Source organism: Sminthopsis crassicaudata, chromosome 1 (assembly GCF_048593235.1).
Source record: "Sminthopsis crassicaudata isolate SCR6 chromosome 1, ASM4859323v1, whole genome shotgun sequence".
NCBI lineage: Eukaryota > Metazoa > Chordata > Mammalia > Dasyuromorphia > Dasyuridae > Sminthopsis > Sminthopsis crassicaudata.
Genome location: NC_133617.1, coordinates 561872195 through 562016373, shown reverse-complemented (window position 1 = coordinate 562016373; position 144179 = coordinate 561872195). Strand labels below are relative to the sequence as shown.

At 34.6% G+C, this 144179-nt stretch overlaps 2 protein-coding genes across 7 annotated transcripts; one reads left to right on the top strand and one right to left on the bottom strand.

Annotated features, from left to right (window-relative positions):
* Positions 1 to 50453: 50453 nt before the first annotated feature.
* MBLAC2 (metallo-beta-lactamase domain containing 2) lies at positions 50454 to 65517 on the bottom strand. The gene is made up of 2 exons (XM_074282113.1): positions 64943 to 65517; positions 50454 to 53922 (listed from the first exon to the last, which is right to left on the bottom strand). Exons 1-2 carry the CDS (start codon positions 65394 to 65396, stop codon positions 53537 to 53539), a joined length of 840 nt encoding a protein of 279 aa, XP_074138214.1. The 5' UTR covers positions 65397 to 65517; the 3' UTR covers positions 50454 to 53536.
* On the top strand, positions 64752 to 142898 carry POLR3G (RNA polymerase III subunit G). Of its 6 annotated transcripts, XM_074282119.1 has the most exons (10): positions 66055 to 66219; positions 82279 to 82345; positions 83589 to 83681; positions 86241 to 86370; positions 88727 to 88856; positions 113547 to 113612; positions 116892 to 116942; positions 126742 to 126824; positions 131646 to 131795; positions 136067 to 142898. In XM_074282119.1, exons 4-10 carry the CDS (start codon positions 86254 to 86256, stop codon positions 136151 to 136153), a joined length of 684 nt encoding a protein of 227 aa, XP_074138220.1. In that variant the 5' UTR covers positions 66055 to 66219; positions 82279 to 82345; positions 83589 to 83681; positions 86241 to 86253; the 3' UTR covers positions 136154 to 142898. The 6 variants fall into 6 exon arrangements, with proteins under 6 accessions (XP_074138218.1, XP_074138216.1, XP_074138220.1 ...); XM_074282117.1 differs by lacking the exons at positions 66055 to 66219; positions 83589 to 83681 and adding an exon at positions 64752 to 64771; XM_074282115.1 differs by lacking the exons at positions 66055 to 66219; positions 83589 to 83681 and adding an exon at positions 65652 to 65855.
* The last annotated feature ends 1281 nt before the right edge of the window (positions 142899 to 144179 follow it).

Below are 144179 nucleotides of genomic sequence, written 5' to 3'. Positions count from 1 at the left end.
AAGCCTTTTTTTTTTTAAAACTCCTGTGATCTGGTGTTGACCACTGTATATCCAAAGAGATATATCTCTTTTCCCTTTTGCTTTTATATAGCATTCACTAATCCTTGTGTCATCTGTGATAATTTAGCAGAAGAAACTGGTTAATCTGAAAAAAGGGAGAATCATATATAACTCTTAGCCAGAGGCATTGCTAGAGAGGAAGGCAGGTTCATGATTTCTCTTCTAGTATCACAAACCTTTCCAGTTATTCTGTGATCTTATCCATTGGCCTGATATGGGACTGTAAAAAGACAGAGATTAGTTATCTTAATTGAATTTAAATCCCCTAAAGAGTGAAATTAGGGGGCAGCTAATTACTATAGTGAATATAGTACTTAGCTTGGAGTCAGGAATCCTTAATTCAATTCTTATTCTAGCTAGATGACCTGAACAAGTCCCTTAATATCTCAGATTTAACTATCTCATTTGTGAAATGATTGTATTAGACAATGTAGTCTATAAGGTTCAGCTCGAAATTTATTTCTATATTTCTATGATAAAATAATCCCTTCAAGATAAATGTGAGCCAGCCAGGAAGGTAGAGAGTTTTAGTGAGGTTCAGATCTATAGATCTTGAATCAAGAAAAATCATCTTTCAGAGGCCTTAACAAAGTATAAGGGAGATAACGTATGGAGATATGCACATGCATATATTACATGTGTATATATACATGTATGTGTTATGTATATTTACCTATATAAATATACAAAAATACACACATATATACATACGTTTATAAAGACATATACACATCTAGAGACTTCAGGGATGAAAGAAGTTTAGAGGTAGTGGAAAGACAAGTGGTTAGAGAGAGGGAATATCCTTTAAAATCTCAAGACTTAGTAGGAGTTTTACCATAAGCCTGAGAAACACTTATCTGTATTCTGGAGAAGGAATGAGATAAATGGGACTGGCTCATTAGGTATATAAAACATACTTATTCAGGTAATTCACAGAAGTCGGTTCTTCAGCTACTTAAGCACTATGGTGGACAGAAGTATAAAGGCAATCTTGTCTGGAGGCCTGGTTCTGAATTGGTTGAGACAAACACAGGGGGCAGCTACTAGACAGTGAGTTTCGTGTGCAAGGTGAGCAGCGTCTCCTAGAAACAAAGCAGAACTCTAAGAGTGCAAACTGAACAGAGGAGAACAAAGGGCAGTGATGCTAGGAGCTAAGTTATAAGAAGCAGAGCTACAGGGAATATTGAAACAGCTTTGAAACCACTGGCTTCTGGGAGCTAAAGAGAATCCCTGGAGACAAGAGAAGAAAGTAATGGAGAGAAGCAAATTGTGGTCTAATATCTTGCTGGAGCCCTACCTAGGGCAGTGTTATAAATCAAGGATATTATACAGAGCTGAGGGAAGGATGAATTTTTTCATGAAGGGAAGATTGTTGATGTTCTAAAATCAAGTTAAAATACAGCCTATATCCCTTAATTTATAACTGAAACTGTTATGTTTTAAGGCAGCTATATTTGAGGCAGCTAGGTAATAGAATAGATATAACACTAGATTGGATCGGGAAGACCTGAGTTCAAATCCACCCTCAGATTCTTAATAGCTATATCACTTAATCTCTGCAAACCTCAGTTTCCTCATCTATAAAATGAGAATAAAAAAAAATTGCACCGATTGCAAAGATTTGTTATAAGGATCAAATATGATAAAATTTGTAAAGTAGTTTTCAAACCATAAATTTTTATATAAATACTGGTTGTTCACATTATTTTTATGAACTTTGTGAGCCTATAGACTTAGGAAAACTATAGCTAATCACCGGGAGAAAGAAGTGCTGCCACAAAACATCATTCCCATTTTCCAAATGGATAGGAATAATGATCCAAAGAAGTGGATATCCCTAATGTAAATATAATCAGACCCTTCATGTGAGAAAGAATCTTTGAGATGGAGTTGTATGTAAATGTCTGATTTGAAAGTAATAATCACTAGAGAAAGATAAACTTTAGTTGTAATTTCTCTTATAGAATTGTGCCATATTAATGATCTTATTAATATTCAACATAATAGTCACTTGTGGCGACATACATTTATTTTAGTCATCACCCTCAAATTACTTCAAAACATTTTAATTTCATATGTTTCCACAATGTATTTATATTTATACAAAATGTGCTATCTATGTACTTACCACATTTTAGTTAGTATCTCTGATCTGCTTTTTGTCAGAATCCTATAAAGAGTCAGATAGAATGGCATGCAGGAATTAACCCTCAAACCAGTGCCCCAGCACATGGTAGTACTTAACATATGATCATTGATTAACTTAATTGGAAGTATCAGTATCTTGTATAGCTTAGTGTCTAAGTCCTCTCCCTTGATAATCTGCATTTCAAGCCTTGTTTTCTTTTGCTTTTTAAGTATGAGCCATGGTGCTTTTTTTTTTTTTTTTTTTTTTTTTAATCTTCCTGATTCTTCGTGGAACTGTTGTTTAATGAAAAGAGATGTACCTGAAATTACAAAGCCTCAGTTTACATTGAAGCTCTAACTCTCTATTTACTCATATATATAGCCACGGACAGAAAAATATTTCGTCTTTTCAGGCTTCAGTTTATTCATCTCTAAAAAGGAAAAGAATGCCTGATTTAGAGCATTGTTTGGGGAGTTTAGTTGGTTTGGGGGGTAAAGATACTGGAGTGGATTGCCATTTCCTTCTCTAGAGGAAGAAACTGAAGCAAACAGGGTTAAGTGACTCACTAGTAAGTGCCTAAGATTGGATTTGAACTCAGAAAGAAGTGTCTTTTTGACTCAGCACTTTATGCACTGTGCTACCTCCTCTCAAAATCAAAGGACCTTGATTCATTCATTATAATTTGTGTCACCCTTAGGCAAATTACTGAATCCCTCAATTTCCTCAATTGTAAAGTGAGGGGGCTGAACCAGACAATCCCAAAAGCCCATCCAGCTATACATCTATTATCGTATGATCCTAGTACTTGGACTACCTCCCTCAAATGGCTGTTGTAAGAAAAGAGCTTTGTAAGCCCCAAAGCTCTCTAGAAACATGAGCAGTCATTATTATTACCATCGTATGTTCCTGACCTTACCTTAGCAACCTGATTCAAGCCTCCTGTTTTACCAGCTGTGTTTCTGGTCTGCTGCCTCTGCTTCACCTCAGATATAGATAATCCTGAAGGCTCTTCTCTTAATCATCTGGTGTGAGCATCCTTGACCCTGGACTGCACCCAACTATGATTAACTCAGATCTTGGGGCTTAGCAAGAGGGGCCTGAGCTGCTGCTTCTGAAAGCCTACTTCAAAAGACATGCTGGGAATAAGAATCTCTGCAACATCTTCCTCAGTGAAGCCCAGGAGAAGTTATTTATTAAGCCTTTCTACTATCTCCTTTCTATTCCTGAACACAGTCTCTGCACCGTGATCATAGAGTGGCTCCCACTGATTCTTTATCTCCTGCCTTTCTTTCTTTAAAAGATTTAAAGAAACTCTTTGTGTTATTGCATTGGAACTTCTTATAAAGCTCTTTGCAGGGATCCAATGAGTGAACTGAGTATAGGATTGAAACTTTACACATAGCCAGCCTGAAAAGATATTAGAATGGAACACAGAGCAAATGTAACATTATTATTTTTTGTAGAAGTTTATAATGTGCTTGTGTATGTACAAATAAAATGGAAACTTTTTTATCATACTTATCTCTACTAAGTAAAACTCTCTTTGGTACACATTCACAATAAAGGCATTGGCTCCTCATAGTGAAAAAAAAAATCCCTAAAAAAGGCAGTGGGGTAAAAGCATATATTCTCTACAATCAGAAAATCTGATTCAAACTACCTGTTTCTGACTACCTGTGGCTTTATACACAGACCTCAATTTCAGCTTTTGTAAAGTGGCACATTCCAGTTCAAGAAATTTCAGCACAAGGGTGTAAAATATAAAGTACATCAAAGTAAAAGTAAAAAAACAAAACAAACAAAAAAAAAAAACCCCAAACATTATTTTGACCTAGATCTGGGACTGCAACTGCTATGCTTATTTCTTAGAAAAGTTGGATAACAGAGCAGATAGAGAGGGCTAGCCTCAAAGTCAGAAAGACCTTTACTCAAGAACTGCCTCTGATACCTACTGCAAGGTATGGTGACCTAGTCAAGTCATCCTAGATACTGACCTTTGAAAAAGAAAAAAGAAAATGTACTTCACTCCCTTCTTTAAGACACTGAAAACTATGACGATGGATCAATTCATGATAAAAAAAAAAAAAAGATTGCCAACTGGCATCATCTTCTGCAAGATATTTTTCTTGAGGAGATCAATGAAATGGGCCTACAACTTAAAAAGCTAGAAAAAAAAACAAATTAAAAACTCCTAGTCAAATACTAAACTTAAAATTCTAAAATTAAAAAGAGAAATTAATAATATTGAAAGTAAAAAACTATTGAATTAATAAATAAAACTAAGAGTTGGTTTTATGAAAAAGCCAATAAAATAGAAAAATTTTTGGTAAATATAATCAGAAAAAGGAAAGAGGAAAATCAAGTTGTTAGAATTAAAAATGAAAAGGGAGAACTTTCCACCAGTGAAGAGGAAATTAGAGCAATAATAAGGAGTTACTTTGCCCAACTTTATGCCAATAAATTTGATAACCTAAGTGAAATGGATGACTACCTTCAAAAATATAGGCTTCTCAGATTAACAGAGAAAGAAGTAAATTGCTTAAATAGTCCCATTTTAGAAAAAGAAATAGAACAAGAAAAGAATAGAACAATCAATTCCCTAAGAAAAAATCCCCAGGACCAGATGGAGTTACATGTGAATTCTACCAAACATTTAAAGAACAATTAATTCCAATGTTATATAAACTATTTGAAAAAATAGTGAATGAAGGACTCCTACTGAATAACTTTTATGACACAGACATGGTACTGATACCTAAACCAGGTAGGTTTAAAACAAAGAAAGAAAATTATAGACCAATCTCCCTAATGAATATTGATGCTAAAATCTTAAATAAAATATTAGCAAAAGACTACAGAAAATCATCCCCAGAATAATACACCATGATCAAGTAGGATTTATACCAGGAATGCAGGACTGGTTCAATATTAGGAAAACTATTAGCATAATTGACCATATCAATAACCAAATTAACAAAAACCATATCACCATCTCAATAGATGCAGAAAAAGTATTTGATAAAATCCAACATCCATTCCTACTAAAAATACTTGAGAGTATATGAATAAATGGACTTTTCCTTAAAATAATCAGTAGCATCTATTTAAAACCATCAGTAAGTATCATATGTAATGGGGATAAACTGGAACCATTTCCAGTAAGATCAGGAGTGAAACAAGGTTGCCCACTGTCACAATTACTATTCAATATTATATTAGAAATGCTAGCTTTGGCAATAAGAGTTGAGAAAGAGATTAAAGGAATTAGAGTAGGTAATGAGGAAACCAAATTATCACTCTTTGCAGATGATATGATGGTATATTTAGAGAACCCCAGAGATTCTACTAAAAAGCTATTAGAAATAATCCACAACTTTAGCAAAGTTGCAGGATACAAAATAAATCCATATAAGTCATCAGCATTCTTATATATCACTAAGAAAATCCAACAGTTAGAGTTACAAAAAGAAATTCCATTTAAAGTAACTACCAATAGTATAAAATATTTGGGAATCTATCTGCCAAGGAAAAGTCAGGAACTATATGAGCAAAACTACAAAACACTTTCCACACAAATAAAGTCAGATCTAACCAATTGGAAAAATATTAAGTGCTCTTGGAGAGAGCAAATATAATGTAGATGACAATACTACATAAACTAATCTATTTATTTAGTACTATATCAATCAGACTCCCAAAAAAGTATTTTAATGACCTAGAAAAAATAACAAAATTCATCTGGAAGAACAAAAGGTCAAGACTTTCAAGGGAACTAATGAAAAAAAAAATCAAATAAAGGTGGCCTAGCTGTACCAAATCTAAAATTATATAATAAAACAGCAGTTACCAAAACCATTTAGCATTGGTTAAGAAATAAACTAGTTGAGCAATGGAATAGGTTAGGTTAAAAAGACAAAATAGTCAATAACTTTAATAATCTAATGTTTGACAAAAACTACTGGGAAAATTGGAAATTAGTATGGCAGAAACTAGGCATTGACCTACCCTTAACACTATACACCGAGATAACATCAAAATGGGTTCATGATCTAGGCATAAAGAATGAGATTACAAATAAATTAGAAGAACATAGGACAGTTTACCTCTCAGACCTATGGAAGAGGAAGGAATTTGTGACCAAAGAAGAACTAGAGATTATTGATCACAAAATAGAAAATTTTGATTATATCAAATTGAAAAGCTTTTGTACAAACAAAACTAATACAGATAAGATTAGAAGGGAAGCAATAAACTGGGAAAACATTTTTACAGTCAAAGGTTCTGATAAAGGCCTCATTGCCAAAATATAGAGAGAATTGACTCTAATTTATAAGAAATCAAGCCATTCTCCATTTGATAAATGGTCAAAGGATATGAACAGACAATTTTCAGATGAAGAAATTGAAACTATTTCTAGTCATATGAAAAGATGCTTCAAGTCATTATTAATCAAAGAAATGCAAATTAAGACAACTCTGAGATACCACTACACACTTGTAAGATTTGCTAGGATGATAGGATGAATGTTGGAGAAGTAGGAAAACTTGACACTAAGGCATTGTTGGTGAAACTGTGAAGAGTGATTTGGAATTATGCTCAAAAAGCCATCAAACTGTACATACTCTTTGATCCAGCAGTGTTACTACTGGGCTTATATCCCAAAGAGACATTAAAGAAGGGAAAAGGACCTGTATGAACAAAAATGTTTGTGGCAGCCCTTTTTATAGTGGCCAGAAACTGGAAACTGAGTGGATGCCCATCAGTTGGAGAATGGCTGAATAAGTTGTGGTATATGAATGTTATGGAATATTATTGTTCTGTAAGAAAAGACCAGCAGCATGATTTCAGAAAGGCCTGGAGAGACTTACATGAACTGATGCTGAGTGAAATGAGCAGGACCAGGAAATCATTATATACTTCAACAACAATTCTATATGATGATCAGTTCTGATGGATGTGTCTCTCTTCAACAATTAGATGGACTAAATCAGTTCCATTTGTTCAATAATGAATAGAACCAGCTACACCCAGCCAAAGAACTCTGGGAAATGAGTGTGAACTATTACATAGCTTTCCCAATCCCTCTATTTTTGTCCGCCTGCATTTTTTATTTCCTTCGCAGGTTAATTGTACATTATTTCAAAGTTCGATTCTTCTTGTGCAGCAAAATAACTGTATGGATATGTATACATATATGTATTTAACATACACTTTAACATATTTAACATGTATTGGTCAACCTGCTATCTGGGGAAGGGAATGGGAGAAGAAGGGGAAAAACTGGAAAAAAAGGTTTTGCAATTGTCAATGCTGAAAAATTACCCATGCATATATCTTGTAAATAAAAAGTTATAATAATAAAACCAAAAAATGATGCTTTTCTTGACATGGGACCCACAAACAAAAATGTTTGTGGCAGTCGTTTTTGTAGTGGCAAGAAACTGTAAACTGGATGGAAGCCCATCAGTTGGAGAATGACTGAATAAGTTATGGTATATGGATGTTATAGAATATTATTGTTCTATAAGAAATGAACAGGAGGATGATTTCAAAGAGGTCTGGAAAAATGTATATGAACTGATGCTAAGTGAAATGAACAGAGCGAGGAGATGATTGTACACAGAAACAAGAAGATTATAAGATGATCAAATTCTGATGGACATGATTCTTTTCAACAATGAGGTGATTCAAACCAGTTCCAATGGTCTTGTGATGAAGAGAGCCATGTACACCCAGAGAGAGGACCATGGGAACTGAATGTGTATCAAAACATAGGATTTTCACTCTTTTTGTTGTTGTTTGCCTGCATTTTATTTTTTCTCATTTTTTTCTCTGTTTGATTTGATTTTTCTTGTGTAGCAATATAATTGTAAAAACATGTACTCATTTATTGGATTTAATATATATTTTTACCATGTTTAACTTATATTGCATTACTTGCCATCTAGGAGAGGGGATGGGGGAAAAGGGAGAAAACTGGAACACAAGCTTTAGTAAGGATTAATGTTGAAAAATTATCCATGCATATATTTTGAAGATAAAAAGCTTTAATTTAAAAAAAAGAAAAAAAATAAGATTCCTTTCCTGATCTCCTCCAATTTGTCCTCTTTCCAAACCCATCTTACTCCTTATATTTATTGTGTGTATACATATGTTTGTGTGTGCTTGTATACACACACATACATATAAACATATATATATATATATATATATATATAAAGTTATTTTTTATTTTATCATGCATATGTTTTCTTGGTCCCTTAACTAGGGGACTTTTTTATTATCAAGGAATATTGTATTCTACAGCCCAAATATTCTTTTTTAAAAAGCCCTGATTCATAAATAAGTACAAATAAATAAGTCCCTTTGTTATGACCTATATAAAACGTCTTTAAAATCTATTATTATTTGTCCTTCAATTTTGAATATAGTATTTGATTTAGGTTATTAGGATAGTTGACATTTTTTTTAGAGAAACTCCCTCTTTTATTAATTCAGTGATGAAGAGATAGTTGTTCATCCTGATTTACATCCTACTGAGAATATCAGAATGAAAAAAAATACCTAGAAAGATGATGGTAAAGTGAGAAAACTTAATTGGAAATAATAAATTATGAAGCATTTCTCTCTTTAAAAAAAAAAAAAGGGGGGGAACAAGATTTAAATTCAAGTTCAAAGAAACTTAAAAGGACTTTAGGGAGGAAAATAATTGTCGTTGACAATGAATGTACTCAATTAAACCACCAGATGGCACTGTTCTTGTTAACTGTTAATTAGCAAACGAAAATTTAAAAGGTGCTTTTTTGTTGAATTGACTGTAATCCATGACCACAGTTATGTCATTATTCCATGATTGAGAAATAAAAAGTCTAATAGATAATTGTTAAGGTTCCAATCTATGTAATATTTTATGGGGTAAGCAAATAAATATACTCTCAACAGCTAAAGAGACTTAGATTATACCAGTAATCATGAGCTGTTTTTTCTTTGTTTTCCACTAAAGGGTCTGGATACAATATAAGCAGAGAAGATAGACATATGTGAAGTAGAAACCAAGAAATTCTCCCTTCCCAGAAAATATCTTCTTCAAATCCATTATAGATAACTGAAATTTCACTATTAGAAATTTGAAAGGAAGCATGGTATAATGTACCAAAGTCAGAGGAAATGAGTTTGAATTCTGACATTGCTACCAACATACTTGTACAGATTTGGGCAAGTCATGATCTCTGTGATTGTAAAGTAAGGAGACTGGATTAGATAAAATTTAGAATGCCTTCTAACTCTCAAGCTATTATTTATTCCTTTGGATATCCTTGAAATTAAATTTCAAATATTTCTGGGAGGAGGGAAACCTTTGTTGTTCAGTTGTGTGAACATGATCCTTTCAGGTTTTATTAGCAAAGATATTAGATAAGTTTTCCATTTCCTTCTCCAAGTCATTTTACAGAAGAGGAAACTAAGGCAAAGAGGATTAAGTGACTTTTCCAAAATCACATAGCTAGTAAGACCTGGGATTAAATCTGAATATCTTCCTGACTTCAGGTCCAACATTCTGTGCACTATATGTTCCATGTAGCTGTTCCCTCTAAAACCTTAGGTTAAGAAACTGAGAAAATCCCTGAAGGAAAATGGGTCACTATATTGCTATCCAAATGACAGGTATCTAAACACGAGATTTAGAGTTGGATGGGGCCAATAGAAATTATTGGCTCTAATCCCTCAGTTTACAGACTAGGAAACTGAGGCTATGAAAAATTAAATAGCCAGCTGAAGGTCATATAGCTAGTAATGTCTAAAGCAAAATTTGAATTAAAGCCCTCCTTTCTCCAGGTCCCCTTTTTGTCTAATTCACTAAAAATTTCTGACTTCTATTTTGCTGAATTATTAGGAAGAATAAATGAATTGATGGATGTTAAATGTGAAGCCTTTAACTATTAGCAATTGTGTTATTATAGGGAAAGATAGTTAAAATTAACTCAGACAATTCTCAATAACTCTAAAGCACTTGCAAGGCTACAACTAGTCTAAGTCCCATAGGAAGTTGTCAGAAATCAGGCCAAAGTGTAGGTCAGGTAATCTATCCAATGCTAGGTCTAGCTAATAAAAGTAGAGAACTGGGAGGGGGGGTAGGGAAATGTGTCTTAAAGTCTTTAGAGACTATTTAGACATCCCAAGCAACTATGGAGAAAAGTCTAGTTAACTAAACTGGCACATTAATATCAATACTTGCTTCTTTTTCAAATTTCAAGGGAATTAATGAAAAAAATGCCAATGAAGATGGCTTAGCTGTACCAGATCTGAAACTATATAATAAAGCAACGATCATCAGAAACATTTGGTACTGGCTAAAAAATAGACTAGTTGATCAGTGGAATAGGCTAGGCTCACAGGACAAAATAGCCAATGATTATAACAATTTAATGTTTGACAAACCCAAAGACCTCAGCTTTTGGGATAAGAATTCACTGCTTGACAAAAACTGCTGAGAAAATTGGAAACTAGTATGGTAGAAACTAACACCATATACCAAGATAAGATCAAAATGGATTCATGATCTAGACATAAAGAGTGACATTATGAGCAAATTAGAAGAACACAGGATAGGTTACCTTTCAGATCTGTGGAGGTGGAAGGAATTTGTGACCAAAGAAGAACTAGAGGTTATTACTGATCACAAATTAGATGATTTTGATTATATTAAGTTAAAAAGGGTGTGTACACACAAAACAAATACAGAAAAGATTAGAAGAGAAGCAATAAACTGGGAAAACATTTTTACAGTTAAAGGTTCTGATAAAGGCCTTATTTCTAAAACATATAGAGAATTGACTCAAATTTATAAAAATTCAAGTCATTCTCCAATTGATAAATGGTCAAGGGACATGAACAGACAATTTTCAGATGGAAAAATTAAAACCATTTCTAATCATATGAAAAGGTGCTCCTAAATCACTATTGAACAGAGAAATGCAAATTAAGACAACTCTGAGATACTACTATAAAACTGTCAGATTGGCTAAGATGATAGGAAAATATAATGATGAATGTTGGAGGGAATATAGGAAAACTGGGACACTGATGCATTGTTGGTGGAATTGTGAACAGATCCAAACATTCTGGAGAGCAATTTGGAACTATGCTCAAAAAGTTATCAAACTGTGCATACCCTTTGATCCAGCAGTGTTTCTACTAGATCCCAAAAAAATCTTAAAAGAGGGAAAGGGACCTCCATGTGTAAATGTTTGTGGCAGCTCTTTTTATAGTGGCAAGAAACTGGAAACTGAGCAGATGCCCATCAATTGGAGAATGGCCAAATAAAATATGGTATATAAATGTTATAGAATATTATTTTCCTATAAGAAATGATCAGGAGGATGAATTCAAAGAGACTTGGAGAAACTTACATGAATTGATGCAAATTTTTCAAAAAAATTAAAAATTAATGAGTGTTTTTTGCTTTTATTAATCTCTTTGCTTTTCAGAATTTCTATTTTGGTGTTTAGTTGTTTTTTGTTTTTTGAATTTGTTTCTTTTTTGGTTTTTTGTTGTCCTTGTTACATGTCCACTTCATTTTCTAATTTTTTTTTTTGTTGACAAAAATATATAAAAATATATATTTTTAACTAAAAAGTATTTTGGCTGTATTCCAAAAGTTTAGATATGTCATTTTGGTGAGGGGAGCCCCAAAATTCTCTCTTTCTCTCTCTCTGATTTTGGGGGTGAGCCATGAGGTAAAGCACTTGAGAAGTTCCTCTCCTTGAACCCCACCTCTGCGAACAATGTACCCCAGGGAATCAAGATAAAGTGGTTTCATGCTTAGGTGGGACTAGTTGAGTACAGGACCACTTTTACTTAACTGGAGCTGGAGATTCCAACTCTATTGACTTGGAAATTAGTCCAAGGACACTCATTCAATTACAAGATTTTCTATTCTGATTCCAGCTGAAACTGCTCCCAGCCCTCATCAAGAGCTGTCCCCAGCTTCTAGACAATGTTTCAATTATTTAAAAAAAAAAAAAAAAAAAAAAAAAAAAAAAGGCAACTTGTGGCTCGCTCCTTGCAGAGGACCTGATATGCCTTGCCAAGGAACCTTTCTCTCCCTTTGGCATAAGCTGCAACCCTCCGCCTACTGAAATGATATTCTTTTTTCAGCATTACTCCCTCTTTATCTTTATCTATTTCTCTAACAAGACCTTATTCACTTTCTCTGCTAAGACAGGATTTTTCTGCTAAAAACTTTATATCCCTCTGTCAGGACCTTGCCACCAAGGAATTCAGTCTTTCTAGTAAAGGCTGACTTCCCAATGCCAATAATACACTTCTTTTTTGACAGTCTAGCTTTTTGGGTTCGTAAATTCCTTTCCTTCATAAAATTCTGCGCCAACCAAAGGTGTTTCCCCCAACTCCCCTGCCCTGCACCAAATCCTAGGGGAATCAAGGGGATTCTGAGCTGAACCTCATCATTTGGGGACACAACCCTGAACCTCTTAATTTAATTCCCTGACCTCCAGGAACCCTGAACCTCTTCAATTTTATTGTTATTTTCTTGGATGATTATCTACTATTTATATGATTTTTTCTTTAAACAATTCTTTAGCATGAAACCCTTATTCAAATGTGCTTTATTTATATTATATATCTATAATTATATTTATAATTTTTATTATAACATGGTCAATAGATGGTAAGTTTAAAATTGTGCTTTTCTACAGCTGTTTATGAGATTTTATGTCCTAACCCATGGACAATTCTTGTAAAGGTACCATGCACAGTTGAGAAAACAGCATATTTCTTATGAGTCTCATTCAAAAATTTCCAGTGACATATCTAATTTTTATAAAATTACATTCAAGATAGACACTTCTTATTGAGAATGTGATGATGAAGGTAATAAGCAAGAACTTAAGCAGAATTACAAGAAAAAGCCCATCTGAAGACAGAGGCAATAAGCAAGATTGCTCCTCCTGGGGACACTAGAACCAATAGACTCTTTTAGCAAATCAGGGTTTCCTGGGATGTTCAGTCCCGTGGTAGTCCAATTTAGACAGGGCTAAGACTCTCTCATTTCACAGATTAGAAAACTGAGGCCCAATGTTACACTGGTACTAAATGAAAGAGGAAGAACTTGAAGCTAGGTCCTCTGATTTCAAAGCCAGAACTCTGAAAATTCTTCATATTCTCTTCTTTTCTCTTGTCAAAATCCCTGATCCTATTTGTAGAAAGTTGGGGGGGGGGGGGAAAGCCAGTAAGAAGAGAAAGGAGATGTATGAGAAAGGGGAAAAAAAGATTGCTAGAATAATAAAGGTCCAGGATACACAGGAAGGCTGCATCCAGGTGGCACAGAACACCAAACCTAGAGTAAAGAAGACATCTTCCTGAGTTCAAATCCGGCCTCAGATTCTTACTGGCTGTGAGACCCTGAGCAACTTACTTACATGTTTGCCTCAGTTTCCTTATCCATAAGATGAACCGAAGAAGAACATAGACAAACCCATTCTAGGGTCTGTGCCAAAAAAACCCCAAATGGGGTCATGAAGTCAGACACAACTAAAAGATTACTAAACAGCAATAATTTTAAAAATTAGGAAAACAAAATTAAGGAGATGGGAAAAATACAATTAGCATTTACAAGAAATGGGAAGAAAATTGTTTCTTCTTTTTAACAAAACTTTATTTTATAATATTGTAGATGAAAATAATGAAGCAGCCATTCTCCTAAATTGTTTGATATTACTCATTAAAATCATCCTCAATTTAATCCAGAGCCATTAATGTTCATCAACCTTCCAAACATGCTCTTATTTCTGAATTTCCCTTCTAGTTTATAAACTCCTTAAGGGGAGGAATCATGTCTCTGTATTTTCCTAGCATAGTACATTGTTCAAAACAGGCATTTATACTTTTTTTGCCCTTCATTTTTGAAGAGGAACAATGACATCATTGAGTAATGTTATGGCTCTGCATGGATTAGATTTAAGTGAGGCAGAATTATACAAAGTTGTCAGCCTCACTCTCACTCTCTCTTTCAGATATTGATGTCTAGTGGCAAGATAACTGATGAAAAGCTGGGATACAGTGACTGTCCTTGGCAACTTCAGTATCTCATCAAACTCTAAGCTCTCCACAGCCTTCAGCTGTCTTCATGGCTGCTGGAACAAATTGTCCTCCTCTGCTTCTTCCACCAGGAGAAGTCGCAGACCTCACCGATGATAACTTGTCATTATCCCTTAGTCCTTAGTCCCTTGCAGGGACAGTTGACCAGGGTGGTGGCCATTGTGCATGCTACAGCTTCTTGGAATCACAAATGAAAGATGGGTAACAGGTGAAAACCAAAGCATCTAGTGTGAGTCCTTTCCAGGGTTGCTCATTCAAAGGTGAATGAGCAACCCTGGAAAGGAACTCACACTAGATGCTTGTCCTCCTTGAACAGGCATTCACCAATCCACCTTATTAAAGTTTGTTTTATTTATAAACAAATACAGTCATAATTAGTTTAACCTACTTTAGCTTCAATTCTACCTCACATCAAAGGCAGAACACTGACACCTTGTGGATTCTTTAGGCTGTCATCATTTAAGAACATTGAAGAAATCATGCATTTTCACAAAACAGCCATATGAGAGAGATTGCAAATTCAGTTGTTTGCTCATGTATTACTGGATATCTTTGTGTCCTAGATTTCTCAGTGACAGGTAATCAACATTTTATTGTACTCTAGTAATAGTTCATATTTTCATAAGAGCTTTTATGAAGGAAAAAAATTTATTCACCAATTACTGTATGTCAAGTTCTGTGCTGAGTTCTGGAAATACAAATAGGAAAGATGAGATAGCTCCTGCTCTCAAGGAGCACACAGTGTAATTGGAAATGAGAACACATATAAGGCAGATTAGCTGAAGGGCAGATGGTAATTTCTGAAAATCCAAAGGGTTCACTAGTGAGGTAGATGACAAGGTGCAAAGCATCAGCAGGTCAGGTAGAGTTGCTTGAAAGTCTGGGGGACATAACGGTTGAAATCTCAGTCTACTGAAGACTCAGAAGTCTCTAAGCTTTCCCATCTCCTTCTCTGTACACCCAACTCACAAAGTTAATGGCAGAGATGAAATCCAAACTAAAGTCTTCTGAATCTAAATGTAATATTCTTTCTACTATAATATTATAGAATCCTTATTAATCATCAAGACAAATCCTGGCTGAATTTTTTTATTGTGCAGTACATTTATTTGTCTCATATCAACAAAATAACCCCTCGTGGAGGCACTCTGCTTCCGAGAGGAGAGGAGATATACTGCGTTCTACAAGGAAAGTGGGAGAAGCTTCCTTTAAATGACCACATAGCCAAAAAAAAAAAAAAAAAAAAAAAAAAAAAAAAAAAAAAAAAAAAAGGTTGCATCTTTAAAACTGCCAGAATGGAGCAGTGTAACTCTCTTCCCTTTGCCCTATTCCTTGCTTCATCCAGAGGGAAAAGATCATACAAAGTTTATCCATGGGTGCCATGAACTGAACCAGAAATGAGGAAGTGACATACCTTCCCTACTCCTTTCCTTTTAAGTTCCTATAGCTTGGAGTGTTGCTGTTTCTGTTCTTTTTCATTTGTCCTACTCAGTGTCTAGGTGCAGGTAGTAACCCCTTTGGATGGAGGAATTCAAGCCATGGTGACCTTGGGAGCCAAGATTCCAGGTATGACAGACAGCCTAGCATGGAAGCCCTGAAAAGTCATGGTACCTGGGACTCAAGCCCAAGGGAGGTTTTGGATTTGAAACTGTGACTCCACCATATAGGAGCTAAGCTTCCCAGAGAATGGAGGGGAGTAGGGAAGATACAGTAAGAGACAGGAGAGGAGACAGGGGGAGTAGGGAGAGTCATTAAGCTTCCAGTGTATATAGGGAGTAAGTTTTGTTTGTGATTGAATCTTTTAAAGTAAATGTTATTTTATAAAAACAACTTTGTTAGTGACTAAATGTAACTGAGATGCAGGGAATACCTATAAATTTGGAGAAATACCATCAGAGATGACTGCATCCACTGGCAGAGCCTAGATACCCCAAAGATTCAAAAGGGTCTAAGAGATCATTAAGGGAAGTACATAATATACCTACCCTTCAAACAGTAGGGGACTCAGGTAGTCAGAGTTACACAAGCAATATGAGGAGCCCTGTTGTTCTTCTCACCTGGCTGCTGCAGATGGAGTGGCAAGCTCAGGGCTCAAAGGCTGTCTGAAAGGAAGGAACAAAAAAATAGCAGTTTATGGTCCCTGCAGTCCAGCCATTCCAGATGGGATGAAAATGCTTTCCATGTGAACACCTTTAAGATATATATACAGAGAGGCTTGGAGAGACATACATGAATTGATGCTGAGTGAAATGAGCAGAACCAGGAGATCATTATACACTTCAACAATACTACATGATGATCAATTCTGATGGATGTGGCTCTCCTCAACAATGAGAGGATCCAAATCAGTTCCAACTAATAAGTAATGAACAGAACCAGCTACACCCAGTGAAAGAACACTGGGAAATGAATATGGAACACAACATAACATTACTACTCTTTGTTATTGTTTTCTTGCATTTTTGTTTTTTCTTCTCAGGTTATTTTTACCTTCTTTTTAAATCCAATCTTTCCTGTGCAACAAGATAACTGTATAAATATGTATACATATATTGTATTTAACATATACTTTAACATATTTAACATGTATGGGACTACCTGCCATCTAGGAGAGGGAATGGAGGGAAGGAGGGGAAAAGTTGAAACAGAAATTTTTGCAAGGGTCAATGTTGAAAAATTACCCATGCATATGTTTTGTATATAAAAAAGCTGTAATAAAAAATAAAGAAGAATCAAAAGGGAAATCAAAAAGAAAAAAAAAAGATATATATTCCAAATATTCTGCTAATTGTATAGATGAATTTGCTATGGTTCAGAAAGTTTGTAAGACTTAATTGAGGGTCACCCAGAGGGGTGTGCTGGAACCATTATGAACATTTATAAATTCCAAAATAACTCAACACTACTAATGGTGCTTGATTCATTGCTTTGTTGATTGTCTATATTTAAGAAAGTAATGGAGAAAAGTTTGACCATGTAGATTAAACTTTAAAATTATGTCCCAGATGTATAGATATAGATGTTTGTGTGTGAGAATAAAAGTATAAAATATGTAGTTATAGATTTATAATCAGTTGTCCTCCCAGAGAGCTGGTTGTTAAACATTTCCCATCTCCTTCTTCTGTACCCCCAACTCACAAAGTTAATGGCAGAGATGAAATACAAACTAAAGTCTTCTGAATCTAAATGTAATGTTTTTTCTACTATAATATTATAGAACCTATATTTAATCAACAAGACAGATTCTGGCTTAACAGTGCAGTACATTTATTGGTCACATATCAACACCACAATCCCACACACAAAGTCATAAATTTAATAACAGCAAGAATCCTCTTCCCTCAACGTTTAAAAACAAAATCAGTGAGCTGAGGAACAGCTGACATACCCACAGAAGGCATAGCATTTTTAGAATGCCCTAATAGCCCTGTGCTCCAAGCAGGTTCTCATCTTTCCTTCCTAGAAGAATGCTTCCACTACATAAGGAAACTAAATATTCAGAAACACATGTCATTATGACTCAGAGATATATGCTCTTTTCAAAAGGAGACTCAAAAAGAGCAGCATAATGCGTTTCTCTTTTTTTTTTTCTAGTAACCTTTTAGTTGATAGAACTGATTTCTGAAACATACTTTTTAAAGTGTAATAAAAGTTTATCCTTGAGTAATCTGTTAAGGACTGATTAAGGAACATTTATAAGTTGATTACTCTCATAAAGTCTTTCAGAACTAATATGAGTTGCCAAGAAAACCCAAATGGGGTCACAAAAAGTAACCACAGCCTTGCTACTAAACAGAACATGCTCAGGAAAAATAAAAACAAACAAACAAACAAACAAACAAAAACTATTATGTGTATTAGTTCCATGTGTATGTAATAAATAGCTAGATCTCATCTAAGGATGTTTTAAATTGAACATTAGCTTATGAAGTTCCTGAGGGTAAATATGCCTGTGAAGCTGAGATGTAATTCTGTGGAAAAAAACAAGCAATAGTTATGGGATAGAAATGAGGCAAGTGGGGTAACCAAAGGGGCTGTTGGAGTTTCAAATTAACAGCTAGGAAAGCAAGATGGTTATGGGATGGAAAGATTCTTGATCTGTATCTACCCTACCATCCTATTCATGATGAACAAACTGGTAGAAATGGTCAAAGTCCTGTACATCGCAACCACTAAACAGGAATGTGAGCAGAAAAGCAATGCTATTGACAACTAACTCTGGCTCCTAAACTTACTTCCACTTCTTGAAATTCTTCAGACATTGACCAGGAGTTAAATATCATTTAGGAACTGTATTTTATTGTATGAATCCCTTTGCTCACTCACTGCAACAATAAGGGACGATAAAACAACTGAGCTATGGTTTTATTTAAATTCTTCTGTTTGGCATGAACCTAAATACTGGTTAGAAGTAGCATAGATCTGGGAGAAGCTGCTGATCTGCAGCCACACATAGCTATTCTATTTGGTGTAATATCCTTCTATATACTGATTCTACATAATAAGTATGCATTAAAGCATGATTTTTTGAAAAAATTTAATTTTGGCATTAAGAGCTGACTCCATCAAGCTCAAGGGCTTGGCAAAATTTTGTGGCCTTATGCAGTGTAGACATAGGCATGTAGATTAAGTACATTCTGAATTTAGAGGCAAAATGCAACAATGGGAAAAAAATTAATTTGAAACCAGATGATCTAGGGTTTAAATCTGTCACTGAAAAATTAATGGTTTTATGCTACAGACAAATCTTATTAACCTACCTAAATTTCAGTTTCCTCTGAAATAAAATGAATGAGTAAAAAACATTTATTAAATGTGTACTGTACTAAATAAGCTCTGGGAATACAATGAGACAATCCCTAATCTCAAAAGAATTTACTTTCTAATATGAGAAACAACATATTTAGAGGAATAGTATTCAGGGGAGTGAATATTGGTCTGGGAAGTCAAAAGATGGTGAATAGAAAAATGAGATAGTCCATCGACCTGCTCTTTCCAAAAACAATGTTAGTGTAGATGTTTATATTTCTTAGAGTAAGGTGTAGAAAGTGGGAGAGCTGGGAAAGGAAAAAGGAAAATTGACAGTGATAGGGCAGAAAATGGCCACTGTGAAAATATATATGGATGGACCCAAGGAGTTCAAAGGAGTAAAGATAGTTAATCCACTTAATAAGAGAAAAACATTTTGTATACCTTAAAGCAGGGCTTCTTAAATTTTTTCTACTTACAACTCCTTTTCGCCTAAGAAATTTTTACATGACTCAGTATATATTATGTACTCATTTAATGGCATAGTATAAAGCAATTAGGTATATAAATCAAACAAATAATAAATTATACTTTTGAAACCCTCACAATCAGTTACAATACCTTATATTGGGGTGTGAACCATAGTTTATGAAAGTGGGTCTTAAAATATCACTTAGTGCTCTTTTGGGATATATGGGGTATTCAGGGAGAACTCTGGTGCAAGAATCTGTCAAGATCTTTTCAGCATTGCTTATCCACCTTTAGTTTCTGCTTGTCACTCACTCCCATCAGAAGCTGTAGCATGTGCAGCAGCTGCATGCGATGAAAGTCATCTCAGCAGATGAGCTAAACAAGGTTGAGGTTGTTGGGGAGTTAGGGGAGTGTCTGCTCTAAGTACGTGAAGGCTTTCCCCAGCAGAATGGGTGGATGAGAACAATTTGTTCCAATGGCCCCTGGAGGTGGCTGAAGCAGGTGCTGTGGAGCACTTAGAGCTTGTTCATATTGAAGATACCAAGGGTATCCACTGTGTACTGGCCAAGAGCCATCCAGACTTTTTTTTCCCTTGCCACTGGACTGGAAGAAAAAGGCTGATAACTTTGTAAAATTCTGCCACACTTAAATCTAACCTACATGAGTCAAGAAAGCACCCGTCTTATTTTATTATTTTACTATGTTATAATTTTATTATTTTACCCACTTTGAAATCCTGTGGAGACAGGACAATGACAAATCAGTGGGTATGGATATAATGGAAGCTGTACAATCTTGTACATTGGATAGTCTTCTCACTGGACTAAAGTAACAGTGGTATTCAGTAATCTAGGTGTGTGAGCAGTCTCTCTCTCTCTCTCTCTCTCTCTCTCTCTCAAGAATTGAACTACTAACCTGTTTATATGAAGAAGGAGCTAGAAAAGTTATCCTAAAGATTATTTGTTTCAACCAACCCTAGCTTGTTTACAGCATCAGGTGGGAATCCTATCCTTTGCAGAGCAAAGGGATTCATACAATAAAATACAGTTCCTAAATGGTATTTAACTCTTGGTCAATGTCTGAAGAATTTCAAGAGGTGGAAATAAGTTTAGGTAAAGAAATATGAAAAAAAAATTTTGAATATGATTTAATACATGGAATATGAGCACACTTGTGGACCACATGAAATCCACTATACATGAAAGATAAATAGCCCTTGTGATGCAACTCAGCATCCAAATAGTAACCCTGAAAGAAAGCCTGAATGAAATAAGGCTGGCAAATGAATGCCAGCTTACCAAAGTCAGATACAGATTTTTCCAGTGGCCACTGTGATGGAGAGCACTATGAAGATGGCATAGGTTTTGAAATCAGATCTAATCTAGTTGGCAAGCTTGTATGTCTCCCAAAAGGAATGAAAGACAAGCTTATGACAATGCAGTTGCCACTTGCAGGAAAGTGCCAAATGACTACCATCAGTTCCCACCATGAAAAACCCTGATGATGTCAAAGAAAAATTTTATGAAGACCTGTTGAAAGAGGATAAATTTGTGATTCTGGGTGACTTTACACCCAGTTAAATAATAGTTTAAAAACACCCATCTGATCATCTGTAGGCAGTTAACAGTTTAAAAATACCCATCTGATAATCTATAGGCAGTTAACAGTTAAAAACACCCATCTAATAATCTGAAGGCACAAACTATCAGACATGGCAAAGAGTTGGTTCTTGGGAGGAATGAAGTCAGAACAGTAACAGTAAAAAAATATCACTCCTGAAAATTTGTTTGTTTCACTTTCTTCTCATCACCAACATTATCATTATCTTCCATTTACCTAACCACAAAAAAAAAAAAAAAAATGTTGTAGATGTACCCTCATAGGAAGCACTGACATTTAATAGACTATGTCACTATAAAGAAAAGAGACAGGGTATGAGAATGACAAGGCAATGTTAGGTAGCATGCTGGACTAATGGAATTCACATTCAACGAAAGTGGTAGCCCCAAGGTAATTCTGTGCATGAAGAATTTATTGCTGACCTGGAGAGAACACACAGTTAAAAAAAATAAACAAATAAATTAATTAATTAAATTAAATTAAATTTTAAAAAAACAAACCAAAAAACCTAGAGCTGAAAAGGAATGGGAATCTTTCAGAGATCTGATATACAGCACTTCATTTACTCATCTAGGCCAGAATATGTGCAAACATTAGGATTGGTGTGATGAAAATGATAGAAAAATTCAGAAGCTACTAAGCAAAAAAAAAAGACCTCCAGAGGATTTATCAACTTAACCATTTGTTCATTTCTAAGAAGGTAGCATTTAATACCATCAAAAGTAAAATGCAGGTGAAGTTTAGAGGGATGCAGGATTCTTGGCTCTATAGGAAGGCAGATGAGATTCAGTTTAACAGCAATAGCAATAATTCAAAACCCTTTTATAATGTCCTGAAGGGGTTTTATGAGTCAAAACCTCCGGTAGGGGCAACTAGATGGCACAGTAGTTAAAGCACCAGTCCTGACGTCAGGAGGATCTGAGTTAAAATCTGGCCTCAGACACTTAACACCTATTAGCTGTGTGACCCTCCTGCAAGTCACTTAACTCCAATTGCTTTGCAACTAAGCAAACAAAAAAAAACCCTAAAGACCTCTGCAATATGATGAGCAAGCTGATTTCAGAAAAGACTGGAAAGACTTACATGAACTGATGCTAAGTGAAGTGAGTAGAATGGAAAGAGCCATACAGTTCTCTCTCTCCAGAGAGAGAACTATAGAGACTGACTAAGGATCAAAGCATGGTATTTTTTGTTGCTGTTGTTTGTTTATTTGCTTTGATTTTTTTTTCTCGTGGTTTTTTTTTTCTTTTACCTTTTATCTGATTTTTCTTGCATAGTATGACAAATTTAGAAATATGTTTAGAAGAAATCCAAAAGTTTAATTTATATTGGATTTCTTGCTGAAGGATTAGGGAGGGAGGAGAAAAATTTGGAACACAAAGTTTTGTAAAGGTGAATGCTGAAAACCAACTTTATACGTATTTGGAAAAATAAAAAGCTATTAAGAAAGAGCTACACTGATCAGCAATATAGACCTAATCCTGGAGAGAGAGGCTGAAACTTCCCTAATATTCTCAACAAACTGTCATCAAATAATACTGAAGCCATAGGCCATTTACCCTATATTGATGTCAATCCCCCTCTAATGGAACTTTCAACTGAAGAAGCAGCACTGAATGCCATTATGATCCTCTTGTGTGGCAAAGTTCCTCATGCTGATTCCATCCAGCAAATACCTACAAGGCAGAGTCCACTGGTCATAAAATAGTTGACTAAAATCTTCTGGGTTATATGGCAAAAGGAGATTATCCCTCATGAGATCAAGGGCATCTCCATTATCCAGTTCTATAAAGGAAAATAGATTGTTCTGACAGTCATGAGGGAGAAGGGTAGGGTCCACTATTTTAATCATTATTGGCAAAATTCTTGCCAGATTTCTCCTTAATCAGCTGATCCTTCACCTTGAAGATAGTTATCTAGCTGAAAGTCAACGTGGCTTCAGAAAGAACCAAGGAATGGTTGACATAGTATTTGCTGCCCAACAACACAAGAGAAATGCCAGGGGCAAATCAAAGGTCTGTACGTATTTGTTGACCTAACCAAAGCTTTTGATACTGTTGGCCATGAGGACTTGTGGAAGATTAGGGCAAAATGTGATTGTCTGAAAAAGTTCACCAGTTTCATGATGATATGTTTACATGGATTCTGAAAAAAAGGTCAATGCTCTCACACTTTCTAGTCACCAGTGAATTGAGGCAGAGTTGTATCATTGTTCCCATGCTTTTTAGCATGATGTTTTATAAAATAACATTAAGGTCAGCTACTGAACTAATGGTAAATTATTTAACTTGAAAAGTTATAAGCCAGGACTAAAGTGGAGAGTGGGTTGGTACATGACTTTTTGTTCACAGATGATTATGCATGCAGTACTGCTTCAGAGGATGAAAAAAAAGTATGGATTAATTCTCTATCAATTATGCTAATTTGACCACAAGTTACACCAAGAAAAAGGTTCTCTACCAGCTAGCACCACACTATCAATACATGGAACCAACAGTTACAGCAAATGGAGAAATGTTGAATAGTGTGGATAAATTCACTTATATTGGAGTATATTTTCCAGAGATGTACATATAAATGATGAGATTAATTTTTACATTGCTCAGATTAGCTCAGCATTTGTAGAAGCTAATGTGGAAGAGAAGAGACGTTAGACTGACTGCCAAACTGAAGATTTACAGAGCCCTTATGCTGACCTCATTGTTGTATACTTATAAAACATAGACTGTCTACCAGTGCAATGCCAGAAAATTGAACCACTTCCATTTGAATTATCTTAAGAAGATTGTTAAGGTTACCTGGCAAGAAAGGTATTGAACAATTAAACTGAACAGTCAAACTCTCTTGCAGAACATGCTTTCAACGGGTTGAACAAATAGTCTGAAAGTCAAACATACATTTACTTAACAGGTTATTTTACAGAGAATACACACAAGACAAGACACATATAGAGGTCAGAAGAAGTGATTCAAAGACATATTGAAAGTTCCTCTGAAGAATTTCAGTACCAATAGTGAGACAGAAGAAGCTGACACTACACTGCCCAACATGACAAACTTGCCTTAGTGTTCTATGGGCAAAGCAGAAATGCAGTAGCTCAAAAGAAACTTGAGACATTTAGAGACATTTCCACTCCTAATGTTCATTTGGGTGGAGAAATGCAGCTAATTACCTCCTTCAATTAGCTCACTCTCTTTCCCTCCTGGGAATTTCCATAAACCTTAGAAAGAGATAAAGCAAACAAAGGACTTGAAATTTCCCACTGGAGCTCAATTTGCTGGACTGGGACTCCTAAAGCAGATAATCAGAGTCATGCATTATTAGTTCTTTCTTCTACATATAGTAAAATCTTTCTCACAATGCTAAGAGGAAAATTTCTTCTCCAAGGAGAGGCAGCAACTTCATTTTTCTAATTTCAACTGTGTTTGCTGAGATTTCTGTAATGATTGTTGTAGCAGAATTTCAAATGGTTCTGGTGAATACTGTTGTGAAGACTAAATTAAAACATACGTAAAGAAGTGAAACAGAATTCTAGAGTCAAAATAAGTCTTTCTGCAATGTGGAATATCATTTTCCCACAACTTGTGCTTGTCTCTTGAATGCAGAGGTTATTTCTTTAGTAGGAACTGGGTAGACTTTGAAGAGATCACAAAGGGTTGGACATAACTGAAGAACTGAACATCACTTTGCAAAATCCAATCAGCCTTGTTATTCACCCCTTATCAGTACTCTTTGCCCCTTTAATAGGAGGGTAGAATCACAAACTCTGCTATTTAAAAGAAGGAACAGGACAGATATCTCCTTAGACATCTCATTTCTGTCAAAATATTTTAGAAATACCATTTCCCAGAGTTAAGGCCTAGTGAGCAGATGTTCCTGAATTTGGCATAACAATCAATAATCCTTTGCACCCTAGAATGATCTCTCCAGCAAAGGATCACTAAGGAATTTAACTCTCCTCAGAGTGTCCACCCATGTTCACAATCCTGTTCCTTATCACTGCTAGGACTCTATTCCAAAACAGTGATAAAAGAAAATATGACTCTTCTTAAAAAAAAAAAAAAAAAAAAAAAGATACCGACTTTATTTGAAATGTGAAAAAAAAAAAAAAACAAGCAAAAGAGGACTCAGACTATTCAAATTCTTGGAAAATGACTGAATAAATTATGATATATTGATTTGGGGGGATTTATACTTCAGACTTTATTGATGTAGAAAACTGCTAAATAAAGAAAATCTATTCTGGAATTTATAGTTTTTGTTTTTACTGCTTGCTTGGATAAGTAGAATGTCTATTCTCTCCTTTATCTTTTTAATACTTTGAGGAAGAAAGAATAAGGAAGGAAGGAAGGAAGAAAGGAAGGAAGGAAGGAAGGAAGGAAGGAAGGAAGGAAGGAAAGAAGGAAAGAAGGTAGGAAGGAAGGAAAGAAGGTAGGAAGGAAGGAAAGAAGGTAGGAAGGAAGGAAGGTAGGAAGGAAGGAAGAAAGGAAAGAAGGAAGAAAGGAAGGAAGGAAGGAAGGAAGGAAAGAAGGAAGGTAGGAAGGAAGGAAAGAAGGAAAGAAGGTAGGAAGGAAGGAAAGAAGGTAGGAAGGAAGGAAAGAAGGTAGGAAGGAAGGAAGGTAGGAAGGAAGGAAGAAAGGAAGGTAGGAAGGTAGGAAGGAAGGAAAGAAGGAAAGAAGGAAGGAAGGAAGGAAGGTAGGAAGGAAGGAAGGAAGAAAGGAAGGTAGGAAGGAAGGAAAGAAGGAAGGAAGGAAGGAAGGAAGAAAGGAAGGAAGGAAGGAAGGAAGGAAGGAAGAAAGGAAGGAAGGAAGGAAGGAAGGAAGGAAGGAAGGAAGGAAGGAAGGAAGGAAGGAAGGAAGGAAGGAAGGAAGGAAGGAAGGAAGGAAGGAAGGAAGGAAGGAAGGAAGGAAGGAAGGAAGGAAGGAAGGAAGGAAGGAAGGAAGGAAGGAAGGAAGGAAGGAAAAAGCTTGCTTTGGAAACTGGCAAGGCAATTACACTAGGTCACCATATAGGAGAAGGTCAAAGAATTGTAGTTTTAGAGCTGAAAGGATTATAGAGTTCATAATCCAGGCTCATCATTTTTAGGAACTAAAGCATCAACTAAGGCATCAACAAGTTAAGTAATTTTCCCTGCATCTCACTGCTAATGTTTTTGAGGCATAATGTAAATAAATCTGGATCTTGCTAATCTTAAGTCTAGTAACATAAGGTACATTCACTATACCATTCTGTTCCTCAAGGTATTAGACATTGTGATCTGGAGAAAAGGGAATGAAATTCTTGTCAAAGATTGGACCAAGACCCGATTAGAAATCTGGGACAAAGTTACTAAATGAAGGAGACACTAGAAGCAGGAATGGGAAACTTGATGCTTATTGAAAACACTTAAGTATGCAGATAGCACCAAAAGGTAAGCTCTGAGGATCCTTATTACAAGTTTCATTCTCACAGACAGTTTGGGTTCCCAGAACTAGGATAATAATATCCATAATGTCCTTGAGAAGTTAGAGATAATTCTTTAATGTTATAAACTTCAGTGTATTTGTCTCCAATATCATCAGTTGAGAATCAGTTTAGTTAGTAAACATATGTAACTTTTGGAAAGGAATATTTACTAAGGAAGTAGGCTCAGAACAGTGGTACCAAACATCCTCCAAATATCTGGGATGTATTCACCCACAAACACATATATAAAGTCCTAGGGAAGATGGATTCAAACATAAGCTAAGGGGAGGGGGAAAAAAAGGAGAGAATGTCACATGATAGCTTTATTATGTATTTAAAAGAATAACAAGTTGCACATAACAGATTTGTAGTTTGATGTGGAATAATCTTTTTTTAAAAATTTAATTTAATGTGGAAATGCTCATTTATTTCATAAATTAAAAACAAAATAAAAAATTTAAAAATATTAAGATCACATGTAGCAAAAGAGTAATTTCTAGTTGTTAGAAGCCTTTTTTTTCCATTCATGGGTGCTCAAGAAGTCTCCTTTAAGAATGGTGAATTTGCTTCCATCTGTCCATGGCTTCCATTGTAGATACTGTTGCTAATTGATTCAGGAACAACTGGTGGATGCTGACAGAAATATGGGGAGGCCAAAATCTTCCAGATTCTTTGAAGTTTGCAGGGTCTTCTTCTGGTCAAGGGCAAGGGAGAAAGGACGCCTGACTAAAGCTGAATTTGATACTTTACATTCATGAGAACAAAGGAAGCTCATTCTCAGGAATTATGTTAGAATTTTGCACTCACTCTCATTTCTGGCATTCCATCTTTTCTCAATCCCTTTTATAGACCATGTTTCCTAAGCCCATCCAAACCTGATTCTTGTGCAAATATCATTTCTCTTAGAAAGCCTTTTAGCACTTTGTCTAAGGCTTATGAGTGATTGATTGAGATGGATTTTCACTTAGCTAAGGTATCAAGGTTAAAATGGAATGGGGTATTAGTTCTGATGTCACCATTCCACTTGCGTGAAAATGAAAAATCAGGCTGAACTTTGGAAGAGGTAATGAGGAAAAATCAGAAAAGTAAAATCAATACAGGAACAAAAATATCCCTTGAATACACATTCATCATAGACTCTAAAATAAATATCTTTTTAATGGAGTCCAGGAAGAGAGAAGCAGGCTGTACTTCTGTTCTTATAAAGCTCTTCATCTTCTTTTCTGTTTCTTAAATGGGCAAAGTTACCAGCTTTTGATCCATGAGAGCAACATGGTAAAAACAGAAAGTTTAATCTAAAGTTGTACTGCATGAATTGAAGTAAAGAGAGATTTGAAGATTATTTTTTGGTATTTATAACAGTCAAGACACAGTGAGAGCCTGAGGTGTGGTTCAAGCAAGAAAAAGATGAAGGAAGGAATAGATGTGACAGATAAAAAGAAGATTGAAGGGATTTAATGTCTGATTGGATGGGATAGGGTAGAAAAGAAGAATATATAAAAGAATATATAATATATATATTATAAGGAATATATAAAAGAAGCTATAAGAGTGGGTGAATTTGCTTTCCTGCCTATCTGGAGATAAGAAATGCCATAGGCCTCAATAGGGAAAGACAACTATAGTCAGGAGCCTATTCTCCCTACACAGGTTCTTTCTCTTTCTTTCTATATTAAAGTTGACTTAAAGCCACAAATACTGTAATTTTTTCTGTCTCTGTTCTCTTTTTAGGTGGAGGATTATTAGACATAGAACAGAATAGGCTGCAATCTTCAAAAAATTGAAAGAAAAAGCTACTAGGGCTCTGAGAGTTATACTCTAAGCCAGACTTTACAATCAACCAGGACAATCCTAAGTAGCTACTGCTGGAACCTAAACCAGCAATGGTTTGACCTTAAAACTGGACCAAAATCAGAAATGAACTTATGACACAAATGTTTTATAGAAACTGCTTTTAAGTTGAGTATACTGCCCTACAGGGACCAAGATGGTATAGGAGAAAATGTGTCTCAAGATTTTGGAGTGACCGAGTATATTGCTATTATATCTTCTCAGTAATTACCCCTTTACAAAAAAAAAAAAAAAAAAAAAAAAAAAAAAAAAAAAAAAAAGTTGTGGTGAATTTTCCCAAAGGGTATAGACAAAGAGTCTAGAATTCACCTTGTAGAATTTGGCAGAAAGACAGAGAAAGGAACCAATAAAGGGAACAGATAAGAGAAGTCTGAGAGATGGTGCAAAGTCTTGGAAGTTAAGGGGAAAAAAACTTTTTAAAAGAGAGATTGGTATCAAATGTCAAATATCAAATGATATTTTTTTAATTGACAACAGAGACCAGATTATTGGTTTTGTCAATGCTATCATGAATGATCCAAGAGGAGCATAGTTTGTTTTTCTGGGTTGTAACAGAAACTATGAAAAAAAATAAATCATGAGGGAAATGGGCAGAGGATACAGCTGCTGCAACAATGATCAATTCACTAAATTAAGCAAGACTGCAAGTCTCAGTTTCAGTAACTCCAAATGAAATAGTAGGGAGGCTAAAAACACATAGAGAGTAATTTGTCATCAAACAGAAGGTGAGAGATAAATGTCTGTCATCACACAATCCAAATTGGTGAGTCTAAATGAGATTCCAGTAAGCCCATAATTTTCAATACAGAACACTGGACCTATTAGTTTTAGAGAGGAAACAGAAGAGTTAAGAATGAATTCAATAATGTACAGTAATGGATAGGAATCCTAGGACTGAAAATACAAAATGAGATGTGCTCCCCTTGGATATTCATATTCTGGCTCTGTTCCTACAATCCATAAAAAATGATGTTGGCCATGAGAACCTACTTTCAGTCTAGAAAACCTGTTTATTGCAGTAGAAGATAGTCACAAGGATGTCAAGAAGCCTCAATTTAAGAAAAGATTGTATATAGGGAGAAAAATTATTTGGGAACTTCACAAGGAGGAGTAACATTGACTATCTTATCAAATTGCATTTACAGCAATCATTCTATATATCAATAATGATATATCTATAAGCTATACCTTGGTATAGAAATATATGTATAAATCTTTATGAAATCTCTATTATGAACGATTGACATTTTTAAAAGTACATAATAAATTCAGTATATTATCCTCAAAGCTGTCCACTTGTCTGTTTTCCTTCTTTTTTCTTTTGTGAATTTAAAAGAAAATTTTCAGGGACCTCTTCCATCTCCTCTTCCTTCTCTTCCTTTCTCTCCTCTCCTCTTTCTGATTCAGCAACTTCATTTCTAGTCCTTTCTGTTCCCTAAATAAAAAAGAAAACCACAATCTTAATAACAAAAAAGTTGCCAAACAAAATAAATTCACATCTTTATCATCCATGTACAAAAATGTATGATTAATAATATACCTTGAGCTCATTGCACTTCTGTTAGATCACAGATCTCATGGTTCTTCTGGAGTCTTGGTTAGTCACTACATTGATCAGAGATTTTAGTTGTTCACAAAGTTGTCTCCTTGCAATGATGTTGTTACTCTAGAAATTGTTTCACGGGTCCTATTTACATCACTCTACATTAGCTTCTAAGTATTCCCACGTTTATGATATTCTATTACATTCATATTTCAAAAATTTTCAGCAATTCCACAACTGATGAACATCTGCTTTGCTAGAGTTAATTTCTACCACAAAAAAGCTGCTGTATTTTTGCAAATATGTATTTTCTTTCTCTTTGTTTACTCTCTTGGGGTAGAGATATAATATTAGTAGTAGGTCATAGAATATGCATAGTTCAGTAGTTTGGGAGATATAGTTCTAAGTTACTTTCCATAATAACCAGACCAATCCACAAACTAACATCAATCAGTACATCTGTCTTTGTGCAGTTTCTTTAACAATTGTAATTTTATGGTTTTGTCATATTTATCAAGTGTGAGTTTAAACCTAGTTGCTTTAATGTATAATTCTTTAATCATGTATTCCTTGAAGTATTTTATATGTTTGTTGATTATTTTAATTTCTTCCTTCAAGAACTGCTTGTTCAAACTCTTTTTTTAAAAAATTATTGATTTTTTTATATTACAAACGTTTAGAGATAACTCATTCTGTGAAAGGTCACTTGTAACAAAGTAAAATAAATAATCAGAGGGAAGGGAGTCAGGAAGTGAGTGATAAGGCAAATAATGCAGAAAAATAAAGGACTAAAAGTACCAAACATTCCAGGAAGAAATTTCAATGACCTTGAACATTAATAGATAAGTAAACATGGGAATAGTAACAACTGATGGAAATATAATCTTCAAGTCTTGTAAGTAAGCAAGTTCTATGAATAAATACTGAAAAAAGAAGTAAAATGATCCAAGACTTGATGAGATAGAGTACCTTATGGGATTTGAGAACATAGAACTACAACATGCTGTTCCTGAGTAGCTTAAAGGAGAACTGCATCCTGCATAGCAAAAATAATAAGCAGAATTTTTTTTAAAAAAACACTTGAATTTTATCAAAGAAACAAAAGAGAGATCATAGTTTAGGGATAAAATATACAGGAGTGAAAAGCAATCTAAAAGAAGAGAAGCAAACAACATTAAAATTAATCAAAAATATGCTTAGGATGTAAGGAAAACATGGATCTCAAAAACAGGGTAGAAACAACCTATGGATCATAAATCATCCAAAAAATCATAACAGGATAAAAAAGTCTTAACATTATAGTGGAGGAAATAATAAACAAGAACTGTCAAGAAATTCTGAATATAGAAAATGAAATTCCAATTGAAAGAATTCACAGATTGCCTCCAAAAGAAAAAAACAAAACAAAACAAAAAAAAAAAACCCAACTGCAAACTGTGAGACACATAAGTGGTCAAATTTAACAATCCAATTAAAACCCAACAAGTTCTACAAATTATGAGAAGAAAGACCTTAAAATTTATTTTTCAGGTATAACCTTTTTCTCTTCTTCCTTCTCTTTTATATAAAGAAAAGGACATTCAAATGATACTGGACTACTTAACACCTATTAGAAAAGGAGAAATTTGTGATAATGTGTTCTGAGAGCATTGGATCTCAGGAGGAAGTCCAAGATGATCTATCTTGCAAATCTGAGCCTCATCCTGTAGGACAAAAGATGGATGTTCAATAATAAAAAATAATTTGAAACACTTTTAAGAAGAAAATCAGAAGTGAAGATATTTGCTTCCCATCCAAAATGCAAGAGTTGTGAATAACTGCAAACAACAATAATAACAAAGTGATAACCAAAAGATCAGCAAGAGATTTCTTTCTAAAAGTATATAAGTAGACAAGGTTAAATGCAGAAATATAATAGATGCAACAATGAAGAGGTGGGCAGGGAAGCATTGTGGACAGAACCTGGCAACATTTGACCTAGAGGTGAATGCTTCTTTAGTGGCAACATAGGAGAGTGCATGAAAGGAAAGTGGGGAAGCAGGAAGATAAGGTGCACTGGTGTCAAATCAAAGGCCAGCAATGCGGGGAAAGTAATCTGTAGTCTCAGAAAAAAGAAGAAGGCAACAGTGAGGTGAGTGATGAAGTAGGAGGAAAGATTGCAAAGAGGTCAAGGGAAGGGAGTAGGTAGGTTAGAAGGGGGGTAATGCTGCTGCTGAATGTTCCTAAGAGTGAATGGAAATAAAGACCTTTCACTGGATGAGACTTGGGGGATTTAGTGACTGAAAAGTATATTTGTCCTGGGAAGGGGGAGTTGGAACCCCTGGGTACAATTAGCACCTGGAGGAGTGGTAAAGGATGGACACAGAGAAGATATTTGCAAGAAAATGTAATGGGGGAAAGGCTAATGAGAAAGTATTCATCAGTAGGGGGGAAACAGGAAGGAATGACAGTGTCATCTCTGACATCTGTAATAATGTCATTTTTCTGAAAGCCAGGCAAAATAGAAAAGGGGAATCCATAGGATACGCCCTATAAGGCAGTGGCAGAAAGTACCTAGAAGAAAGAGTTTGACATTTTGAAGAATACAGGGAAAACAAAGAGACCAGACGATAATAATTCTTGTGAATTGGAGATTGAAAATATAAAGTAAACAAAAAGAGAAGATGGATAATGAAGATAGTGAGAGAAATCCTTTTTGGAAAAAGACAAAAAATGAAATTATAAAATTAATAAACACAGCTAGCTAAAAGGGAGGAAAGGAAGGGGGAATTTACTTCATTGAGAAGTAAAAGAGAGGGAAGAAACATTTGTTGTTTTTATTGTTCAGTCATTCAGTTGTGTCCCACTCTTTGTCACTCCATGGACCATAGCAAGCCAGATCCTTCTATCCTCCACTATCTCTTCAAGTTCATTGTTCCCATGATATTATCAACCTATTTTGTCTTCTACTGTCTCCTTTTCCTTCTGTCTTTCATCTCTCCCAACATCAGGGTCTCTTTTCAATGAGTGCTAGCTTCTCCTTATGTAGCCAAAGTATTTAAACTTCAACTTCTGTTTTTGGCCTTCCAATGAGTAGACTAAATTAGTTTCTTTAAGTATTGGCTGATTTGACTTCCTTGCTGTTGCAGTAACTCTCAAAAGTCTTCTCAGCACCATAATTAGAAAACATTGATTCCTTGCATTTGGCTTTCCTTATAGTCCAAGTCTCACAGCCACGGATTGCTACTGGAAAAACCACAGCTTTTACTATATGGATTTTTGCTGGCAAGATGATGTTCTGCTTTTAAGTATGTTATCCAGATTTTCCATAGCTTTCCTTCCAAGGAGGAAGTATATTTTAGTTTCATTGCTGCAGTTACACCTGCAATGAACTTTCAATGTAAGAATATAAAATTAGATACTGCTTCCATTTCCTTTTCCTCTATTTGCCAGGAAGTAATGGAAGCAATTGTCAAGATTTTAGACTTAGGCTTAATTTGTTGGTTTAATGTTAAGCTTCAAGCCAGCTTTTACATTCTTCTTTTTCATCCTAATCAAAAGGTTTCTTAGTTCCTCTTCATTTTCTGCCATCAGAGTAGTCTCATCTGCATAATTGAATGGTTGATATTTCTTCCAGCAACCTTAGTTCCAGCTTTTGAATCAACCAACCCGGAATTTTGCATGATTTACTCTGCATATAATTTAAATAAGTAAGGTGACAATATATAACTTTGTTACACTTGTTTTCCAATGTTAAACCAATCAGTTGTTTCATATTTGGTTCTAAATATTGCTTCTTAGACTGAATACAAGTTCCTCAAGTGGCAACTAAAATGATATAGTATTCTTTGAAGTCCTGCCACATTTTGTTGTGATCTACACATCAAAGGCTGTAGTGTAGTTAATGAAGCAAAAGTTGTATTTCTAGAACTCCTTTGCTTTTTCCATAATACAGCAGATGCTGGCAATTTGGTCTCTAGTTCCTCTATCTCTTCAAAAACCAGTCTGCTCTTCTAGTAATTTTAAGTTCACATATTGCTAAAGCCTATTTTACAGGATTTTAAGTATAATCTTGCAGGAATATGAAATGATTGCATTTAGGTGTAAAGGGCTAGAGCTGAGCAAATGCACTTGGATAATGGAGCAAGTAAGACTAATTGCCAATTGGACAATTCTCTATTAACATGTTTGAAAGATGACCCTCCCCAATTATTAGGTGCTTGCTGGATCAGTGGGTGTGGACAAAGAAGGGGAAGTGACATGCGTGGGTGGAGTAGGAGGAGGAAATTGAGGCATTCTCCTGGCAGTGGAGAGAGAGGAAGGAGATGTGAAGATTGCTAGATCTAATCACTTGACCACCACCGCAAAAGAACAAGAATAAAGACTTTTGATTATCCTGATTCAGGCCAATTCTGGGAAGACAGGGTCCTAACATTTAAGGGGCAGCTAGGTGGCTCAGTGGATAGAGCAATAGTCTTGAGTTCAAATCTGATCTCAGACACCTAACACTTCCTAGCTTGTGACCCTGGGTAAGTCACTTAACCCCAATTGCAAAAGAAAGAAAGAAAGAAAGAAAGAAAGAAAGAAAGAAAGAAAGAAAGAAAGAAAGAAAGAAAGAAAGAAAGAAAGAAAGAAAGAAAGAAAGAAAGAAAGAAAGAAAGAAAGAAAGAAAGAAAGAAAGAAAGAAAGAAAGAAAGAAAGAAAGAAAGAAAGAAAGAAAGAAAGAAAGAAAGAAAGAAAGAAAGAAGAGAGAGAGAGAGAGAGAGAGAGAGAGAGAGAGAGAGAGAGAGAGAGGGAGGGAGGGAGGGAGGGAGGGAGGGAGGGAGGGAAGAAGGGAAGAAGGGAAGAAAGGGAAGAAAGGGAAGGGAGGAAAGAAAGGGAAGGGAGGAAAGAAGGGAAGGAAAGAAGGAAAGAAAGGAAAAGAAAGAAAGAAAGAAAGAAAGAAAGAAAGAAAGAAAGAAAGAAAGAAAGAAAGAAAGATGGAAAGATGGAAAGATGGAAAGAAGGAAAGAAGGAAAGATGGAAAGATGGAAAGATGGAAAGATGGAAAGATGGAAAGAAAGAAGGAAAGAAGGAAAGAAAGAAAGAAAGAAAGAAAGAAAGAAAGAAAGAAAGAAAGAAAGAAAGAAAGAAAGAAAGAAAGAAAGAAAGAAAGAAAGAAAGAAGGAAAGAAGGAAAGAAAGAAAAGGAAGGAAGGAAGGAAGGAAGGAAGGAAAGAAAAGAAAGAAAGAAAAGGAAGGAAGGAAGAAGGAAGGAAAGAAAAGAAAGAAAGAAAAGGAAAGAAAGAAAAGGAAGGAAGGAAGAAGGAAGGAAAGAAAAGAAAGAAAGAAAAGGAAAGAAGGAAAGAAGGAAAGAAAGAAAAGGAAGGAAGGAAGAAGGAAGAAAGGAAGGAAGGAAGAAGGAAAAAAATGAGTCCATTTGTTTGCTGACTTGAACATTTCGTGGCACCCTTTTTTAAAGATTTAGACATAAATTAGTCTTTTTTAATCCAGTAGCCACTGTTGTGTTTTCCAAATCTGATAGCATATTGAATGCAATATCATCAAAACTGCATCATCTTTTCAGATTTTAAATAGCTCAGCTAGAATTCTGACACTACCACTAGCTTTATTGTTACTATTACTTCCTAAGGCCCATTTGACTTCATTCTCTAAGATGTCTGACTCTAGATCAGCAACCACACAAATGTAGTTATCAATATAATTTCTTGTGTAATTATTTTATGTATTCTTCCCACCTCTTCTTAATCTTCTGCTTTTATTAGGATTTTTATTTTTTGTTTTGCCCATTTTTACATGAAACATTCCTTTGTCAAGATATTAGGAGACACCCTGTTTTTCTAGAGCTAAGACTCAGGAAACAGGCTGTGCCCTGAGCTTAGCATTACAACAATTTTTCATGTTCATGCCTAGTTGATCTCACCCTCTGGCAAAATGTATTATTTTGACCAGTACCAAGTATTCTCCCTATTTTCCAGGGACCTGAGAGCCAGAAGCCACTGATGAAATACTGCAACAGAAATGCATCAATCATACCTCCTGATAACCTATGCTTATGTAACCACTAAGTGAACTGAACCGTATACTGCATTCCTGTTCCTGCCATGCTAATTCTGGTTCTATACCCCCGCTGAATGATTACAAGTTTCAACATTCCTTAAAATTTAAGATAATCAACTTTGGGACTACTCCCACAGATCACAAGAATATCTGTATTGTATTTTCAGATGATGAAATCGAAACTATTTTCATTCATATGAGTGTTCCAAATCACTATTGATCAGAGAAATGCAAATTAAGACAACTCTGAGATACCACTACACATCTGTCAGATTGGCTAAAATGACAGGAAAAAATAATGATGAATATTGGAGAGGATGTGGGAAAACCAGGGCACTAATGCATTGTTGGTGGAGTTGTGGAAGAATCCAACCATTCTGGAGAGCAATCTAAAATTATGCCCAAAAAGTTATCAAACTGTGCATACCCTTTAATCCAGCAGTGCTACTACTAGGCTTATATCCCAGAGATATTATAGAAAGGAAAGGGACCTGTATGTGCCAAAATGTTTGTGGCAGCCCTCTTTGCAGTGGCTAGAAACTGGAAACTGAGTGGATGTCCATCAATTGGAGAATGGCTAAATAAATTATGGTAGATGAATGTTATGGAATTTTATTGTTCTGTAAGAAACAACTAGCAGGATGATTTCAAAGAGACTTGGAGAGATTTACGTGAACTTATGCTGAGTGAAATGAGCAGGATCAGAAGATCATTATATACTTTAACAACAATACTATATGATGATCAATTCTGATGGATGTGGCCATCTCCAACAATGAGAAGAAACAAATCAGTTCCAATAGAGCAGCAATGCTCTACACCCAGCTACAACCAGCTACACTCAGCGAAAGAACTCTGAGAAATGAGTATGAACCACTACATAGAATTCCCAATCCCTCTATTTTTGTCTGCCTACATTTTTGATTTCCTTCACAGTCTAATTATACACTGTTTCAAAGTCCAATTCTTTTTGTACAGCAAAATAACTGTATGGACATGTATACATATATTGTATTTAACATATACTTTAACATATTTAATATGTATTGGTCAACCTGCCATCTGGGGAAGGAGGGAAAAATTGGAACAAAAAGTTTTGGAATTGTCAATGCTGAAAAATTACCTATACATATATCTTGTAAATAAAAATAATATAAAAAAATGTTTTTTTTTTAAAAAAGAAGTGAAAATGCTGTGTAGTGATCTACACTCAATTCCCATAGGCCTTTCTCTGGGTATAGATGGCTCTCATTATCACAAAACCATTGGAACTGGCCTGAATCAACTCATTGTTGAGAAGAGCCATGTCCATTAGTATTGATTATCTTATAATTTTGCTGTTGCCGTGTATGATGATCTCCTGGTTCTGCTCATTTCACTTAGCATCAGTTCATGTAAATCTCTCCAGGTCTTTCTGAAATCGTCCCGCTGATAGTTTCTTATAGAACAATAATATTCCATAACATTTATATACCATAAGTTATTCAGCCGTTCTCCAACTGATGCACATTGTGAAGCTTTTTTTTTTTAAATGAATACCATGGTACATTTTTTTTAATAGTTTTTATTTACCAGATATATGCATAGATAATTTCACAACATTGACAATAGCCTTTTGTTCTAATTTTTCCCTTCCTTCCCCCCCACCCAAGATGGCAGGTTGACCAATACATGTTCAATATGTTAAAGTATAAGTTAAATACAATATATGTATACATGTCCAAACAGTTTTGGTTTGGTTTTGTTTTTTTCCCACAACTTGCCTTTTATGGAAATGTTTTGCATAACTTCACACGTGGTTTCTTAATTATGAATAAGGATAAGGAAGAGAACCTAGAACTTAAAAAAAATTATGTTAAAGTATATGTTAAATACAGTATATGTATTCATATTTATATAATTGTCTTGCTACACAAGAAAAATCAGATTTAGAAAGAAGGTAAAAATAACCTGGGGAAAAAAAAAAACAAAAATGCAAGCAAACAATAACAGAAAGAGTGTAAATGCTATGTTGTGATCCACACTCATTTCCCAGTGTTCTTTTGCTGGTTGTAGCTGGTTCTATTCATTACTGATCAGCTGGAAATGATTTGGATCCTCTCATTGTTGAAGAGAGCCACTTCCATCAGAATTGATCCTTGTATAGTCTTGTTGTTACGATGTACAATGATCTCCTGGTTCTGTTCATTTCACTCAGCATCAATTCATGTAAGTCTCTCCAGGCCTCTCTGAAATCATCCTGTTGGTTGTTTCTCACAAAACAATAATATTCCATAACATTCATATGCCATAATTTATTCAGCCATTCTCCAACTGAGGGGCATCCACTCAGTTTCCAGTTTCTTGCTACTCAAAAAGGGCTGCCACAAACATTTTTGCATACATAAGTCCCTTTGCCTTCCTTAATATCTCTTTGGGATATAAGCCCAGTAGTAGCACTGGTGGATCAAAGGGTATGCACAGTTTGACAACTTTTTGAGGATAGTTCCAAATTGTTCTCCAGAATGGTTGGATTCATTCACAACTCCATCAACAATGTATCAGTGTCCCATTTTTCCCACATCCCCTCCAACATTCATCATTATCTTTTCCTGTCATCTCAGCCAATCTGAGTGTTGTGTAGTGGTATCTCAGAGTTGTCTTAATTTGCATTTCTCTGATCAATAATGATTTAGAGCACCTTATCATATGGGTAGAAATAGTTTCAATTTCTTGGCCTTAGAATTGTCTGTTCATATCCTTTAGCCATTTATCAATTGGAGAATGGCTTGATTTTTTATAAATTTGAGTCAATTTTCTATATATTTTGGAAATGAGGCCTTTATCATAACCTTTAAGTGTAAAGATGTTTTCCCAGTTTATTGCTTCCCTTCTAATCTTGTCTGCATTAGTTTTGTTTGTACAAAAGCTTTTTAACTTGCTATAATCAAAATTTTCTATTTTGTGATCAATAATCATCTCTAGTTCTTATTTGATCACAAATTCCTTCCTCCTCCACAGGTCTGAGAAGTAAACTATCCTATGTTTTTCTAATTTATTTATACTCTCATTCTTTATGCCTAGATAATGAACCCATTTTGACCTTATCTTAGTGTATATTGTTAAATGTGGGTCAATACCTAGTTTCTGCCATACTAGTTTGCAGTTTTCCCAGCAGTTTTGTCAAATAGTGCATTCCTATTCCAAAAGCTGGGGTCTTTGGGTTTGTCAAACACTAGATTGCTATGATTATTAACTATTTTGTCCTGTGAACCTATCCTATTCCACTAATCAGCTTCTCTATTTCTTAGCCAGTATCAAATGGTTTTGGTGACTGCTGCTTTATAATATAGTTTTAGATCAGGTACAGCTAGGCTACTTTCATTTGATTTTTTTTTCATTAAGAACTTAAAATTTTTAAAAACAAATGCAAAAAATTTTGTTTTAAATATAATTGGGGGGGAAATCTTAAGTAAATTTTAAAATCCCTATGAAATATGTTCACCTACCTACCTATTCTCTGGGATATGGCAAGCCTCAAAGTCGAGGCCTGAAGGAATAGAATTGAAGAGGCTTCTAACTATTCTAGGCCGAGTCTTAGTTCCTTCTGAAGGATCCCAGCAAAGGAATGCAGCTGAGCCCAAAGCTACAGGTGTCTATTGGGAGGCAAACCAAAGGAATTCCTGTGAGAAAACCCCTTAGCCCAGCAGTGTGACTGACACCATTTCAAGCTGTAAATTGCATGAGAATTTTATGAAGAAAGAACTTACAGGCATTGAAGAGCCAGGAGTTTGAAGTTACTTTTAGCCCATGTGTATCAACACATTAATGTATTAAATTGTACTGTTTGCGACTATTCTTTCCGTGGATATGGAATTTGTGGATGTGAATCCAAGACTTATGGGAGAATATTTGTACCAACAACATTGAGATGGAGCTAGAGATTGAGCACATTTAGTAAGCTAATAATAATAATAAGTACAAAAAGAGTTATGAATGACTATTCACTAAAATCCATAGGACCCCATATAGAAGTGACAATAAAGATTATATTAAATACACTGCTGTACTGGAGGTAGCTCCAATGGACCATTGTGTTTCAATCTACAAGAAGTCTATGGAAAGTCTATGGAAGTGTTATGATTTGATTCAAGAGATTTAGTGACAAAGGACTTTCAATACGTGGATATCATATTTAGACTAAAATCTGATAAGTTGAAGAGAAGAATGAAGGAGATACCTTGGTTTTGGTGTATCCAGACTCAGAGAATATTTCTGGATTGTTAGCTATAAATGAGATGATTCTAGCAATATGTTGTGATCAATAAGCTGAAACTCATCAACTTAATATTTTAGATATTCATCCAACTTATGCAGAATCATGTTGTTCATCCTTTATTTTCTTTCTTTTGTCCCTATAATAATGTTATTTTTCCAATTACATGTAAAGTTTACAATATTCATTTTTATAATAATTTGAATTCAAAATTTTTCCCTCCTCCCCAACATAGCAAGCAATTTGATATAGGTTTACATTTACAATCATTTTAAACATATTTCCATATCATTATACTGAGCAAAAATCAGAACAAAAGGGAAAAAACACATTAAAAGAAAAGAAAAAAAAGTAAAACTAAGATACTTCAATCGATATTCAATTTCTATAGTTCTCTCTCTGGATGCAAATGGTATTTTCCATCCCAAGTCTATTAGAATTGTCTTGGATCATTGTATTGCTAGAAAACTAAGTCTATAAAAGTTAATCATTATATAATATTGCTATTACATGAACAGTGTCCTTCTGGTTTTGGTCATTTCACTCATGTTCGTGTAAATCTCTCTAGGCTTTCCTGAAATCAGTCTGCATATCATTTCTTTTTTATTATTATTATAAAATTTTTGACAGTATATATGCAAGAGTAATTTTTTTATAACATTATCCCTTGTATTCATTTTTGCAAATTTTCCCCTCCCTCCCTCTATTCCCTCCCCTAGATGACAGGCAATCTCATACATTTTACATGTGTTACAGTATAACCTAGATACAATATATGTGTGTTGCACATTAAGTATTGGATTCCGAAGGTATAAGTAACCTGGGTAGATAGACAATAGTGCTAATATTTTACATTCACTTCCCAGTGTTCCTTCTCTGGGTGTAGTTGTTTCTGTCCATCATTGATCAGCTGGAAGTGAGTTGGATCTTCTTTATGTTGAAGATAACCACTTCCATCAGAATATATCTTCATACAGTATTGTTGTTGAAGTGTACAGCGATCTTCTGGTTCTGTTCATTTCACTCATCATCAGTTCATCTAAGTCTCTCCAAATCTTTCTAAATTCATCCTGCTGGTCATTTCTTACAGAGCAATAATATTCCATAACCTTCATATACCATAATTTACCCAATCATTCTCCAATTGATGGACATCCATTCATCTTCCAGTTTCTAGCCACTATGAAAAGAGCTGCTACAAACATTTTGGCACACATGGGTCCCTTTCCCCTCTTTAGTATTTCTTTGGGATATAAGCCAAGTAGTAGCACTGCTGAATTAAAGGGTATGCCCAGTTTGATAACTTTTTGGGCATAGTTCCAAATTGCTCTCCAGAAGGTTGGATTCTTTCACAACTCCACCAACAATGTATTAGTGTCCCAGTTTTCCCACATCCCCTCCAACATTCATCATTATTTATTCCTATCATCTTAGCCAATCTGACAGGTGTGTAGTGGTATCTCAGAGTTGTCTTAATTTGCATTTCTCTGATCAGTAGTGATTTGGAACACTCTTCATATTCAATTTCATTATCTGAGAATTGTCTGTTCATATCCTTTGACCATTTATCAATTGGAGAATGGTTTGATTTCTTATAAATTAGGATCAATTCTCTATATATTTTGGAAATGAGACCTTTATCAGAACCTTTAACTCTAAAAATATTTTCCCAATTTGTCACTTCCCTTCTAATCTTGTTTGAATTAGTATTGTTTGTACAGAAACTTTTTAGTTTGATGTAATCAAAATCTTCTATTTTGTGATCAATAATGATCTCTAGTTCTTCTCTAGTCATAAATTCCTTCCTCCTCCACAGGTCTGAGAGGTAGACTATCCTCTGTTCTTCTAATCTATTTATGATCTCATTCTTTATGCCTAAATCATGGACCCATTTTGATCTTATATTGGTATATGGTGTTAAGTGTGGATCCATATCTAATTTCTGCCATACTAATTTCCAGTTTTCCCAACAGTTTTTTTCAAATAATGAATTTTTATCCCTAATGTTGGTATCTTTGGGTTTATCAAACACTAGATTGCTATAGTTGTACTCTTTTTTTGTCCTTTGTACCTAATCTGTTCCACTGATTGACTGGTCTATTTCTTAGCCAATACCAAATGGTTTTGGTGACTGCTACTATATAATATAGCTTTAGATCAGGTATACCTAGACTACCTTCATCTGACTTTTTTTTCATTAATTCCCTTGAAATTCTAGACCTTTTATTCTTCCATATGAACTTTGTTGTTATTTTTTCTAGGTCACCAAAATAGTTTCTTGGGAGTCTGATTGGTATAGCACTAAATAAATAGATTAGTTTGAGGAGTATTGTCATCTTTATTATATTCGCTCGGCCTATCCATGAGCACTGGATGTCTTTCCAATTATTTAAATCTGACTTTATTTTTGTGGCAAGTGCCTTGTAATTTTGTTCATATAATTCCTGACTTTTCTTTGGTAGATGGATTCCCAAATATTTTATGCTCTCGACATTTGTTTGGAATGGAATTTCTCTTTGTATCCCTTTCTGTTGCAATTTATTGGTGGTGTATAAAAATGCTGAGGATTTATGTGGATTTATTTTGTACCCAGCAACTTTGCTAAAGTTGTGAATTATTTCTAATAACTTTTTATTAGAATCTTTGGGTTTTCTAAGTATACCATCATATCATCTGCAAAGAGTGATAGTTTGATTTCCTCATCACCTACTCTTTTCCTTTAATCTCTTTCTCGACTCTTATTGCCAAGGCTGGCATTTCTAATACAATATTGAATAGTAATGGTGATAGTGGACAATCTTGTTTCACTCCTGATCTTACTGGGAAAGGTTCCAATTTATTTCCATTACATATTATATTTACTGATGGTCTTAAATATATGCTCCTGATTATTCTAAGGAATAGTCCATTTATTCTTTAACTCTCAAGCGTTTTTAGTAGGAATGGATGTTAGATTTTATCAAATGCTTTTTCTGCATCTATTGAGATGATCATATGGTTTTTATTAATTTGATTATTAATATGGTCAATTATACTAATAGTTTTCCTAATATTAAACCAGCCCTGCATTCCTGGTATAAATCCTACTTGATCATAGTGTATTATCCTGGGGATGATTTTCTGAAGTCTTTTTGCTAATATCTTATTTAAGATTTTAGCATCAATATTCATTAAGGAAATTGGTCTATAATTTTCTTTCTCAGTTTTTGATCTACCTGGTTTAGGTATCAGTACCATGTCTGTGTCATAAAAGGAGTTTGGCAGGACTCCTTCATCCCCTATTTTTTCAAATAGTTTATATAACATTGGGGCTAGTTGTTCTTTAAATGTTTGGTAGAATTCACATGTAAATCCATCTAGTCCTGGGGATTTTTTCCTGGGGAGTTGATTAATAGCTTGTTCTATTTCTTTTTCTGAAATGGGACTATTTAAGCAATTTATCTCCTCCTCTGTTAATCTAGAAAACCTATATTTTTGGAGGTAGTCATCCATTTCACTTAAGTTATCAAATTTATTGGCATAAAGTTAGGGAAAGTAACTCCTTATTATTGCTCTAATTTCCTCTTCATTGGTAGAAAGATCCCCCTTTTCATTTGTATGACTAACAATTTGATTTTCCTCTTTCCTTTTTCTGATTATATTTACCAAAAGTTTTTCTATTTTATTGGCTTTTTCATAAAACCAACTCTTGGTTTTATTAATTCAATAGTTTTTTTACTTTCAATATTATTGATTTCTCCTTTTAATTTTAGTATTTCAAGTTTAGTTTTTGGTTGGGGTTTTTTAATTTGGCCTTTTTCTAGCTTTTTAAGTTGCAGGCCCAATTCATTAATCTTCTCTTTCTCTATTTTGGGCAAATAAGCCTCTAAAGATATAAAATTTCCCCTTATTACCGCTTTAGCTGCATCCCACAAATTTTGGTATGATGTCTCATCGTTGTCATTATCTTGGGTGAAATTATTGTTTCTATAATTTGCTGTTTCACCCAGTCATTCTTTAAGATGATATTGTTCAGTTTCCAATTATTTTTTGGTCTATTTACCCCTAACTTCTTATTGAATGTAGTTTTTATTGCATTGTGGTCTGAGAAGAAGGCATTTACTATTTCTGCCTTCCTGCATTTAATTTTGAGATCTTTATGTCCTAATATATGGTCAATTTTTGTATAGGTTCCATGAACTGCTGAGAAGAAAGTATACTCCTTTCTATCACCATTCAATTTTCTCCAAAGGTCTATCATCCCTAGTTTTTCTAATGTTCTATTTACCTTTTTAATTTCTTTCTTATTTGTTTTGTGGTTTGATTTGCCTAATTCTGAAAGTGCAAGGTTGAGATCTCCCACTATTATAGTTTTGCTGTCTATTTCTTCTTGCAACTCTCTTAACTTTTCCTTTAGGAAGTTAGATGCTATACCACTTGGTGCATATATGTTTAGTATTGATATGTCTTCATTGTCTATGCTACCTTTTAGCAGGATATAGTTTCCTTCCTTATCTCTTTTAATTAGATCAATTTCTGCTTTTGCTTGATCTAAGGATGGCAACCCCTGCCTTTTTGGCTCTACCTGAAGCATAATAGATTCTGCTCCAACCTTTTACCTTTACTCTGTATGTATCTCCTTGCTTTAAGTGTGTTTCCTGTAAACAACATATTGTAGGGCTCTGACTTTTGATCCAGTCTGCTATCCACCTCTGTTTAATGGGAGAGTTCATCCCATTCACATTTACAGTTAAAATTATCCCCAGATTATGCTTTTTTTCCCCTTGACCCCCCTGAACCTCTTCCCCAATATTTAATTTATAGACTCCACTTGTGACACGCAGCCCTCCCTTTTTAGTATCCCTCCCCCCTCCTTTTAAGTCTCTTCCTCTTTCTGGTACCCTTCCCTTATTCCCCTTTTCCTCTCCCCCCTTTTAAGGAGGTGAGAGAGGATTCTCTGAAAAACAAATATGTCAATTATTTATTCTTTGAGCCTACTCTGATGAGAGTAAGATTCACACAATATTTCTCCCCCTCTCTAAATTCCCTCAGATGTGGTAGATTTTCTATGCCTCTTCCTGGGATGTAGTTTCCCTCTTTTTATCTCTCCTTCCCCTTTTTCTGATACTATCCCCTTCCCTTTACTACCCTTTTTAAAATATTATATCAGTAAAATCAAATTATCCATTTGGACTTTCTGTATATCCACAACAGAGATACAGTTCTCAAAAGTTCTTTTTACCTTTCTCTGCTTCTCTTCAGTCTTGTGCATGTAGATCAAATTTTTTGTTTAAGTCTGGTTTTTTTCTTAGAAACAAATGGAATTCCTCTATTTCATTGAATGACCATCTTCTTCCATGGAAAAAAAATGCTAAACTTAGCTGGGTAGTTTATTCTTGGTTGCAATCCTTGATCTTTTGCCTTTCGGAATATCAGGTTCCAGGCCCTTCGATCTTTTAATATGGAGGCAGCCAGATCTTGCGTGACCCTTATTGTGGCCCCTTGATATTTGAATTGTTTTTCCTCGCTGCTTGCAATATTTTTTCCTTAGTATGGTAGTTCTGTAGCTTAGCCACAATGTTCTGTGGAGTTCTTTTTTTAGGGTCTTTTTCAGAAGGTGTTCGATGAATTCTTTCAACGCCTATTTTCCCTTCTGTTTCTATTATCTCTGGACAGTTCTCTTTGATGATTTCCTGTAAAATAGAATCTAGGCTCTTTTTTTAATCATAGTTTTCGGGAAGTCCAATGATCCTCAGACTATCTCTCCTAGATCTATTTTCCAGGTCTATAGATTTTCCCAGTAAGTATTTGACGTTATTCTCCAGCTTTTCATTTTTTTTTTTTTTTTGTTTTGTTTTGTTTGACTGATTCTTGGTTTCTCAATGAATCATTCATTTCTATTTGTTCTGTCCTGATTTTTAATGAGTTATTTTCTTCATTTACATTTTTTAGTTCTTTTTGTATATACCCAATTGAGTTTTTAAATGATTTATTTTGCTGTGTTGAATATTTTTCCATTTCACTAATTTTTTTAGTGAGTTTTCTTTTTCAAATTCAGAAATCCTACTTTTTTGAGACTTTTTTATCTTTTCCAATTCAGAAACCCTACTTTCCTGTGATTTTTTAACCTTTTCTAATTCACAAATTTTGTTTTCCTGCACCTCCTGTGAATTCTTCATTTTTTCCAACTCAAATTTCAGGACATTGTTATTCTCTATCATAGTTTCTCTTTCCTTCTTTCCTTTCCCCATTTTTCTTCAAACTCTCTTAACTTTTTAATAGCCTCTTCTAGGAGAGAGTTTTGTGATGGGAGGCAGGTATCATTCCCCTTTAGAGTGTTATCTGCAGACTCTCTGTTGTTAGCTTCTTCAGGATTGGATACCTGCTCTTTCTCTGTGTAGAAAGTGTCGATTGTTCTCTTCAGCTTCTTACTCATTGTTAAAAATCTGTTGGGGTTTGCCTTTGGGATAAGAAGCTTATTTATTTACCAGCTTCCTCCCAGACTGGGGGGAGGGGTAAGAATGCAATAACCCTATGCCTGAGGTAACAGAGAGCTCTGGGAGAGAATTCCCCTCTCCCCTCCCCAGAAATGCCTCAGAAGTGTTTAGCATGGCTGCTCTGTGAGGGATGCCCAGTGAAGGACCCCGCAGTGTGGCCTAGCAACTGCCCTGAGGTTTAAGGCTGAACAGTGAAAGCGTCACAAACCCCAGCCAATGCCTCCCTTGGGGCCATGGATGTCAACAGCTGATGTGAAAAGCCCCTGCGCTCAAACCAGAAGTGTCTGCCTGGAAACCGAGGTCCCTAGTTCAAAAGTTCCACTTCTCTGGGAGTTCCGCTGCTGCTAGAATTCCATTGCCTTAGGCTGAGCCCCGCACTATGTGAATTAGAGGCTGCCTAGGGCTGTGTCCCCTCTGTTCAGGCTCTCAACTGCCCCAAGGAGTAGCCCCGGGCAGCAGAAGGCAGCTGCACAGACTGCAGCCGTGAGGAGATCTATTAGGTCAGGAGATCTATTAGGTCACTTCCGGATTGGGGTGGATTTAGGATCTGGGTTTATATTTTAAAGTAGCTTGATTTCTCTTCTGAGCTGCTGTTTTATAAGCAGAGAAGAGCTTACAGCCTGTGTCAGATTCCTCTATCTCAATGGCTTCTCTGATCCCAGAGTTCTCCCCAGCCCATTTGGCACCATGTGCTAGCACCTAACCCTGTCTGTGCTGACCTTTTTTTCCTTTCTTGGAACCATCCTTTTCTGTTGAAATTCCAGAATCTCTTCAGTTGGAGAGTTGTGCTTCTAATGCTTGTGGTTTTTATCAGTCCAGCTTTATTTTTTGAGGCTGATTTAACTAATTGGTAATGAGGGAAGAAGGGAGCTTACAAATTTGCATGTATCTTCTCCACCATCTTGGCTCCACCCCCTGCACATCATTTCTTATAGAACAATAATATTGCATTACATTTCTACATCATTCTCTCACTGATGGACATCCATTCACCTTCCAGTTCCTTGCTGGCAAGGCAAAAGTTCAAAAAGAACTGCTATAAAACATTTTTGCACATTTAGGTCCTTTTGTGTCTTTCATGATCTTTTTGGAATACAGATCCAGTAATAATACTGCTGGATCAAAGGGTATGTTTTAGTTTTATAGCCTTGTGGGCATAGGTTCAAATTGCTTTACAGAAAGGTTGGATCATTTCACAACTCCACCAACAATGTATTAGTGTCTCAGTTTTCCCATACCACCTCCAACATTTATCATTCTTTTTCTGTTATCTTTGCCAATCTGATAGTTGTGAGGTAGTATCTCAGTTATTTTAATTTGCATTTTTCTACTCATGATTTAGAGCATTTTAGAAATAGCTTTAACTCCTTCATCTGAAAATTTATATCCTTTGATCATTTATCAATTGAAGAATGACTTGTATTCTTATAAATTTGACTCAGTTCTCCATATATTTTAGAAATGAGGTCTTATTAAGAAACACTATTCCTCCACTCCTGCTTTCTGCTTCCCTTCTAAACTTGGCTACATTGGTTTGGTTTGTGCAAAAACTTAAATTTAATGTAATTAAAATTATCCATTTTTCATTTCATGTTCTCTAATTCTTTTTGACCATAAATTCTTCTCTTCTCCAAAGATCTAACAGGTAAGCTATCCATTGCTCTTCTAATTTGAATTATAGTATCACCCTTTATGTCTAAATCATGAACCCATTTTGAACTAATCTTGGTATAAGGTTTGTAGATGTTATCCTATGCCTAGTTTCTGCCATAGTATTTTCCAATTTTCCCACCAATTTTTGTTAAATAGTGAGTTCTTATCCCAGAAGCTGGAGTCTTTGTGTTTATCAAATGCTAGATTACTATAGTGATTGAATATTGTGTCTTGTGTACATCACTATTCCACTGATCCACTACTCATTTCTTAGCAATACCAAATGGTTTTGATGACTACCATTTTATAACATAGTATTAGATCTGGTAAGGTTAGGCCAACTGCCTTTTCATTTTTTCATTATTCCCTTTATATAGACCATTTGTTCTTCCAGATGAATTGTTATTTTATCCTACCTCTATAAAATAATTTTTTTGGCAATTAGATTGATATGGTGCTGAATAAGTAGATTAACTTAGGTAAAATTGTGACTTAGGTAAAATTAGCTTTGCCTACTCATGAAATAATTGATATTTTTCCAGTTGTTTAGATCTTTTTATTTATGTAATTGTATTTATATAGTTCAGGTTTTATCTTGGCAGCTAGAATCCCAAGTATTTTATATTGTCTGTTATTTAAAATGGAATTTCTCTATTTTGCTGGGCTTTGTTGGTAATGTGTAGAAATTCTGATGATTTATGTGGATTCATTTTATATTTTGCAACATTGCTAAAGTTATTTCAAGTAGATTTTTAGTTGATTACCTAAATATACCATCATATCATCTGCAGAATGAGTTTTGTTTCCTCATTGCCTATTCTAATTCCTTCAATTTCTTTTTCTTCCCTTATTGTTAAAGCTAACTACATTTTAATACAATATTGAAAAATAGTGGCAATAATGGGCAATCTTGTTTCACTTCTGATCTATTGGGAATACTTCTAGCTTATTCTCATTACATATAATGCTTTTAGACACATCATCATTCATTTTATAAGGTAACTAATGATAACATCGATGATATTTTGACTTGGGTGTATACTGAAATAAAGCAGAATTGCACAAAATCATTGAATTCACATAGCAAGATAAAAATCAAGGCAGATCAAGGGCTAAATCAAATTCAGCCTGAATACAGTGGATGACCTTGCCATCTTCAACATGTGAACAATTCCAAGTATTTCACAATGCCTTAGTAATCTTTAATGGCCAATGGAACAAAGAATGAGAACTCACTCTTCCTGAGGAAAGTCTTCACATATTTAGGATAGACATCTCCCTATCTCAGTGGTGGCTGTAAGGCCTATTGTTACCCTAAAATTGGTTTAGAATCTATCAATAGTTTTCCTGGGGTACAACTGCTGTGATGCTATAACTTCTTAGAGCCACAGACAAGATTTTGATGATGGGTTGACACCAAAGGTAGATAAGTAGCCCTGAAAAGAACTTGGTATTCCCTCGTATCAGAGATGCTAGTCCTCTCTGAACACTCCTTAGAATCCATGTAGAATAATAGCAGAAAACAGCAGTAGGTCATGGCAGTAAACACCATTAAGGTACTGCTTGATTTTAAACTCAGGGATAGATCCAGAGAAATTTTACTTTGGTGACTTAGCAGAACCTGACAAATAGAAGGTCCAGGTGAAGTAAAAATTAATTGGATGATAAAGAAGCAAGAATGGGATATAAGAATATGCAACTTATAACTTTTACCTTAATAACTTCAAAAGATTCCCTATATGCAATAGATATCAGAAACCATCTTAAGGAATTGCATAATACTGACACACTATACAGCAGTCTGTAGACATCAAGTGTACCAATGTTATACAATAAGATTGGGAAGATTCAAAATGCATTTAAGCAGAGAAATAAACTTAAGATTTTTAAAGATTTATCAGCTTGTTTATCATTAGGGTTTTTTTAAAGGATACTTTATTGCTTGAATATTTAAAAAGTTAAAATTAAAAAAATATTAATGCAATAAAATATATTTTTAAAACATATATACCAAGCATAGAATCACGCATTGAATTTCAATATTATATTCCTTTAAATATTTATTTTGTTTTAAATTACACTCATCTGAAAACTACAAGCAGTCTGAGAATATTACATTCAGATTATATCCAAGAACAAAGATGTTTAACATTTTTTACTTTAACATCAATTATGTATAGTTTACAGTTGATGGCAAAAAAGATCAAAGTTTCTTTAGGAATTTTTTTTTACCATGGGAAAAAAAAATCAGCAAGGAAACTGGATTACCAAAGATATAGCACTACCAATTTAATGAGTAAAAATTATTTCTAAATAACTTTATTTTTACAACTTACAATTCAACATTTTAAAAGTAATAAATTATGTCAATATTAAAGGGTCACTGTCAGGATAAAAATATACATATTAAAAAGTTATATATATTAGGAAAATGCTTTGGGTTTTTTTTTTTAATCTGTTTTATTCTTGGCACACCCCATATCATAGGAGTAAAAATACACTTGGTCAAGTTTGTACCATTGAGCTGGCCATTGGCCAAGTTTCAACAGAAGTACAGTAATACAATCTTGAGTAAAGTTGCCTAAAACACATCAACTTAAATGTTTTGAAACGTTATTCTTCTACCAAATAATTTCTCTCCTTCCCCCAAAATTTTAGACATTCCCATTACAAGTAAGGGTAATCCTAAAATTTCTACTTCTTCAAAGGAAAATAATATATAAAATCCTACTAGCTAATAGGGTCTTCAGTGATTTACAGATTTGGCTTTTACTTTTTTGTAATCAATGTAAAAATAATGGATTTCTCTAAGGCCATTAAATAATTTTGAGTGTGGTTTGTCCAATAATACCACAATCATTTTCAATATAATATTGAAATTCTTAATATTCATACATAAGTTTCAAACTCCAATCTAATAGAAAAGCTGACTTTAAAAATGATTACTCAAAGAAAGATCTAATATCTTCACTTTTCTATATTAAAACTTTTTTGATAATACTGAGTTATTTTTGAAGACTACAAAATTAGTTTTAAATTATAGACTCAATTACAAGAAAGTCAATTTGGATTAGGACTTGATCCTTTTTATTCAAAGAGATGAGTTTGCAAAAGATCACATAGCACAGATAGAATCTTTATTTGTATATATCCATATAACTGTGCGTACTTTGATTCCAGATTATGAACATTGTGGCTCTGTGTAGGTGGTTAGTGAGAACAAGAAAGCCACAAAAGTTGTTTATAGCCATGAAATCCCCCAACTTTCTTGACTTTAATTATTAATATGGTTATAGGAAAACAAGGTAAAAAAAATTCATTTTTATAAAGGCTCTTCCATAAAGCAGTATGGATGCCTTTTGTTAATCCTCCCAAATAAGGAATATTGCACATACTAAACATTTTCTATTAAGTCTGTGGAATCAGTATATTTAATGTAAAGAAGTAATGTACCAATCTACAACTACCCCTTCCTTCAAAATCTGGCTCATTATTTAACTCTTCTTATAAACTTTCTTTGGCTAACCTCAACCTATAAACAGTACTTGCTTGTTTTGTTTCTTGAACTCATTTATACTAAATTTTCATTGTTATCCTTACTTTTCATTGGTATCCTCTCCATTTTGTACTTGCTGTAGCTCAATCATGACTTCTATGACGGAAGAAACCCATCTTTGACTCCCATTACATTTCCCCAAGATGCCACCTGGCATGGTACTATATTTATGGCAGATGTTTAAATTCTGTTAAAACAAATGAATATGGAAAATTTCTGGGGAAAGAGAGTTTTACAACTGTTTTGGAAACTTTCCTCTAGCAATCTGAAACTCTGTTTCATGTAACTATCTCAATTTGAATTCAGAATGTTAGGATTAGAAAGACAGTAGTAAGATATTTTTTAAAAATTATTTAATGTTTCTTCAAAGTAACACACACACACACACACACACACACACCCACACCCAAGCCAAAATGGATCACTAAATATAAGCTTTTGTTTAGACTGTGTAAATGAGATTTTCCTTTTTAGCCAAAGGCTGTAGGTGATTCAGAATCCATCAGAAAAGAATAAGTTCTGTGAATCAGAAAAAGAGCAATATCTAATTTACACTTTGAGATTAATTTGGTAAGCCCTTTAATGCAACATAGGACAAAAGACCAAGTAAAATACCTGTTTGCTTTAAGATTAAACAATTTTTTAAAAAAAAAATAAGTGTCCCAAAGTTGATTACATATGAAGTGTTGCCCAAAGAGAAAATGCTCTGAGATCTCTTTTTATTTTTCCTTCAGACCAGTAGGAAGGGAAGAAAATCATTTCAAGTTACATATATATATTTTAAGAATACCTGACAGTGTCCTTTCAAAAAATCTAAACATTTGCAGTTAAATATGCACATTTAAAATTTCACTATTTGCAAAATACAGCATCTCAACTATGGCAATCTTTTCAGCTTTTTTTACTGAAGCATTTTATAAAGCTTTGCATCAAACCCAAATGCACTTTACTATTTTTTAAATAAATAAAATAAACACACAACAGACAGTGACTATTTCATTAACTTACACAAAGAATAAATAAATCATGGCACACATGGATCCAGTCCTTACAGTAGTGAAATGTTTCAGGTATTATATGAATGGCTATATTATATGTTTCACACTAAGTTCAAATGAATTTTAAACCGAAGAAGTTTCATCTTTCAATTTAAATGTAATACTAAAAACTTCAGGATTGGGGCACCCTCCCCCAAATTACGTTAATGTACATAATAAAACAAGAGTTTCCAAAAGCAGGTATGGATAACTCTTCTTTTCTCCAAAATGCCTTCCCCATGCAACCATCCCACAGTTTTGATGACCAAAAACAAAACAAAAAACCCACAAACATTTAAAAGGCAACAGCTTTGGCAAGCTATTAGCTTGTTTCAGAGGCTTATTATAATCATTTGGTGGAAAGAAAATAAGTTAAAATAACAAATCTCCCTCTTTTGGCTTATTCCTTCTCAAATCTCCCCCCTCCCCCCTTAATATTGAGAAAGCACTTCTTGAAATGATCACAATCAATTATTTTAACCACAAAACTGTTTGGTTTTAAAAGTATCAATCACATGATAAACCAATACATACAAACTAGGATGGGGTTCTAGAAGTGGTTACACGAAGTGCTAAACTTGCAAGAGATCTCATAGCACAGGTTGAAACTTTGTGACACAACCCAGCTTTCGAAATATAGTTGGAAGCCAAGCGATAAAGCCTTTCAGCTCCAAAAGTGTTGAAGTGCCCAGGAAGCACCTTCTCTACCACGCCACTGTCCACCAATTCTATCAGGCGCTCACAGGTTACAATGTAATCATTTATTCGGCTGTATGGAAGCCAATCAATCATTGCTCCATCATATACAACATCTCCACTGAACAGAATCTTCCGATCTTTGTCGAGTAAGCAAATACTTCCCCTGGAGTGACCAGGCATGTGCATTACAGTGAGCTGTCTGTCACCAAGGCTGATCACATCCCCTAGAAATGAGAACAGATTTTAAAGATAAAAATCCCATGATGAACTTTGTTACAAAGATATATGCCCAAGATTACAAAGTTAAATGGCTGGAGAAAGATAACAATTGGTGGGAAAAAAAACAAATTACACTCCCAACTGAGTTCTAAGGATGAAATAAATATTAGAACTTGCAGTGAACTTCAAAGTACAGGCCTGATGATGGAATATATATATATATACTTTTTCTAAAGCCTTTAAATTCAGAGATGTTCAATGACAGACTGGCAATAGGGGAATGAATCTTTTGGACACAGAAATTCTGAAAGACCTATTAAGCCACAGATGAGTTAAACTCTTTGCATAGGTCATCTTTATAGTGATATGATAGTTTTCAAATGGGTTATTCATATCTATCTTCCTCCACTTCTCTAATCTATCTCCAATTGACAAAAAGGGATAGTTCTAGATATTCCAGAAGCCTCATCTTCAGGTTACGGTGACATATGTAAACTAAAACGTTTAATAAAATTATTTATGCAGATATTCATTAAAAAAAAGGTTTGGGAGGATATAATGAAGATTCAGAGAAAAATATAATACAATATACATTCAGAAACATTGAGGGGAAAAGGCAGTGAGATTAATGAGAAGGTAAATGATTGAGGAACAATGGATAAGAATTTGTCCTAAATTAATTTAGCAAAAACTTTTTTTTTTAAAGGCAGTTGGGGTTAAGTGACTTGTCCAGGGTCATGCAGCTAGAAAATATTAAGTATCTGAAACTAGATTTGAACTCAGGTCCTCCTGACTTTAGGACTGGTGCTCTATCCACTGCACCACCTAGCTGTCCCTAACAAAAGCTTTTGTAGTGGAGGTGAGGTTTCAAGATAGCCAGAAAGGAGAGAGCTTAGTAAGGCAACAAAAGGGATACTTTGCTGAAGATAAAGCAATCAGTAATAGCTAGGGCCCATTAGTCTCATAGTTTCTTTTTTAGCTATGAGGACTGTGATAATGAGGTTCAAAATACTCTGGGCCCCTAGCAGTTCAAATTGAATGTTGTTCAATTGTTTCAGTCACGCCTGATTCATCATGACCCCATTTGGGGTTTTCTTGGCAAATATACTAGAGTGGTTTGCCATTTCCTTCTCCAGCTCATTTTACTGGTGAGGAAGCTGAGATAAACAAGGGTTAAACAGCTTGCTCAGAGTCAGAAAGTCAGTAGGTGTCTGAGGCCAGATTTGAACTTACAAAGATGAGTCTTCCTGACCTATGGCACTCTATCCACTTCACTACCTCGACACCCCATGAGAGAATTTAGTTTTGAATACTCCTGATTCTCCAGCAGAGAACCAAATGGAAAATACTAATTTTTCTGAGCCAAGTACTTGAAACTTACTCCAGAAGATCACATAAAAGGATATCTAAGGCAAATGTCTCTTTTCACACTGTCATTATCTTGTTTGTATTGCTAGGTCTCAAACTGAGAAGGAACAAGATGGGACATTCCCAAGATCCTCTTTGAAAGAGTGATTTGGGATAGCATTCTTGTGCAAGAATACAGTGCCTCTGGAAAGCTAAAAATCATTTAAGTCTACTTTTATTTTACCTTCAATATGTGTGTGTGGCAGGTGATACAAGTAACTTCTATTAAGTTTGGTAAAATTAATTGCTCAGTTGTGATCAAATGTTTTTTATAGAGGTCTTTTTAAGAAATCCTAGAAAAAATTATCCCCTCAGCAAATGTGGTAATTCTCAACCAGGTGCTAAAACTAAATCCTACCATAGTCTTGTGAGATATTTTGTTTACTGGTAACTGAATTGAGTGTGGAGAACAGCTGTATCTAACTTAGGTTAAAAATCCCAGCTCTATTATTATCTATGTAAATCTTAGGCAATTCACAAGCTCTTTGGGACATAGCTTCCCTTTCTACAAGAAGAGAGATTGGATCAGCATCCTTTTTTGTTCTAGAGCCTTGGCAGAATGTTTTTAAGAAAGAAAAAAATTATGTTTAATTGTAATAGTACTTACCTAATATTCAGGGATTATATTGTTCTGAACTTTTCACTAATTTGTATGGGATATAGTTTAGTAAAAAGTACAAAAAAAGCAAAATACAAATGGCTTAAAGAGTTGTATTTCTATAGGAAATGTGTTTATGTGGATGATGTATTTTTTTCAGTTATCTGTAGTTGAAGAAAGTGTAATAATAGTCAGGTGAATCAATCCACTGACAGAAATAATCAACAATCAGCCCCTTAGTAAGCAAAGTGCTTAGTTTGCTTTTATAGGCTTTTACTTATGGGGCCAAACCTTTTAAGCAAGGTCATATTAAGTAATAAAGAAGAGTTCTTTACTCTCACATAGCCTTTGCTTCAAAGCATGCATACATAATGCCATTTGATATACCCCACTAATGTTCATCCCTAGTATGGATTCGAGTATTATTAGAACATAAAAAATGCCAAACTATATCGGAATGGTTTCCCTAGTCTTTTATTCTAACACAGGCAATGTAGTGAAACTATTTTATACCTGTTTAAAAATCTTGATTAGCTCTATTTAGATGAGCTTAAAAAGCTGTATACTAGGATAAAAATAGAATTTGTTTTGTAAAGATGAGCCCCTCTTTTTCTCTAAATGTAAGCTATCAAAGATAGCCAAGAAGTTTTAAAGAAAATACTATTCATAAAAGAGGTGTGGATTAAGCTGGGAAGAGAAAAACTGGAGTAAATGACCTACGTTAAAAAGGCAATGAAGGAAAAGTCATCAAGGTCTTTTGACTTAGGGGAGTATCTAATTAATTTTCATTTGAGGCTTAGACTTTAGAAATTCTGATCAATGCAATGATAAACTACAAAACCAAAAGAAGGAAGGTGAAACATCACTACCTCTTTGATAGAAAAGTGATAAACAAGATGCAGAAAAAGATAAGCATTTTTAGACATGGCTAATGTAGTGATTTGTTTTACTATATTATGCAAGATATGTTAAGGAATTTAGATGAGTTTTTTTATTTTTAATTCAACGGGAGAGATAAGGAGAGGGACAAAATAAAAAAAAAACTTACTTTAAAAACACAAAAATAATTTTTAAAAGAAATTATTTTATTTTTATTCAGTACAAAGGGCCATTACAATTAAACTTTGAATTCAATAACAAACATAACTGCCAAGTTAGAACCTCAAATTATCTAGAGTTAAAAGGAACCTAATCCAATTTTGCCCCTCCTCATCTTGCAAACTAGTTTCCTGGTAAGAAACCACTTACTAGAGTAAAATGCCAAAGTGCTCTTTTTGCAAATGGAAAAGCAAAAAAGACAGGAAGAAGAATGATAATGACCAAGCTATTTGTCTACTAAGTTATATCAGGCTGTCAGGGAACAAACTTTTGACTATGAAAAGCACATGATCTGGGGAAGTTCTGACTGGAGTAAAAGCAACCTTAATCTACTTAAATATTGGGTGAAAAGCAATAATACAATAAATGGTAAGTTAGTTAGAAAGATACCAAATTTTAAAAAGCTGTTTGTATTTTTAATAATTTACTTTTTTAGTGTAAATTAAAAGTAATAATTTACTTTAACTTTTAACAATTTACCTTATTGTTATACTTATTTTAATAAAGTGAACTTTTGGGTGGAAAAGAATGGGTTTTTTTAAAAAGGCAGAAGAAAAAAAAAATGACGATTTTCTTCTCAAACAAATGGAAAGCAATCCAGACACCTCTGGATCAAAGAGTAAAACACTAATTAAAGGCAAAGTGCTTAAAAGGAAATACACCTTTTGAGTACTGGATTTTCAAACCCTATTGTTCAAAGTAGCATTGCATGTCAAAGGTACCAAAATGTTTAAAAGATTAAGGATGAAAGTTACTCTCTGTAACAAATTGAAATTGCTCCACTTTCCCATCTTCAGAATTAAAAGACAACATTCTAGAGATCTGGAATAACCCTCTCATTTTATTGGTTGGAAAACTGAAGCCTCCTAGTTTTAGCATTATGGGATCTTACAGAGTTCAATTAATCAGTCAATAAAGGATTTATTAAGGGAATTTCAGTCTCTTTACATTTGTCTTTCAAGGCAAAAAAAAATCCAGTATTTTTATTTGAGCCTGGAAGAGACATCATCATGTTTTCATTTGTTTTGTTTTTTTTAAACATGACTCAAGGATTTAATTTTTTAAGCTTTAGAACTCCAAATGAACTAAGCACAAACTAAGCAACCAAGAGTTGTTCTCTAGTTGTTATTTAGTCCAACCTCTTATTCAATCTATTAGAGTCTTCTAAATCACTCACAAGTCCAGATTTTGCCTAATGACTATTTATAATGCAAAACTTGCTATCTCATTAGACAGGTCATTTTATTTCTTAATTTATTTTAATTTTTAGAAATTTTAGCCTTCCAATCATTGACCCTAACTAGCTAGCTCTGCCCTATAGAGTAAGTCTAACTTTTCTTCCACCATAAAAACCATTTGAACACATTGATACAACATCCCTTAACTCTCTTCTTTCCTAGGATTAAGTACTCTTCTTTAACTCCTTCTATATAACCTTTATATGACATAGTTTTAAGTTCCCTTATCAGAGACTTCTGGACTCATTCCAATTTGATAGTACCCTTTCTAAAATGTCACACCCAAAACAGAACATGAATGATATTCTAAATATGGTTTGATGAAAGCTGGGTACAGTGAATACAGATTTATCCTTCTGAATCTGGACAATGAAACCTCTTTTTATACACACTCTTTGGGCATGTTTCCCTTTAAAAATATAGTGGTTTTTGCATTAGGACTTGGCATTCCCAAGGTAGTCTACTTCTGGCTTTGTGTTAGAATTATTAGGCAACTTAGAGGATGCTGCAGATAGCTGGAATTCTATCCCAAATTGAAATTATCCTAAACCTCAAACTCTGTACAGCTAGTACAATCAGTCTTGTACAATTATTTGGATTCACTGACTTCAAGTAATTACTTTAAGCACTCTGCAAAAGAATAATACCCACTTAAAGACAAACATAATGAAACAAAATAAAATCCATGAAAATGGTATTACTATTCCATTGATAGAAGAGAATTATTTTTTCTGTTACTACTAGATGTAATGATTTATCAAATCTCTCCTTGAGCCCCTCTGTGATTAATTTATTAGATCTAGTCTGCCTAGGGTAATAATCCAACAACTTTTGTACATAGGAAAAGTCACTAAATGGAATAGATACAATTTTTTGCTTCTCTAGCACTAAGTTCTGGAAAGAAAAGATACATTATTCCACATCACTATTTTAAAAATCTGGCTATTTCCAGATCTTCCAGCTACTTTGCCAGAAAATTAATACGACATAGCTTTTTAGAAATAGGAAATTAACATTTCTAGGTATGGAGGAAACTAGATACTCCTTAAAAAGGTGAAATTTACAGCTCCTGATGTGTTACAAGAAGCTGCTTGTCAGTATTATCAATTTTCCAAGTGTTTCTGTAAATACTAAGCTTTCTTTTCACACCTTAAAACTTGGGAAATCACATAGATATGGTCATGAAAAGTAGACTTGAGAATGCCTAAGTTCCCCAAAATTCTGTACATCTCTTACCTTTTTTAAAAGCAACTCTATACCATCAGAATAAAAACAGATCCTCCAAACATATTATTCATTTTGAAATTTGTGGAAAGCTGTAATTAACTGCTTAGAATATTTTTTAAAAACCTAATTTTTTTATATCTTCAATAAATGCAATAATTTCATCAATTGTTGGCAGTAAATGTAGATTTGTTCTTTTGATTTCACTGTCATATAAAGACCACATTCAGCTAATTTTAGTTCAAAGTTAAGTCAAAAGATCTGTAAGTCAAGAGAACTGCTTGCTCTCAAGGAACACAGTCTAATCAGAGAGACAATATACAAACAATAGTGTATAAAAATAAGCCATATATAGAATAAAGTGGAAATAATAGATGGAAGACATTAGTATTAAAGGAGAATGAGAAGGTTTCCTGTAGAAGATGGGACTTAGGTTGGATTTGAAAGAAGCCAGTAGTCAATGATAAGAAGACAGAACATTCTAACCATGAGGGGTAGCTAGGAAAAATGTTTGCAGTTTGGATATACAACAGCAAAGTGATCAATTGTCATTGGATCTTAGAATTACACTGGGGTGGGAGGATAAAGGAGTGAGAGGAGACAAGAGGAATGTGAAAGAAGAATGGAAAGGTGAGAGGTAGATAGGTCATGAAGAACTCTGAACACCTTTTCTATTTGATCCTGGATGAGAAAGGGAACCATTGGAGGCAGCTAGATGGCACAGTGAATAGAAAATTAGGCCTAGGGGCACCTTTGGTGATGTGGTGGATAGAGCACCAGCCTTGAAGTCAGAAGGACCTGAATCCAAGTCTGACCTCAGACACTTAACACTTCGTAGCTGTGGTGCCACCATGGTCAAGTCACTTAATCCCAATTGCCTAATTAGACCTAGAATTGGGAAGATCCAAGTAGAAACCTGGCTTCATTGTGACTCTGGGCAAGTCACTGTTTCCTTTCATTTCCTTAACTGTAAAATAGGGAATAATAATAGCACCTACTCAGCTTGTTGAGATATTTGTAAAGCAGTTGGCACAATACCTAGCACTGTGCAAAACTGTTTAATCCCTTCTAATTCCCCTACTAAATAGGGGATGACATTGCCAGACCTGAGTTTAAGAAAATCATTGACAACTGAGTGGAGGTGAGGTGAGAGTGGAAGATATATTAGGGTAAAAATGCCTAGTTAATTAGGCTTGAATTTCTTCACCTATAAACTGGGAATAACGTCTATCCAAATCTCAGATGTGGCACTGCTCATTTCATTTCAGAATCAAGTCTTTCTTCTTCTATCAGAGCCCTGAGCTCAATGTGCCTTTAAAAGCATTTATTGTTGACAATCACAAAGTGCAATTGGGAAAAAATAAAGAAAAAATCTAGGTAAATTGTTTAAAAACATTAACATTTGCAGAAACAACTACTCCATTCTCAAAGCCATTTTAAATCAAGAGGATATCCATCAGCAGGCCCTTTTGCAGGCCTTATTTGTGGTGAGGGAATGGATGAAATTGTTTTTAAAGTCTACATTGAAATAATATCTTACAAAGGTGGGTTATAATATCACAAATTGTGTATAAGATAATTACATGGAAAAGTCTTTAAATGACTATAAAATGCAGTACAGTATCTTTTAAAAAGTTACAGCTAGAAAGGGGATAAGTGTTAAAAGAAGGCAGTGGGGTATTAAGACAGCAAGGAAGACTTGAGATGGTTGCCATAGAAACTGAATGCAAATTTTTTTTCCATAATTCCATTAGTTAAATTATTAATCAGGGGAAGTGGTTCTGACTAGTCAGAACCTCCATACAAAGGAAGACAACAAAACAGGTGGAGTTTTATTTGAATAGAAAATGACAATTAATATTCTTGAAAAGTCTTGACACGCAAAAATTATTAGAATGAAAATGGTATTTTTTTTTTTTTTTTTTTTTTACTCTTGTTTCAAGAGAGGACACAATATAGTAAAAAGGTACACAGCAGGGACTTTCTGGATGAAAGAAAATGCTAGGAAAGCCAATTAAGGCTTCTTTATTAGTTCTACCATTTTGTAGGCACAATGAAGAGAAGGTTCTAGAATCACACTCAGTGCTTCCATATGTTGAGACTAGCAAAAGGATTAGCACATTGCTCTCCCCATCTCACATGTATTCCCAAGTATAGGCTGTTTGTATTTAGTAATGACTAAAACTGGCACTATTTTAAGGGTTTTTTTTCCCCTCTTTTTTTTTTTTTTTTTTTGCCTAATATGAATAATGAAATTGTGGAGTTGAATTTGGGTAAACTGAATGTTTATGTGATACCTACTCTTACTGATTTTCTATCCTCACAATCACAAGCCTTCTTTGAGTCAATCAAGAATGCAAAAATCTCTTTAGAAAATAAATGTATAGTTTTCAATAATTGTTTTCTAGAATTATTCTGTAAAGTTACAAGTTGGAATTGATAATGCCATGGACTGAGTTGATGAGGGGAAAGATTCTCAGGAAAACAAAAAATAATTTGGCATTAAGCATACTTGATTTAAGTGCTTGCTGGACAGAGGGTTATAACTAAACTAGAGGTACAAATTAGAAATTATCTGTTTTAAGATTATTGATAGGGAAAGATTAGAGATAAAGAGGGTCACAAGATGGATAATTATAAAGTTTTTGTAGAAACAAAATCAATGCAACCAGATTTAAGAGAAACATTAAGTGGACAAGAAATGTTTTCAGTCAGATAGACTTCATTTCTCAGATACATAGGGAAATGAAATAAATTTATAAGAAAAAGAGCTATTGCTCAGATAAATGGTCAAAGGAATAACACAAGGCAATTTTCAAAGGAAGAAATCTATGGTATAAATAGTCATATGAAAAAATCCTCTAAATTACAAATAATTAGAAAAAAATCAAATTAAAGTAATTCTGAAATTACACCTCATTTTCATAATATTGGCAAAAACTGAAAAATGCTAGAGTCTATGGGAAAATAGGCTGTTAAATCCAGCTAAACTCAAAAGCAAAATTATTAAACTGCATGTCTTTTAGCCCAGCAAAATCACTACAAACTCCATACCCACAAAAACTGTAGCTGGAAGAAAAGTGCCCAATATATACAAACATTATCAGTTCTTTTTGAGGTAGCAAAGAACTGGAAACTAACTGGGTACCCATCAACTGGGGAATGGCTAACAAAGTTATGGTAAATGTAAGAGATGTAATATTATTTTGCTATAACAAAAAATGAAGGTGATGGTTTCAGAGATACATGAAACGACTTGTAAGGACTGATTTTAAGTGAACTGAGCAGAACCCAAAGAAAAATTTATCCAATAACAGAGATATGGAATTGTGATAACAATTTAAAAAGATTTAGGAACTATAATTAACATACTGACCAACTAGAAGTACAGACGATAGGCTAAAAATATAAGATGAATATTTTTTTGAGACTTTTTTTCTGAAGGATTTGTTTTATCTGAACATGTTTGTAATAGGCTTTTTTGTTTTCTGAATTTGGGTGGAGGAAGCTAGCTAGGAGAATGTAGAACTAAAATAAAAATAAAATTTCATTTAAAAAGAGCAGATCCCATTTTCAAGGAAGAGGAGATCTAATCAGTTCCAATTGATAAATGATGGAATCATTTACACCCAGAGAAGGAACACTGGGAAATGAGTGTAAACTGTTAGCATTTTTGTTTTTCTTCCCATGTTATTTTTATCTTCTGAATCCAATTCTTCCTGTGCAACAAGAAATTCATTTCTGCACACATATACTAGGATATACTATAACATATTTAACATGTATGAGACTGCCTGCCATTTAGGGGAAGGGGTGGAGGGAAGAAGGTGAAAATTTGGAACAGAAGGGAGTGCAAGGGATAATGTTGTAAAAAATTACCCATGCATGTGTACTATCACAAAAAGTTATAATTATAAAATTAATAAAAAAAATAAAGTTTAAAAAATAAAAAAATAAAATAAAAACAGCAGATCCCAAAGGCGGCAAGCACTGGCCACGAAAGCTCAAGGACCTGAGTTCAAATTCCCATCTCAGACACTCACTAGGTTTATGATCCTGGGGGAAAAAAATCACTTAATCCCAACAGCCTCCAAAAAACCCCAAAAAACAGCATCTGCCTTAGAATTAGAAATGGCTGGACACATTGTGGCACACGAATGTAATGGAATACTGCTCTGATGTATCTGCTAGAGATCTGGCTTTGGGAAAAGGCTTCAGTTTAAATCTTGCCTCTGACAAATGGAAATTCAACTTTTTAATGCACTACAACTCAAAAAAAAATATCTAATTTTAAAAAACAGAAGCAGAGCCAAAAATAAGGTAAAGGGATTTATACCCCCAAAAAATCAAAGGCCTAAACAGGAAAATTGAGAATCTTTAATCTAGACTTGCAAGCAAGGGTTCTTCACCTGTTTTGTGGATATATTCCCCCTAGGCAGTCTGGTAAAGTCTGTGATCCATTTCTCAGATTATTTTTAAAGGCAAAAAATATATAAGATTACAAAAAATCCCAATTATGTTGAAATAAAGAGATGATTTTTCTCCCATCTTAAGCACCTCTGACTGGAAGTCACCTCTCTATCGCCCATAAGAAAACAGGCTCAAGGAGCTTTAATTTGGTCAAGGTCAAGTTCAGAGATGATGCTTTTTAGACAGTTACCGAGGCTCCCTTCAACAAAGTATATGGAATCAGAATTGAATGGCGTTTGGGAATAAGGAATAACATAAGAAGACTCGTATTAACTGAGGTAGAATGAAAAACGCAGAACCAAGGAAATAAAGACGACAATTAGGGGAATAGATGTCATTAAAAAGCATCTGATCTCTGATGAGAAGCAATCTAGTATTGGTCTTAGAATACAAAAAACATTTCCCCTTGAGTAGCAAAGGAAAATAAGGGTTGGAAACGCTGCAAATGGCTGCTGTTCGGGGTCTTGTTTAACTATTTTTCTTCGTTCCAAGGTTGGGTCTGAAGGAGGGGATGGCCTATATCATGAGGGAGTTGGGGCGAAAAAAACATTTTTTTTTTTCCTTAAATGACTGGAAAAGTCAAACAGGTGCTCGACTGGGAATGAGTGGGAGGAAATCTTTCAGGAAATCCAGTCTCCCAGCCTGTGGCATTCCCACTGCACCAGGCTCCAAAACTAATTAGGGGGCGGAGCCGTCTTCTACTACTCTAGTTGTACACTATACCTCTCCCCCGTAGCCAGCGCTCTCCCCCCATCCGCAGGGCCCCGGGAATCCGAGGGGCCTCCCCAGGGATCCTTCCAAGGGAAGGAATGGAGACAGGTGCCGTTTTGGTAACTTGGCAAGGGAACTCTCTCTTTTACCCTTTCCCCTCTCCCGCCCTCCTCCGCCCTCGGTGGATCTAAGATCGCTTTTCCCGGCTGCATTCGCCCTCCCCCCTCCTTCCGCGCCCCTCTTCCCTAGAAGGGGTCAGCCAGGCCCGTGCTCCATTACCCTCCTGAAGGATGTGGGTGGGCTGCACCGCTTGCACTCGGAACTGCCTGGCGTTCCAGCCGGGGCTGGGAGCCCGCACCACCTCGCTCTCCGACAGCCAGGTCGCCGTCTCAAAGTTGTCCCCTCGGGCCAGGGCGTCCGCCTCGGCCCGGTGCACGGCCACCTGGTCAAACTGGTAGAGGCCGCCGGCGTGGTCGAAGTGGACGTGGGTGGCCACGGCCAGCAGCGGCCGCCGCACCAAGTCCTCCCCTTTGTCCGGGTCCTGGAGGAGGCCGGCCGAGTAGAGATACTCCGGCAGGCTTCGAAGCCCCAGTCCGGTGTCGATGACCACGTCCTGCTCGCTGCCGCGCACCAGCCAGATGTTGGCGCGGTTGCCAGATTCGAAGAAGCGCTCCTGGATCCAGAAGATGCCGTCGCCCAGGGACTTGTGCGCGTACCACTCCAGGGCCGACATGCTGGGGACGGGAGGGACGAGAAGCGGAGGGACGTGGGTGCGGGGTGCGGCAGGGCCTCTCCCTCGGTCCCGGCGCTGACACAGCTGCACTTCCCACAGGCGGTCGGCGCCGTCTGAGAGGAGCGGGGCTCGGCTGGGGGCTCAGTCCAGGGGGGCTGGGCGCGGAGAGGCTGCGCTGCCCAGGGCCAAGAGGAGGGGCGGGCGTTGGGCGGAGGGTGGAGGGGAGGTGGGAAGGACGCAGTAGCAACCGCAGCCTCGACCGAGCCCCCGCGAATGGGCGTCGCGGGGCAGCGCCTTCCAATTGCAGCGCAGAGCCCACTGCAGCAGGGAGAGGGAGCGCGGAAAGCAGCACCTTCTCGCTCCACCCTCCTCACCCCGGGGTGGATCAAACTGCAGCAACGGCGGTGGGGAGGCAGAGAGAGCGACGTCTGCAAAGCCACAGGTCCCGCGCGAACCGGGGTGAGCGCGCGTGCCCGAAGCTCGCGGGGGCTCAGCGCGCTCTCCGTCGCTCGCCAAACCGGCCAGGAATGGGTGGGGGCGAGGCGGGCCAAGCAGCAGTCAGGGCGCCTGCCCAGGGCTGAAAAAACTCGCCGCGCAGGGGGCGGGACTGGGGGCGGAGCCAAGAGGCCTCTGCCGGCTGGAATTTGAATGCCGTTCTGGAGGGGAGAAGGGAAGGGAGGGGTTCAGTTTCCTTGGAGGTGGAACCCTGCGACGGGAGAGGCTGCACAGGTAACCCAGCACCCTTTCCCTGCCAGCCTTCGGGGGCGTACTTGTGAGTGCGAGAACACGAGCAGCCCCAGCCACGTCCGACCGGGGAGGAGAGGTAGGCGACGGGGACCTTGAGGGCTAAGGGGAGCTAACGCGGAGCCTAAAGAAAGGGCTCTTGGTTTGGAGAAGTTAATTGAAAACATAGCCCCCGGCCAGAAAGAAGTTTGAGCACTGCTGCCTCTTCCTGCTCGCATTAAACCCCAAATGTCCTGTAATGGGGCTTATCTGATTGTAGTTTAGCGTGTCCCCCCACCCCCACTCGCCTTGCTGGAGCAGCCTGCCACGAGATTAGAAAGTAATTTACTCATTACCGGGGACTTTGTGGGCCATTAACCATGTTATAGGCTTAATCCTAGGGAGTGAAGGATTCGTCCCCCCCAGATATTATTGGTCACTGCAGCAGGCTTGCAGCAAAGGCAGAACACTTAGTATCTTTTTACTTACCTGTCAGCACATTAAATCGTATCTTGAGGTGAGGAGGGCTGCCAAGCTTTAAACTAAATGAGATCTATTTTTTACACTTTGTTCACAGTTGTAATGAGGCAAGGTAAGGGGGATGGGAACTAAGAAGAGGCAGCTGGCAAAAAATGAATTGGGGAAGACTGGAGAAGGTGGGTGTGGCCCAGTTCGCCACCCAAATGAATATTTCTTTTAACCTGTCCTACCCACCCTTCTTCACCCCACCCATAGGTTGGCTTCACTCACTAACATTTAGAACATTTCTCTGCGTTGTTGCTTCAGGCTGACTTTGGCCAGCAGAGCTGTTCTTTCCAGACAGCACTCTCACTCTCCCCCCCCCCCCATTAAGTTTCTTGAAGTCTGCAATATTTAGTTGTAAAAAATAATTAGGCTTATTTCATGGAGGCAAATACTAACATGTCCCTCTCTTTTGAGGAAGAGTATACTATTAGGCTGTAAATTGCTTAAGATGACTTTAGTCTTGGAAATTTTGTATTTATCTTTTTGTGCTCGTTTTATACTCTATTAGAATTTCGGCAAATCCACATACATTTATTAAGCACCTACTGTATGTCTGCCCTGGCTACAAAGGGCACAAAGAAAGGCATAGAACCCAGCAGCTCAAAGTCTGATGGAGAATACAGCATGTGAGTGTTATGAGATAATGGCTGAGTTCTCTGCTGAGATAGAAGGATAGGAGACCAGGAGAGACTTCAGGAGAGCTGAAAAAACTTAGAAAAGCCACTGTGCTTGATGAGGTACTGAATGGATTTAGGGAACAAGGCCTCCTTTTCAAATTCTTTGGTCTACTTTAAACCTAAGGTAATCAATATCAATCAATCAGTAAGCCTTTATTAAGACCCAGCTATGGGCCAGATACTGAGGGGATACTAATTGATTCTGAGTCCTTGCCCTCTAGAAGTTTATAATCTAACGAAGGAGAGACCACATGTAAATACCTAAAAAGTAATCCTACTGTACAATAGGAAGTTAAGAGAGGGAAGGTATTAACTAGAATTGAGAGGGTCTGAAGGTTTCCTGTACAAGAAGTTTAAGAACTTAAAATAAGCTACAGAGGTCAGTCTTGGGAGCTGAGGAGGGAGAGTGTGAGTAGGTATTAGGAATAGCTAGAGAAAATGCCCCAAAGTGGAATAATGAACTGCCCAGAACAGCCCAGAGACCATAGTTCTTGGTTGGATCAGAATATGTGTTGGGGCGTAAAAATAAGAAAACTGGAAAGGTGGGAGGGGTTAGGTTATGAAGATCTTTAAATGCCACACAAAGCATTTTGTATTTGATCCCAGAGATCATAGGGAGTATTTTTGAGTAGGGAGGTGACAAGATTGATATTGCAGGTTAGGAATTCACTTTTAAAGTCTGAGTAGAGAATGAATTGGAGAAGGGAAGAGACAGAAGGCTGTTAAAACAGTCCAGGCCTGAGGTGTAGAGTGTCTGTACTAGTTATGGCAATGTCATTAGTAAATAGGGGGTGCAATCAAGAGATATTGCAAAGATGAAATTAACAGGCCTTGGCAACAGTATATGTGAGTAAAGATGACATCTAAGATGTGGGCTTGAGGTACTGGAAGGATGATGTTGCCCTCAACAATGATAGGGAAGGTGAAGGGTGGGAGAGGGTTTAGGGAGAAAGATAATTCAGTTTTGAACAGGTTTAGTTTTAGATGTCAGTTGGACATACAATTCTAGATGTCTGAAAGGTTGTAGGAGATTCAAAATTTGGGGCAAAATAGGTAGATTTGGGAGTCATTAGCATAAAGGTAGTAATTAAATCTTGGAAGCTGATGAGATCACCAAGTAAAGTAGTATGGTGGGAGAAGAGGAAAAGGCCAAGGTTGGAATACTAAGGGGACACTCAAAATTAGAAAGCTGATCTGGAAGAATATCCAGCAAAGGATAAGGGGTGGGAGTAAAGTCCCAAAAACTCAGGCAGAAGAGATGTCCAAAATCAAGGATAGAGTGATCAACACTGTCAAAGGCTGAAGAGAAATTAAGGAGAGTGTGTTTCTGAGGATTTTGCTGCAGTCATCTAAAAGATACTTAACCATTTATAACCTCATCTTGCTTAGGTGGCAGCCTCTTTCTTTGGTTTATTGAAGATTATTGAGAATCATAGCTTAGTTCTTAAAACACATGGGAACCTTTTGCCCTGGATTTTCCACGAGTACATAAAATGCATTTTTATGATAAGGTAATAAAGAATTAATTTCCCCCTCAGATTTCATGGGCTGCAAAATGTGTTGCTAATTCAACAAGCCCCACAGGACTGTACAAAATCAGTAGTTTCTTCCCAGTATCACTCTTTACATGCTCATATTTGGAAGCAACTATGAGCTATAGGAAAAAAGGTAAAGGCACTCTTAAAATAGCAAATTGTATAAGATATCATTTTACTTGGTGAATTTACACTTAGAGGAGTCTTAAAAAACATCCTACAGTTACATGACCAAATTGGAGATTCTAACAAAGTGACTATACTTTCACATAAATGAAGTACAGTATATTACAAGGACATGACTTTTGAGTTGGGCTGTTAAGAAGCAGTGGGGTATATGGGAAACCTGGTTAAAGTCAAGTAGATAAAGGTTCAAATTTTGCTCAGATACACGAGTGGGGGGTGGAAAGTTAATTTATCTCTCTTAAGTCTTAAGATTTTTAAGTTGCAGAGAAGGTTATCAACTTGCATTATTAAAGGGAATTTCTTGGCAGTTCCCTATAGCTTATGGGGCTATGAGGAGGATTGGAGTAGAGGAAAAGAGATCAGTTAGTCCAGGCTAAACTTTTGAATAGTCACTTGGCTGAAATGCAGGGAATTTGGGGAATTAATGGATTGAAAAAGAGGAGTACAAAATCCAAGAGATTCATCAGTACTCTGAAGACTGAGGGGGCAGGAATTGAAAGGAATTATTGGTGTGCTGAAGAAATGTAAAAGATTAAAAAGTCAGTTGGAAGAATCATTAGTATGGCAACCTATTGGATGTAATAAAAAAGAAAGCTTGCTCTGAGATCTAAACCTCTTAGTGACTCTTAAGGTAGTGGTAGAATTGAGTTTTGTAAGGATTAAGCCTATAATTAGGAAAAACTAAGGCAAGAAGGATAAGAACCAGTAGAAGAAAGAAGGCAGCAACTATGATCAGACAGTTATTTTTTTCCCCTATAAATAGGAAAATGGTTTTACTGAGGTCTTTTAGCTCCATTTTTGTATAGTGGCATTTGACTGAAAGCGAAGAACAGGAAGGTATCTTTAATTTGGAATCCATTCGAAAAATTACTAGTTTCTTTTCCTAACACTTAAAGTTAGCTACACTTTTTTTTTTTTTTTTTTTTTTTTTTTTTTTTTGAGTCTGAAGATTTGGTTTTTAAGAAGGGGGAAACTATTGGAAAATTATTGAAGAAGCAAGTATTTTAGGAGTATTCATCTGGCAACAATTTGCAGATGGAAGTTTTGGAAGTGGACTGGGAAACTAGCACAAGTCCTAAGCTCGAGATATTAAGCCCCTGAATTACAAATGAAAAGAAAGAGAAAAATATTAGATTCAAAAGAACTCATAAAGTATAGTGTTTAGTCAGTAAGCATTTATTAAACACCTACTACTTTCCTGGTACTCTGCTAAGAAGGGGTGGGAGGGATGCAAAGAGGTAAAAGACCATCCCTATCCTCAAGGGGCTCTGAACCTAATTGGGATGAGCAGCAAACAAACATGTACAAATTAGTTTGATGCAGAATAAATAGGAATTAGTTATGAGAGTGAAGATGATATACTTAGAGAGGTTGGGAAAAACTTCCTATAGAATTTGGAATTTTAGTTGGGATGTAAAGGAAACTAATAGGTGGAAATGAGGAAAGAGAACATTGCAGGCATGGGGCCGCAGCCAAAAATTGATATTTTCTGTTTGTGCAATGGCAAGGAGATCGGTGTCACTGGATGCAAGGGTAAATACGTGATAATGAGATGTAAGAACACTGGAAAGCTCAGAAGTTAGATTATGGAGATTTTTGAACTCCAAACAGGATTTTGTATTTGATTCTGGGGGTCATAAGGAGCTATTGAAGTTTGTGTAGGAGGATACTGGGTTTGAGCTTTTAAATAACAAAAAAAATCATTTAGGTGGCTGAAGAGGGATGGATTGGACAGGGAAGAGAGTTGATATAGGAAGATACACAAAATAGGCTTTTGAAATAGACTTTAAGTGTTAAATGATGAGGGTCTGGAACGGAGTGATAGCAATGTCAGAGGAGGGAAGGGAACATTCAAGAGATATTGCAAAGGAATAATCAACAGCCTTTGATAGTAATTTGAATAAAGTCAGTGATGGATCTTGAAGAGTCCAGGATGGCTCTTGGGTTGTGAGTGAGGCACTGGAAAGATGGTGTTATCCTCTACAATAATAGGAAAGATAGGATTTAGAGTTTAGGAGGAAAGATATTGACATGTTTTGGGCATATTTAGTAAGATGACCACAGAACATTTTGAGAAGTTTAAAAGGCAAGTTGCAGGTGAGAGACAAAAGTCAGCAAGGAAGCTAAGATAGGATTTGAGAGTCATTGGCATAGTGAGACCTGATTTGTTCACCAAGTGAAGAAGTATAGAGGGAGCAAAAAAGAAGGTCCAGGATAGGACCTTGTGAGACATCTACAGTTAAAAGGGCATGATCTGGAAGAAGATCCAGCAAAAGGAGACAGAGTAGCAGCAATCAGATAGGTAGGAGAACCAGAGGGAGTGGTATTCTGAAAAAATTGGAAAGAAGAGAGTATCAAGCTGAGAGAGTGATCTACAGTACCAAAAGCTATTGATAGATTGAGAATAAAAATTGAGATTAAGGTAGATGAGGCAAAGGAAAAGAGAGAAATCAGAAATGAGTTAAAAGGTTTGAATCTATATCATACTTTTGACACACAAGGAAATCAGGATCTTAGATTAAAGATGGATGGGACCTTCTAAAAGATCCTATCACCCAAGCCTCTCATTTTATTGTTGAAGAAAATGGGCCTCCTGAAAGTTGAAATGAATTTCCAAAATGGATTTGAATTGATGTTCTCTGACTCCAGACCAGTGCTTAATGATCGATGTTTGGGGAAGAGATGATATTTTATAAGTACCTATATTATAGGTACATATGTTGTCTCCAAAATTAGAATGTGAGTTCCTTGAAGGTAAGGAATATCTTCGCCTTTCTTGATGTTCCTAACATTTAGCTTTTTTTCCCTAGTATCTATCAAGTACTTAATAAATGCTTGTTGATTGAGATTTAATAGAACTGAAAATTGTTTAGCGCTGGAGATATATTTTTGCCAATTATTAGTTTAAAGCTAGAAGGTACCTCAGAGGCCATCTATAGTCCAGCCTTCTTCTGTTACTGATGAAGAAATTGACTTCAGGAGAGAGAAGTCATTTTCTCTAGGTAATGCAGGTGAAAGGCAGGATTTGACTTGGTTTCAAAGCCTAGAAGCTTTTTGAATTATAATACTGCCATCTATACAGACATGAGCCTTGAATCAATTACAATGAATGAGATTACTAAGGGAAACAATATTAAAAACTACAGAGGTTGGGGGGCTGAACCTTGGTAGAGTGGGGAAGTGCTGCTTACATGTTCGAGGAACCAGAGGCAGCTAGATGGTATAGTTAGATAGAAAATCAAAAGGACCTGAGTTTAAATGTGGCCTCACACACTTAACTAGCTATGTGACCCTGCACAAGTCACTTAACTCCAACTTCCTAGCTCCCCTAAAACATTTGTTTAAGGAGCAAAAGGGGAAGAAAAGGAACAAGTAGAAAAGGTAGAAAGAGTAGGACTAGCCTACTAGAGTGATGCTGAAGGACAGAGAAGTGAAAATCTTAAAAATGGAGAAAGTTTTTCAATTGATGAGTTCTTCATACTGGTATAGACTTCATCTTCATTTTCTAGATTCTTTACTTTTAGATCCTCAGCTCAAGTATCATTTTATTTTATTTTTTTCTTGATAGCTTGTGTTTTTTATTGTGACTTTGAAGCAAATACTTTTCCAAGGATGCTTTCCTGACTTTTCTTTCTTTCTTTTTTATTAAAGCTTTTTATTTACAAAACATGTGGATGGGTAATTTTTCAATACTGACCCTTACAAAACTTTCTGTGCCACATTTTTCCCTCCTTCCCTCCACCCCCTCCCCTAGATGTCAGGTAGACCAATACATGTTAAATATATTAAAATATATGTTAAATCCAACATATGTATACATATTTATACAGTTATCTTGCTGCACAAGAAAAATTGGATCTAGATAGAAAGAAAAAAAAAAAAAAAACCTGAGAAGGAAAACAAAATTCAAGCAAACAACAACAGAAAGAGTGAAAACGCTCATTTCCCATAGTCCTCTCTCTGGGTGTATATGACTCTCTTCATTACTGAACAATTGGAACTGGTTTGGATCGTCTCATTGTTGAAGAGAGTCACGTCCATCAAAATTGATCATCTTATAGTCTTCTTGTTGCCATGTATAATGATCTCCTGGTTTTGCTCATTTCACATAACATTAGTTCATGTAAGTCTCTCTGGGCCTCTCTGAAATCATCCTGCTGATCATTTCTTATGAAACAATAATATTCCATAACATTTATATACCACAGTTTATTCAGCCATTCTCCAACTGATGGGCATCCACTCAGTTTCCAGTTTCTAGCCACTACAAAAAGGACTGCCATATTTTTGCACATGTGGATGATGCTATCATTTTAACTTAACTACTAAATCCTCAAGGCTGAATGCATTCTCTTCTTCCCCAAATACATTTTTGTAACACAATAGATTTCTCTCAGTTGTGCTTTGTGAGGTGTGAGCTGTTTTACTAAAAGTTTTTTAAGAATTGAAACCGGAAGGCCATAGATGCTATATGCTTCTGAGAGATTAAGAAGAATGAGGATTTGAGATAAGGTTCCAGGATTAGGCTAGTAAGAGGTTATCTCTGACCTTTGAGAACAAGTTTCAGTGAAAGGTTTGGTACTAATCTAATTGCAGTGGCTAGTTCCAATGGAGGAGATGACTCGTTGAAAAATTTGGCCATAAAAGGAAGGGCATTAGTTCTTGGGTAGAAATTCAAACCAAAGTGGTTTTTGTTTGTTTATTTTTACGTAGATAGGGAAAACTTCAAAGAAGGAGACAAGAGAGTGATATTTGGTCAGGGAGAATAATTGAAGAAAAGAAGAGGGGATGGGAGAGAGAATTCATGTGGGAGGCTTTAATGAAGGGGAATAACACTTCTTTCTCTGAGGGGGGGGGGATAAGAGAAAATGCCTATAGGGGAAAAAAAAATTGCTTGAGTTTTTTGAGGCTAGAATAGAGAGTTTTTTGTACAAGGAAGAAATAGAGCACTGAGGTCTTCTATTTAAGAATCTATGAAAATGTACCTAATTTATGCTGCATATATTTTATTTTATACAAAAGTTTGGGGTCACTGTTGTCCTCCTTAGACCATGAGCATCTAGTGTGCTGGGATCATCTTTTGCCTAATGTTTGTCACATAATAAATCCTTAAGAAATGAATATTGACTTGACTTTCTATTTATAAGCAATAAGCTAATTACAAATTATTTTTGTTTTCCTTAAAATAGGTCAGATAATCTTTTTTTTTATAAATCTTAGAATCATATTGTGTCACATGTAGTGTGTTTGAAAAGAATAAAATAATTTATTTGAGAAGGTTGTATATTTGAGTTTTAGATAAATCTAGATTAACTTATTAGTATGGGTTCAAATTATTGGTTGTCCATGTATTTTGTATTGCTTCTCTTATTATTCCCTTTTTAAAAAAATATTAGTTCCCTATTTTCAAAATGCATGCAAAGCTAGTTTTCAACATTTTCTCCTGCAAAACCCTGTGCTCCAAATTTTCTTCCCTCTCTTCCTATAGATAGCAAGCAATCCAATATATATTAAACATGTACAATTGTTCTATACATATTTCCACATTTATCATGCTGCACAAGAAAAGTCGGATCAAAAGGGAAAAAAATGAGAGGGGGGGGGAAGGCAAGCAAACAACAACAAAAAAGGGGAAAATATTGTGTTGTGATCCACATTCAGTCCCCACAGTTGTTTCTGCAGATGCCTCTTCCCATCACAAGTCTATTGGTTATTACCTTTTTTAAAACACATTTTTACTGATATTTTGTTTTTTACCTCCATTTCCCAGTGTATTCTTCTGTCAGCCCTCTCCAAGATACATCCTACATAGCAAGGTATTTTTTTTTTAAAAGATGGTTAAAAAAAAGCAGCAAAACTAGCCAAACCAGTGAAAAAGTCTACCATTTTATATGCAAAGATCAATATCAATAGCATATTACCCTTGCTAAAGGAAAATGGGAAGGTAACTTCTCATCTCTGATTTAGGACAAATTTCACTATTACTACTCTAGCATTTAGCTTTCAATTGTTTAGTTGTTTTTTCTATTTAGATTGATGGAGTAATTGTGTGTGTGATTTTTCTGGTCTTGCCTTTCTCTCTGTGCATCTGTTCATAAATTCTTTCATCCTTATCCATATTTATCATGCATAGTTTCTTATATCTTGAGTAATATTCTATAACTGTCTTAAACTATAAACTGATTAGCTAGTTCCCAATTATATGCATATAACTTTTAGTCTTATTGTTATTGTTCTTTTTTGTTGTGTGATTGTCAGTCATGTCTGACTGTTCATGAACTCATTGAGGTTTTTCTTGGTGAAAGATACAGGAGTAGTTTGCCATTTCCTTAAATTTCAGCTTATTTTACAGATGAAGACAAACAGGTTTAAATGACTTGCCCAGAATGCCCAACTGTCCCATAAAAGGTAGTGATGAAAATATTTTAATGTATTAGGATCCTTTGGGCCTTAACCTTCTTGAGGTATATGCATAGAAGTGAAAATCTCTAGGTCCAAGAGTATAGATATTTTATTCAATTTCTCTACATATTCCAAATTGCTTTTCATAATGGTTAGACTAATTCATAGCACTAAGTGAAACCAGCCTTTCACATAATTCCTCTAACATTGACCATTCCCTTCTTTTGTCATCATTGTTGTTTTGCTGTTTGTGACATGAGATTTCTAGATTGTTGTGTTTTATTACTAATTTGGAACATTTTTTTCATATGGTTGTTAGTTCTTTTTGAAAACTGTCCTTTGATGAATGAATGCATGAAAAGCCAATTATTAAGCATTTACTGTGTACCATGCTCTATGCTAAGTTCTAGGATTTAAAAGGAAAGACAATTGAAGCAGATTTTTACATGAGGGAATGGCTTTTTGATTATATATTTTTTTACTTTGCTCTTTATCTAGGTATTTGATACAATTTTTTCCTCTGATTGACTTTCTTCTCTTCTTATCCTAGTTACATTCATTTCATTTATATAAAATCTTTTCAATTTCCTGAAATTGAGTTCTGGCTTTGATGAAGCATTGGACTTTGGGATTTAAATGGAGCTATTTGACCCTCCTTTATACCCAGACCATTCTGACTGTAATAGATGTACCAATAATCTCACCTGATCATTATTTCAGTTTTGATGGCTCAGAGTAAATGTAAATAGCAGTTTCTGTTCTGGCATGAAATCATAAGAGCCTTTCCCTCCTAGTTTTTTATAATCATTTTAAACCAGTATTAAATCATTTTAATTATTATTTCATATTATAATTTGAATTCTGAAAGTGATGTTCCTGCTTCATATTTACCTTCTTTCCCTTTTATTATTTTTAATATAGTCTAGATTTTTTGTTCCTCTACATGCATTTCATTTTGTCTAACTTTTTCAAGAACTCCTTAGATAGTCTAGTTGGCATAGCACTATTGTATACAAGTATGGTCATTTTATTGTATTGGGATGACCCAGCCATGAACACTAATTATTTCTCCTGTTATTTAAGTTGTTCATTATTTCTTTATTTTTATAGACATAGAGTGTGTTTTGGTAGATTGATTCCCAAATAGTTTATGCATTTTTTAGTTATTTTGAGTGGAATTTCCCTTTCTACTTTAACCTCCTGGATTTTGTCTGTGGTATATAGAAATTTTGATTGGGGGGGAGGGGAAACCGGGTTTATTTTGTAGTTTACTACTTTAGTGAAGCTGTGAATTTTTCAATTAGTTTCTTTGTTGATTCCTAGAATTTTCTAAATAAAACATGTAGTTAGTGGGTTCCTCTTTTCTTATCTTTATATTTTTAATTTCCATATCTTATTGCTATTGTTTCCATTTTAGAACATTTGACAAAAGGTGATATCCTTGCTTTATTCTGGTGTTAATTTGAGAAAGCTTCTACTGCTTTTCTTTTGCAAATTATACTAGCTCTTGATTTTAGATGATATAATTTATATTATTCCAAAAAGTTCTGTGATCTCCTCTGTAGGTTTTTTTAAAAAGCATAAATGAGGGTTGGACTCTGATAAGGAACATTTATTTACTTATTGATGTAATAAATGGATTGCCAAGGCCAAAAATGGAAAGTCTTATGAAGGGCATGAACAGGCTATAATATACAAGGAATGAAGAACTCCAGAGAACAGGAGTAAAGGATTATCAAGGAATTGTATAACAGGAATAAAAGAAGGACTGGATATGTGTCAAGAATGAAGGGTAACAGGAGGATTAGCTAGAGAACTCTGCTGCTTCCCTTGCAACTTCAGGAAAGAACTAAAAAGGATTTTCAGCATGCTTACTTCAAACCTGGCTCAGCTACTTACCAGACTTTTTCTCAACCTTTATCCCAGCAGCTTATATTAACATGTATTTCCACCCCTAAGGTGATGGTGAGTTCCTTCCCTCAGAATTCGATTTGAGGAGTTCTTCTAGCTATGGACATTTCTGGGCTTATTCTACCTGGATTCCTTTTCCAACTTCTTCTCTCACATTCCTCCTCTTGCTTTTCAGCTCTTTTTTATTTGTTTTCTTCTTTAAGTGTAAGCTTCTTGAGGGTAGGGATTACCTTTCATTTTACATGTATTTATTTGGAATTCTAATTCTTAGCATTGTGTTTGGCTTGTAGTACTTAATAAATGTTTTTTTCTTTCCATGTCTTCTCTCTCTAAATATTCATTCATCTATTTATTCAAAATGTTGGGATAGATTCCATGTGGTGAAATTTTGGTCAGACATAGTTGAGTCCTATCAGCAGGATGGTTAGACAACACTGCATTGTAATATGTTTCTTGAAGGGAACTACAAAATTGATGAGGTCACAGATCTGCTTGAGATGATGAGGTTTGGGATACAGAAACACCAAACCAACCAAATATATTAGAGTTCCAGAACTTACCCCATACAGACTACTAAATGTTGAGGAATGGGCATTGAACCCAAAATATATTGAGGTTTGGGGCTGTTGTTATGAAATACCTTAAAAGAATTTGTAGGCTTAGACCATCTCCAAATCAGGTGGCCAAGATTTTATTATTATGCTATTGACTGGTGGGCTAAGTTCCAAAGGGGAGTTTAGCCATTAGCAAAGGGAAATATTTGAACTAAGTTCCCTAGAGAGGAATTCATCATTAACAAGAGGGAGACACCATAATAAGGGGGAATAAGGCAGGAATTTCCTAATGAACCAGTCAGAAGGAGGAAGAGACCATAAAACAGACAAAGTTCTTGTTGCCATGAGGTGGGTAATTCCTAATGAACCTGCAGTGCCATAAAATGGGCTAAATTCTTAAAGTCAGTGATTGTGATACTTAATAAGCTAACCTTAACTCTTTTTAAGAGGGTATGCCATTGATTAGAGGGCTTAACCCTAAAAGGAATTAGCTAAGAAATGGGGTACAAGTAGGTTCTTTTTTAAGAGAATAATAACCTTGGGGGTTATCTATAGTTTGGCCTTCTAATTGGGTGCAGTAAGGGGGGATTGATAATTTTGTCAATGCATGGAATTCCATAAAGAATTCTATTGAGAATTACTGCAATAAAAATCCACTTAAAGTATAACCGAAGGCTCTTTTAGGGAGAGAATTCTATGTGTGCTCCTCCCTACTTGCCTCAGAGTAGCTTGGCTTCTGGATTACTTACAGTAATTCAGGCTCTCTCCTGTTAATGCCCCTCTCTGTAACCCAGAAAGCTACCAAAGAACAAGGACCTCATCATTGATATGATGAAATTTTAGGTTTTTTACCTAATGTGATTAATTATTTTAATTGTTTTGCTAATTTTGACCTATCCTTGAATCTTTGTTTTAGTTCCAAGTTAATCAGAATGAATGGCTTTTTGGAAAAATTGCTTTCATCTTCTTGCCAGCTTTTTGCTTTGCCTTTTTGCCAGTATTTTATTTAACATTTTTGAATTGATATTAAAAAATTATATTGGTCTACAGCTATCTTCTTTTGAAACTTTTTATAAGTGAGTATACTCTAAAATTAAACAATGAATAATTTTTTTTCCTATCTCTGCCATAGGAGAGAAAAAGAAAAACAAAACTCTTGTAACAAATAATGTATAGGTAAACAGAAGAAATTCCACATTTATTAGAACAATAAAAAATTATGTGTGTTTCATCTATCATCCCTGTCAGGAAGTAGGAATAGTGCTTTTATTATCTGGTTTCTGGAATCCTTGTCTGATAGTTCATTGGAAAGAAGTCTAAAGTCTTTCCAAGTTGTTCTTGTTAGAGCATCAAATTGCCATTTCATATATTTCTTCTCAGGTTTTTTCTGAAGCTATTTTATTCCTTAATTCTAATGGCATTATAGTATTCTATTATATTTACATAATCAATCAATCAGTAAATATTTATTAATTACCAACCTATTTGCCAGACATTTTGTTACTTGCTGGGGATACCTAAAGAGCGCATAAGACATTTCCTGTTTTCTAGGAGTTTGCAATCCAATTCAGACGACAATATGCAAACACACACACACACACACACACACACACACACACACACACACACACAGGATAAGTGAAAAGTAATTTAAAGAGAGAAGGCACTGGAATTAAGAATTTGGGGAAAGCTTCTATAGAAAGTAAATTTTTAGCTGAGGGGTAGAGTGGGGCATGTGGAACTAGAATAATCCTAGGTAAATTTTAGTTTGCTTTCTTTTCAGATCCAGTCCTTCATTTTTTTTCTGTCACTGATAGAGCCTAATCAGGAAATGTCTAACTTTTACAGCCTTAATTTGTTTGGAAGATAGGGAAGAAGGAGGAACGGTATGATAAAGTGTGAAGTGAAATGATGTAAGAAGGAATCTTCACAGAGTCCCCAGGGCCAGGCTTTCCACTTGATTTGTATCTCAGTACCAGGAGCTTTGTGGTTTATAGAGGGAGGAAGGCTACTAAGTGAGCCCATTAAAGATTAGCTTTCTTGTATGTTAATTCCTGAAGGCCTCTTTTTCTTTCAAGGCTTATCTTTTTCTCTTTCTCTTCTCTTCTCCTCTTTTCTCTTCTCTTCTCTTCTTTTCCTTTTTCTTTTTTTTTTCCTTTTTTCTTTTTCTTTCTTTCTCCCCTGTGGATTCAGTTTTAATGATTGTATATAATTTGTTGTAGGAGTCAGTAGGAATTGGGAAAGGTACTTAGTCTTCCAGGTCCCTTAACGTGTTTTCAGTATTTCAGAACTTCCCTTGATAGACCCAATATATATTCCATTGGCTTAGCAATTGAAAAACCATTTGGGGGATGCCATTTGAGCACCAATTTCTTCATTCTTTTGGTTTTATAGTAAAAAAAAAAATAGAGAATTACAAAATCCTTGAGTGGGCAGAAAGGGAAAAATTTTTAAATATAAGATAATACAATTAGCAAATTGTAAATTATGTTTTTAAATGAACAAGCAAAGGAAAACTCTAAGAATTGGGACATAAGCACATGAGGAAGACTTTGCCTAGTAGAATGTAAGGTCATTGATAATGGATTTTTTTTTTTTTATTTCAGTATTTGCATCCCTAGAATCTAAACAAAACAAAACAAAGCAGTGTTTAATAATTTTAAAAAGTTAGGTAGAATTATTCTATTATTAAAATAATAAGTAATTTTCTAATTTTAACAAATATTATGTAAAATATTCAATTTAATATGTTTCTTCATACAATTCATATGAACAGAAAAGAAAACTCCGAGTCATTCTGTGTTGAATAACATAAACCAATTGTTTTAGGATAGAAGGATGTTGAATTTGGTACTGTGGGAGTTATGAGGTCCCTGAAAAATTATGAAAAACACATCGAAAGAGGTGATCCAGTCAGTAAAGCTTTAAAACTGAAGGGTCCTTGGTCTCAGACACTTTACACTTCCTAGCTGTGTGATCCTGGGCAAGTCACTTAAACCCAGCCTCAAAAAACAAATTAAAAAAAAAAACAAAAAACTGAAGGGCCTTAATGCTGCTACTTTTCAATAAGAGGATAAAAAGAGGGAAATTTCTCACATCTTGTGAGAATAATACAGATTTACAGTACTGATGTTTATGTTACCTTTAAATCTAATATCCCCTCTGAATAACTATGCATTTTTAAATTTCAAAGATAGCATCTCAGCTTTTACTTAAAATATTGCTGCAGTTCTGCATTCTCCATGTGCCACCAAGGTAAAACTAATTTCTTTCATTCAGATTATTGGTATAAGGCTAGGATTTGAGCCTATGATTTCATTTCTAAGTAAGAAAGTTCCAATCAATGTAGGTTGTTGGTGATTTTATTTTTTTTTCTCAGTAACTTAAATTCTTGGAGAGTTAAGTAGAGCACTGAGAAGTTACATGGTTTTAAGGAAGTGTCAGAGACAGTTTATGTCAAAGATGGGGCTTGAACCCAAGGTTTCTAGGTTTTAAGGCCAACTGATACCTTTCTATATACTACATGTATATGAGTTCTCCTTGATATAAGGCAGGGATTAAATAGGAAGCTACCTAACAGGATTTCAGATCCATGTCATGTGAAAGGAATTCTAGATTTGGAACCAGATGATTCAGGTTTTAATAATTGTGATAATTTTGGACATAGTGGATAGAGCTCTGGAACTAAAGTCAGGAAGACCTGATCTCAAATCCAGCCATATTCACTGACTGTGTGACCCTGCCCAAGTCACTTAATCTTATTTGGCTCAAGTCCTTGTCTGTAAAAAGAGCTGAAGAAGGAATTGGCAAACCACTCCAGTATCTCTGCCAAGAAAACTCCCAAAGAGTTTACAAAGAGGTAGACACAATTGAAAACAACTTAAGCAGCCACTTCGAATTACAACTGAGCTGTCCATGAATTTCCTTTACCCTTTTGGCTCTTGGTTTTTCATCAGAAAAGTGAAAGGATGAGACTATATATCTCTGAACTTTTAAGTTCTCAGGATTTCATAGTCATGATCTGCCAGTGACTTGTTCAATCTATAATCAAACCAGAATCCTTCTCTCCCTCCCCACCTTAGAACAGCCTTGGGCAGCTAGGGATAGTCATCCAACTCATAAAGACCTTTAATTTGGAGGAACTCATAACCTGATGCAGCCCATTCCTCAAAATAGACTTGTTTTTATTTTGTATTAATTATAATTTTATTACACTAAATGTTGTAGCCAATGTCTAAATTATTCTGCTTCAGTTAATGCAAGTTATTCTAGAGTTTTTCTGATCTGTCCCTTTTGACATTTCTTGTGCAACAACATGCATTACATTCATATTTTACAAGGTTTTGTTTTTTTTTGTTTTTTTTTCCAGGCATCCCTTCATTGGAAGATACTTCTTTAGTAGATTCTATTTCTTTGCTCTAACAAAAAGTGCCACTGTGAGTATTTTTATATGTTTTCTCTTTTAATTCTTAGAGAGGTATAAAACCTAGTAGAAGTATTCCTGGATCAGAGAATGTGGAAAGTTAAGTAATTTAAGGGGTAGGTAAAGCTTCAAATTGCTATCTAATTATTCCAATTCTCAGCTCCATGAACAATGCATTAACAGATAGAGAGAAACACATTCCTTGAGAGTAGGACCTATAGACATGAAAGGAGCATATGATTTCAGAACTTTTGACCAAATTGTTTGGCTTACTTAAATATTTTTCTGTTTTGATAGGTTCAGTAGTTAAAGGTAGAAATGATAACATTATAAAAAGAAAAAGAAAAAAAGTTTTATGGTAAAGCAAGATATGTTGTGATAGAGGATTGAGTTGAAGTTTGAAGATCATGTTTCCTTTTTCATTGAATTTTACTTTTATTGATGCTCTTTTGTTTTTATATCATATTTATTCCTACCCCTTCTCTCTTCTCTGCCCCTCAGTTCATTCCATATAACAAATATTTTAAAAAGAAGTGGAAGAGGGGTAGAGAAAGGCAGTTCTATCAAGACTTCAAATACCATTTTTTGGATGGTATCTGAATGTGTATGTTAAAATCCTATACTCCAAGAAGATTATGGGAAGATGATGGAATAAATCAGAAAATCCCAGGCTTTCCAAACTTCCTCCACAAACACAGGCAGCATATAGACTTAAAGTAAATATAAAGTGGCAGAAGTAAATAAAAGTTGAAGTAATGCCATTGTCTTCTTAAGATAACTTGAGTGGACCTCTCAAGGAGATTTGGAAGAACAGTGTTGGGGCTAAAATGAGTAGGATGGGTAGATTTTTTTTTTTTTTAATAGCTTTTTATTGACAAAACATATGCATGGGGAATTTTTCAACAATGTCCCTTGAAACTTCTGTTCTAACTTTCCCCTTCCTTCTCGCCACTCCTTCCCCTATTTGGCAGGTAGTGCCATACATGTTAAATATGCTAAAATATATGTTAAATGCAATATATATATATATATATATACATATTTATACAGTTATTTTGCTGCACAAGAAAAATCAGATTTAGAAAGAAGGTAAAAATAACTTGGGAAGAAAAACAAAAATGCAAGCAGACAATAACAAAAAGAATGGAAATGCTATGTTGTGCTCCACACATTTCCCAGTGTTCTTTTGCTGGGTGTAGCTGGTTTTCTTCATTACTTATCAGTTGGAACTGATTTGGATCCTCTCATTGTTGAAGAGAGCCACATCCATCAGAATTGATGCCCATATAGTATTGTTGCCATGTACAATGATTCCCTGGTCCTGCTCATTTCACTCAGAATCATTTCAGGTAAGTCTCTCCGGGCCTTTCTGAAATCATCCTGTTGGTCATTTCTTACAGAACAATAATATTCCATAATATTCACATACCACAATTTATTCAGCCATTCTCCAATTGATGGGCATCCACTCAGTTTCCAGTTTCTGGCCACTACAAAAGGACTGCCACAAATATTCTTGCACATACAGGTCCCTTTCCCTTCTTTAAAATCTCTTTGGGATATAAGCCCAGTAGTAACACTGCTGGATCAAAGGGCATACACAGTTTGATAGCCCTTTGGGCATAGTTCCAAATTACTCTCCAGAATGGTTGCCTCAGTTCACAACTCCACCAACAATGTATTCCTTTTCCTGTTTTCCTATATCCCCTCCATCATTTATCATTATCTTTTCTGTTATCTTAGCCAGTCTAAGAGGTTTTTAGTAGTACTGCATAGTTGTCTTAATTTTCATTTCTCTAATCGTGATTTAGAACATTTTTTCATATGACCAGAAATGGCTTTGATTTCTTCATCAGAAAATTGTTCATATTCATTGACCATTTATCAATTAGAGAATGGCTTGAATTCTTGTAAATTTGAGTCAATTCTCTATTTATTTTAGAAATGAGACCTTTATTAGAGCCTTTGGATGTAAAATTTAATAACATAATCAAAATTTATATATTTTGCATTTTGTTCTCCAATTCTTTTTCCATAAATTCCTTCCTTCACAGATCTGAGAGATAAGACTACCCCTTATGTTCCTAATTTGTGTATATTATCAACCTTTTTCTTTAAATCATGAACCCGTTTTGACCTGTCTTAGTATAGGGTATTAGGTGTTGCTCAGTGCCTAGTTTCTACTATACTATTTTCCAATTTTCTCAGAAATTTTTGTCAAATAATGGGTTCTTATTCTAAAAGCTGGAGTCTTTGGATTTATGAGATTACTATAGTCATTGACTTATGTCTTGTGAACCTAACCTGTTCCACTCTTCTACTACTTTATTTCTTAGCCATACCAAATGGTTTTGATATCTGTTGCTTTATAATATAGTTTTAGGTCTGGTACAGCTATGCCATCTTCATTTTTTTTTTTTTTTTTTCATTAATGGGGGGAAATTTTTATGGACTTTCTCAGGTAAAGGTATTATATCTCAAATATGTAAAGAATTTTGTAAAATCTGTAAGAATGTAAGTCATTCTTCAAATGGTAAGTTTTTGATGAGCAGGCAATTTTTTGATGAATAAGTCAATACAATTTGTGGTCCTGTGAAACAATACTCTAAATCATTATTGATTAGAAAAATGCAAATTAAAGCAACTTTGAGATACCATTTAAAAATATATCAGATCAATTAAAATAATAAGGGAAAGTGACAAATGTTGGTTGGGATGTGAGAAAAAAAATGGGACACTATTTCACTCATTGTTCATGGAACTGTGAACTAATGCAACCATTTTGGAGAGCAATCTGAAATTATGCTCAAAGAATTATAAAACTGCCTGTATCCTTGGACGACTATGAGGTCTGTTTTTCCAGTATAATTAGGGAGACAGGATAAAAACCTATGTGTTCTAAAATATTTATATTCTCTTTGTGGTGTCAAAGAGCTGGAAATTATGGAGATGCTTGTCAGAATAACTGAACAAGTTGGAATATATGATTGTAGTGGAATACTACTATGATATAAGAAATGATGAGGTCGATAATCTTAGAAAAATAGAGTTGCATGAAATAAGAAAAATGAGTAGATCCAAGGGAGCATTATATATAATAATAGCAATATTGCTTTAAGAACAACTTGGAGCAACTAAATAATTTTGGCTATTATAAATAGCCAAATTAACTACAAAAGAACTGTGAAGGAAGATGCTATCCACATACTGAGAAAGACCTGATAAGCAGAACTATGTAAGGTATGATTTTACATATATAAATATGTTTGTCTAATAGTAGTCATCCTAAGGTTGAAGGGAGGGGAAAACATTTACACAACAAATTTATTACATATTTAAAAAGAAAAGCAAATTGTACCTAACAGTCTTTAATCTCTTTCCTCCTTTACTTACATTCAGTGCTTGGAAAGCATTTCCTGTTAATCTCTCCCTTTCAGAATCCTATTTTTTTCCTTGAAGGCCTTCCTTAGCTCAGATACCAACTTCTTTGTGATCTTTCTAGATTCTCTCCTTCTCTCCCTTCTCAAATGTTCCTAGAGCACTTTGTCTGGATCTTTCATTTGTATTAGTTACTCTCTGCTTTGTATTGTATTTATCTGGGTATGGATCATATCTGTTCACCTTCCCCCACACCTGCTTCCCAGATCCCCCTAAAGCATGCAAACTATTTTAGGACAGTAATCCTTTTTTTTTTTTTTTTTTTTTTTTTCCTTTTCTTTAACCTCTAATGTCCTAGCTCCAAGGTACGCTAGGTAATTCAGTAAATCTTTTTTGTGGAGACGGTCCTTGACTGAAGTGACAAGTTTATAATTGAATAACGGGAATATGAATCTTTTTCAAATTAAAGGGTGTCATTTTATTTTTTATTCCTAACATCCTGACCCTTGGGATCTGTCTTGTTTTTATAGCGTAGGAGTTCTAATGGCTGGAAACAAAGGAAGAGGACGTGCTTCTTTTACCTTTAACATTGAAGCTATTGGTTTTGCTAGAGGTGAAAAGTTACCTGATGTGGTATTGAAACCTCCACCACTATATCCTGTAAGTATCCCAGCATGCTATTCTGCTCTTTTGAATCAGGTTTCAAACTATCTTAAGGTTCAGTGTTCATAGAGAAATTATTAATATTGATTATTTCTCTTCTCTTTATGCAGGGATTCTTAACCATAAATCCTGCTGGCAGTGTAGTGAAGCTTATGGGCTCCTTCTTAGAAACGTATATAAATAAATGGATAAAATAAAAAACATAGGATTACAAAGGAGATCACTCAGATTGAAGTGCAGTTATTAATTCTTCCAAAGTTCCTGGTCCCCAAGATAAGAAATTATGTAACAATGGAAGATTCCAGGTTAACTTTCTTACTTTTGAATTAGTTCATTTGTTTTCTTTCAACTTTTTCACTTTCTAAATAGATTTCTTTGGTGTAGAAGTATAATTTCCTTAGTTAGGGAATTACTAGTATAGAAACTCTCTCTAATGCAGGTGAGCATCTTGTCTGTAATTTGCAGTCTGGGAAATTATCTGGGACTCCACTTTTTTAGTTGACTTGTCTTTTGGTAAACAAGGTAGAAGGTGGCAGAGGACAAATCCACGTCTTCCTGATTGCAAGGTCTACTCCTCAATCTACTGTGCCATGTTGATTTTCTTAAAATGCATTATTTCTAAATCTGTGGGGAAATTAGTAGACGATTCAATTAAGGGTCCAAGTAGTGCTGAAATATATTATAAGGATTGTATCTTTTACAACTTCTGCATGTCTTACTCTTTGCTAATATAGCATATTACCAAATTTTATCGGTTTTTAACAATTGCTAGTTCTGTTAAATTGTATTCAAATCATTAGATATGACAACTAGCTTTGGGGGAAGGGCGGGGGGAAAAAGAATCGTATACTTTTATATACATGTTTTGTCTATCTTATGTGTATAAAACTTGATTTTGTTCCTGAATATATTAGTTGAACTAGTTGTCTTATTCCAGATACTTTTTTCTTTCCCAAGTTAGCTAGTATCGTGATGTGGTGATTATAATTGTCCAATCTTCAGTAAAAGAGACTGAAGCAGAGCTTTGAGTCACTGGCACTTTATTAAAGTGTGCATGGTCCTCAAATGAAGTGAATTTCAGATCTTCACAATCTAAGATGCTCTCTTCTTCTGGGACTTTATTTTTATAAGGCTTAATATTAGATTTGATACCTAAATGTTTTATTTTATTTATTTAATATTTTCACCCAGTTATATTCAAAACAAAAAGGTTTGTTTTTCTAAAATAATTTCTAAAATTTTTGAGTTTTAGATTCTCTCCCTTATTCCCACTCACAAATTAATAAACCACTTGTAAAGTTATGCAAAACATTTCAATAAAAGTCAAGTTGTGGAAAAAAATAAATCTCTCACCCTAATGAAAATATAAAGCCTTAAGAAAAATTAAATTAGAGAGAATGCTTCAATCTGTATTCAGACAAAATTGATTCCTTCTCTGGGTATGGATAGGATTTTTCATCGTAAGTCCTTCAGAGTCATTGTGGATGACTGTACTTCTGAGAATAGCAAAATCATCCATAGTTGTTCATCCCAGAACATTGCTATTACTTTGATTACAGTACACCTGAATGTTCTAAAGTACAGAATCCTATTGGTTAGATCTTGCTTTGCAGACCAAAAAATGACGTATCAGCTAGAAGTATACGTCAACCAGTGGGGTCTTGTGTTGGGTGAAGCTTGGGGCACCTCCACTCACTAAGTGGTCATAAGAGGGTTATCTGCTCATCTTGGAGAAGAGAGAATGGTTTGGAGGCACAAAAATGAGTTGGGGGACTTTGCATGTAATTGAGTTACCTCTGCCATGCTGGGCATTAAAATAAGGGTAGAGGGCCTCCAGTTAACTTCCTATAATTAAGAATGTGAACTTAAAATCTGCAATTTACAGCTGTGGGGCCTAATAAAAAGAACTTACAAGCACTGTCTTTTGGAATCATAGCAAACTGATTAATACTGATTAGGATAGAGTAGGAGTCCAAATGAATTATTTCTTACACTGATTTAATGAGCATGCCCAAAACTTAACAATAGATAACACTTTTATACTGCTTTGTGTTTTTGCAAAGCATTTTGTGTCATCTGATTCTCATAACAATCCTGGAGGGTAGATGCTATTATTATTCCCATTTTCCAGGTGAAGAATCTGAAGCAGACTTAAGTGATTTGCTCATATAACTAGTAAATATCTAAGGCTGGATTTGAAATCAGGTCTTCCTGATCCTAGACCCGGCTCTGGGGTAGATCCAGAGCTCTATCCAATATATCACTTAGTTGCTTCTGTTGAAATGAAATGCCTCTTAATGGAAATGATAAATATATGTTCTGTTTTTAAAAAATATTTTTACTTCCTACACAGGACACAGATTATAAGCCAGTGCCACTCAAAGCAGATGAAGCAGAAGAATACATGTTGGCCTTAAAACAGGAGTTTAGAGCAACCATGAAAAGAACGCCTTATTTTATGGATACAGAAGAAGAGAAACAAGGTCTGTATGAGTTGGTAGTTCTTTTTTTGTGTTTATTAATATAACAGTGCCAAGGCAATGCTCAATTAATGCATTTTGGATAGAATTTAAATGTCAGATATACAAAAATAGTACATTTTCTTCTGTATCTTCAGAGAAGATAATGTTGAATAGTTTTGTTTTGTTTTGTTTTTTATGCTTGCTTTTCCTTTCCTCTGATATTTTACCTGGATAGGGAATGTTTAAAATTTCACTAGTACAGGTCCCTACAATAGCATTTTCCACATTGGCCCTGGTTACTTTTTGCTTCAATAAGATGAAATATTTGGTAAAAGCAGCTTTAAATCATAGTATGTCAGAACTGCAAAGGATTTTAGAAATAATCTCATGTAACCCCTTAGGTTTATAGATGAGAAAGCTGAGATCCTAAGAGGTTGTGACAGAGCCAGAGTAAATGGTATGATGAGTAAATATTTGTTGAATTGGAATCATTCAAAGCACATGCCTTACTTATGACAAATCAGTATTATCTTTTTTTATGAAAAGAATCATCATCTTTAATTAATGCTCTTTCTTATGTATGCTCATAAGACTATTAGCTTGATAGTAGTTTCTTTGAGTATAAGGACTCTGTTTTTGTAGTTTCTACAAATAGCATTTATCAAATAGTCATAATTGCTGGGTAAATCCCTCATTGACATCTAGCATCACATTTACTTTTTGGTTGTATATCGTGCTACCAACTCATGTTAAAATTATAGATCACCTAAAACTCCAGATCTTTTGCAGACAATCCATGATCTAATCATGCCTTTGTCTCTTAGTCTCTTATACTTGTGAAATTTGGGTTTTTTTTTTTGTTGTTGTTGTTTGTTTATTTATTTGGTATGTACATGTAAGACTTTGCATTTATTCTTGTTGAATTTCATCTTTATTAGGTTTAGCCAGTGTGTTGACCTGCCAAGATTCTTTTGGATTCTGACTCTCATCCACTGTATTAATTATCTACAAGCATGTTAACTGCCAGTTTGATGAGCATGCTATCTGTTTCTTTATCCAAGTTATTTATAAAATATGGACTAGTGTAGGGCAAAGAACAGATCTCTGGGTGAACTTCTTTGGGATTTATTGCCACATTTGCTATTCACTAACAATTCTTTAATTTTGTCATTTAACCAGTTCTGAATATAGCTAATTATATAATTAAAATGACAGGCATTGGACCTGTAATTCCATTGGTATTGGGAATTCCTAGGGGATTAATTCTTTTGCTATTATAGATCAGGGGCACCATTTCTGCAGCTTACAATTTAAGTGAGGGGATTGCCAAGGACAGTAAGGGATGAAATGATTTGTTAGAAGTCACTAACACTAATTGATGTCAGAGGCAGGGCTTTTAGACAGTGGTCTATTTGGCTTCAAGACCCACTCTACCTACTTGACCATATTGTCTCTACTTTATTAAAAGCTCAGCTTATAATGTCCTCAGTTTAGTGATTTGTTTTTTTTCTTTTAAATTATAACTTTTTATTGACAGAACATATACATGAGTAATTTTTAACAACATTGTCCCTTGTACTCACTTCCATTTTGACTTTTCCCTTCCCTCCCTCCATCCCTTCCCCTAGATGGTAGGCTTTCTCATACATGTTAAATATGTTATAGTATATTCTAGATACAATATATGTGTGCAGAACCAAACAGTTCTCTTGTTGCACAAGAAGAATTGGATTCAGAAGGTAAAAATAACCTGGGAAGGAAAACAAAAATGCAAACAGTTTACATCCATTTCCCAGTGTTCCTTCTCTGGGTGTGGCTGATTCTGTCCATCATTGATCAAATGGATCTGAATTAGATCTTCTCTAGGTTGAAGATATCTACTTCCATCAGAATACATCCTCATACAGTATTGTTGTTGAAGTGTATGATGATCTTCTGTTCTGCTTATTTCACTCAGCATTAGTTCATGTAAGTCTTTTCAAGCCTCTCTGTATCCATCCTGTTGGTCATTTCTTACAGAACAACAATATTCCATAACATTCATATACCATAATTTACCTTCTTGTTACATAATTTACATTCTTCAATTGATGGACATCCATTCATTTTCCAGTTTCTAGCTATTACAAAGAGGGCTGCCACAAACATTTTGGCACATACAGGTCCCTTTCCCTTCTTTAGTATTTCCTTGGGATATAAGTCCAGTAGTAGCACTGCTGGATCAAAGGGTATGCACAATTTGATAACTTTTTGGGCATAATTCTAGATTGCTCTCCAGAATGGTTGGATCTGTTAACAACTTCACCAACAATGTATTAGTGTCCCAGTTTTCCCACATCCCCTTCAACATGCTGCATTATCTTTCCCTGTCATTCTAGCCAATCTGACAGGTGTATAGTGGTATCTCAGAGTTGTCTTAATTTGCATTTCTCTGATTAATAATGACTTAGAACATCTTTTCATATGGCTAGAAATAGTTTCAATTTCTTCATCTGAGAATTGTCTGTTCATACCTTTGACCATTTATCAACTGGAGAATGGCTTGATTTTATTATAAATTAGAGTCAATTCTCTCTATATTTTGGAAATGAGGCCTTTATCAGAACCTTTAACTGTAAAAATGTTTTCCAGTTTGTTACTTCCCTTCAAATCTTGTTTGCATTAGTTTTGTTTGTACAAAAACTTCTTAATTTGATATAATCAAAATTTTCTATTTTGTGTTCAATAATGATCTCTAGTTTTTCCTTTGGTCACAAATTCCTTCCTCCTCACAAGTCTGAGAGGTAAACTATCCTATGTTCCTCTAATTTATTTTTTATAATCTCGTTCTTTATGCCCAAGTTATGGACCCATTTTGATCTGATCTTGGTGTACGGTGTTAAGTATGGGTCCATGCCTAGTTTCTGCCATACTAATTTCCAGTTTTCCCAGCAGATTTTGTCAAATAATGAATTCTTATCCCAAAAGTTGGGATCTTTGTGTTCGCCAAATACTAGATTGCTATAGTTATTATTTTGTCCTGTGAATCTAACCTATTCCACTGATCATTTAATCAGTTTCTTAGCCAACACCAAATGGTTTTGGTGACTGCTGCTTTAGATCAGGTACAGCTAGGCCACTCTCATTTGATTTTTTTTTTTTCAATTAGTTCCCTTGAAATTCTTGACCTTTTGTTCTTCCATATAAATTTTGTTGATATTTTTTCTAGGTTATTAAAATAGTTTCTTGGGAATTTGATTGGTATAGCACTGAATAAATAGATTAGTTTGGGGAATATTTGCCATCTTTATTATATTCTCTCAGCCTATCCAAGAGCACTTAATATTTTTCCAATTATTTAAATCTGACTTTATTTGTGTGGGAACTATTTTGTAATTTTGCTTATATAATTCCTGACTTTCCTTTGGTAGATAGACTCCCAAATATTTTATGCTATTGACAGTTATTTTGAATAGAATTTCTCTTTGTTTCTGTTGGATTTTGTTGGTGATGTATAAAAATGATGAGGATCTATGTGGATTTATTTTGTATCCTGCAACTTTGCTAAAGTGAATTATTTCTAATAACTTTTTAGTAGAATCTCTGGGGTTCTCTAGTCGTCATCATGTCATCTGCAAAAAATGATGATTTGGTTTCCTCATTACCTACTCTAATTCCTTTAATCTCATTCTCAATTCTTATTGCCAAAGTAAGCGTTTCAAATACAATATTGAATAGTAATGATGATAGTGGGCAATCTTGTTTCACTCCTGATCTTACTGGAAATGGTCCCAGTTTATCCCTATTACATATGATGCTTATTGATGGTTTTAAATAGATGCTTCTGACTATTTTAAGGGAAAGTCCATTTATTCCTATACTTGCAAAAGTGTTTTTTATTAGGAATGGATGTTGGATATAATCAGCTGCTTTTTTTGCATCTATTGAGATGATCATATGGTTTTTGTTAACTTGATTATTAATAAGGTCAATTATGCGAATTGTTTTCCTAATATTGAACCAGCCCTGCATTCCTGATATAAATCCTACTTGGTCATAGTGTATTATCCTGGGGATGATTTTCTGTAATCTTTTTGCTAATATTTTATTTAAGATTTTAGCATTAATATTCATTAGGGCGATTGGTCTATAATTTTCTTTCTCTGTTTTCAACCTGTCTGATTTAGGTATCAGTACCATGTCTGTGTCATAAAAAGAATTTAGTAGGAGTCCTTCATTCCCTATTTTTTTCAAATACTTTATATAGCATTGGAGTTAATTGTTCTTTAAATGTTTGGTAGAATTCACATGTAAATCCATTTGGTCCTAAGGGTTTTTTCTTAGGGAATTGATTAATAACTTTTTCTATTTCTTTTTCTAAGATGGGACTGTTTAATCAGTTTACTTCTACCTCTGTTCATCTATATTTTTGAAGGTATTCTTCCATTTCATTTAAGTTATCAAATTTATTGGCATAAAGTTGGGCAAAGTAACTCCTAATTATTGCTCTAATTTCCTCTTCATTAGTTGCAGGTTCTCCCTTTTCATTTTTTAAGACTAACAATTAGATTTTCCTCTTTTCTTTTTTTAATCAGATTTACTAAGGGTTTATCTATTGTTAGTTTTTTTCATAGAACCAACTCTTAGTTTTATTAATTAATTGAATAGTTTTTTTACTTTCTATTTTATTAATCTGTCCTTTTAATTTTAGAATTTCAAGTTTAGTGTTTGGAGATTTTTAATTTATTCCTTTTCTAGCATTTTTAGTTGCAAGCCCAATTAACTGACTTTCTCTTTCTCTATTTTATGCAAGTAGGCCTCTAAGAGATATAAAATTTACCTTTATTACCGTTTTGGGTGCATCTCACACATTTTGGTATGACATCTCATTATTATCGTTTTCTTGGGTGAAGTTATTAATTATGTCTATGGTTTGCTATTTCACCCATTCATTCTTTAGTATGAAATTATTTAGTTTCCAATTATTTTTTGGTTTATGTCCTAATATATGGTCACTTTTTGTACAGGTTCCATAAACTACTGAGAAGAAAATGTACTCCTTTCTGTCTCCATTCAGTTTTCTCCAAAGATCTATCACACCTAACTTTTCTAGTATTCTATTTACCTCTTTAACTTCTTTCTTATTTATTCTATGGTTTGATTTATCTAATTCTTTTTTTTTTTATAAGTTTTTTTTGACAGTATATATGCATGAGTAATTTTTTTTTTTATAACATTATCCCTTGTATTCATTTTTCCAAATTATCCCCTCCCTCCCTCTATTCCCTCCCCTAGATGACAGGTAATCCCATACATTTTGCATGTGTTACAATATAACCTAGATACAATATATGTGTGTAAATCCCATTTTCTTGTTGCACATTAAGTATTAGATCCCGAAGGTGTAAGTAACCTGGGTAGATAGACAGTAGTACTAGCAATTTACATTCACTTCCCAGTGTTCCTTCTCTGGGTGTAGTTGTTTCTGTCCATCATTGATCAGCTGGAAGTGAGTTGGATCTTCTTTATGTTGAAGATATCCACTTCCATCAGAATACATCTTCATATAACATTGAAATGTACAGCGATCTTCTGGTTCTGTTCATTTCACTCAGCATCAGTTCATGTAAGTCTCTCCAAGCCTCTCTGTATTCCTCCTGCTGGTCATTTCTTACAGAGCAATAATATTCCATAACCTTTATATACCATAATTTACCCAACCATTCTCCAATTGATGGACATCCATTCATCTTCCAGTTTCTAGCCACTATGAAAAGAGCTGCCACAAACATTTTGGTACATACAGGTCCCTTTCCCCTCTTTAGTATTTCTTTGGGATATAAGCCCAATAGCAGCAATGCTGGATCAAAGGGTATGCACAGTTTGATAATTTTTGGGGCATAGTTCCAAATTGCTCTCCAGAATGGTTGGATTCTTTCAACTTCACCAACAATGTATTAGTGTCCCAGTTTTCCCACATCTCCTCCAATATTCATCATTATTTGTTCCTGTCATCTTAGCCAATCTGACAGGTGTGTAGTGGTATCTCAGAGTTGCCTTAATTTGCATTTCTCTGATCAGTAATGATTTGGAACACTCTTTCATATGAGTGGATATAATTTCAGTTTCATCATCTGAGAATTGCCTGTTCATATCCTTTGACCATTTATCAATTGGAGAATGGTTTAATTTCTTATAAATTAGGGTCAGTTCTCTATATATTTTGGAAATGAGACCTTTATCAGAACCTTTAATTGTAAAAATATTTTCCCAATTTGTTACTTCCCTTCTAATCTTGTTTGCATTAGTATTGTTTATACAGAAACTTTTTAGTTTGATGTAATCAAAATCTTATATTTTGTGATCAATAATGATCTCTAGTTCTCCTCTGATGATTTATCTAATTCTGAGAGTTCAAGGTTGAGATCTCCCATAGTTTTTCTGTCTATTTCTTCTTGCAACTCTCTTAATTTCTCTTTTAAGAATTTAGATGCTGCACTACTTGGTGCATATATGCTTAATATTGATATTGATTCATTATCTATGCTACCCTTTAGCAAGATATAGTGCCCTTCCTTATCTCTTTTAATTAGATCAATTTTTGCTTTTGCTTGATCTGAGATGAGGATGGCTACCCCTGCTTTTTTGGCTTTACCTGAAACATAGAAGATTCTGCTCCACTCTTTTACCTTTATTCTGAATGTATCACCCTGTTTCAGGTGTGTTTCTTGTAAACAACATATAGTAGGATTCTGGCTTTTAATCCAGTCTGCTAACTGCTTTTTCTTTATGGGGGAGTTTACCCTATTCACATTTATGGTTAAAATGACTAATTCTGTATTACTTGCCATCTTGTTAATCCCTGCTTATGCTTTTTTTCCTTTCCTTCCCCCTTATCCCCCTCCCCAGTATTAAACTTGTGGGCACCACTTGCTTTTCACAGCCCTCCCTTTTTAGTATCCTTTCCCCACTTTATAATTCCTCCCCCTAATTTACCCCTTTTCCTCACAATTTCTGTATTCCCTTCTGCTTAAGCTTACTCCTTCCCTTTTCACTTTTCCTCTCCCACTTTTCAATGAGGTAGGAGAAGTTTCTCTGTAAATCAAATATGTCTAATATTTTTCTCTTTAAGGCAATTCTGATGAGAATATGATACACACTATGTTCATCCCCCTCCATTCTTTCTCTCAGATATAATAGGTTACCTTTGCCTCTTCATGAGATGTAGTACCACCACTTTACCCTTTTTTCTGGTATAATTTTCTTTCCACCTGTAGTTTCTGGAACAATGTATACATGTGTTCTTTATATATCTTTATAGCAGAAATATAGTTCCCAAGATTTCTTTTTACCTTTTTATGTTTCTCGAGTCCTATATTTGGAGATCAAACTTTTTGTTTAGTTCTGATTTTTTCATCAAGAATAGATGGAATTCATTTGTTTTGTTAAATGTCCATCTTCCTCCCTTGAAAAAGATGCTCATTTTTGCTGGGTAAGTTATTCTTGGCTGCATACCAAGTTCTTTAGCTTTTCGGAATATCATATTCCAGGCTCTTTGATCCTTTTAATATGGACGCTGCTAGATCCTGGGTAATCCTTATTGTGGCTCCTCTATATTTGAACTGATTTTTTCTAGCAGCTTCCAATACATTTTCCTTGGTCTGATGGTTCTTGAACTTGACCACTATATTTCTTGGCGTTTTGATTTTTGGGTCCCTTTCAGTAGGTGATCGATGAATTCTTTCAATGTCTATTTTATCCTCTGTTTTTAAAACATGTGGGCAGTTCTCTTTGATAATTTCCTGGAAAATAGTGTCCAGGCTCTTTTTTCATCATATTTTTCAGGGCGTCCAATAATTCTCAGATTGTCTCTCCTGGATCTATTTTCCAGGTCTGTTGTCTTCCCAAGAAGGTACTTGACATTCTTTTCCAGTGTTTCATTTTTCTGGTTTTGCTTGACTGATTCTTGGTTTCCCCTTGAGTCATTCACTTTTATTTGTTCAATTCTGATTTTCAATGATGTGTTTTCTTCACTTACTTTTTAAAATATCTTTTTCTAATTGTCCAAGTGAGTTTTTAAGTGAGCTGTTTTGTTCTATGGATTTTTTTTCCATTTCACCAATTTTATTTTTCAGAGAGCTGTTTTCTTTTTCCAACTCACTAATCCTGTTTTTCAAGGATTTGATTTCTTTATCCACTCTGTCTTCAAATCAGTGAGATGATTTCTCCAGACTCTCTTGCCGAGCTTCCCTTTTCTTTTCCCATTTCTCTTCTAGCTCTCTTATGAGAGCCTTTTTGATTTCCTCTATGAGAGTCTTGTTTGTTGAGAGCAGATCATATCCCCCTTTGTGGATTCCTTTGGAGACAATCTGTTTTTTGTCTCCTCAGGGTTTAAAGTCTGCTCTCTATCCATATTCCTGGCTCATTTTGTCAAAGAAGAATCAAAGAAAACAAATTAGCAAAGAAACAAATGGTCTGCTTTTTTTTTTGAGGGGGGGAGAAGGAATGGGTCTGGATGGTGTTACCGAGCTTCCTGTACAGACTGCAGGGGGCTGCAGAGAGGTACTAGCAGGACAGCAATGGCTGCATCTATTCTTTGAAACTCTGAGAGTTGGCTGAGACACTGTGGGTGGGTGTGAACAGGTCCTGTAAGATGCCAGCTTTTTGGGATTAAAGCCTTCACCCCCTGTATTCTCTTCATTAGCTTTTTATATTTTCTTTTGTACTCAGTTCTTTTCCTGATTTTTCTTCTCTGTTTCCTACTTGATTTTCAGCATCATTTTTGAGCTCTTCTGTGACCTGAGCCCAACACTTATTTTTCTTGGAGGTTTTGGACGTAGGAACTTTGATTTTGTCATCATTTTCTGAGTATGTGTTTTGATCTTTCTTATCATTATAACAACGTTCAAGGGTCAGAAACTTTTTCTGAAGCTGGACTCCCACACTGGTGTCACAGACCTTTTCTGCTGAGCTTCTAAGTTGCCTTTGCCTGGAAAATGTTCTACACCATATTTTTGAGTGTTCTGATCCTCTAAAATTTGTTTAGTCAGTATTTAAGGAATTTGGAGCAGTTTGGGGGAGAAGTTAGGCAAGTTCTTGCCTTTACTCTTCCATCTTGGCGCTGCCTATTATCCTGTCATATGTAGTCCTTTTAAACATATTTCCATATTTCTTATGTTGTACAAGAAAAATTGGACCAAAAGGGGAAAAAAGTACCAGAAAGAAAACAAACAAAAAAAGGTGAAAATATGAAGCTTCAGTCCACATTCAGTCTCCATGGTTCTTTCTCTGGATATGGATGGCATTTCCCTTCCCAAAGGACACTTTTTTTTTTTTTTAAATGATCATTTCTAAGGGGCAGCTAGGTGGCGCAGTGGATAGAGCACCAGCCTTGAATTCAGGAGGACTTGAGTTCAAATTTGGTCTCAGACACTTAACACTTCCTAGCTGTGTGACCCTGGGCAAGTCACTTAACCCCAGCCTCAAAAAAAAATAAATAAATAAAAATTGATGATTTCTAGCTTTTCTCAGGATTCCAATCCAAGTTTAGGGCTTATAGCTTCTAGATTCTCCTTTTATTTTTGAAGTCCAGATCATTTTCTCCTTTCCAATATTATGATGTGTCTCCTGTTTTTCTTAGTTTAGAAATTTCATCAGTCATATCTGAGTTCTTTCTGAGCCAAATGACTTGAATTCATCAAAGGCATTGTGGGAACTCTCTTACTCCTTACTAATTTTGTGTTTCAGTTCCTTGTTATTTTATTCTGTAATTTCCACTGTCAAGGTCATTGATCTTGGCAGAGAAAAAAAGCAAAATAACTGTTGAGCCAACTCTGTCTTTTTAGTCTCATCTTCCCCAAACAAAATCTGTATCTTTTCCCCCTTCTACTAAAGCTGTTTCAAATACCTTTTTCTTTTTGTCATCTTCCCTTGGCAGTCTTAGCTCTTTTTGAGCTTTGTCATTTCAGTCACTATCCAATCATTTTATATTCATCCTCTGTTATGTGTCCTTGCTTCCTTTTTTTTTTTTTTTTTTGTTTGTTTAAATTTAAGCTGGTTGATGAGTTCCCTATGATCTCCCCTAGTGATCTTAAGAAATACCACTCATTTCATTCTCATTTTTTGGTATTGTTTCTCTTTGTGTTTTGAATATCTCCTATCTTCCTGGGATGAGCTCTTCTTCCCTTGGGACATTTTAATCCATGGAATCCTACTTCTTTCTTCTGGAGCTTTTGAACTTATTTCTCCCACATCAAGTGCATGTCAGATTGTACCTAGATTTCCTTTCCCTCATAAACTCTTGGAGGGAATAGCCACTTTTTCCTAAGGTTCCTATCATTCCCACCCCAACACCGAGTTCATTCTGGTTTGTGAGAATAGATTCAATATAGAATTTCTCTTTTGTTTTTTCCATATTATGAAGGATGAACTTCTCACTAAGTTATTGGATATTATACTTTTGGCAGAAAGATAAGATTCAGTAAAGGTCTGAATAATTAAAGTCTCCTAATACTAGTATACCAATCCTTTGTGTCAGGCTTGAGAATCTAGTTGCCAAGTTCCTCATCTATTTCAGCTTTCTTTTCTGGTGATCTGTAGTATATTGTTAGTCATTCGTGACCAACTCTCCCCATTTGAGGTTTTCTTGGCAAAGATATGGGAGTAATTTGCCATTTCCTTTTCTAGCTCATTATACAGATAAAGGAAACTAAGTCAAACAGTTAAGTAATTTGCCCATGATGACACAAGTAGTAAGTGTCTAAGCCCAGATTTGAATTCATGTTTTCCAGACTCTACCCAGTCTTAACTGATGTGCCATCTGGCTGCCCAAACTGTAGCATACTTGAGTGAAAAAAATTATTTTTCTTTCCTTGGCCTTAAATGAAATCATTTCTATCATGTTTCCTCCATCTGGTTCCTGGATTTCATCATATAAGCATATGTTCTTAAAATGCAATGCTACCCCCTCCATCTTTATCTTATATTTTTCTTTTACAATTAAAATTTTTAAAAATATATCCATTCAAAGTTCATGGTTTCTGTCATAAGCTTTAATCTATGAAATCTCATTGATACTTCTAAGGTCATATTTACCTCCTTGCATCTAGATCTCTAGTTCTTTTGTTCATTTGTGCTTAGGCCATGGGTTTTACTATTGCTTCTTTTTTGGATTTTGTTCAAGAACTTTTAGATGTTTCAATAGATATTCTGCTTCTTTTTGTAGATATTTTTATGATTTCAGATACTGTCTTCTTTCCTTGTGCTTTTTTTTAGATAAAAGTCTTTTTGATTAAATTCTTTATTTTTCATCAATGACTCCATTTGGTTTTGATTCCATAGAGCATCATTCTTCCTCCAGGATAAGCTGATCACCTGAAATCTCTTCATGATGTAGGTTGACTCAGTTTTTGATGCTTACACTTTCTCAGCTCCCTCAGTTGTCTCTTCCCTCTGATTAGAAGACTGGAGCATAGAACAATAAATTCGTTGAAGAGTAATTTACATCAGCAACTCTGCTTGGTTTTGACGCCACATACATGCTCCTCTGCTGGGTGCTACCTAGCAAACCTTCCTTTTTTTTTATTTGCCTTGCATCATTAAATTATATTCTCTTCAAGGGCAGAGACTTTCTTATTTATATTTCCCGGAAATTAACAAGAGTGCCTGGCAAACAGTAGATACCTAATAAATGTTTATTTAATTCAGTTGAATTTGCTAGGATACCTAAAACATTCTTATAATCTTTGATAGTATACTCTCTAGTCAGGAATCTATTATCTCAGAATTTTAAGTTGTGGTCTGAAACTCCAAATTCTAGTGTCAGTTACCACTTTATTAGCCAGTTGTTAACTTTCTAAATTAGTTTTGCTCTTTTGTATCCCTTTACTTCAATGAGCAACAGTAAAAGAAAACCTATCTTGTGTTCCCGTGGTCTTCAGTTTTTGGATTTTCTTTTTTCCCCTTCCAATAACAGATTTTTGTTGGCAGACTTTTAAGGTTCTTCCTGGCAGTGTCATTTATGCCAGTGTGAATCACCAGTAGTTGGAAGTTGTCATCCATTTTGATAAATCTGATAATTCTTTGTAATTGCTTGGATACATGCCCTGGAAAGGCACCAACCTCACTCTTGTTGTTAGGTTCACAAATAGTTGCTTCAGTGTCCATGAATTAGGAATCAACAATCACTGTTGTTGTTCTCTTCCTTCCCTGGCTCTTACTAGCTATTTTACCTGACAACTCCTTTGGTTCTGCTAAATCTTTATTTGAAGGGCAAGTAGCTTCTTCTCAGGTCATCAGCTCCTTCTTCAAAAGAGACCCAAAACTTTTTTTAAACTCTTAATTTTTTTTTACAGCTGTTTAATTCCTATTCTTTTCTCTTTAGAGAGTATTGACACTACAGTATTCTGACAGCCAATTGTCACCTCTTAATCATTTGACAATTCCATTCAACTTCCTTTTTTTAGATTCATCAACTTCATAGCCATATTTCCTTCCCTTTTAGCCTCATGTTTACCTCCAGCTCTTTCACCAATATGTACTACACATCAGTACACTTTATCAGTCTTGCTTTACTTTTCAGTTAACTTCTTTTATCTGATCTTGTCAACTGCCTTCTCCTTTTTCTTGAGTTTTCTTTTTCAGGTTCAAATGCCTAATTCTACTTGATTCTCCTTCATCTTGTCAAATTTTAGATCACAGATATAGTGTAGGAAAGAAGTCGAGAGAACCTAGTTTTTCTCCATTTATAGATATAATAATGGAGATCCGGTTCTTCTTTTTAACCCAGAAATAGAACCAAGAGTAGTATCTGGACTTGAAAGTGCTCGATTGTTCTTTAAACTTTCCTGAGTTTCTCTCAAATCTCATCAAATTTATCCCTATATTCAATTTATGACCTATTTTACCAATTCAGTCTTCTCCACATTGTCTCCATGATTTTCTTTCTTGATTTTATCTTTTAAAAACAAAACACTTTTGTTATTTTGAAATTAACATCATAAAAAAGCATTTCCACATATATAGCAAAACAAAAAAAATGTATAAAATATGAACTTAAATTTTGTACTGCTTTTTAAAAAAATTATATGACAAATTCTACATGTTATTGTCAAAATGATCCTGCTTGTTTGTGTCTTCTTCTGAACTTTTTCTTTTCTATGGCTTTTACTTTTAAAAACATTTCAGTGATCCTCTTGTTTTTTTGGCATCACTCTTGCTAATTGCTCACCTTATTCCCATCAACAGTCTGTCAACTTTAAAAAAAGTAAAAAATCATGCTTCTAGCACATACCTATATTCAGGCAAAACTAATCCACACAGAACCATGTCAAGGAATATATACATATATATGTAAAGAATGTGTGTACATACATATATATATATATATATATATATATATATATATATATATATATAATATCTCATGTTGAAAGAGATGTGGGAAAACTGGGATACTAATGCATACTAATGCATTGATGGTTGAGTTGTGAAATGACCCAACCATTCTGGAAAGTAATTTGGAACTATGCCAAAAGGACTATAAAACTGTGTATATTCTTTGACCCAGCAGTACCATTACTAGGTCTGTATCCCAAGGAAATTGTAAAGGAGGGAAAAGGGCCCACATATGCAAAAATATTTGTAGCAGCTCTTTTTGTGGTAATAAAAAATTGGAAAATGAATAGATACTCATCAATTGGGGAATGGCTAAACAAGTTGTGGTATATGAAGATAATGGAATATTATTGTTCTATAAAAAGTGTTGAACAAGCATTTTACAAAAATATAAAAAGATTTACATGAACTGACCCTGAATGAAACAAGCAGAACCTGGAATACATTGTACATAATTAACAGAGAATATGATGATGAATTGTCAGAGACTTGGTACTTCTCAGTAGTTCAGTGATCCAAGGCAATACCAATAAACATGCATCTACATCCAGAAAAAGAACCATGAAGATTGAATGTAAATCAGCAATGCTATGTTTACTTCTTTTTTCTGTTTTTTTTTTTCTTTTCTTCCATGATTTTTCCCTTTTGTTCTGATTTTTTTCCTCCCAACATGATTCATAAAGCAATGTGTATTAAAAATTTAAAAAAAAAATTTAAGAGTATATTATCTCTTTGTCTTGAATCTCTCATCAGGAAGTATGGATAACCGGCTTTATCATAGCCATAGCTGGTCATTAAATTGATCAGTTCTTGTATATTTCAAATTTATATTTCTTTATAGTGTGTTGTCCTTGTATAAACTATTCTCCCAGGTCTATGTACTTCATTGCATCATAGTAAATACTATTCAGGATTCTTGGAAATTGTCTTTCAGTGATTTCTTACTGCACACTAATATCTGTCACATTTACATGCCATAGTTTCTTTGGTCATTCCACAGCTAATGAGCATTTCTGTCTCTTAGATAATCTTAGATAGATTTTCTTATTCCCCTTTTAATTTGTTGCCTCCTTCAAGATTAGGAGGTTTTCTTTGTTGTTGTTGTTGTTGTTGTTGTTTTTACAATTTCCTCCTCAGAGGGGCAACTAGGTAGTACAGTGGATGGAATGAAGGCTCTGGGGTCATGGAAAACTGGAGTTCAAATCTGGCCTCATACACCTACCAGCTATGTGACTCTGGGCAAGTCACTTAACCTTGTTTGTCTAGATTTTCATTTGTAAAGAAGGAAATATCAAATCACTGTAGTATCTTTGTCAAGAAAACCCCAAATGGGATCACAAAGATTTAGACATAACTGAACAACAACATTAATATTATCCTCCATCTTAACCTTCTTCCCAAATTTTTTTGTTTTTCCCTTTTGAGCTTAATATATTTTTCTTTGAATATGTATGTGAGTTTAACTCTTCTTTATATGTTTCAGATAAAGAGTAACCCATTCTTTCCTCCATTTTTTTTGTATACATTTCTCATGCATTCCAGTTATGAAAAAGAGCAAATCCCATCCCTTTCTTCCTTCTTTCCATACCAGTGTATTTCTTTTACCCTCTTTTCTCTTTCCTCTCTCAAATCTTAAGAAGGGATATATATATATATATATATATATATATATATATATATATATATACATACTCACAGGACCTTTGTTTTTCTTATTTGTCTCAATACTCTTTTAAAATGTAAATACTCTGAATGTATTCTTCCTCCATTAGACTATTAAGATAAACATCATTTGGCCCTTTCCAATTGCTCAAATAAATTTGTTTTTCAAAATTTCTTAAGTCTTTTGTGTTTGTCTTTTAGAATTTCTATTCAGCTTGGTTTGAATGACCTCTATTCCATAAAGAAATCATTTTTCCCCCTGTAGGATTCTATTCAGCCAGCAGGGTAATTTACTGTTGATTGCAAGTCTATATTTTTTATTTTTTCTATGTCATTCCAAAATCTTTTCTTGTTTTTAGTAGAACCTGAAGCAAGTAGGTGGCACAGTAGACTGAAGGCCCGGCCTGGAGTCAGGAAGATGAGCTCAAATATAGCTTAAGACACTAATTAGCCATGTATCCGTATACAAGACACTTAACTTTTTTTTGCCTCATTTTCCTCAAACATATAATGAAAGTAGTTATAGAACTACTTTGTAGTAATCAAACCCCTACCTGGGGTTTTTGTAAAGATCAAATGTGATAATTTGTGAAGCACTTAGCATAGTACCTGGCAGAGAGTTATACATATATTCCTTTCTCTTTTCCTTCCCTAGAAATTGCCAGGTTGTATGTGATCCTGTCTGTGATTCCTTGATATTTTAATTGCTAGTGCTTTATTTAATATTTTTTCTTTGAAACTGGCGTTTTGGATTTTTGCTATGACATTCCTGAGACTTTTTGGGGTTTCTCTCAGGATGCAATTAGAAAATTCTTAATTACCATCCCATGAACTCATTAATTTCTTTTTTTTTCTTTTTTTTTTTTTATTATATATATATATATATATATATTTTATAATATTATCCCTTGTATTCATTTTTCCAAATTACCCCCCCTCCCTCTATTCCCTCCCCCCGACGACAGGCAATACCATACATTTTACATGTGTTACAATATAGTCTAGGTACAATACATGTGTGCGAATATCATTTTCTTGTTGCACAATAAACATTAGAATCCGAAGGTACATGCAACCTGGGCAGACAGATATTAGTGCTAACAATTTTCATTCCCCTCCCAGTGTTTCTTCCGGTGTAGCTACCTCTGTCCATCATTGATCAACTGGAAGTGAGTTGGATCTTCTTTATGTTGAAGATTTCCACTTCCATCAGAATACATCCTCATACAGTATTGTTGTTGAAGTGTACAGTGATCTTCTCGTTCTGCTCATTTCACTCAGCATCAGTTGATTTAAGTCTCTCCAGGCCTCTCTATATTCCTCCTGCTGGTCATTTCTTACCGAGCAATAATATTCCATAACCTTCATATACCACAATTTACCCAACCATTCTCCAACTGATGGACATCCATTCATCTTCCAGTTTCTAGCTACAACAAAAAGAGCTGCCACAAACATTTTGGCACATATATGTCTCTTTCCGCTCTTTAGTATTTCTTTGGGATATAATCCCAGTAGTAGCACTGCTGGGTCAAAGGGTATGCACAGTTTGATAACTTTTTGGGCATAATTCCAGATTGCTCTCCAGAATGGCTGGATTCTTTCGCAACTCCACCAGCAATGTATTAGTGTCCCAATTTCCCCACATCCCCTCCAACATTTGTCATTATTTGTTCCTGTCATCTTAGCCAGTCTGACAGGTGTGTAGTGGTATCATTAATTTCTTTTTGAATTGAATTGATTTCTACTTTTTAGTCCATTATTTGGGTAAAGTTTACCACTTTCTCTTCTAAGCTATTTAATCTCCTGATTCTTTCTTCCAGAGTTTTATTCCATTTTATTGTTTTATTACTTCTAGTTATTCTTATGGCAAATCCCTTTTTTACTTTGATTCTCTATTTTTGTTTGTTTGTTTGTTTGAAAAATAACTATTTCCTTCTGTGGGCAGAAAGTGGATGGATCTTTAGATCTGCAGTGATTTTTCTTTTAATCCTGATCAGTGTTTCCTCTAGTTTGGGGTTTTATGCTAGAGTCACATCTGATCTCTGCTGCTTTTTTGGATGGTTTGGTAAGTCTTACCATGAATAACTTATGCTTCTGTACTGCCAGCCATTTCTCAGGATTCAGTTCCCCCAAGAACGCTGAGATTATGATTGCTTGGTTCTTCTTGGTATTCTACAGAATCTCAGGATAGAATTCTAGAGACCTGGGATGATCTATTCTTTGTCACACTTGCACTGGTTGTTTAGGCCAACAGAAATTGCTGCTTCTACTTCGGTCTTTCACATTCCTTTCTGTGAGTTTACCACATGGAGCCTTCCTCTCTTGCTATTTCTGGTCATAGAACCTTGTAGTCTGTAAATGTCATCTTTCTTCTATACAGGGGTTCTCAAACTATGGCCCGTTGGCCAGATGCTGCCGCTGAGAGCATTTATGAGCCCGCCGGGTTATAGCAAATGTGCTGAGGGACAGAGACAGAGTGTGAGGTTTTGTTTTTATTGTAGTCCAGTATCCAACAGTCTGAGGGACAGTGAACTGGCCCCCTATTTAAAAAGTTTGAGGACCACTGCCCTAGACCATCTTCCACAGAAGTGAGAAATAGTCTCAAAAAGTCGGAATGTATATGAAGTTTGGTGAACTACAGACTAATTAGTCTGGAAAAGAGGAAATGAAGGACGTATTTGTCTCCCTCTCAATTTTTTAAACATTTTGTTTCTGAGACAGGCAGAAACACATCTATATGATCCTTGAACTTGCCTCATCTAAATAGAAGGAAGACCATCTCTCCCTTCTTCTTTTTTCTCTGTATTCTGTATTCCTTCTTTTCCTCTTCTTTCCCCTTTCTTTCCATCCTGTTTTCCTTTTTCAAGTCTCTCCTGCCTTGTTTGTCTTCATGTTTCTCAGTAACTACTTGAGATTTGTTGTTACTCTAACTGTGGACATTGAATGCCAGCCTTATGATTAATTATAAATTAAATTTACATTTATCGTTTTAAAATGGATCCTTATGGATATGAACAATTCTTCAAGTACATTGGTGATCATTCCTTATGAAAAATAATTGAAGGATCTCTCTCTTAGGTAATTATCACATGAACATTAATGAAACTTTTTATTCTAGGACTTTATAAAAAATTCAGAAAAAGAACATTCTAGTTATATGACTTTTTTTTTTTAAGTTAGTATATCTAGGGAAAACTGTGAATTTTTATTTTTTTGATAGGATTTGCTATGTCATTTATTTAAATAATAGTTTTTTCTTTTCTTTTAATTAATTCATTTTATAAAGCTTTTTATTTTCAAAAACATGTGCATAGCTTCCAGTTGATCAATGATGGACAGAAATAACTACACCCAGAGAAGGAACACTGGGAAGTGAATGTAAATTGTTAGCACTACTGTCTATCTACCCAGGTTACTTATACCTTCGAAATCTAAGACTTAATGTGCAACAAGAAAATGGTATTTACACACATATATTGTATCTAGGTTATACTGTAACACATGTAAAATGTATGGGATTGCCTGTCATCGGGGGGAGGGAGTGGAGGGAGGAGGGGGATAATTTGGAAAAATGAATACAAGGGATAATATTATAAAAAAATTACTCATGCATATATACTGTGGGAAAAAATTCTAAATAAAAAAACAACAACAACAACAACAAAAACAACAACATGTGCATAGATAGTTTTCAACATTCACCCTTGCAAAACCTTGTTTTCCAAATTTTTTTTTTACTCCTTCCCTTCCTCCTATCCCCTCTCTTAGATAGCAAGTAATCCAATATATGTTAAACATGTGTGATTATTCTACACATAGTAACACAATTATCATGCTGCACAAGAAAAATCAGATCGAGAAAGAAAACAAAATGCAAGCAAACAACAACAAAGTAAAAATACTATGTTGTTTAGTTTTTCATTTTCAAAATACATACAAAGATAATTTTCAACATTTACCCCTGCAAAGCCTTGTATTCCAATTTTTTTTTTCTCCATCCCTTCTCCCTTCCCCTCCCTAGATGCCAAGTAATCCAATATATGTTAAGCATGTACATTTTTTCTATACATATTTTCACAATTATTCTGCATAAGAAAAATCAGGTCAAAAAGAAAAAAAATGAGAAAGAAAACAAAACAAGCAAACGACAACAAAAAGTGAAAAAACTATGTTGTGATCCACATTCAGTTTCAGCAGTCCTCTTTCTGGATGCAGATGGCTCTATCCATCACAAGGATATTGGATTTGGCCTGATTCACCCCATTATTGACAAGAGCCAAATTCATCAGAAATAATCATCACATAATTTTGTTTTTGCTTATGGACAACGTTCTCTTGGTTCTACTCACTTCACTTAGCATCAGTTCATGTAAGATTCTCCAGGCCTTTCTGAAATGTGAATTACTTTTGAAATACAACATCTTTTAGGGTTTTCTAACCTGCAGGTTGAAACTTGAATGATTACAGTATAACTATTTCTATACATTATTGCTGGAATTTTGTTTATACAAGTTGGTTAAATTATTTTTGGGGGTGTATCCATGAAGCTTATTTGAGATCTATGGGCTTTAAGTCTCTCCATTGTCAGGAATTCTATCTTATCCAATTTATGTTCCTCACAGTGCCTAGCACTGTCAAGGTCTTGCTTGAAGTAGGCATTCAGTAAATACTTGAATGGATGTATGGACTATTACTTGCAAATGATTAAGTTTTTGTTGACATTCAGTTGACCATCTTTTATGGTTATTGACTGTGATGAGTACTTTTTTCTTCCAGCAATAATTAAAGGGTAGCTATTAGTGTCTTCATAAATACCTAAAAGCTTCTGTTGAACACCTAGTTTAGTCATAATGTATTGATCTTAGTTTTTTTTCTTTCATTGTAGTAGCTGAATCAATATCATCCTCATATTTTCAAACATACCATCATTAAAATGTGATGAAGACACAGAAATCTCCCATTACATTAATATTAAAAATGTATTTGCTTCTTTTTTTCTTCCATTAGAGAGCTTAGAAAAGCCAAGGAACAAAAGAGAAAGTAAGACATCTTAATGTTACATGTAATCATGGGAAACATAAGCCAGCATGTTTAATTTTTTTCCCCCCCTGAGGCTGGGGTTAAGTGACTTGCCCAGGGTCACACAGCTAGGAAGTGTTAAGTGTCTGAGACCAGATTTGAACTCGAGTCCTCCTGATTTCAGGGCTGGTGCTCTATCCACTGCGCCACCTAGCTGCCCCATGTTTAATTTTTTAAAACAATAGCTGCTTGAAATTCATTATCATGGCTTGATTTTTCATAAATGTTTGCATTACAAAACAAAACACAGCATTTTTGTGTTGATCTCATGTATTCGGGTATTTGTGAGTACAAAGTTAATACATAAGTAGAAATTAATTCTATGTTAAAATTGTTTTTACATGGAAAAGTAACATTTTAAATAATATTTTTTAAAAATGAAATTATAAGTAGGATGCTCTCAAAAACATGAAAAGACTTACATGAACTGATGCAAAGTAAAATGAGCAGAACCAGTAAAACATTGTACATAGTACTGACACTAGTGTACAATAATCTACTATGAATAACTTATTCTCAGCAATGTAATGATCCAAGACAGTTCTGTAGGACTTATGATAAAAGGTGCTGAGAAAGAACTTGTAGAACCTGAATGCAGATCACAGGTACTTTTTCTTTATTTATTTTATTTTTGTTTGGATTTTCTTTGTTTTCTTTCACAGAATAATTTACATGGAAATGTGTTTTGCACAACTATACATGCATAATCTGTTATTGCTTGCCTTCTCAATAGGGGGAAAATGAAGTGAGTAAAAATATCTGGAAATCAAATTTGGGAGTGAAGAATGTTAAAATTGCTTTTACATATAATTGGGGAAAAATAAAATATTAAATAAGATTTTTTAAAAAAAAGATTCTAAGAGAACTACAGAGATCCATGAGTGTGATCTTTGACCAAGAAGCTTAGATTTAAATACTGGGAATACCACATTTTCTTTGATATAATAAATTACATACATGTCACATGGGAATTCAGAGGAGAGAAAAAGTATTTCTGACTGAGGGTATCGAGCATCTCTTTAGGAAGCAGGACGATTAAGCTGAATATTAAAGGATGTGTATCAGTATTTTTGTTTGCTTTTTAAAAATGAGGCAGTTAGGAAGGAAATGTATTCTATGGGAAGGGATCAATATGAGCAAATCAATAGAAGGATGTTTGCCATTCAAGGCCTACCATTATGTAGTACTCTCTTATCTTTGCTGTCTAATCATTTTTTATTTTCTTCCATCCATTCTTTAATTCAACCAAAGTGACCTATTTGATGCATCCCTTGTTTTTTTTAACATCCCTAGTAGTTTACCACCTTCTATACCTCTGCTCTTGTTGTTTCTTAAGCCTGTAATATTCTTCCCTATTTTCATCTGCTTAATTCCTCCCCAAACCAATTAGCCTTTTTCTGTGCCTCTGTAATATTCATAAGTGGAAATACTGTGTAGAATAGTAATCTTATCTTTCTATTGTACTATAAATTCCATGAGAAATTTCATTTTCTCTAAACTTTGTATCTGTCACGATGCTTAGCATAGTGCTCTGTATACCATTCAATTCAAATGTATTAACCATGTTTCTAAATAATGAATTACTCAGGCAGCCAACTGGGATAATTGAAGAAAGAATTAGGATTAGAGGGATGATATAGCCTTGGAAGACACCTGGCTATACCTTTAAAGTTACAGGCCCCATGAATAAATAGTCAGAATTAACTCCCCTGTAATGTCAATTAGAAATCAAGCTGAGAAGTATTAGAATTCATCATGTCAGAGATTTAGAATGGCCTGTGATAGACTGAAATAAACATGTGGTCTAAAACCCAGCTTTTTAAACTGTGGTTCATGCCTGCAAACTGAATATAGAGGTTGAGAAATTATGATTTATTATCAGTAAATGTTTGATTTATCTACTATTTTATATACCTGTATACCCAGGGTCACATAAAAATTTCTTGGCTAAAAAGGGATCATGAATGGAAAAAGTTTAAGAAGCCCTGGTCTAGAAGGTAGGTAATAAAACTAGATAGTTGGAGCAAAGGGCTAGGTGAGGACTCAAGTTTGTTAAGTAGGTACAGGAATGCAAGCAAGAATGAGTCTCTATAGCAGCTGGACCAGTGAGTTTATATTTGAGGTGAGACTTGTAGGTAGTGTGAAAAGACCATGATCAGGATGAAGATATCAAAAAGGATAAGATAGACAATAGAGAGCAAAAAATTGGAATCGTTCCCAAAAGACAGCGTTTTGACTACTTAAACTTGCCTCCAATTGTCTTTTTTAATAGAGAGGCTGGGATCACTAGGATCTTCTAGGACAGCTTTTTCCCAGGATAAAATCTGCCCTTTTCTAAAGGGAATGAGAGAGAATAAAAATTTGTTAGAGGTTTTCCTTTCACCCACAAGCTCTATAAGTTGAGTAAGAAAGAAGTACTTTTTCTTTGGGATGGAGAGTGACTTCTGAGATTTGGTTTAACAATCCCCTAAAATCACAGGGTTCTTGCTCTTCAGTGAATCCCACAGAGCCAAAATTCCCACAACGGAACATTTGGTCTGGGATCTAATACCCACCATGACTACAATGAATGGGAAGAATAAAGAGACTGGAAACAAAACTAGTATTTGTCATTGTAGATGTGAGAGATTGTAATGGGGACCTGAACCAGAATGATATCCATGGATTTTGAAAAGAAGGAATAAATTCTATAGGTTTTGCAGAGATAACATTGACAAAATTCTGGAACTGATTGAATGTTGGATGTTTGGGGGGAAATTGAAGATGCTCAAGGTTTCTGAAGCAAGGGGATTCATGGAGTGTGGAAGATTCTGGATTCTTGAGGAGATTATTTGTCTCTCCAGGTGTTGGTATCCCTGGTTTTTTTTTGTTTTTGTTTTTTTGTTTGTTTGTTTGTTTGTTTGTTTGTTTTGCAACACATTTAAAATGTTTATCTTTGCTCTGATTTTCTGGATCAGTGAAAATTCCAAACAAATCCTTACTAGAGTTATTGTGTTGTTTCCATCCATCTAAAGAAAGGAGCGGTGATAATTTGATTAGAAGTTCTTTACTAAAAAAACTCAATTTATGACAAAAAGTTGGATGTGTTAATTAGATTTTAGAAACAGTGCCATGGAATCCTAAAGGGAAAGTTTTATGTTAAGTTTTGCTGATTAAAAATCTCAAATTAATAAGAATAAGAGCCATTCCTTAACTGCCAAATAGATATCAACAGGTAGTTTTGAAAGGTAGAAATTCAATCTATCACCAGCCATATGAGAAAAAAATTCCAAATGACTAGGCATTTGAGAAATGTAAATTTTAAAAGTTTTAGGGTTCTACCTCGTATCTATCAGATTGGAAAAGTTAATAAAGAAGGAAAATGACAAATGCTGAAGGAGATAACGTATTCATAGTAGACCTATGAATTAGAACAGCTATTTGAGAAAGTAATTTGGAACTTTGCCCCCTACTTATTATATTGGACTAACCTGATGTTAACACTACTGAGTCCATAACCAAAAGAGAGGAAAGAAAGTGAAAAACTTAGGTTAGTTACTCCTTGTAAGTAGGGGCATGGTTTTATTTATCTATGTATCTCTAGTTTCTAGCCTAGGACCTTAATCAATTAGGTACCTAGTAAGTGGGGATTGAATGAAAATAAAATAAAATAATAACATTTAAAATGGAAGAAGAAAGAAAGTGGGAAAGGACCCATAAGTACATATGCTAACTAAAAGAGATGCCTATCCAATGGAGGATAACAGAATAAATTATGGTATATAAATGTAAAATTATACTGTTGTGCTGTTAAAAAAAAAAAAATTTGTGAAAAGAACAGTATCAGGGAAACCTTAGGAAGACATATGTCACTTCACTGAAGTGAGCATAACCAATGGAACAATTTAGACAATAACAACACTGTGAAAACAAATAACACTGAAAGACTTAAGAATTTTGATCCAATGGAACTACAAATCATAACTGATGATTAAACATACTTCCCATCTCTGGACAGAAAGATGATCTACTGAGAATGCAGAATGAGACATATTTTTTAGATACATTCAATATGAGAAATTAATTTCCTTGACAATATGTATTTGTGGAAAGGCTTTTGTTTATTTTTCTTTTTAAACATTAGGGTAGGTAGAAGGAAGAGAAAACTCATTTTTGTTAATTGAAATAATTTGGAAACATGGAAGCATAAAGTAGGGGAGAAGATTACTGCATTTGGAAATCTAGATTTGTGAGTTCTGTTCCTGGCTCCAACATTAATCATTTCTTTGATCTTGAGCAGGTAATGTATATTTTCTGGATTTCAATTTTTCTGTGTGCAAAATAAGGGCATCTCTGAAGTTTCTTTGAATCTAAAATTTTTTTATTTTTAATGTCATTGTGGCAGAACTAGGAATAAAACCCATTGCTTCTTTATGGACTTAGAAATTTGCACTTAATGTACTTGAAAAAAAATCTACAAAATGAAAGGGATATTCAGTGCCTTTAATTAGAATAAATTTGAACTGAAGTCAGGCTTGTGAAATTGTTTTATTAAGTTTATTTATTATTTTATTTATTATTTATGCTAATGGATAATTTCTATCTTGTTTCTAGAAATTGAAAGATACAGTAAAAGATATCTGAAAAGCTACAAAGATGATGATTTAGAATGGATACCAGGTAAATATGTTTAGCTAAAACTTTTATTTTAAACATTTTTTGTCTCCTTTTACATAGAACCATCTCTGTTATCTTTAGACCCTAGAGGTAAGAGTATTCTTCTTAAACTCAAATTCTCTTTTTTAATTTAAATTAGGGCTTCAGTAATTCAGTTCAAGAAATTTTTATTAGGTGCTTAATGTATTATTGCTAAACACTAGAGGTGGATCATAGTCCCTTCCTTTTCATAACCTGATATGTGAATATTCTAGGAGCTGGCATAAAAGAGGATTTTTCCCATTTTGAAATAGGGAGGAACTAGAATACAGGGACAACCTATAACAACTAGTTAGTTATCAGCAAAAGACATTTCTTTTTGTAGGGACTGCCAATCTCAAAAGTATTGGTTCCATATTAATTGCACTTTCCTATCTCACATGCCCTTTTAACTGTACTGTAAAATGAATAATGGTTTGCCCCTTCTTCCGAGAAAATTTATTTATACCTTGAAAACTCTAGTTTTAAGATGTGTTATTTTACTTGGTTTTACCCCCCCACACATTTTATCTTTTTTTAGGCATATGTAATTTATCTTTAGTTGTTTGGATACCTTTTCTTACAAATTTTGTAATTTTGATTGTTGTATAATTAAGGTTTTTACTTTTGGTATAGAATCAGGGTTGAACAAAATTTTTAAAGATCATCTAACCTAAGGTTTCTTAAGCCTTTTTGTATGTCTTGTCCCTTTAGCAGTCTGATGAAGCAGATGAACCCTTTCTCAGAAAAATGTTTTTAAATATCTAAAAATAAAATATATAAGATTATGAAGGAAATATAGCTTTTCATCTTTAAAAAAAATTTTTTTTTTTTTGGTTGTTGTTTTTCTTCCACAAACCCCAGGTTAGGAACTCCTAATCCAATTTATCTCTCAGATTTTTACATACAGATGAGGAAACTGGGGCCAGAGTGATTAAATGAATTAATGGAAATGCCAGAGCCAAAACCCATGTCTCTGTTTTCTCAAGCTAGGTCTGTTTTCTCTGTACTGTCCATCTCATCTCATGTTTTAATCAGTATTTTCAATGTTTTCGTGCACCTGACCTTTCAAAAGGGGCTTAAGGGAGCTTTACCTCTTTTATGTTATAAATGTGCACATAGTTGGTCAGTCTGCACTTATTGTTGATGAGGACATAAGTTCCCATGGAAACAGTTTCAAATATCTCATTTTTTTCTACTTCATCTCTCACTGGTCCTAAACTATTATCTCTTCATACTTTAGCTTGACTTTCCGTGAAACATTTTTTCTGTTAAATTGTAGAAATCATTACCTAAGAAATGTCATATGAACTTGAGACTTAAATATTTTTTGCCACAAACTTAATGAGCTTTTTTGGTGATTTGACAGTGTTTTTGGATGTGTTGTTTTAATGATGCTTCATTTTCATGCTTGGTATGACTTGGTACACAGTCAAAGGAATATGGAAAAGAGCAATAGTGATAAAGGTGGCTGAAAGCAGAAGCTGCCTTTTTGACTGAAATAGTCTGTTTTTCTCTGAACTATCTGGATTTCTTGTTAGGGTACTGCAGCAAAACTGATCTTTGCCTGCTATAGACACAACAGTAATGTGGTTACTCTGAGATTTAATGTTTTTAATTCATTTATAGTACAATATAGTCTACAGTTATCTGAATGGAGCACTTGAACTTTCATTTTTGGAAATGAAATATTGGTCTGAACCCAAAGAGCCCAGCTTTTAGGATAAGAACTCACTATTTGACAGAAACTGTTGGGAAAATTGCAAACTAGTATGGCAGAAAGTATGCATTGACCCACACCTAATACCATATATCAAGATAAGGTTGAAATGGTCTATGTCATGATCTAAACATAAAGAATGAAACTGTAAGCAAATTAGAAGAACATGGGATAGTTTACTTCTCATATATCTGTAGAAGAGAAAAGGATTTGTGACCAAAAAAGAACTCATTATTGATCCCGAAATAGATAATTTTGGCTATATTAAGTTAAAAAGTTTTTGTACAACAAAACTAATACAGACAAGATTAGAAGGGAAGCAATAAACTGGGAAAACATTTTTACATTCAAGGTTCTGATAAAGGCCTCATTTCTAAAATTCTCAAATTTATAAGAATTCAAGCCATTCTCCAGTTGATAAATGGTCAAAAGATATGAATAACTTTTAGATGAAGAAATTGAAACCATTCTCTAGTGATATGAAAAGGTGCTGTAAATCACTATTGATCAGAGAAATGCAAATTAAGACAGCTGTGAAATACCACTACACACCTCTCAGATTGACTAAGATGACAGGAAAAGATAATGCAGAATGTTGGAGGAGATGTGGGGAAACTGGGACACTGATGCATTGTTGGTGGAATTGTGAACGAATCCAATCATTCTGGAGAACAATTTTGAACTAAGCCCAAAGGGCTATCAAACTGTGCATACCCTTTGATCCAGCTGTGCTACTACTGAACTTATATCCCAAGGAAATACTAAAGAAGGGAAAAGGACCTGTATGCGCAAAAATGTTTGTGGCAGCCCTCTTTGTAGTGGCCAGAAACTGGAAACTGAGTGGATGCCCATCAGTTGGAGAATGGCTGAATAAATTATGATACATGAATGTTATGGAATATTATTGTTATGTAAGAAACGACTAGCACGATGATTTTGGAGAGGCTTGGAGAGACTTACATGAACTGATGCTGAGTGAAATGAGCAGAGATCATTATATATGGTAACAAGAAGATTATACAATGATCAATTCTGATGGACATGGCTCTCTTCAACAATGAAAGATTCAGGCCAATTCCAATGATCTTGTGATGAAGAAAGCCTTGTGTACCCAGAGAGAGGACTGTGGGAACTGAGTGTGGACCATAACATAGCATTTTCACTCTTTTTGTTATTGCTTGCATTTTATTTTCTTTCTCATTTTTTTTCCTATTTATTTGATTTTTCTTGTGCAGCAAGATAATTGTATAAATATACATACATATGTTGGATTTAATATATTTCTACCATGTTTAACATATATTGGATTACTTGCCATCTAGGAGAGGGGGTGGAGGAGGGGATGGAAAGTTGAAACACAAGGTTTTGCAAGGGTTAATGTTGAAAAATTATCCGTAAAAAGCTTTAATTAAAAAAAAAAAAAGAAAGAAAATATTGTTCTGGATTATACATTGAATCCAGAGGCTAGGTATTTTCAGTCAAAGTCATTGGTAACATTCCTGTGTCTTTCTGTTTCTCTCTCTCTCTCTGTTTCTTTGCCCCAGACTGGAGAAGACTTCCAAGAGAGATGATGCCAAGAAAAAAGCTGACAAAAGGTAGGCTACGATAAAAAAGTTCAGTATACATTAGTCTTTCAGGTGTGAAAAGATTGTTAATTTACTACTTGATATGGACTTTTTTTAAATTTTACATTTTTGTTAAAGTTCCAATGTTGGATTTTTTTTAGGTGGGAAGGACATAATGTGATTTCCTTTCATTGAATTTCTTCAACTTATAATCTTAAAAGAATTGATTGAGGCATTGAAAGATTAAATGACCTCTACAAGTTCTCACAGCCACTTTTTGTGAGAAATAGGACTTGAATACAAGTCTTCCTGATTTATAGATCAGCTTCTCTATCCATTACCCCACACTTATCTCCCTTGGATAGATGGTAATTTATGAAATTTAGTGGCCTAAGGATTTAGTTTCTGCTTTTATTGGGATTTCTTGATGTGTTAGCCTTGGCTTTTCAATTTTTATTTATGAATTGGAAGTATCTCATTAAGATATTTCTTTAATTTTAGGAAACAGCTTGAACTTAAATATTATGCATAATAATATCTGACATTTATGTAATGCTTTAAGATTTATAAAGGCTTTTAATGATCTCATTTGTTCCTTGAAGAAATTTGGTAAAGTGGTTAATACAGGTTTATTAGCCCTATCATATAGCTAAGGAAACAAGGTTTAGAGATGAGGAGACTTGCTCAGAACTATACAGCCAATAAGGACTGGAGGAGGTGCATATACAGAAGCTTTTTTGATTCCAGATCCAGTGTTCTTGATGTTCCATTACATTGCCACATTTTAAAATGGCAGGATAGTTTGCAGGTCTTGTATTGACAGCGAATCTCTTTTTAGTGGGCAGTTAGGTAGTACAATGAATAGAGCACTGGGCATGGAGTTAGGAAGATCTGACTTCAGATGTGTCCTCAAGACACTTACTGACTGTGTGATCCTGGGCAAGTCATTTAAACCCTGTTTGCCTCAGTTCTCTCATCTCATTTCTTCAAGGATCTAATGAGATCATTATGTCATCATCATGTAGAGAATGAGCTGGAGAAGGAAATGGCAAATCACTTAATTATCTTTATCAAGAAAATCCTAAATGGAGTCATGAAGAGTCAGGTATGAACTGAAAAACAACTCTTTTTTTTTTTTTTTTTTTTTTTTTTTTTTTTTTTTAAGTAATAGTGGACTTCAGAGTTTGAAAAAGACTTTACTGAGGTTAAAAGAGCCTGCAACATTATTGTATATATCATCAAGATCTCAGTATCTCTCACATAATAAAACAGCCGTTGGAATAACTTTATCTGGCTTCTCAAGGCCTTTTCTGTCCTTTACTTATAATTTGAAAGTACGAATTATTGTTGTCCTGAATATATCTGGCTACTGGACCCAGATTGCTCTGAAGGGAACGTGAGGCAGGTGATCTTGCAGAGCCTTCACTCACTTAAATCCAATTCACTTGTATGTGATGGCATTACCTCTCTAATCTCATGCTTCTCTTTGAGAACGAGGGACAAATAATAGCAATAACAAGATATTCCCTTAGCTTGGATAATTTATAAGAAAGAAGAATTAGCAAATGATTTATTTAGAATATGGTTTCCCCTCAGTTTTAGTTTTAAGTGGATTAAGTCATTGTCTTTTTCAATAAAATAATATAGTAATGGAATTTATACTCATCATTTTTTCTACCCTTCATAAGGTATTGGTTGGATACATTTTATACACATGATATCAATTGCTTTATCATTAAACAACCTGGGGGGGAACAATGTGGAAATTTTCTTGAAGAAAAAAATTGTCTTAAAAATATATCTATGGCACTATTTAAATGGTGTAGGTTTGTTTGTTTTAATTTTGAATCTGAAAATTTCAAAGAATCACTGATTCTCAGAATTGGAAATCATTTAATTCAACTCATAACTAAGTATATATTCCTTTTTAAAAAAATTTATTGCTACCTTTTTGTGTTTACATCGAAATTATTTTCAATTATTATCCTCTTCCAGCCTTACCACTCTCACAAGGGACTCTCACAAAGAAAGACACCTAAGTTCCTTAATTCTCTAATTATCTGATTTTGTGTGTATGTGAGAGTGTGTGTGTGTGTGTGTGTGTGTGTGTGTGTGTGTTTGGTTGCTTGTTGTTTTTTTCTTTCTCATTTCTCCCCCCTTTGGATCTGATTTTTTTTTTTTTTTTTTTTTTTTGTGCAGCATGATAAATGTACAAATATGTTTAGAAGAATTGCACATGTTTAACCTATAATGGATTAGTTATTGTATGGGAGTGGGAGAAATAATTGGAAAACAAGATTTTGCAGGGATGCAGGTTGAAAATTATCTTTGCATGTATTTAAAAATATATATATGTGTGTGTGTGTGTGTGTGTGTGTGTGTGTGTGTGTGTGTGTGTGTGTGTGTCCATTCTAAGTTAAGCACCAGTATGGGAAGTACAAGGGATAAAGGAACTACTAGGTTGCCAAAGAGAGGCTCAAGTCAGAAATGGCAGGTCAAAACTTTCATGTTGATCAGTACTGGGATTAGACTCACTTCTGTATGAACTAGGGATACCTGGTGCCTGGTGTTTTTTTTTTTTTTGTTTGTTTGTTTGTTTTAACTTGAAATCAGTTTTTTAATTTATCAGTTATGACTGTGAGTTCTGTTGGGATCCTGAGATGTTGTTCATACTAGACTGATGACTTGAACTCAATTGAGGGATGTTCTTTCATCATCTTATCACTTATATTCTAATTCCCCATAAACACTTCTAGGCTTGACTTTCTAGTCCTGAATGCTATTCTACTTGGCAGAGGAAATTGAAGTAAAATAAAAATTGAGTTCTTCTGCCTTCTCTCCATTAGATATTGTCAGAGTTCCCTTTGCTTCATGTGTGGCCCTTTTGGATCTTTTTGCTTCCAACAGAGTTTTAACACAAGAAGAAAAAAGGCCTTTTGTTGTTCTTGGTAGCCATTTTAAAACCTCATCTCTTTCTGTCAAACTCCTCCCTGCCCCACCCCCCTTTTTACTGTTTTACAGTTGTTACTTTTAAATCAAATTTTCATTCCTTAAAATTGATAGGATGTACCCTCCTTCCATATTTAAAATCCACTATTTCACCTAGTGCCATGTGTTACTAAAAAAAAAAAAAAAATTGAAATACTTAATGCTATATAACTACTAAAGAAAAAATGGAACCTGTTCTCAGTCATTAGGACTATTTCTAAGCGACTTTGTACATTCTTTTTTTCTTTAGAGGTTGCAACAGGACTTTAATTTTCTATAAAACCTTTCCTGTTCACCTTTAATATCCTGCTTCCCTATGGTGTTTCTGAAAGGAACAGATAAAGCTGAACCAATCTCCATGACTACTGCCTTTTATGTTCAATTTTCCTCATTCACCTTTATCCTTGAACTGAAGAAATGACAGGCATAAAACATAGGTAGAGAGAAGAGAGTATTCTGAGCATTCATAACAGCTGTTTCTTCATGCCTTCTTACAGAGATGGGTTTTTTGTGCCTTTTAAAAAAATGAGTTATTCTCCCTACCTAGGCTATTTACTTTGGTAATAGAAAGATAAATTGAGAAACTAGATACATTTTAAGTTGAAATGATTTATTTTATTTTGTTTTATTTTATTTTTGCTTTAGAGGCTTTCTGAATAGTTAGCTTTAAATATATAAATCTACCTACCCCTCTCTTGTGAAGGGGATGACAAAAAAATAGAAAATGAGTTCTTTTTAAACTGGGATGAATGTGAAAGTAAAGAGACTGAGAAAGAAACAGGAGAAAAAAGGTCTAAGGTCATTGTAAAAAAAAATTCAAAGAAATAGGAAGACCAGAGGCAATAGTTTCTTGATTTATTGTAGAAAAGACTCCCTGCATGTTTGAACTCAGATTATCAAGAAAAGAATATGAGTTTAGCAGACAGATATGAAAATGTATATATATTTTTTTATTGGCAAATAGAGATGAAGAAATGGATGTATATATATGAATAATGATATATTTTCCACTTCTATTATTTTATTTGATTTTCACAATAACTCTGTGAGATAGGCAGGGCAGATGTATTCTATATTCTGAAGTAGTAATGTCAAACTCAAAAGAACAGGGGCCACTCAACTATACATAAAGATCCATTGAGACTGAATATTAACTTAGAAATTTGCATTAATGTTATCTATGTTTTCAGCCTTTTAAACTTATATTAAATATTTATCAATTTCATTTTAATCTGGTCCAGGTCACATTTGGAAGTGTTGTGGGCCACATTTGGGAATGTTGTGAGCACATGCTTATGTTTAGCCCCTCAATTCTGAAGTGCTTAATGATGCATGAAGAAATTGAAGCTCCAAGAAATCCCTGTATCCTACAGCTAACTAGATAGTAGCTAGAGACCCAGGTCATCCTGATTCTTGACCTTGTGTTCCTTCTCTTGAACCACGATTATCTCCATGTCTCCTCTTCTTTGTCTTCTGCCACAAATAGTTTTATTTGGGCATTAAAATCTTTTAAATTCAAAAGCTTAAGAATAATAGAATTTTAGTCCTATTAGAGAATTTATAATATTTGCTTGTTGACTGCTAGGAAAGAGAGCTTTTCAGTGTTTAGCTTTCTTCTTATTCCCATTTCTGCCTTTAATTTTAAATCATTCAAAATGTTTAATACATTTAATATGTTACCTAGATCTAGACTCAAGAAGTTTTCATTGTTAATCTTTAAAATTGTAATTTTTCATCTCTCAAGTATATTCTTTGTAATTTGAAATAGTTTACATGGTGAATAGAAATAAGGAACTGAGATTGACATTGAAATTGCAAGCCTGGGTGACTGGGAGGATATAGTGTTCTGAGAAGGGTTAAGAGAAAGGAACAGGGAGAGAACAAAGATTTATTAAGCATCTGCTATGTGCTTGACACTGTTAAATACTTTATAGGTATTATCTCATTTGATCCACACTATACCCCTGAGAGTCGATACTATTATTATTCAACTACTATTATAGTTTGGAGAACAAAAATGCTTTTGGGGGAAGAGAGAATTTATTTCTGTTTTGGACATGTTGAGTTTGAGATGCCTATGGAGCATCCAGTGTGTGATGTCCAAAAGGCATTTGATAATGTGGGACTAAAACTCAGTGGATATGAAGGTTGGATATATAGATTAGTAAATAAATAAATGAAAATGCATATATTAAACACTGTACAAAATACTGTGTAGTGGGGATAAAAATTTTAAAGAAAGACAGTCAATTCTCAAAGAGCTCACATTCTAATAGAAGCAAACAGTACAGATGGAAGGTTGCAGCTGCAAAGAAGATAAAAAGATCCCATGGTATATACTAATAATGATAATAGTTAACATTTATATAGTGTCTATGGCATGCCAGGCACTATGCTAAGCATTTTACAATTATTATGTCATTTCAGTCTCAAAACAACCCTGAGGGGAAGGTACTATTATTATCCACATTTTACTGTTGGAAAAACTGAGGCAAACAGAGAAAAAATAAGTTACCACTAGTAAGTATCTGAGGCTGACTTTGAACTCAGTCTTCTTGATTTTAGGCCCAGTGCTTTTGTCTATTCTACTATGTAAGTGCTCTTTACAGCACAGCAACAAATCAGATGATAATACTTAACAGGGTATTTCCCCTGATAAAATCATAGTTGTTTCTGAGATTGAACCCTTTGACAGGATCAAAAACTTTGTTGGCAAGAATTTTCCTTTTTGAAAGGTCTTCAGTAGCTGTGGCTGTAACTGTATGGGACCAGTTGCCAGGCTGCATCTTCACAAAAGTTGCTTCCCAGGATGGTGGCTCTGGAGGTGAAGCAGGAAGCATTATTATTTCCAAGGCTCTAGGCCTTGGGGTCATCTCCATTAGGGTCTGATAATTATCTGTACAGAGGCAAAGGTTAAACTCATGAGAGCATAAGATCACTCAAGTGCAATAGAATAGAGGGAAAAGAAAAAATGGTCTGAGTCAAAGTCAAACTCAGGGCATGATCTGAATGAATATAAAGAAGAAAAAGGGGGGAGGGGGGCAGGATTGTTAGCTAAGCAAACCAGGAGAGAGAAATGTCCAAAAAAAAGAGAGAGAGAGAGATCTGAGAGAGTGATTGACAGTGTTAGTAGGATTTCAACTGTTAACTTCATTTCATTTAGCTTCATACAGTGAAATTTCCTTTTCCAAGTAGCATAGATATTCTATTATGTATTTAACATTTGTTTCGTGGGAATGATGAGGTTTTGAATTAAAGTACCCTAGTAACAGTGATTTTGATTGCAGATTCTGATATGTGAATCGATACACTTTATTTATACTTTAGGCTTTTTTTTTTTTAATTGTTTTTCACACTGGTGTAGAAGAAATTCTAGTGAGTAGACCATTTCTCCACATGCAAATCAACAAATGTTTGGCAACATGGAGGTTTACAGAGCTGGAGGGTTAGGTTGTGTTGTCTAGTGTCTCACCGCCATTATGTATCATGGGCATAACTTGAGCTCAGGTCTTCCAGATTTTGAGGATAATTCTTTATGCATTACATCATGCTTTCTCTCTCTCTTTCTCAATTTAAACTTTTAGGCATAAAATTTTCACTAAAACATCAATAAAAATAGCCTTTATCGTACTAATTGGTTTTTATTTTTTGTTTATTTGTTTTTAGTCCCTAACACCTTGTCTGTCTTTATAGAAAAGGACCACACATATTCTTTCTAATTCAGGGCATTGGGACACTGGCATATTGGTATATTAGATATCATTGGTTTTCTCCCTTATTCTTATTAGTTTTTTAAGCTGGAATGGTAGAAGCCATCCTAATCATGGTGGAATGGAGAAAAGAGCTGGGCTGACTGTGTCTCTTTGTTGTCATGGCACTGGAAGGGGTATGGACCAGCAAATGGCCAAATGTCTCCAATGACCTAGCAGATTTATAGATCCAAAATAAACTGACAGTTTGGAAGTGCTTTAAGATCACTTTGGGAATTGGGAAGCTGAAACATTAATGAGTTTCAAAATGCTTTGAGACAAAATCTTCCATTTATGAATTCTAACTTGTAGAAATAATTTATTTTTTAAAAGTGAGATAAACAAATCTCTTGTTGCTTAGATCTTCCTTGTTGCTAGATTCATAACTGTGAAAAGCTGCTATTTTCCATGATAACCTTAAAATTTCCTGATGTCCTTGATCTGTTTTGTATTTTGTTAAATTACTTACTCTTCCTGAGCTGAGGTTCCCTCATTCTGAAATGGGGATAATAATACTTGTATTAGTTATTTCTCAAGGATTTTTGTGAGGATTAGATGACATAGATAGTATATGTATAGTGCTTTAGAAACCTTAAAGTATTTGATACATTCCTGTTTTTCATCTCCTGATTACTTTTTTTTTTTTTTTTTGCTGAGGCAGTTGAGGTTAAGTGACTTGTCCAGGGTCACATAGCTAGGAAATGTTAAGTGTCCAAGCTCAAATTTGAACTCAGGTCCTCCTGACTTCTGGGGCTGGTGCTCTAACCATTATGCCACCTCGCTACCCCTCCTGATTACTTATCAGTGAGATTTATTCAAACTTTGCCTTACCTTCAATACTTTCTCTAGGGTTATAAAGTTAGATAATATAAAAAGATGGGGGTTAAGGGAAGAAAAGAGTTGCAAACATTGTAATTGTTGGCCTCCTGTTAGTCAAACTCTAAAGATATTGGCTACCTTAAACTTGCAATCCATACTTTTATGAAGACAGTTTTAAATCAAAAACTTGAAACAGATTTTAATAATTTGATACCTCAAGATTTATTTCAAGCAGTAATTGTGCAAAATCTCAACAAGGTGTTTAGAACATATGGTGGCTCTACTTTTGTCACTGACATTCTGGGGACATTTTAGATATAACTAGCTTCTTTATGAAATTAATTTCCCTTTTTGAAATCTTTGGTACGTGGTTTAGAGGGATTTGTGTCTTATGAAATGAGATGCTATTGATAAGACCTCTTTAGAGAAAATCCTGGCAGTACATAATGTTTTACTGCTTTGGCTTTATTGTGCTCTAACAGCATTGAGTTTGGGCTGCAGAATTTATTAGGGATTCTCCCACCCTTGACTATGTTTACTGCTCTGCAAAGCAGATTAAACAGTGTCCTTGTTCTCCTGCTGCTTAGAGGATTCTAAAGCATTAGAAAGTTAGGGGTACTGAGCAAGCAGCTGTTAAATTGAACAAAGTTACTTTTATTTGAGTAAAATCTCCATCAGAAATTTATGACCATGGGCTTATTTGCTGAATGAATCCTAATTTGCAAATGATAGAAAATTGCATTCCTATCAGTTATGGTTGACCAAACACATTTCACTGCAGTCCTTTTCTCTCTGTAGCTTTCTTTTTATAGTTTGCATTAATATAATGTGTTTAATATAATGCCTGAGTATTGTATCTGGCATATAATAAATGCTTAATCAATAATTGTTTGCCAGACACCTATCAGCTAGGCATTGTGCTAGGTGCCAGAGCTACCAGTACAAGGAATGAAACAATCCTTACTCACAATGAGTTTACCTTCTAATGAAAGCTTCTTAATTGAAGTCTTAAAAAAATTTATTTTTGTTGATTTTATATATATATATATATATGTATATGTATATGTATATGTATATATATATATATTTTTAGAAAAATATTGTCAGAATTTCAACCAGTATTCTCTTACTCTTCCCAGAGAACCATTCTATATAACAAATATCGTTAAAGAAAAAAGGGGAGGGAGAAATTGGCAAAACTGATCAGTAAAACAAAAATTATTTTTAAAATCTTTCTTAATTTAGCCAGGTATTCTTTTTTACCCTTTTTATCCCATTATTAAATTGAGGTTTGAGGGAAAAAGAGAGCACAAGGCTAATGTACCATTTTGCAACTAATAATGATGAGTCTATAGAGAAGTCATTGTGTCAGTTTAAAATAACATTGAATCATTATTAATCATGGGGTAGTTTATTGAGTAAGGCCTGTACCACCAATTTAGTATAGAAGATGTAAAATGGACTGAAAAAAAGGAACTAACTTTTATTTTGCAATGTGTTAGATCTAAATTCACATATTTAGAGGTAAGGCATTATGTTTTTAATTATGAGTGTTCAATTGAATTACTCTATCTTTCAGTAATGATAATCAAATGTTGAATTCTTATCCCTTTCTCCATTGATTAGACTCATATTCATGAAGGAAAAAAATTTACATTTTTATTTCTTAAGCAAAATGAAATGGTATCTCTTAAATTCTAGGCACATGAGGTAAAAATTGACTAGAAGGATTCATGTTTGGAGTTTTGATCAGAATTTTTAGCTGTTAGCTCAGTATCAGTTTTAATTAATATACTAGGTTTTGTTTACTAATGTGAGCTGTGGTCTTTTGTTTGTATTATGAGTCATTTAGTAAATATGCTTTGATTGTTTTGATCATAGCAGATACTTAATAAAGGTCTGTTGAGTTAAATTTAGATAGGGCCTATGTACAACCAGTGAAACAGCTTATTAGATTTGTGGTCCGCAGTTGTGGATATGGTTCTGTCTGGACTACGTGCATGTTTTTTTGGTAAAGTAGGTCTCTTCATCATCAATTTTCTTACTTTTAAAATAGGAATATAACAGCACTTTCTCTAACTACCTAACATGTTAAGGAATTGAATGAATGTACTTAAAAGTGCTCAGTAAACTGTGAAATGCTTTAGAGGAGTGAAATGTAAAGTGCCATCATTATTTATTCCATGAAATACAAAGCAGTATAATTCATGACATGTTGAGCTTTCTTTACTGTTCTAGAAAAATTGTATTAATTAGTTGTTTTACCACAACAGGCCCCAAACGCCAAAGAACAAAAGGCACAGCCAAAGTTGCTGCTACGCTTATTAGTACTGTGGATGTATTGAAAAAAATTGAGGTAAGTTTCAACTACTTGTTAAGCAGTCTCAGTGTATGTTTTACTAATGGAGACTGGATACTGCATTCCTGAAACAGCTTACTCCTCCTGTTGTTCCACACTATCCTTTGATACCACCGATTTGGCAGAAGAAAACACAGTTTATTTGGCAGAAGAAAACACAGTTTATTTGGCAAAAGAAAACACAGTTTGCTGAAATATCAGGAAATCTCTAGATAAGTCAATGGAAAGTAGCATAGTTTGTCACATCAACAGAGTCAGAAATCTTACATATTGTCAAGTGTCTTCCCCAGCTTTCTCACTCTACGTGATCTTTTTCTTTCTCATTTGAAAACATCACCTTTCATACTTTCTTCTCTATCCCTTTGCCTTCCTCCTCTCTAAGCTCAATGACTACCCACCCAGAAATGCAAATAAATAAATAAAATAAGTGAATGAATGAACAAATAAACAAACAAATGAATAAATGAATGAACTAGGGTAAAGGAAAGAGAACTAAGTATGTGAAATTTACACATTTTAAATAGCTCTTTTTTTAATTATATTCTTTTTCTTTGTAATATTTAATTTCTACATGTTCTCCTTTTTCCCTTTGTTTCTCATGTCCATATAGCATTTTCTTTCTACATATTTTTGTTTATGTATCATTATAAACTTCCTAGAAGTTGTGGCAATTGGTGAAGGATTAGTGATCAAATATTCCGAACTTAAATTTAGTGAGATGATGGATGAGATTGCAGATGTAGCTTATAGGGATCAAACTGTAGCCAACTTATATTGACTGAAACTGGTTAGATTATAGCCACCTTTGAACTCAGCAGTAGGAAGAGTATTAAGAAGACATATATTATAAGGAAGATTGATTTGGAACTCTGAATGTGTTTTATCTTCAGGACTGGGTAAAAGGGCTTATTGCAGCTTGAATATGAGCTAAATCATAATTGACCTATGAAATCTAAAAATTCCATCAAAATTATCAGTTTTGATACATTGAAATTAGAATTCAAATGATTATATCATTATTTCAGAGAGAGAAGTATTTCAGGTCTTTAACTTGAAATGTATGTATATCCAATCTCAAACAAAGCAACAAATACGTAAATTTTAAGTAGTTCTAGGATCTGTGTGTTGCTGAAACTCAACATATTTGATTCAAGAGCTCAAAGAGTTTTCAGTCTTAACTTTCTGGGTTTTAGAACTTTCTAGGTACAAAGTCATCAACCCATAATTAAAAAAAAAAAAAAAATCCGCATTTCACTTCTTTCCTCCTCCTGCTCTGTCATTGCTGTATTTGTAATCCTATGTGACAATTAATGGTTAGAATTCCAACTTGATGGAAATATTGTCACTTGGGTTTGATCAATATAGCCCCAAACTTAACCAGAATAGTCTACGGGGAAAAAGGAGTTGCCTTTTAAAAAAAAATTATTGTCTTTTTGTTCTGATTTTTCTTTCACAACAGACTAATGCAGAAATACGTTTAAATGATTGCATATGGATAATTTCTATCAGATTGCTGTCTTGTGGAGGGAAAAAATGTGGAACTCATAATGTCATAAAAATAAATTATTTAGTATTTTCCCTGATGACATGCAAAAACAATTTAAAAATTTTTAAGTTCCAAATTCTCTCCCTTCCCACCACTCTTTTTGAGAAGGGAACGAATTTGATATAGGTTACACATGTGTAGACATGCAAAACATTTCTTTGTTAGTCATATTGTAAAAAGAAAACATGGACCAAAAAAAAGACCAAGAAAAACCAAGTTTAAAAAAGGTATACTTCAATAAGACACCATCATTTTTTTCTCTGAGATGGATAGCATTTCTGGACTGTTCTCTAAACTGGAAGTGGCTGGAGATGAAATAGAGCTAGTCAGAGGCAGGTGTATCAGCAATCAAATAGTGGCTTAATTAGTTAAATTTATAGGGATGAGGGATGCTGTTTATAAACTTTTGAAGTTTTCCCAATAAAAAGAACTCATCATGATGCAGGAAAAGCAAAGTTGTATATATAAAGTAAAAGTGGGATAAGATGGGGGTGTGAGCAAGAGAAAGTGGGTTACAATATAATAATTTCTAGGGTTTCTTAGGCAAGCCTACAAGTGCAAGACAATAAAGATGTTTTGAGTCCTGTTGGAGCAATTCTTAAGTTAATTGTTTCAGGTTTTAGGAGTCATGACCACCATGCTGGGTATAGAACCAAAGTTCTGTAATGGAAACAGGAGTAAAGTTTTTGATTCTCTTCAGCACAGGCATAGAACAAGCACAAAAATGGGAGCATTGTCAGAATGATTGTCATTTCAAGCTACTTTGTGAATTCCCAAGCCAGAATCTGCTGGAAAAATGCAAGCTCTGAAAAAAATCTAAATTATTAGTATATACATTATACTTATATCAATTAATAGGAGAATCATAAATCCCTTTTAAGCATTTTTCATCATAAGTCCCTCAGAGTCATCTTGGATCATTATAATACTGAGATAGTCAAGTCATTCATGATTGATCATCTTAAAACGTTTCTATTACTGTGTACAATATTATTCTGCTTCTATTCATTTCACTTTGCAACAATTCATGTGGGCCTTGGCATGTTTTTCTGAGACCATCTTGCTTAGCATTTCTTATAGCCTAACAGTATACAATTTATTCAGCCATTCCCCAATTGATGGGAATCTGATCAATTTACAATTCTTTGCCACCAGAAAAGAGATGCTATAAACATTTTTGTACATAGAAGTCCTTTTCCTTTTTGTTTTTTTATTTCATTTGGGATGTAGACCCAATAGGAGTAGGCAATGTTGCTTGTTAAAGGAAAATAAAAAATATTTTGTGACTAGACTTGAAGTCATGAAAAACTAAAAATTCAAATCTTATCTTAAACCTGTAAAGCCTGTGGGACTCTGGACAAATCATTTAATTTCTGTCAGGGTAAATTTCCTGTTCTATAACACAGAATAATAATAGCACCTGACAAGGTTATTGTGAAGATTAAGTGAGTTACACTTCCAGTTGATCAATGATGGACAGAGGTAGCTACACCCAGAGAAGAAACACTGGGAAGTGAATGTAAACTGTTAGCACTAATATCTGTCTGCCCAGGTTACATGTACCTTCGGAATCTAAAGTTTATTGTGCAACAAGAAAATGATATTCACACACATGTATTGTATCTAGACTATATTGTAACACATGTAAAATGTATGGGATTGCCTGTCATCGGGGGGAGGGAATAGAGGGAGGGGGGATAATTTGGAAAAATGAATACAAGGGATAATATTATAAAAAAATATATATATAATAAAAAATTATTAATTAAAAAAAAGATTAAGTGAATTAACATATATAAAGCACTTTGTAATATTTGTAATGTACTTATAGAAAAGTAATTGAATAGAGATGGTAATCTATAATATAAAAAATATTTTTTATAAAATTAGAATTTTGTTATGAAGGATTCTCTTTTTAGTGGAATTCTTAGTAAAATTCTAAAAATAATGATACTACTAATAATTATAAAATACATTTCATTATATTACTTAATTTGATATTTTAAAAATTTGCAGAAATTAAAATATAATATGCATTGGCTTCAGGTTTGGTGTTGGTGATGAACAATAGTATTTATAATAGCTTGTGCTTTTATGTCTCTGCAAACATTATCTCATTTGTTCCTCACAATCGTCATGAATAACCATTGGGATAGAGATAATAGAACTTTTAAAAAGTCTCAGAACTGTGATTCGAACGAGTCTTTCAACTCCAAACCTAGTGTTCTTTCCACTACTCCATTGTTGGTGATTTGGTTTGAACAGATGATCAATACTGACCATAGGAATAAAGACGAGACTTTTTTGTTCCCCAGATATTAAATTGGAGATATGTCTTTATGTAACCAAATTAAATTTTTGCAAATACAAGCTGACATAGTGTTTTAAGTGAGATATAAAAATATGGCCAGGGTAAAAGTTTGGGTATTGACTTCTACCACTTTTTCCATTTTACACAAATATCACAGAAAATAACTGAGATTGACTTGAGTTTCAGCTCTTCTTTTCCTTATTAACTCTCTAGATTCATTAAAAAAAGATCGAAAGCTAAGAAACAGTAACCAGGTAAGGAGGGAGAAGAATAATAGCCTCATGCTGGATCTTCAAACTGAATAACTCTAATTGAAAATGATTACTGATTCACTAAAACTTTTGCTTTAAAAAAATCTCTTATAATAGCAGTAGTTCATCTATGAATGTGTAAATTTTCGTTTCTGATTTAGAGGGAATAAAATTCAATACTTTTAATATAGTTTTTTCTATTTACCTTTATGTGTGATTGTGTGGGCACTTGTACACATGTATGTGTGTGCATGCATGCATACATCTATTAGAAGAGAGAGCAAAATAATAGGAGAAATTGCTGTACAGAATATCAGGAAGTCCAGAGTTCATGTTTGAATTCAGATACTTACTAGTTATATGACCCTGAGTAGGTCATTTACACTCTGGCTACCTCAATTCCCTCATTTGTAAAATGGGGATAGGATTGTGTGAGGATCAAATGAATTATGTGTAAAGCACTGTATACTTGCCTATTATTATCTTCAAAGATCTGTCATTTAAATCTTCACCTAATAAAGTATTGTCTCAAATCTCAATATTGTAATTAACACATTTAAAGAAATTGACATGACATTAAATTTAAACATACCAATTTTTTTTTTTAAGTGGGGAGCTGTTGCTATAATTGTGTTGTCTTGTAAATAAGATGCAATGATTATGGCCAAAGTGTTGCTAAAAATTGATTTAATTAATTTAACTTATACCAGGATTTGGAAAAAAAAGGTGATGAAGAAAAATCAGATGAGGAAACTGATGAAAAAGAAGGAGGTAAAGGAAAAAGGAAAGATGATGATGATGATGATGAAGATGAAGCAGCTGATGAACAAGAAGAGTATGATGAAGAAGAGCAGGAAGAGGTACCATTTAAAAATTATAACATAGTATATAATAACATACCCCTTTGTGAAAAATACCATAGTTGGAGATAGTAGCAATATTGAATGGGTATATATGATTTTTAAAAACAATTAGTCAACAGGAACCAGAAATTTATTACCAATGACAAAAAGGACATTGAAATTAATTCGACCATCACAACACTGAAATTATAGCCTTTAGTGAATTTAGGTTCAGGAAGAAGTGCTTGATTGGTAGGAGCTTGATTGGTAGGCAGCTTCATAATAGTAACTTGACAGTTCTCACTCTTATTTCAGGAAGCAATTTGTTTTTTTTCTGATACACTCATGTGAGTTTCTTAAATCAGGAACTTAGCAATAGGTTAAAGTTTAAGAGGAGGTAGCCCATAGATTTGATTAGTTGACACAGACCTGATAAATACAGACTTTTAGAGGACCTCTTATGCCTAGTAATGTGAAAATCTTACAATTTCTCCATTCGGAGGATAGATTGTTGTAGAATGTCCCTGCTTCTATCCTCATTTTGAGTGAGTGCTTTAGAATTTCTAGGAGATATGCTGTGATCCATTCCTTTCTTCATAGGATCAAATTCTCCACTGAAGCAAAGTGCCATAGACATGGAACTTTAGTTTAACAGGAATTCCTATAATCAGTTAGATTGTATTTGCAATAAAACAAAGACTTTCATGTATTTGAATAATAATAAAATGAAATCTATTTTTCATTAGTGGTATACTGCAGTTTTATCCATTACCTTAGCTTATCTCCTCCCCGCCACAGGTATGCTGGTAAATTTTAACAACCAGTACTCCAGGCAGAGATTGGCAGGAAGTATATGCACAACACACTTTTAATTTTAATCTGAATTATTAACATTTTCTTTACCACTTTCTTAACTAGATGGTCAACAAAATAATATCTAAAGTGTAAATACTTATACTAAAAAAAGTTCATATAAACAGACTCCAGCACACCCTATATGTGTCTATTCTTTGGCATTCTGATTTTGGTTGAGCATAGCCTTAATACTTTAGCTAGATTGATTGATAATTTGGATTGAACACAGGTTTTGACCAGCCATTAGAATTACAAACCCTCTGGATTTTTTTTTTTTTTTTTTTAATTTTCCAACTTCCAATTTTATAAATTTCAGATGTGACAAATATTTGGTTTCAAGTTCATAATCTCTATAGCTACCCTCATCTTCAGGATGACTATAAACACTATTCAGATTCATGGAATGAGGAATGATATTTTGACCTTTTGCTTACTTGCCTTTTGGACTAGGAACAACCAAGATTAGAGTTGCTCAGGTTGGGATTACCCCAGGATTTGGGTTGGGGTCAGTCATATCAGCCTTAATGTGTCATGTTTTCTTGCTAATGATGACTGCTATCTTTCTTCAATACATCTTTTAACTTGATAAGTTGGTAGGGTTCTAAAAAGGTAGCTTTTATTAGATAAACATTCTTTCAGTCCTGCCTAAAACTAGTGAGATTTCCTTAAGAAATTCTGTGGTTTTCTAGAGGTGGCTAGTTTTAGGAATTCTGCATTTTCAGAGTTGTTCTTTCATTGAGTCTTGGCTCAGCTAATGTTAAAAGGCAAATTAATAGCTCCCCTGCTGAACACAGGAACAATAGGATTCCAGGTTTCTCCACCCATGAAGTGCACTATTCAGTAGCAATCCTTAATGGAATACTGAACTATATAGGCAGTGGGCATACATAGTTGTATTTCACTCCCCCCACATATCCCCAAGTATAATAGGGGACCCTAGGTGCATGTTAGGTGAGGATAGAGAATGGAAGAAGAAATGCTTACAAAGATCTGATGAATTTGAAGCAGTTGAAGTTTCCCTTAACAGTCTCTATTTTGTGACATCTCTTTGATGTATGAGAACAAAAGAGGTGTTTTATTTTGAAGGATAAATGAGACTAATTAATCAAGTGGATAATTTGTGGAAATATTGGCATTCCTCAGAAAAACCTATATCCTTGGGGAGAAAGCAGAGTCGGAAGGTTTTTTGTTTTTTGTTTTTTGTTTTTTGTTTTTTTTTTTTCTTTTGACTGAAACCAGCAGAGAATAAAGGCTTAAACAAAAGCCAGGTCTACTCAAAATTAGATAACTTGATGTAGGGAAAATAAAAGGGAAGAAAAAAAGATGTGCAAAGGAACTGTTCGCATTTTCTTGATATTTTTAAGTATGCAACTTAGATTGGCAGAGAATTCTAAATTCCCAGTTTCATCATTAGTTTCAGATTAAATTTCCCATTATTATATGGTAATAATAATATCTCCTTTTCCTTCTTCTTTCCCACATAAACTGTCAGGAAACCTAACTTGTGAGCAAAACATAAACTGTTCATTTCTCTAGTCTTGTCATTCCTGCATATAACTGAGAGACCCAGAAGTATTTTCCTCAACCCAGATAATCCTTGTTTCCCTTTCTAATTTTTGAAGTTCCAGACTATTTTCTCAGAAGCCAGGAGGAGACCAAAATGACTAGGAAATCTAATAGAAGTCATATTTCCAGATATCTTCTTGGGTGAACTGAATCAATCACTCAGAGTTATACTGTTATCTCAAGGGAGTTTATTTTAAGAACTAGTCTACGTGTTTTCAGTTGTTCATTTTCTATTACATTTCCATTATGCTCTATTATATATGTATTAGACATTTTTGCCAACATATTTAATGAATCAATTCTCAAAGGCTGCTGACCTTAGGGACATCTTCTGAGCATTTTATCTGAATAATATTCTCATTTCTGAAAATCTACAAATAAACAAGCCTAACTGAACCCAAAAGAAATTGAGCAGTGGGCAGCATTATACTGTATTTGACTCCTACTCTTCTCTTGATTAGGTAATCTAGTGAGCTGTTCTTGGTGTCTACTGTCTGTGTGCTAAAACATAAAATAATCTCTTATATTAGATTAAAGGGGAGAGCTGTGGTTTCCAAATATACATTTCCAGTGTCTAAGGAGGGTTGTTTAATTGTTTGAATAGAAGAGTACTTAATTCAGAATTCTAGGCTGGATGACTCAAAAACTGGAATTAAAGTTTTCCAGAGAAATAACAACAATTTCAGAGGATACCACTCTGATGACAAAAGTGAAGGGGAATCAAGAAGCTTCTTGTTGAGAGAAGCTGGTTTAACAATAAAAAAAAAATTAAAAAAAAAAAAAACAAAAACAAAATCTTGGCAACTAGTGTCATCACTTCCTGGCAAATAGAGGGAGAAGAAATGGAAGCAGTGTCAGATAGAGGGAGAAGAAATGGAAGCAGTGTCAGATTTTATATACTTGGACTCAAGGATCACTTTGGATGGGCAACTGTAGTCATAAAATTAAAAAAAAAAGCAAGCAAACACTTGCTCTTTGGAAGAAAGCTATAGCAAATCTGGACAGCATACTAACAAGCAGAGATATCATCTTGCCAATAAAGGTTTATATAGTCAAAGCTATGATTTTTTTTTCTATAGCAGTATATGACTGTGAGAATTGGACTATCACTTGAGTGCCACTGAATCAATGCTTTCAAATTGTGGTGATAGAGAAAACTTTTGAGAATCTTGTATGCAAGGAGATCAGATCAGTCAATATTGAAGTTTAAATATTGTGGCTTTGTAATGAGAAAAAAAGGAGTCATTAGAAAAGACCTTGATGTTGGAAAATATTGAAGGTAAAAGGAAAAGGTGACACCAGAGGATGAGATAGATGGACAGATAGAATGACTCAAACAAATTTGGACAGACATTGAGAAATAGTTGGAGGTAGAAAGGTGTGCTATGCTATGATCCATGTCATCACAAAGAATTAGATACAACAAGATGTAGTAATTGATCTTAGATTTGAGTTTTACAATGGCCTCTAACAATATTTGTGTTGACAAAATCATTGTATCTTAGGACTGAAAAAAACTTTAAAAGATATTTAGGCAAAGACCAGATTTCCACACACACACACACATTTCCTTTTATAGATGAGACTCATTGAAGCTCACTCTTATCTAGGCAACAATGGGAATTGATGGTCTTTATTTGGAAAGAGAGAAAAAAAATGTGAGTGGAGTCAGTGTAGCCTTTTTTTTTTTTTTAAGCAAACAAAAAAATTGTGAGGTCTTTACCCATACCCCTTTTCCTTTGGTTTTGGGGCTGATACTGTTTCTGATTTGGTAATTTGGTATTTTTTTTTCCCTCTACCTAAGTAGAGGAACTTAACATAACTTAACATTCTAATTGTTTTAATGTTGCTGCTTTTCCATTATTTAGGAAAATGATTACATCAATTCTTACTTTGAAGATGGAGATGATTTTGGTGCAGAAAGTGATGACAACATGGATGAAGCAACATACTAGTGATAATTGTTCACTTATTTTTGTTTCTTATATGGCCTCTGAATACTTAAACAAACTTATTACCTCTTTTATTACTGATGAGAAATGAGTAAGTATGGTATTCTTGTTCACTATGTGTGAGCATTTATTACTTAAAAATTCCAAAGTCACTTTGAGTTTACAGATTTGTTACAGTTTACGTGTTAGTTTGCAGGGCTTTCCTGTAAATTGCCTTTGTCTCAGCAATTGCAAAATTCATCTGAATATGGTTATTTTAATTTGAATGTGCCTAAAGCCTACAAATTAATACTTGAACCAAGCTGCTCTTATTTTTAACTGCTAATTTTTTGAAGAATTTATTGGTCTTCATAATGGATTTCTTTATCCTGGAAACTAATTTTACATTGCACATGGAGCACTTTAAAAACAAAGAAACTTGAAAGTTGTTGGTATTTTTGACATCTTCCAAATTAGTTTTAAAGCTAGATTGAATTTTATACAAGGAAGCAAGTGAAAGTTTGAATTTTTTTTTTAAGTTGCCAACTTCAATCATTAGAAGGTCACTCTCAGATGAAATGAAATAACCCTGAATGACACAAAGATAGTGGGGAACTGCTTTCTACATATTACAGGAGATGTCTGAGGCTAATAGTCATTTTATAATTCTCATCCAGGAACAATTGAATTTTGGGGGAAAAAAATCAGGTTATTTTAAGAAATAATATTTAGTATTATAATATGTAAGAATGTGAGAGGATAACTCCATAAGCTTATTTCATATATAATAATAATAATGCATTTTAGTGTGGACAGATAAAGCCCCTTGAGGTATTGGTTCTCTAAAGGAGAGTACTGTATAGTGCATAGAAGCTATAGAATTAAAATTCTATTTGTTTACATAATGATATTGAATAAAGCTCAGGATATCTTGAAAATAAAACTTACCTTTTTTTTTTTTAGTAGAACAGCAACAGCTACCCATTCTGCCTTTTTTTAAAAAATGTTTTTTGGAATTTTTTTTTTTTTTTGAAACTTCCAGAATCTGAAGACATTATTGCCTCTAAAGACAGTAATATCCTGTTTAGTGATGCTTTCTCACCTTCAGAATAATCTGTGAAAAGTCTTACTGGACTGATAAAAGAAGGTATTTTAGAATCTATCTCTCCGACAAGATTCAGTAACACCTCAAGTTTTATTTTTTAAAGCCTGTTATAAAAATCTTTTCCACTCATAAATTTTCATAAACATTAATGTCTGAGTCCAGTAACAACTTTTGACAGTTGAAATCTTCATTCCTAAAGACCATGGTATTTCTCTTTACAAATAAAAACAAAAACCCTGGATCTTCTCTTCTTCACCCCATCCTCATCCTTCATTCTCCATTTCTATCATTATTACCCAATAACATTTACTATTCTAGGACTGAAGACCCAGGTTCCATTTCTACCTGAATTATTTGATCCACTCAGAGATACTGGTTAATTCAATTAAACTATTTTCTGTCTTAGTATGTACATTAGTAAAATAGGAAAAAGCTCCTAGGTATCAATCAACAAACATTTATTAAGTGCCTGCTTTGTACCAGGTGCTGATCATACTAAGGCAGAAATGAACTGGTTCCCTGCTCTCCAACAGCTCACATTCAATAGGAAAGTTTCTACCCAAATCATAGAATCTAGAACTAGAGCTGAAAAGGAATTTGGAGGATATTATCCAGTTCATTCCCTTCATTTTGTAGATGAGGACCCTCAGTACCAGGGAATTGAATGTCTTTGCCTAATGTCCCCAGGGATTGTAAGCAAAGTAGATGGGTTTTGAATTAAAGTCCTTTGACCCTAGAATTCTCATTCCATTGCACCAAGTATCTTTTAGAGACCTTTTAAAGAAAAATTGCAATTTTATAACCTCTATCAATAAAAAAAGAATACTATAGGAAATAAAATCACTTAATTTTCTGTCATCTTTTAAAGGCCAAATGATGTCTTTGAAAAAAATTATATTTACCTCCTCATAAATAAGTTTTTTCATTCTAATGTATTTTTCACTCAATGTGTTTTCAAAGATCTTCCCTTCTTTCTGACTGAGGAAATTTAGAGACAAGCCTACCTGCATTTTTCTGAGGATTTAGAAATCCCTTCCTCAGGAAATAGAATGCTAGTTACCCAGTAGTATCTTTGATGTGGAAATAATGGCCATTGTTAATAAGATATGGTGATTACCAGCTAATCACTTCTAGTTTAAAGGATTTTAAGGAAATGGAAAATAAAAGTAATTATTTCAAATTCAAGTCCCCCTTTTTTCCTTGTAAGTCTTTCTGCAAGCTTCAGTTGACTGCTTTTGAAATTGGATTATTTCTGTAAAGTCATTAAACCTTGTTTTTAAGACCTGAGTTAAAACTGTGTGATGATTGAAGAAACTGGGAATGTTTAACCTAGAGAAAACTTAAGCCATGATGGCTGTCTTAAAGACTTGGAAGGGATATCACTTTTAGAGGCTTTAGACTTGTTCTTGTTGAGGAGCAGTTAAGTAATTTGAAAATCTTCCTAATGATTTGAGCTATCCAAAAGTGAAATAGGCTGTCTCCAAAGAATAGACTAACCCAACTATAAGTCCCCTAGAAGAGACTGGGTGATCACTTGCTACTCTGTTGGGGATATTTGTTTAGATCTGGGTTGGGCTAGATGATTTCTAAATTTCCTTCCAATTCTGAAATTATGATTTCTAATAGAAAGGGATAGAGGTTTAATTTGTGATTTCATTAGTATAAGGAACACTCCTCAACTCTAACCCACAAGGTTGGGAGTCGCAGAAGGGTGTCATGAGGTGGCTCAAAAGAATTTGCAGGTTTGAACCCATATCCATGTCAAGAGATAAAGTATATTGTTCCACCAATTGAAACTGGGCAAAATTCCAAATTAATTTAGCTAGAACCTGAAGCAAGAAGACACATTTATCTAGTTCTTCTTGTTATTGATGTGCTCATTTTATGATGAGGTAGAACTGAGGAGTGGTCTCAGGAATTTGGTTATCACTGACCAACAGACCTAGGACTATCCCTAAAGCCAGAAGACTTTAAAATCATTGACAGAACTATAGTACTCTAAAGTTAGAGGGCCTCAGGATCACTAATATATCTTCCCTAAAATCTAAGAGAAGAAATATTATTATATTCCTAGGCCAGAAGACTTTTACAAGTCATTTACAGAACAATAGCATTCATTTAGACAGATTGTTAGAAGTACCCCTAAGGTCAGGAGACCTTAAAATTATTGCTGTCTACCCTAGAAGCTATAATCCATCACTAGTCCAACACTGACAGGTTTAAATAATGTGTTCAGGCTCACATTGACATTACATGTCTTACTTTACACACTGAATAGTGAGTAGATTGTTCTTATTATTCAATTATTTTTCAGTTGTATACAACCTTCCTGACACCATTTGGGGTTGTCATGGCAAAAACAGTGGAATGGTTTACCATGTACTTCTCCAGCTCGTTTTGCAGATGAGACCAACAGAGTTAAGTGACTTGCTTAGATTCACACAGTTGGGAAATATTTGAGGTTTGATTTTCTCGATCAGGAAAGATGAGTCTTCAAGACTTCATGTCTATTACTCTATCCACTGAGGTACTTGGCTTCCCTGTAGTAAGTAGAATATTATACAGTTAAATCTTGTTGCAGAATGGATAAGATATGTAGAACACAACGTACTTTTTTTGTTGTTATTGCTGTCACTCTTAAGATTCTATGTAATAAAAACTTGTTAAATACCTAAAAAGCTGTTATGGATGCAGTTTAAACAAATTAGTTTTTGTACTGAACCCTTGCAGGTACATACTGGCCTGGCACAAGTAAGCCTTGTCCTGGATATCACTTTTCTAGCATACTTTCTTCCTGTTTTAACCCTATAAGGATTATGTTAACTTTATGGTTAAGGATTAATTTAGAAATGACCTCGATATATTACTCTTCTGCCTTTCCCCATTTAAAAAAAATCTGGACCAGTAGATTCATTTGTATAAGGAACTTCCTATAAGGAAACCTTCCATAATACCTGGATCAGTAGCCATTCTGCAATTGATGGTATGTAATGAGATGGGAAATGAAACCTGGTCTTCCTGATCTTGAGGTTGAGTCTACTCAGTACTCTGTGTTGTCATTTTTCTTATGAACTCCTCATGTAGGTTACTAACATAAGAAAAGGAGGCAGCAAAGCATTCTCGACTCTTGGGTGCTCTATTATTATTTTTCTTGATTTTCTAGTTCAAGTAAATTATTTTAAGAGGATATGAAGTCAGTTCTAATTGAAAGATGATAGTCATCTTAAAGATAGTCTTCATTCAGGGAAAATAACTTTAAAAGGATATAAATTTAGATATTGCTGTGCAGGAATCTGATGGCAAAGATTTAATCATTTTTGCAAATTAAGAAAATTATTGAAATCTTAAATGTTTTTGTCTAAAAATTAAATTTTCTTAAAAGCAAAATGGCTGAATACTTTATCCATATTGAAATGATTAATATATTTTTGAGAGGAAAAAAAATAAATGTACACTTAGTGTAATGTGATTTCTAAGAATTTAGATCTTTATAGAGTAGAATCAGTGTTTCTATCTCATTTGATCATCCTCATGATAACCTTTGAGGTAGGTGCTATTATTATCCTTTTACATATAGGAAACCAAGTCTTAGAAAGGTTAAAGGATATGCCCAGTTCATATGACTAATATAAATGTCTGGAGGGAGGATTTGAATCCCAGCCTTCTAGTTGTTTAGTTCCTTCTTTCTAATACACTGTCCATATGTTGTTTTATAGCTTTGAACAGGACTTTTACATTGAGTGATTTTAACATTAATTCTCAAGGTATCTAAGTGAGTTATTCAGGGAGAAGATTATTTTCATTTTATAGAAGAGTAAGCTAAAACCTCAGTTAAAATAATTTCCCCAAGGCCACATAACTAATAACTGGTAAAACAGTCAGTCTCTTGACTCTCATCCTGTGTACTTTCTGGTGGGTGTGGATGTGTGTGTGTGTGGGTGGGTGGGTGTGGGTGTGATTAATAATTTTCTAGTCCTCTCATAAAGGCCTGTTTTGAGTAGGACTTTTGCCACTGTATTAATACCTTAATATACATCGTAAAGACAATAAGAAAATTAAAGATCCTTTAAAAAGGATGAGTTAAAGATGAAATAAACTATTTTAAAAATAACTTGTAAAAATTTTATTTAAAGTCATATCAGGTCAACAAGTATTTAGTACCTTTGATGTCTGGGAATACAAAGAGGCAAAAAATAGTACCTATTCTATATGTTGGAAGTCTAAAGAGGGAGACAACATTAAAAACAACTATGTTCAAACAAACTGCATACAGGCTAAATTCCTGAACGGAAAGGCACTAGGAATAAGAATGATAGAAAAGGAGATGGAGCATCATTGGCAAGGAGACCACTGTCACTAACAATAGAGTATAGTGAACTTAGTGTAAGAGGATTAGAAGGGTAGGAAGGTAGCAGATTATGAAGGGATTTTAAAAACCGGAGAATAGCACGTAAGGGTTAAAAAAAAATGATTAATATCATTCCTAGAGCAATAGGATTCGTTATTTTTTTAAAAAATGAGTTCATAACTGGAGAAGATAACTTGTAAGAGAGCCTAAGATTGCAATGAAAGGAGACCATTTAGTAGAGCCTAATATTCAGGGTTTTTTTCCTATATTGTACATCAGTTGTTCAAAGATGACATCTAGTTAGTGAGTTTCCATTTTCCCTTTAGAGGGATTGGTCAGGGGTCATGGGGACATAGACTGATCTTGGGGGGAGTCAAGTTTAATGATCACAGAGTAGTGGAGAAGAAGTTTGAGAAGGGACATGAAAATAGGTTCTTAGTAGTGAATATCCTTTATTTTCTTCCAGTCTGACTAAAGACCTGGGATAGGGTGGATATTAGGAGAGTAGGATTTTAGATTTGAGTTATGTGATTAATTGGCTAAGTCTACTGGCAGCCATCTTTGCTACCTTTTGCATCTAGCTAACTACAGCAACTTGTTTCAAGTCAGGAGACAAGAGCCCTCGCTTGTTTTTCTAGGTATAGGGAGAAAGGGGGCAGGGGGAGAAGTAAGGAGTTTGTACTGCTTTGCTGTAAGGATGTGCAAAGGGAAAAACCAGATGTGTATGGAAGGGGAACAGGTATCAAATGACTGTCTTGGGTCAGAGACAGCAGCTGCAGTACTGTATAATTATGTTGTCCTCCTTAAAGCTACAGTTTTCTTTTTTGCACACCAATAGATCATTATGTATAACCTACTTTAAAGAACACTGATTTAGGGGATACTTTGGTGAAGGACGTTATCTGTGTAGCAGTATATCTATGTCAAACTGAAAGAAAGATTTAATAATTTCTTTTAGCTATATTAATGAATGTGAATCGTGTTGTATATTCTCTTAAAATATAAGAAATGTCCTTCAAGATATAAATTATATAAGAATACAAAGATAAGACATTTCTATTACTATAATTTTTATAATTATGTATTTTATAATTTTACATATTATATATTTATAATCTTATAATTAATTTTTTATTGTAAAAATTAAATAAGAGACTTACCAAAACTAATTCTTCAGAACCAGTTATCAGTTATACCAATTCTTATTGGAAATACAGAAGAAAAAAATGTAAAAGAGAAAACATTCTTCCCAGGGAAGAGTGAAGAAATCTAATGTGCTTTGAATAATTATTATCCAAAAATTTGAAATAAAATGTTTAATTATTTTGATAACTGTATTTTTGGGTTGTTTGTCCTTTTAAGCTGTCTTTTTCCTCCCTTTGCTCTGCACCAAGTTCCTACCCCATCACTTAGTGTTTATTAGTGTTGAAATCTATAGTGGAAAAGAACTGGAAAACAAATGAAACTGGAAAGAAAATAAAAATGTTAAGGATGCAAAGAAAAGGACTGATTATACAAAGAATAGAACCAGGATTTATTGGTCTAGAACTTTACAAGTCTAACCTGGACCCTTGGTAAAGAATTCTTGCCATAAACTAATTTAAATTCCTGGCAAAATTCTAGAAGTTTTATTAAAAAGATGATTAATTCTAGAAGAGGAATTGGTGATTACAGAGAACCTGGACTTCAAGAACAAATTATTCCAGATTAACTCCATTTTCTTTTTTGACAATTATCAGTCCAGTAAACCGGGGGTATGCTGTGGATGATTTAGTTTATTTAGATTTCAGCAAAGTTTTTGACAGTCTTCTATCCTTTGTGCAATTGAGTAGGTTTGTACCTAGCTGAATGACTAAACTCAAATAGTTGTTAATATTGTGGGAAGATCATAGAGCTAGAAATAAAAGGTATAACAGTGGTCCTCTTGTCCTACCTCTTACTGTGTATACTACAAACCCAGAAGAATTCTGACTTAGCCAACAACATATAACTAGTAAATGGCAATTCCAAATTTTCTTTTCTCCCTACCTCCCTTATCTCCTCTTTCTCTAAGATACCAAGTAATCCAGTATAGGTTATACATGTACAATTATTTTAAACATTATTTTAAAAGTTTTAAAAGTTATTTTATACATGTACAATTATTTTAAACAATTATTTTAAATTTAAAATATTAGTCATGTTGTGAAAGAAAACTCCGTAGGGGAAAAAAACCTAAGTAAGAAAAATTTTTAAAAGGTGAAAATAGTATGCTTCAATCCATTCAGTATCCATAGTTCTCTGTCTAGATACAGATAGCATTTTCCACCCCAAGTCTATTGGAATTGTCTTGGATCAAAGTATTTCTAAGAACAGCTATATCTTTCATAGTTGGATCAATCTTGCTATAGCTGTGTATAATGTTCTCCTGGTTCTGTTCACTTCACTCAGCATCAGTTCATGTAAGCCTTTCTAAGCTTTTCTGAAATCAGCCTGTTCATCATTTCTTATACAACAATAATATTTCATTATATTCATATACCATAACTTATTCAACCATTCCCCAATTGATGGGCATCTACTCAAATTTCCAATTCCTTGCCACCACAAAAAGAGCT

Coding starts and splice junctions, on each gene's coding strand:
- POLR3G (XM_074282117.1), top strand. CDS start 86,254: ATGGCTGGAAACAAAGGAAGAGGACGTGCTTCTTTTACCTTTAACATT. Junction 113,613..116,891: donor TGATTTAGAATGGATACCAG/GTAAATATGTTT, acceptor TCTTTGCCCCAG/ACTGGAGAAGACTTCCAAGA. Junction 131,796..136,066: donor ATGAAGAAGAGCAGGAAGAG/GTACCATTTAAA, acceptor TCCATTATTTAG/GAAAATGATTACATCAATTC.
- MBLAC2 (XM_074282113.1), bottom strand. CDS start 65,396: ATGTCGGCCCTGGAGTGGTACGCGCACAAGTCCCTGGGCGACGGCATC. Junction 53,923..64,942: donor CACCCACATCCTTCAGGAGG/GTAATGGAGCAC, acceptor TCTCATTTCTAG/GGGATGTGATCAGCCTTGGT.